The 102,869-nt window shown below is 39.8% G+C and overlaps 5 protein-coding genes and 2 long non-coding RNA genes across 14 annotated transcripts; 3 read left to right on the top strand and 4 right to left on the bottom strand.

Annotated features, from left to right (window-relative positions):
* Window positions 1-15,722: 15,722 nt before the first annotated feature.
* frmd4ba (FERM domain containing 4Ba) lies at window positions 15,723-73,153 on the top strand. Of its 5 annotated transcripts, none has more exons than XM_016678336.1 (24): window positions 15,723-15,989; window positions 41,210-41,275; window positions 41,414-41,508; window positions 41,644-41,736; window positions 42,770-42,854; window positions 44,143-44,199; window positions 44,469-44,491; window positions 52,779-52,862; window positions 56,171-56,236; window positions 56,704-56,761; window positions 57,594-57,680; window positions 62,688-62,764; window positions 63,178-63,316; window positions 64,701-64,842; window positions 64,926-65,059; window positions 65,132-65,248; window positions 66,002-66,224; window positions 66,310-66,366; window positions 66,822-66,957; window positions 67,620-67,790; window positions 68,688-69,457; window positions 69,691-69,823; window positions 70,103-70,336; window positions 72,086-72,175. In XM_016678336.1, coding segments are annotated over exons 2-24 (3,048 nt in total). In that variant the 5' UTR covers window positions 15,723-15,989; the 3' UTR covers window positions 72,087-72,175. The 5 variants fall into 5 exon arrangements, with proteins under 5 accessions (XP_016533822.1, XP_016533820.1, XP_016533821.1 ...); XM_016678334.1 differs by lacking the exon at window positions 15,723-15,989 and adding an exon at window positions 35,794-36,354; XM_007565602.2 differs by lacking the exons at window positions 15,723-15,989; window positions 70,103-70,336 and adding exons at window positions 35,797-36,354; window positions 70,648-70,782 and having other exon boundaries at window positions 72,086-72,173.
* Window positions 73,154-76,957: 3,804 nt separating this feature from the next.
* Window positions 76,958-80,916, bottom strand: LOC103147323 (PRA1 family protein 3). Its single transcript, XM_007565593.2, has 3 exons — window positions 80,639-80,916; window positions 78,669-78,886; window positions 76,958-77,923 (listed from the first exon to the last, which is right to left on the bottom strand). Exons 1-3 carry the CDS (start codon window positions 80,815-80,817, stop codon window positions 77,748-77,750), a joined length of 573 nt encoding a protein of 190 aa, XP_007565655.1. The 5' UTR covers window positions 80,818-80,916; the 3' UTR covers window positions 76,958-77,747.
* Window positions 79,754-93,607, top strand: trnt1 (tRNA nucleotidyl transferase, CCA-adding, 1). 4 transcript variants are annotated; one of them, XM_007565596.2, is made up of 8 exons: window positions 79,754-80,294; window positions 86,635-86,747; window positions 87,800-87,993; window positions 91,225-91,363; window positions 91,450-91,576; window positions 91,657-91,850; window positions 92,177-92,430; window positions 93,331-93,607. In XM_007565596.2, exons 1-8 carry the CDS (start codon window positions 80,278-80,280, stop codon window positions 93,574-93,576), a joined length of 1,284 nt encoding a protein of 427 aa, XP_007565658.1. In that variant the 5' UTR covers window positions 79,754-80,277; the 3' UTR covers window positions 93,577-93,607. The 4 variants fall into 4 exon arrangements, with proteins under 4 accessions (XP_007565658.1, XP_016533823.1, XP_007565659.1 ...); XM_016678337.1 differs by lacking the exon at window positions 79,754-80,294 and adding an exon at window positions 86,306-86,388 and having other exon boundaries at window positions 86,624-86,747; XM_007565597.2 differs by lacking the exon at window positions 79,754-80,294 and adding an exon at window positions 86,394-86,485 and having other exon boundaries at window positions 93,331-93,605.
* Window positions 82,373-86,256, bottom strand: LOC103147324 (PRA1 family protein 3-like). The gene is made up of 3 exons (XM_007565594.2): window positions 86,039-86,256; window positions 84,212-84,426; window positions 82,373-83,691 (listed from the first exon to the last, which is right to left on the bottom strand). The coding sequence occupies exons 1-3, from the start codon at window positions 86,185-86,187 to the stop codon at window positions 83,555-83,557; spliced, it is 501 nt and encodes a 166-aa protein (XP_007565656.1). The 5' UTR covers window positions 86,188-86,256; the 3' UTR covers window positions 82,373-83,554.
* On the bottom strand, window positions 86,430-90,844 carry LOC107837834 (uncharacterized). The gene is made up of 2 exons (XR_001663880.1): window positions 90,316-90,844; window positions 86,430-86,601 (listed from the first exon to the last, which is right to left on the bottom strand). It is a non-coding gene; the product is annotated as an uncharacterized LOC107837834 (long non-coding RNA).
* Window positions 90,979-101,752, bottom strand: LOC107837833 (uncharacterized). The gene is made up of 3 exons (XR_001663879.1): window positions 101,739-101,752; window positions 95,898-95,900; window positions 90,979-91,048 (listed from the first exon to the last, which is right to left on the bottom strand). It is a non-coding gene; the product is annotated as an uncharacterized LOC107837833 (long non-coding RNA).
* avpr2b.1 (arginine vasopressin receptor 2b, tandem duplicate, 1) lies at window positions 95,113-99,870 on the top strand. The gene is made up of 2 exons (XM_007565592.2): window positions 95,113-96,848; window positions 98,702-99,870. The coding sequence occupies exons 1-2, from the start codon at window positions 95,969-95,971 to the stop codon at window positions 98,908-98,910; spliced, it is 1,089 nt and encodes a 362-aa protein (XP_007565654.1). The 5' UTR covers window positions 95,113-95,968; the 3' UTR covers window positions 98,911-99,870.
* Window positions 101,753-102,869: the final 1,117 nt, after the last annotated feature.

Below are 102,869 nucleotides of genomic sequence, written 5' to 3'. Positions count from 1 at the left end.
AACGCATTTGTTGTTGTCAAGGTCCCCACCAAGGTCCCCACCAAAACTTAGACCGAACCTACGCCCTTGGTCAAATTACAGTAATGTGTTAAAGATCTTGTGTGGGAGTACGCAGGTTAGTCATGTAATATTTTCAATATTTCCTCTAAATGGATGAAATATTAGCCTTTCTTGCCACTAACCATCTGAGAGACGTCTGGAAATCCCAGCTGGGTTGGCTAAGAGTTTCAGCAAAACCACTGCAACTTGAGGAAAGTCATAAAGTTCCTGATTTTTTAAGTAACATCTGATCCATAAGCTCAAACACAGACGTTCTTCTGCAGCGCTTTGACAGTCCTAGGATTTTACAGAGAAAGCAACAACTCAGCCATCTGAATCTTATTTTTTGATGACAGTCACAAAAAGTACCCTGACTGTCCTCTTTCACACTTTCTGACATTACAAAAGACCTTTAAAAGTGTTAAAGTGTTGAGCAAGATGGCATGAAGTCAACATCTCTGAGCCACTGAGTGAAGCTATCAGAGGTCAGGTTTATGTTAGGGAGTGATATGTCAATGAGACATGGCCTTTGAGACTTGCTTGTTGGATGAAAATTGGAAAAACGTCACTTGAACTGGGACAAACTGGTGTGTTATGAACATTATCCTATACCATTAGCACATAATCGACAGGTCACACTGACGTACATTATAACGAGATTGTAGGACTTCAGCCTTGGGTAGTTTCTAAACATCAGCTGGAGTTGGAATAGAGAGGAAGAGAACAGATGAGAAGTCATTATCTACCGTTGTGTTTGACCCTTTAAAAAAAAAGGATGTCCAACATTTGATACTAGATACCACATGCAGTCTTGATTTAATAAAGTCAATCAACAAATAGGATTCCATTTTGTCATTTTGTTTTTGTAGAGCAAAATTGCTCTGGCAAATGTAAGTGTAACTTGTTTCTTCTAAAAAGTGTCTTCTGTCTGAACTCTAATTTTCTGAGTTCCCAGCTGGAAATACTGCAAGAAGGTAGCAGTTCTGTCTTTAGACAATTTTCCAAAAATGGGACATGATTAATGTACTGCAAAACCTGTGGCAGATGTCGATAATTTCTGACTTACCAAAGTCAAAACATAGCATAAGATAACTACTTATCAACAGTTTGCAAATCCATATCAGTGGCACACATATGTGCTCGACAGCCTCGATTTCTGAACAAGTTTTTTTGTCTGTCTGAATGCAGAAAATGATGGAAAATGCAGCGTTGAGAGTCGCAGCTATCAAGTCCCGCAGGTTTTCGAACATGCTGAGCTCTGCTGTGACATCATTCATCTGAGATTGCACTTCCAAGATAAACCACAACATAAATGTTAAACTTGTGAAGTAAAAACACAAAGTAATGAATCTTTAATTCAGGCCCCGTATGTTAATTTATGCAAATCTGCTAGCATCCGATCAAAAACAGTCAAAACTAACCATGACAGGGTAGTATTATGTACGTTGTCTTATTTCCTTCTATAAGAGGAGGTTTGGGTGTTTCTTATGCGCAAAGATGGAATGATGTTTTTATTAGAAAGTGTTTGAAAGAATCTGGATTAATTTCAGAAGCAGAAAGGTAAAAAATATTTTAAAAAGATGGCAATTTAGATACGGTTTATAAAGGGGAACCACTCTCTCACTACTTATGTTTACAAGAGTCGCAGTTACTTTTTTTTAACTTCATGTTGTGGATGGTAGATTTTGTTTTGTGGAAGTAAGGACCTTTTTTGACCTGCAAAACAGATTATTTCTGGTTAATCTGGATTCCAGCACTTGCTTTCAGAAAATTTTGCATTTATGTAATGTTTATTTCAAACAAGTCACTTTTTCTGACCAAAAAAAAAAAGAAATCATGCTGTCAGTTAATATTAGTGTTGCCCATTGTTACACGATTCTTCTGGCTGTTTTTGAGAGCTACTGTCAACAACTGAAGCATCCACGACGCAGATGCAGCATTTCAAATAGTTTGTGTCTACAGCTAAATTTGTTCCACTGACTTCTGTTAAAAATGGAAAATTATAGCCTTTTGTTTCAGAAGAAGGGCCTTTTGATCTCGCAGAGAGCCAATGTCACGCTGTCATGACAGAGGCTACAAACATGATTGCCATGCATGAGCTGCTCATATAACTTCTGTGTTGACCATTCTGACAACGTAAAAATGTCAAAAGGTCAAGCATGAAACATTTCTTCAGTCACTGATTTATATAAAGCTGTTGGCTGACAGTATTCATAATTTTGTTGACAAAGAAAAAAAACGTATGTCATCCTTACCTTTTACATTTTCGTCGGCCGTAATCCAAAGTTGCCGATGTCCGTATTGCTCCACTTTGAGGAATTAGGTCCTTTTTAAAGAACTCAGAAATTTAGGAACTTCCTGGTCTGACACAATGATGTCTCATTTGCTGATGACACAATAATGAGCCTCAGAAGTTATGACTTTTTGTTGAGATATTCTGTGGTTTCAGTCAAACCTACAGCTTTAGGGAAGGAGGAATAGCCATTTTGTGGTTTTGCAACAACCATTATCATGTGCATTATCACTGGTAAGTAAACATGCAGCTGCATAACAGTTTCTGGGTGTTTTTTTTTGCAGCATGACCCCTGGTGTCTTCTTTACCATTAAAATCTCCGGAAGCTAATTTTGGAAACGTGTCAACCGTTCCAAGAACAAAATAGAAATATTTTTCTTTTTTTTTTTTTTTTAAACAAAGGAATTTGTTGTTTGCTTGTTTGACGATCTGAAAAAGACCCTGACGTCTTGCAGAAAATAATAAAAACAACACAGACAATATTCACCTACAAAAATGGCCCAACGTGTAATTTACAGTGAGTGGCTTATTTAGATCAATATTTCATGAAATTTCAATAGTATACAGAAAGATTTAGAGATTTGTGTTTCCATTTGCTACCATTTCTACTTTCATTTTCATGTGCTTATCAGTTTAAGTAGTGGCTTTGTGTGTTAAGTATTTTTAATGATCTAACTAATAATGACACACGCTTTGAATCTACAGCATACTGTTCCCTTAAGATTTCCAGTTATTGTGATACTGACCTTGTTTTACCCAGTTACATCTTATAAAAGTTAGATCATAACGCCTGAACAACTGTGAAAACTTCTAAGTGGTTTCCTGCTCAAAGATAGGATTTATGGGGTCGCATATAATCACCACACTGCGATGCAGCGGACTATGAGCAGGCCAAAGGACATTTCTTTTAACCAGGAGGCTTTCAAAGTGGATACGAAATGTCCCAAAAGCGGCTACAAATTTACCCAAGTCTGGCACAAAACGTCCCACGTTAAAAAGCGACTCTTCATTGTAGAAAATGTTGGCTGCTAAAACCCCCCTCTCCGAAAACTATAAAAATACAAAATGATGAAAGGGCGTAATCACCTGCACCCGCCAAGTACAGGACGAAAAACCAAAATGTTAGCTTAGCATGTAGCATGTGTCATCGAAAGATCTATGGGAGCTCACGCTGTATTTCTTGTATCTCGGAAGTTAAAACTCGGTGCTGGTCTGATCTTAGCCTCTTTTTTTTTAGATTAGTTCCATGGTTATTTGAAGAGAAACTTGTGCTTGTGGAGGAAAACAATCTTTAACATGGTATTGTTTAAGTCAAGCTACAGCTGTGTCCGCTGCATGTTGTTATCACTATAAAGGATTACTTCCTCTGTGACTGATTTCCATTGTTACTCCAATCAGCAGTTGGATTCCATCCTTATCTGGACACAAGAAACATTCAAATAAATACTGACAAAAAAAAAGTACAACTAGGAAACAAGTGAATGAAATTAATTGTCAAATTCTTTGTAACTGTATAAAAACAGTTCTCTGCTGGCTTTGGTGTACATAAAATAAAATAAAACACATAATAAACCTACGTACATTCTAATTTAATTTCAGTCTTTTTTTTGTTTCAGGAGGAAAGAACACCATAAGAAGTCCCATCCAGACGGCAGATGAAAACTGTATCAGCTGAGTGCAGCATCTCCATGGTGACGCATGGTGGTGGCAGAATTGGGCTGTGGGAATGTTTGTCTTTTTCACAAGGGAAGTGGTTCAGAATCAGTGGGGAGATGGATGGAGCTAAATAAAAGCCAAAAGTGAGAAAAGAAAATGTATCTTTTGCCTCGGCTTACACAGAAGATCACCTTCCAGGAGGACAGCCTTCATCATACAATGCATAGATCTATGCATGTTTATGTGCTCCAATGGCCCAGTTAAAGTCCAGTCATATATCCAAATGAGAATCTTTGGGAGATAGCTACTTGTGGGCACTCAGGTGTAATTTTAGCAAGTTATGGCTCTACAAAGTACTGCATCATGGGTTTCAGATTAGTATTTGAAAAAAAGAAACAAAAAAAATAATTTTCATTTTCTTTTCACATTATAATTCTGCATTACTTTGTGTTTTTCTGTCGCAAAAAGGGGAAACAGGAGTGCTGTGTACCATTCCAGATAAGATGCTTGAGTTGTTTATGACCAGTATGCTAAAGATCTTGTACAGGAAGCAAACTTCTTATCTTTCCTTGTGTATCCATCTCATTGCACATATCTCCACATACATAATCAAATTAAATGTGTCGAGGTTTTCCACGGTTGTTAGTCTCACTGGGGTAATGTGAACCATAAAACTGTCTGTGACATTTATTCTGCAGGGTCAGTGTCCTCATTCAGCATATATATATATATATATATATATATATATATATATATATATATATATATATATATATATATATATATATATATGCATCTATTATTACATTGTCAAACTGACCAAATTTCTTCTACAGAAGTGTATTTGTACCACTGACAGGTTCACTGTTGTTTTTTTCCTCTTAGCTCTATAACAAATGTAGACGTATAGAAACAGAAAACACAAACATGACAAAAGACAAAACCCCGGTCTTCCATTACAAGGCTAAATTTTGCAATGTACCATGACAGATGCAGCCACTGAAAAGGGGAAGGATGAATAATGAGTCAGCCATTTCCATCCTGAAACTTGGCTCTAAAATTGGTTTCTTTTCCAGTCGCTTATTTTGTCACCTTCCTCCAAAAGCCTTCTCAGTACCTTCGCCCATTTCCAGTCACCGTCTGTCAAATGCACTTTGGACTACTACTCTCTGTCTCTCATGTCTAATTCTTAGTGGGGGAAAGAAAAAAAAACAACAACTAACATTTGACATTTACACGTCCACTAACAGTACAGAAGACAGAACGGCGTGTCAAATGTCTCTTACTCTGTGCTCTACTGTCTAGATGAGGCTCCCCGCCATGAGTGCATAGAAATTCATTTTGCTGTTTAATGTGTGAGGATACTACTTGTTACAAGGCCATTTGTCGGCACACAGAGGGACAATTCATGGCTCTATCTTGTGTTCTCTACCAATGATAATGAGTTATTCACCGGATCTACCGTGCCAGAGCACAAACAATGCTTCCTTTTCCTAACCAACGTATGCTCTGATAAAGTGGAACACTACCTGCCGAGACCTAAAAATACATTCGTATTTTTTCAACGTCACTTATCTTCTCAGTCTGCCAAAAAACATAAATGTCAGTCAAGAGCCTGAAAGCTCTACAAAATGCAGCTGACAAGAACTAAATGATATGTCCACGTTAAAACCTCTCTGCAGTCACTAGAGGATCAGGTTTGAGATTTTCAGCATCTCCAACTTTGAGACCATGGGAAAAGGTATAGAAGGTCTTCTCCAGTTTTTTTGGGGTGGAGGTATTGCCCCAAGTAGAGGAGTTTGAGTATCTTGGAGTCTTGTTCATGAATGAGGGAAAAATTGAGTGGCAGACTGGTAGGTGGATTGGTGTGGTGGCGGCCGCTGCATTGATCTGTCATGGTGAAGAGAAACCCGACCCAAAAGGTGAAGCTCTTGAAAACCTGGTTGCTTCTACCCTCATTTACTGTCTCTGTTTAGTGACCGAAAGAACAAGCTTGTAGACATAAGTGGTCAAAAGAGATAGAGTGAGAAATTTGGCCATCTGAGAGTGGCTCAGAGTGGAGCCGCCGCACATCAAGAGGACGAGGCGTCTGGTTGGGACGCCTCCTGGACGCCTCTTGTCCCACTGGGAGGAAACCCATAGGAAGACCAGGGAGCCACTGGAGGGACTGTTTCTCAACTGGCTTTGGGTTCTGGAACAATCTAACTTTGCACATCCAAGCAACACAGACTGTGGATCATCTTAAGGCACTTTTAAAAAAACATTTATACCTGTTGGCTGTTGGTTCTAGAAAACAGGTTGTTTTAGTCCATGTTGTGGTAACTGTCATACTTATTTCAACATGTTGTGCTTTTTCGTTTAGTTTTTATTCTTTTTCTGACTGTTAATTATTTAAGCTGCTCATAATTTTTTAAACTGTGGCATTTTGGTCAACTACTGCTTTAAATCTGTTGTAGAAATAAACTTTGACTTGACTGTAATCTTTATGTAACAGATTTACGCTGTGCTTCAGTGAATCTGATAGTAAGTATGTTTTTTTTTTAAATATGTCAATATTCTTCAACTTTTTTCTGAAATTATTATATAAAGCCTCTGATGTAATCGGTGGTCCCTTACTACATCTGATAGTATTAGATCCACAGCGGAACTGCAGCAACTTACAGGACCATAGTGACAGCAGGTGGTAATACTTCTGCATTTATTCAAATGATTTTAACATCCACCAGTAAAACATGTCCAGTGGAGAAAATGAGGACTTTCATAAATCTGAACTCATGGTAATGGGATTTACTCATGTTGAGGCCTCTGGGGCCAGCTTGGCAGTCTTAAACTTTTAAAATATATCATTAAACATTTAACAGCACCGCTCAGATCCGCCCTGCTTACTACAAAACAGAAGGCACCCACGCATGGAAACAGAAATCCACGGAAGCAGAAGGTTTGCTCTTGTGTTTTTTTTCCCCTCACAGATCTCCTCGGCTGTTCAGTTTTCAAGTTCCCTCTCCGTAAGGAGGAAACCTTATGATTCCAATAAATACTGGATGTTTTTTTTTTTTTTTTTTTTTGGAGTCGGTGCATCCTAAAGAGTAAGAGGTGACACAAACCCTCCACCTGGAGATAATACTTCTAATGACGATTCTGGAGGTGTAGTGATGGCTGATGTGACTAAGGCACGGGGTCTTAGTTCTACTATGCACTAAAAAGAGACACTTAAAGTTATGCACATGCATGGAAATTGGAGGCCAAAGGAGGATTTTTATGGGGTTTTCCAAACAGTTTTCATGCAGCATCAGCCAAACTACAGCTTCAGTAAGCAGATTATTGAAACACTAACGAAAGGAACAGATATTATGAACTGTTTGAAGGAGATCGGCTTAAAAACTTTAGTTTTCCAGATAAAAATAACACTCACGCTGAAGCAATTCTTGTTTGTGGAACATCCACTAGAGGGAGCCAAACACAAAAAACACCAAAATTGCTCTCTTTTTATTAGTTATAATGTATGTAACTTCCGCAGCAGGAGATTTAAACGCCTTTGAGAAAGGATTAGTTATATTTAAAACACATATATATGCAGGTCTGTTAGTTCTAGAAAAGTGCATTCAAAGTGTATTTCAATGTCATAGACAGTTCTACATTTATACAAGACATATAGGACAGTATTTGTTTTTGAAAGAGAAAGTGAGTCTGCAGTGGTTACATAAGGATTTAATTTTTTTTCTGTTATAATATCACTGATCTAACCTTCCTACTGACTAATAATTAAGGAAATGAGAAAAGATAATTAGTTGCTGTCTTTGAAAGCTGCAGAACAAGTTTGTCCCACATGGTGGTGCTGTAGCTGCAATACATTGGAATGGAGGTTCATTCATTAACAATAACAAAAGACCCACATAGTTGGATGCATCTTTACACAATTATGTCCCTCATCCAACACAGGCACATCCACATATCCCTGATGAATACAATCACATGTAACACAAAAAAGGATCAAATTAAAGATGTATGTGTTGTATAAGAAAGCAAAATGGCTGCTTACATTTTTAAATAAATAATGTATGCATTACAGCAAGTGTGAGTTGAGTATTTCGTAGAGTTGCCTATCCATGCTTTGGACACTTCAATATTAATTATAATAAGCAGTGAAATGCTTCAAACAAAGAGGTAAACTGAAACTAGAGCCAGAGTAACTGAGTAAGATAAAGGCTTTGTCATATCCTCACAGGCTTCTACTTTATTGCATTCTTGTTATTCCTTTCCTCTCTGCTCGACTTCCTGATGAGTCAGAGCAATTTCCATCTGTCTTGCAGTAAAGCTGTAACCTTTCAGAGGCTTCGCTTTTTCATCGGTGTGATCACATTAAGTTTTAGTGGACGATTTTAATCACTGCTCTGCCACTCACAGACACACAAGTTTGTATTTCTATTGGTCTCATTTCTGTTTAGTCACTGCATTTATGCCTAACCCAAACACTTAAACTTACCCTAATCATTACCAGAGTATTCTTAACCAAAACTTAATTTACACCATACTGCTAAACCTAACCGCTAGCCCTAAAAAAAAGAGGTCCAACACATCTGGACTAGGCATTAGCCCCCATAAGGCCCACCAGTCTTCCAAAGGTTAGTTAGGATGTTATTCCCTAATCCTGACGACGTGGTGAGGTAGGAGTTCATCCTGTGACCGGTAGGATGCCTGTTCGAACTCCTGCTCTATCTGTCTCAGTCATTCTGAGACATACGTTACCCGCTTTGCCTGTTGGTGATGATCAGAGGGCCCAACAGGTGGCGCTGGTGATTGGCACACTCGCTGCTGTCAGACTGCTGTAGGGCAGCTGTAGCTACAATGTAGCTCACCATCATCAGTGTGCATGAATGGGTGAATGATTGAATGTAGTGTGAAGGGCTTTGGGGTCCTCTGGACTAGTAATGGTCTGAGCACTAATTTACTAGTTTCTACTAGTACTTGCTTACTAGATACTAGTAATTCACACCTTACCTCCAAACTTTAACCCCATAGAGAGTTCATCGTATTAGGACTAGGCTTCGGTTCCCATAAGGACCACCGGCCTTCAAGAGATTAGTGAATATGTCACAAAAGCCTACTTATGTCCTAAGTAGGCTAGCTAAACAAGTACACACACATACACTCACACACACATGCACACCCACACACACATATATACACATACACAGTGCAGAAGACTAAATTCAGTTTTAGTTTATTCAGACCTTCAGGATAAATTAAGTTTATATTTCTTAAGATGATGTAAGTTTATTAGGATAAAGTAAAAAAAATCTCATGTATAAGGATTTTTTATCAAACACTATATAAAGGTCCTCTCATATATAATTGCTCATTAGATAGTTGAGAAGGTTTTGGATGTGGCTATAGAGGAGCGAGTCGGGCATTTGCAGTGGAACCACACAGTTGTTTGACCACACTGAAGTATTCTTTTTCTCTTTATTATTGTTGTAGACAAGTTACATCTATATCATGTTTAAAACAGTTTAACTTTATCAAGATGATCCAGCCTGGTTTTTTTGGGGGGGTGGGTTGCCGTCTAGAGGATTGAAGGAGAAATATGGAGAGTATGAAGTTTATGGCTTCATTACTTTGGAGCCTGCACACAGGTTTGTATTTCTACCCATATTAGGACTTTGTACTGACTTCCATTTATTTTAGTATATTCATTTCTTCCTAACCCCAACGCTTACCCTCACCTTAACCTTTTCCAATATGCTCCCAATCCTAACCTCAACCCTAAACAAGGGGCTGCATTGCATTAGGACCCATAAGGCCCATCTGTCTGCAGAAGGTTAGTAAATATGCCAGAGAAAGTTATCTGGCAAACCTTACAGTAACAGTTCATGATGAAAAAATGCAGTGGAGTTCAAAAAAGGGGGAACGTACAAAAATGCAGTGGAGTTCAAAAAAGGGGGAACATACATCTCCCCGCAGGTTCTATGGCAGATAAATGTACTGTGGCTCCAAAAGCATTGCATCAGAGAGGACTGTGGCCCTCACAGTCTAAAAAGACTCGAGAAAGAGTGATGCAAGGCATTGCAGAGAATGCCAAATGGTTTTGTCTCTACAGTTCATACTGAAGACTTTTTTTGCACTATGTGATACATAATCAATCATAAAACAAGGTGGAGTTTGCAGTAGATATCACAAATGTTCCCAACCATGTTTAAAAAATTAAATTTCTATGCAGAAATTTCTAAAATAAGTTTTCAAGTGCTAGCGTGGTTTATGTATTGAATATGTCCCTCTTCCAAAAAAAAGGAATCAAATCAAATGGTCAAATTCCCTTGTCCAGTTCAAATGTCAGTGGTGAAGGTTCTCAATATCCGGTCCAGTTTCCTCCCACAGCCCAAACTCATGTATGTCAAAGAGTCTTAATTGGCCCTATGTGTGAGTGCACGGTTAGCTGGCCCTTTAACCGACAGGAGACCTTGCGCCTCCTGCCACACTGACAGCTTGGATAGGCTCCAGCTGCTTCTTGAAGAGGACAAGGCAGGTTGGGAAAAGTTATGAATGAATGAATAAATAATCTAGGTGATGTCACTCAGGTCCTTACCACAACATGAAAAAACCTGCTGTATAAGAAACATGAAATTTTAAAGGGTTAAATTCAATATGTTCGGATATAAGAATCTACATGCTCTACTGGCTACTGTGTTACCAAAAGACCAAATATAAATAAATCTGAAAACTAAAAACAAAAGGGATCATGTTGAAAGTAAGAACTGAAATTGTAGAAAATTATTGCTCTGGTTTTCTTCATTTCTTCAACATTTGTTCTCCCATTGTTCAAAACATGAGAGACAAATGGTGTAAACTGATCAATATTGCTGCTTGTGTTTCGCAGGCAGACGTAACACGAGACTTTTCCTGGTAGATTACTGTATTTTTTATTAAGCAGCTGTGTTACAAGCACTGTTTGAGAAACGCATTTACGACACATATTTCAGTTATTGGCATATATATATATATATGTCATTAACAGTTACAAAATAAATATGTCAAGATACAACATGGACACCTTAACAGTTAGTTTGTGCTCAGTTTATGCGCTCAAAAGCCCGGAAATTACTGTAATAATTGGCCTGTCAGGATAGTTAGCATGGTACTCCAGCCTGCCAGACTGCTTTTCTTATTAGTGCTCTCCTTGTGTGGGTTGTCTGTTTAAATGAAAGACCATATGTGGCAGGTTTACAGTTGTGCCATACTATTTCCATTTTTAGTGATGGCGTGGACAGAAAATCATGATATGTGCTTAGCTTAGGACATTGATTTAAACTCTGAACCAGGAATGTCCCAAACATTTTGTATTTATTTTTTTGCCACAGAGTCCAATTCCGAGTTCTTTGAGTATCGGCCAATACCGACTCCCGATTCGATTCTTCAATAGTACATTTGAAAAATTAACAAGAGCAAAGAAACTTATCTAGGATGTCCCTTATTTTTTAATTTATCCACCTTATTTATCATTTAACCAAACACTGAGGGTGTGTAGATCAGATGCAGGTAGTTTAAGTTACAAAGAACAAAACAAAACAAAAACAGTAGGCAACATGGAAAAACGATATTTACATTATATTTACCGTAATCCAGAGCGGGATCACCGCCAGCTTTGCGCATGTGTGATTCCATTGCAACGTGGAAATGGGATGGAATGAAATGGGTCTCTCTCCCCTCTGCTCTCGTGAAAGCTGCTGCACGACGAGCCTTCTGTCAGTCAAGCTGATCACCTGCAAGTGATTGGGAGGTAGGTGGGGCTCACGGCAGCTATCGGTGTTTACCGTAACTGCAGTAGTATCGCTGCTTTCCCGTTTTGTCTCCAAAGTCTCTAATGAACCAGAGAAAGTTGGTAGGTTTGTGGCTAGTTGCTTTTTTTGTATTGGGGGGATAAAAAACCACTAGAAGGGTCTGAAAAGTCGATGAATACAGCGCTACTTCCACTTCCAGCTGATGCCGTGTTCTGCTTTGCTTTACGGCAGTCACTACTGCAAAGTGACGAGCATGTGTTATTTCGGGACAGTCTGACTAAACCACCACATAGTGGTAGGTATTATTATTCCTAAGGGGTTAGAATACATGCATCCGATCGACCGATTCTAATGGAGTCTGAAAACCACATGATCAGCCCAATTTCCGGCCACGTGTTTAGATCGGGACGTTCCCTTTTCCCTGGTTTGTCTGCTCTGCTCTTTTGTCTTCATGACACTGTCTTACTGATATTCTCCAAAACATCCAAACAGCTGCATTTATTCTGAGATTAAATGGCATCCATATGAATGTTTTGTTTTTAATTAACTAGAGCAATCAGTCCGAAGGCGACTGATTGCTCTAGATTTTTAGGGGGCATTGGACTAAATGCAAAGTTAATGTGCTGCTTAATCCATTATTATACTTATTTTATTTTTAAATATTGACTACCACCCATCAGTTTCCTTCCTCCTCACAATCATGCACTCCTTCGTGTTGGTCCATTCCAAATAATCCCTATGAAATAGACAGATGTTTGTGGTTTTTAGCGTAACAGAATTGTCGCTAAGATTATTCATTCTGACCTGGAAAATGAGAAAGATGCATGAAAAAATATTAGGCTGGAGAACGAGGACTGCTGGTTCGGGAGATGCAACACAACAGCTGACCTGCTTAAAGGTCTGAAAGGATGAGATGGGACGGAAGGGGTCAGTGCCCACTTATTGTTCAAGCCCCAGCCTTGGTTCATCAAGCTGTTCATGAATGCATTGAGTTTTGTCAGGAAAAAAAGAAAAGGCAGAAAAGTTGGCCAAGATAGTGTCTGTGTGAGCACAAAGGAAGAAGACAGTACCAGCCCATCAAGGTCAAGGCTAAACTTTGATGGGCTGGGGGTGGGCTGTGTTAGTCTGCTGTTGGAGAGGTGGGGGCACGTGCAAGTAAAGACTCAGAGGACGGGACACACATTGGCAACGAGCCAGTGAGACTGTGTCAGTCAGCAGATACTCTCAGGAGGGAAGACCTCTCTGTGTTAACATCTGTTCCACATGCACCATATAATCCCCTTGTACTGAAAATTTATTTATTACCCCCCCCACCACCATCTCCCTTAAACAAGCAAGTCCCCTCATTAAAACCTCTTACTTTTTCATTGTCATAACATAGAAATCGATTTTACTTGCAGCCAAAATCTATTAAAGAGTTGCAAAGGAGATCTTCTATAAAAATCTCAATCGACCGATGCAATGCTGTCTTTGCATCATCTTCATAGCTTATATGACGTGTCATCAGGACAATAGCTCCAGGACTAATCTCAGCAGGAGTTGAGGCCCAGCACAGATTTGCAGTGCATGTTTTAGGGAGTCAGGAGGGGGGAGTTGTGGTGGGCTACGTGGTGCACACATGGCACTGGGGTGAGCCTAATCACAGGCTCGCAGAAACCGTCACAAAGGGCCAGAGGGGAAGGGGGCAGTCCCAAGGGTGACTCATTTAGGTGCGAGCATCAGAGCGGGCCTTTGCTCAGACGTTAGGACTCATCTTCTGTTCTCTTCTTCGTGACCTCCTGTCCTCGGATGGGCATCATTATGTTGTTGTTGTTGTTGTTGTTGTCGCCATCAATCTTCGTTGAACTTCTGGACAGTTCCAGCCCTCCCATTTCCTTCCTCCACCGGTTTGCGTGGATTACGGGGTCTTTCCATTGTTCCGTCTACTACGAGGCCACAACCACACGACACTCCTTTCCTTTATAGCGCAGTCGCTGGAAAGTCAGCCATCTATTTAAAGCGCAATATAATGTTTTTTAATATGAGCTTGTAAAACTTTTAACTGTGTCTGATTTCAGTATTTCTCTTCGTTGTTTTTTGTCTTACATCTGACGAGACAAAAATATCAACAATGGGTTGTACATTTGTAGTCTGTATTTCTATTTAGCAATAGTCCCTGGGGGTCTGGATTAAGAGTCTTCGTCAGAGGCAGAGGAGTTAAGGTGTCTTGGTGCCTTGACAATGAGTGAGAAAGATGGACTGATCTGGACTCCCTGTGCAATAATCATAGCTCTAGTACGCTGTGGTGAAGAAGGAGCTTAGCTGAAAGATGAAGCTCTTACTTTATAGCTATAGATCTGTGGTCATAAAAGGTATGATCATGGTCAGCAACAATCCACAGATTGATTATTGTGTTTCATTTGTATTTAGGGTTCAGTATAAGCCAAGAAATGATTTCTCTCACACCTAGCCTAGTAAAAGCAACCAGCCCCTTGTTCTACGCTTTGCTTCGTCCATAGGATACGGTTCCTTGGCTGTAGAGAAATGATTGCTTGCTGATCTGATTTTTTTCCAGTCACTAACGTCAACTCGATCATGAAGGAATCTCATGTTATTAAACTTGAAATTTGTGCTCTGTAAAAAAGACAAAAAAAAAACATCCCAATAAAATGTCTCAATCTTCTTGATCGGACCTTAATTGCTCAGCATTTGGTCACGTGGCCAACGCGGACTGAGTGGCTTCATTCGCTTCCTCCACTGCCGTTGCCAAACTACAACCTTACATATTCGCAGATGACAGTTCGAAACTCAACGTTAACCTTCTCAGCTCCTCCTTCTGTTCCAAGGCGGAGCGCCGAAGGAAGATGAGAATCGAGTAGAATTATGTTGGAAGGCAATAACCAGGCCAAGTTACCCCATCACCACTACCATAATGAATCAATGCTTTTATAGTGTTAACTACAAAATGTGAGGCTGTATCTGAATGCTGCAGATGACACCAAGACTCATCGGGAGTCTTGGTACTCAATCAGTTCCACTGCTGTTGTAGCTCATCTCTTATGAGATTCCACATGCTGTATATGAAGAGATGGTATTCATCACACCTGGGTTGTAACAAGTGGTTATGGAAGATACCATCGCCCTTCTGTGATCTAAAGCCAGTCTTCCTTCTTGGTTCTGCTCTCATCTCTGATATCAACAAGGGATTTTTGCGTGGTCACACAAGACATATCATTCTGAACACACAATGTCAATGCTACAACACAGTGGTGGCAGCAACAAGGGTATAAATACAAAAGGAAGCAAACATTCTTCCAAAGTATGCCTTATTTGTAAGATAGATAGATAGATACTTTTTGAATCCCTGTGGGATTTTTTCCCTCAGGGAAATTGTCATTTGTGTCTCCCACAAAACATCTTAGATATACATAAAACACTAAAAACATTTTTAAAAAACCATTACTATTACCACCAGGAATCCTACAGCCCTTCTGTTATCATTGCACTCCTGTTATTGAATGTTACTTCACAAGATGCTCAATTCCTCATTAATTTTTTTAAAATTATATTTCGTCTAGGAATTATAAAATCACTACTTTATTCTCCTAATATTGTGATTTATTCTCGTATTATTACGACTTTATTGTCGTAATATTAAAACTTTATTCTGGTAATATTATGGCTTTCATTTTTTCTCGTACCATTATGACATTATTCTCATAATTTTTTATCTTCATTTTTCTTAACCTCTCTCTAATAGTCAGAGCTTATAGTCAAAGCTTTCTGTTATCAGAGCTGGTTGATTTATGCCGCCGTGCTTTGTTCTTGATTTTTTTTTTTTTTTCCTCCAATCAACCAGTGGAGGGTTTGGGCAGCAGAGAGCGCTTTCCTATTGGCCAACGGCGCCGCGTTGATGCAGCGGCAGAGGGACATTCAACTGTCCCATCCGAGGAAGGCAGCGCGGAGGCGGGGCAGGCGGAGAGGAGAGGATCGGAGAGTGGATGGCTCTCCGCGGAGCTTTTTATGCCGAACAGGCAACAGATTCCTCTCTCGGACTTTGTGGACGAGTTTAACGCCGATTAAGTGACTCCTTGTTCAAACCAAACACTTTTTGTAAGCTTTTTTGGGGGTTTTTTTGTTGTTGTTGTGAGAGAGGAGGGTTCTGAGTGACTGACCGGCGCCGGCTGAGGCGCTCCACGGCCAGACAATAAAAGTGTGAGCGATCAGATCACAACAAAAGACACAAGGTAAGAAACAATTCCGATTATTCACTAGTCGGTTCCAAAACGACGCGAAGGGATGCGATCACCTGTTAACACGGAGGGAAAACGTTTTTGTTCCATTACTGTGATTATTATTTTTGTCATGCTTGACGCTTTTCTGCACACTTTGCTCACAATGGATGAGCTACTTCTGAGTGATGCATATTCATTCATGTTCACTTTCCCACTGAGAGCAATGTGTTTCCTGACTCAGATTTAATATAAATCTTGTAGATACAGAGACTGTGTACATGGGTTACAGGTCAGCTGACTCCTGCTGGCTGAATGTCAGCTGGATCAAGTGTTGACATGTCAACACCAGATCGTTGGTTTGTTCGTATTTATTTTGGAAAATTTAAGGAAGAGCATCAGAACTCCAAAACAAAAGTTGCAACAGGCCGTCTTGTCCTGACCTCTTTGTGAGGAAAAGCTCACTACGGTCAGCTGTGTCTGCTCTACTCTTCCCTGAGTGAATATCCTGTTTCCTGGCCAAATCACACAATGGGATAGGCAGGCATGTGACATCCTGTATGGGTCTTTTGTCACCCCTGGCTTATGAAAACACCAACACGCGCTCTAGCTTGCGAAAGTATTCATTTCCCTTAAACTTTTTTTAAGGATTTCGTTACCAAATGTCAGCATTCAACCCCCTTTTTACTGCAATACCTCTAAATAAGATCTGGTGTTTGTGTCAGATGGGACTAGAGATGCACAAGTTCAAGAAACAAACTTGCGACATTGATGATTTTCTCTTTTATTTCCAATTATCATAATGCCGATAACCCTCATCATGAGCATTAACATCTTGTTTATCAAAAATCTACATCAGGTCTGGGTACCAAGGGCAGCTAGAGCTCATCCAACTGGCCAGATTTAGTTTTGGCATCCAGAATGTGAACGCATGGCACTTGAAACACAATATCTAACCAAATGTTGCATCCAGAAATTGTGAATCCACGTTACACACATTGATATTACAGTGGTGTTGCAATTTGAATAACATTGTGTGGCTCCAACATCCTGGTTTGCGCCAAAAATGCGTGACAGAAAGCCAACGCTGCACACCATCTCCATGGTGATAAGGATGTCCTGGAACCAAATGCAAGTAACTTATGGAGTAAAACTTGTTGAAGGACTTAAAAGACTTGAGATTGAAATGGTTAATTCAAGACCTAGACAAGAACCCCAAACAGATGCTAAAGAGATGCTACTGTATCTAATTCAAGGAATATTTATGGGCTTGAATGACCTAAATCTAATGGAGAATCTGAAGAATTGACGTTCATAGATGCTTTCCATCCCTCCTGACTGAGCCTGGGCTAGTTTGTTCTGCGGAAGCAGAAATTAGCATTTTAGCTGTAAAAACAACCGAGGGGATTCATTTGTGTACAACCGAAATCCATGTTTAGCACTACTTTGTGTTCATCCATCAAAACAAATCAGATTGAAAGATCCAGAAGCCCTGCTGAATAAGACTTTTACAAGTCTCTTAAAGAAGGTGATTTGGTCCGACGCGGTGAGAGGGGTTGTCTTCCTTTCACTGAGTTGTGATATCTACAGGTCTGGTATGAGGAAAAGTCGGTGAGAGGAAGATGTGAGCGAACGACACAGAACAAAAGGCCTCCTTTGTGTAGGTGACTGTATTGAATTTGTTCTTTGTAGGAGCAACATGTGCTGCTTTTCTTTCTCTCTCCGTTACTCTATCAGAGGGACAAACTGCACAGGCAGCGCTGCTTTTTGTGTTGACTCTCCGTCTGGGATGTTTTCCTGCTTTTTCAATGAGGTCAGCACTTCTGATTCAGTAAAGCCACCAACCGTCGCAGGCTACTCCAAACGCCGCTGCTCAGTTTGACAGGTGTGAGTCAAGGTAAAGGCGTGTTTTTCAGAAACATAAACATTCAACCTGAGCGGTGCGACCCGAGCCGACGACTTGTTCCCAACCTTTCCTCAGCATTTTTTTTTACCTGCTTTCCCACACATTGTCATGATCAGCGTCTTTTGTTCAGATTTGGATGAGAACCGTCTCCAAGTCAGGCTATGTGATACGGCATTTAATGCTGGTCTGTACAATTCAGCACTTGGCGTAGTTCTGGTCAGACTGGTTATGTGTGTAACAGGTCCTCCGCCCAGAAAGATCAAGCCCTTGATTGTGCCCTGCGTCAGTTGACGGTGTGAGATAAAGTGCCTGTTAGTTCAACCAGGAACTTGGTTTTTAAGTACAGGATTAAAACCTAATGCTCAGCATTTTGCTGCTGGAAGCTTAATGTCGGAGTAAGAGCAAATAATTCTTGAGATTTTTCTTACATCAATGTAAGACCAATGATGTGCAAGATTTCCCCTAGAAAACTTGCTAAGCCCAGTGGTTGCTAGGGCAGTGATTCATCCAACAGCCCGTCACGTTTTTGAGTTAAAAAGTGTTTAAAGTTAACAGGAAATGTGAAAATATCACTTGATAATTATGTGTTATTGGCAGACTGGAATATTAATACATGAACACCAACTCTACAGTTTAAAAAAATGCAAACATTTAAAAACAGATTTAAATAAGTAAGCAATGCTTAGCCTGGTAGGGGCACAAGTAAAGCCTGATGGCCCGCCAGGCTTATAATGCACTGGGAGAAACCCTGATGTGATTCAGAACTCTTCCAAGATCCAATGGCTTCCCACCTGCTATTGCTAAGATCATCGATTCTAGCTGGATGCATTGGTAGATACTGCAAAAGTACTTCACTTCGGTATTTTCTGCATATTTTCATAGTTTGGTTGGTCTTGTGATATATAGTCATATGAATTATATATATATATTTTTATGTCTTCAAATCACATTTTGATTGATGCTAATTTTACTCTGAGAAATCGCATAAGAAGATATAGCACTTCACAGCAGCATAAGCAAACAAAATAAAGACAATATGAATATTCATAATAACAACAATGAATTTTCAGAGTGTTTTTGATAAATAAACCATTTTCACAGTAATAACCACAGTCCAATTCAGAGTAATATAAACAGGCAGTAGTGCATTGAATGGTAAAATAGGAATTTGAAATGCTAATAAATTATTTGAAAAATTACGAGATATAATGACACTTTGTATTAACAGCACATCATTCAAAGCGTATTTATAAATTATTAACAGTCTATATGCAATCTAAGTCATTTAGTAATAATAGACTGTGCCAGTATAAAGAGCAGAGAGAGGTCCACTTTTTACACCAAATGTATAATTACATGACTTATGATACCAAAGCCACCTTACTAAGTAAGGTGACTTTGGTATGTTATTTTTTATTTTTATTTTTATTTTTTTTTACCTCAGCTTTAAATATTGAAAAAAAGTGAAAGTATGAAACTGATCTGTATAACTGCAGTATGTCTGGACTCTGAATTGTAACTATTGGTCCATAGTGTACATACCCAGTCTCTTACCCACTGACCAATATAGGCCCACCCTCGGCCCTGTAAATTGGCTATAGGGAACGACTTCTAGGCTAACTATTGTAGCTAATATACCATCATGTGTAATATGATGCAAACACATCAACTAAAGAAGAAAAAGGAAGTAATCAAATGAAAGTTGGACTGAAGCCAGCTTCCTTTGTTCAACCATGTAAGCTGACACAAAGGACTGGTTCACTTGGGAACCAAAACAACAATAGAGATGCTAAAGCAGTGAGACATTTGAATGAAAAGATTTCTATTCACCGGATATGTTTTAAAGCAGTTGATCCAACTTGCTGAGCTCTGGTAAGCTAGTTTCTGACTGTAGGACTGTTTGTGTAGTGAGCATTATAGGAAAACTGTTTGTTTCGGTCACTATTGCTGTGTATTGAGCTGTATCTTTAGAGGCTAGCTGATTTTTGTCTGTTTTGCTAATCACACTTTTGGACAAGTTTCGCAAGGGCGTGGTCGGACATGACTGCTCGTTGCTCTTCTGTAGTCAGACTAATCTCGATGTGTGGCTTCAACAAATGCATGTGACTCTCACACTCAAAGTGAAACAGGAATATTCTTGCGATCGGTTAGTTATTTTCTAACAGTGGCCAAAAGATGAGGACTGTGTTTTTGTTCAAATGTATTGCTAACCAGCTCAGCCACGGCCACCGCTAATGTTTTTGGACATATTGAACATTTTTGTCACAACCCGGAGACGCCACATGCTATGCTAATCAGATGCTCTGTCTGCGTTAGAAAAGATTCAGTCACTTTGCCAGTGGTGGAGAAAGTACTCAAAAAAATTACTTAAGTAAAAGTGCAAATACACAGATAAAAATGTACTCAAGTAAAAGTAAAACTACAACATTAACATTTGTACTTAAGTGAAAGTAAAAAAGTACTGGCTTTTAAAAATACTTAAGTATCAAAAGTAAAAGTACTTGCTGAATGCATTACCTAATCCCTAATACAATATCATTAAGTGAACCGATCGTATTTAATTTTAATACATTAGAAATGTGCCATTTTAATGAACAATGCCAAAGATAAAGCATGTTTTTATTATGTTTACTCTCTGTAACATAATTTAGACTTAGATATGTGATTCTATGCATCATAATTTCAGGGATAGAAACATCTTGTCTCCTGTCCTAACATAGCATGAACTTCACTTTTTTTGCCACTAGTGGCTTTTATTTTGAAAGAAATCCAACACGAAGGGGATGGAAAGAAGGTGGGTGGGGGAGGACATGCAACCGAGGAGCAACGTAGCAGAGTTGTAGTCAAGACCACCGAACCAAGACCAAGTCAAGACCAGCACCCTGCACTACGCAACACAAAAAAATTAAGTTTTACCTTCAAAATTGCTTCTCAAATTGATCTGAAAGATCCACATCCCATAAAACACCTAGATATTAAATACTTCGAGCTGAAATAAATTTAATCAGCAAAGATCCGTCCAGAAGAATCAGATCGTTCCTGAATGTCATATCACACTATATTGCACTTTGGTCACAGCGTTGTCCCATATTTGCGACACCTCAGTCAACACCTCCACACAATAATTCAGCACATGAGTGACAACTTTTTTTCATCGCAGATGCAACATATGTGATTCTGTACAGCTAGCTTTGCTAGCGTCACGTCCACAGATCTTACCTATCTTTAAGCTTTCCTTCCAAGTGATGCTAAAAGTTGGACTAAGTCCCCACCATCTGTGAAAGCGAAGCGCTGCTGATTTTACATGTCGCCATATCTTATGATTTATGCAGCGTTATTATATTACTGACGATCAGACAGACATCTTCTCCCGCTCAGAGGAAACCACTGCGCATGTCTGGAGCTCCGCGTGCGAGTAAAGGGGGAGGCGATGGGTGACGACAGACACCAAGTCACGTTATTGCTTGGATTTTACGGCGCCACCTTAAGTCCCTGAACTTCACATTTTAACGGACAAAAAGCGCAACGCGACTTGGATGTAACGAGTAACGCGACGATTTTGTAGAAATGTAATGAAGTAGAAAGTACAGATACTTACTGTAAAATGTAGTGGACTAAAAGTAGAAAGTATCCATTATTAAATCTACTTAAGTAAAGTACAGATGCACGGAAATTGTACTTAAGCACCACTGCACTTTGCCATCAGACTCCAGCAGCGTGACCTATTTTTGGAATAGTTCAGCTAATCATTGCTCATTCATTCACTTGGGACTACTGTTTTATTTCCACATAGTAAGTTGATCCTTAAATATAAAAAAGAATTTTTTTATGTTATAAAAAACCCCCCATAAAGTTAGTCTCTCCTGACACAGTATCATGGGAATGCCTCAAATGTAATACACAAACTTCATTCTATTCTATTCTATTCTATTCTATTCTATTCTATTCTATTCTATTACTGCTTCAGGTCTCACTGGGCAGAAAAACTGCTTTAAGTCAATAAAAATAATTTAACATTTTAGTAAACTGCTGTTTGTTGTTGCCTCTGTATGCTCCATTTCTGTAACCTCTCTATCAAGACAAGTAACTCTTTTAGGTTACAAGTAGAAACAAGGTGAAAAAACAACGAAGGCTTGTTTTCAGAACTGGACCTAGTCGGATGTTTTGGATTAGTCCTGTTAGGCTTCCTGGCTGAACCCCAATTCAGGGTCAGGCAGTGGGGAGTGGGTCACCAGTAATCTATATGTTTAGGAGTGAAAATCAATTCAGAATGTGCTGGCAGCTGAGCTAAGAGGTTGTGAGAGTCCACGATAAAAATAATCATCATAAATGTGGCCTAGTTATTTCTCTGGTACTTTTCTGTTGCATTATCGACACAAACGTGAAGTTCTGCCACCAGGAATCGGTTCCTCGTTGTCTGTCAGCCGTCGCTTTTCTTTTCTCTTCCTCGTTTCGTGTCTGGCCTGCGTCCTCGGACCGGACGTCTTGACGAAAACAAAGAGTCTGGATCTTATTTTCTCTCAACGTGAGCCATGAGGAATTCTTTTTTTTTTTTTTTTACATTTCATTTTGTGTTTTCAATTTTATGATTCTGTAACGGCAGAGCAAAAAACAAAAACAAAACAAAGAAAAACCATCAAACGACTTTCATCCGACAAATGAAAGGAGTCACTTTTTCTTTGATTTCTGAGGGATTCTGTAATTTAATGTGCGGCTCTGAGGCGATGTTCTGACTCGCTTTGTGTTTTTATGTCCTTTCAGAATAAAGGAGGCTCTCAGCTGGCTGGGAATTCCTCTGGGACTTTTTTTCTTTTTTTAATATGAAAGAGACGACATTAAGTCAAATCTGTTTAAGGACATCTGCTTGACAGAAAAATGGACACAAGGAGAGGTTCGTAGGTTATCCATGTGCTTTAGTGACTATTGACCTTTGAACTTGAGCTTCCTAGGAGACTGTTACGAGGATATAAATCACTACTTGAACTGTACATTTCCATTTCAGGATGCGGTGTACATTAGGAGAAGATACCACTTCGGTGGTTTATTAGCTATCTGTTTTATAGACTCAAGTTTAGATAAATTAATTAATGAGAAATAACATTTTATTACAGTTGCTTAAAAACAGGCTCAAGCAAATGTAGTGTTTGACAATCTCCTTCAGGATTTTCCACCCGTAAGAAAATCTAGATTTCTGATTTACAGGATGTTTTTTACTAAAACACTGTTAGTTTAACACCAGAGGTAACAGGACACACACTTTTCAGAAAGTTTCTCTCTGTTCTCATCAGTCCATGGAATGTTTTTCCCCCAAATCCAAAACTCATCTCCCATGGAGGGTTTAGGGTTCATTTGTGACCCCTGGGAAGATTCACCACTGCTCCATGTTTTTATTTTTTTGTTTTGTTTGATTTTTCAATTAACTGCTAATGGCTCTCACTCTGGTGTGCTATTGCTCCAAAGCATTTGAAATGTCTTTCCAGACTCAGAGATGTTGATTACAGCCCTGTGTTTCTCATTCATTCTCCAGTTTCTTTAGCTCATCATGAGATCTGTTGTTGCTTTGAGTTGTGCTGCTCTACTTCATGCTGTTAAGCCGGTTCTGTTAAGTTCAGACTAGTTTTTTATGTTGTTTATTTCAAGCATATTCACATTGAAAACATGATACATATTTAAATATGTGTTTGATAAGGAGACGGACAAAAGAACGAACTTATTTGACTCTCCTCCCTTTCTTCTATGAGTGTCTTATTTTACACATTGTTCTTTATGTAAAGAAAAAAAATACAGAATTCGTGTAAATAAAAGCAGAACCAATAAAAACAACTAATAAAAATGAAAGAATTAATAAAAAAGAAACCAGAACCAATACATGAAAAAAAAGCGGAACAAAAAAAAAATCCAAAACCAACCAATTAAGAATAACAGAGAATTTAAGTGATTTACTGACTCTATAGGTGTGGTAGTAAGCAGGTCTGGGTGTGGCTGGTGAAACTGCACAAAAAAAAAAAAAGTGGTTAGTCTCAGTTAAACTTTGATTTAATAACTTTTTTGCTCATGGTCAGGCTGTCTTGGATAGATTTTTTTCTCTTAATAAGCCCCACCATCATTTGGCATCATTGACTCAGGTTATCTTTATCTGTTATTGATCATTTGTTTGACGGTCAGAAACACCATTGTTTCTTTTTTCTTTTTTTCACTGTCACTGCATATGAAATTCCTTACAGCGCAGGTGGAACGTATGAAATCAGAACAAAAAAAACAAAAAAAAAACAGAACAGCTGGAGCGACCTCTCTTCATGTACGTTCACTTAATACCCCGGGCAGAGGACGGCAGCTTGAACTTGATAAATCTGTATTCGATGTTTCACTTCAGGATACCCCTTGGCTTGGCTGCTTCTCCTCCTCCACACCTTCACATGGCTCTGCGCCTGTGAAGCAGATGCTGTGAGGCTGATAAAAATAAATAAATAAATAAAAACAACAATAATAACACGGGAACCTCTCCACCACCTCCGTTTGTGCTGCTGCTGCTGACTCGCCCCAGAGGTTTTGGGGAGATGCGCGGGGAGTGGTCATTTCTGACGTTGTGAGAGTGTTATCCATTGTGAACACTCTCAATTTGAGGCACACACTTAGCACCGGGCGGCAGACAGAGGCTGTGCTTAAAAGCCTGATTGCGCTGATCAGAAAGAGGCTCCCTGCACGGCAAACAAGTGGGTGAAGGGGATGGGAGCACCAGGCCGGAGCTGCTATTATTACTCTGTCAGGCTCAAAAAAAAAAAAGAAAAAGAAAAACAAAGACAAAAAAAAAAGAGGTCCATGATGTGGAGTCTGGAAACAACAACAACAGCCGTGCTTCCAGAGCAGACATACCCCGCAGCCTCATGTCCGCTGTGATCAATAGCGCACAGCTCGTAAAGCCCCATGTGAGTGCTTCATGCGTCCACCGCCAGAGGGGATGAAAACAGAAACAGTGAATATGCCCTACACGAAAGCCGTTTTTTTTTTTTTTTTCGCTATGTTTTTATTCCTTTTTAATACTCCAGGAGGTTTTAATTGATTTGTCGTACCTCTGGCTCTGATTGTTCAGCGCCTGAGGGTATTCGCCCCGTCGTCGGTGTACAGCATCGGCCCCGGCTTTCCAATCATCTGCAGGTTTTAGAAGGCCAGAAATCACCCGCCCGGCCGCCGTCACATTGGAGATTGGTTTGTGGAGGAGCAGGGAAGTGTGGAAAGTCATTATCATCTGCTCTGTGGAGCAAAACCCAGCTCTCCGCTGAGCCACTCTGACCGCCACAAACCTTTGTCCTTTGACAAGGACGGAGGTGTGAACGTTATCAGGAATTTAAGGGAAGATGAATGAGTTTGAGGATTAAAGGGGAAGTATTATGTAACACCCACTCTTTTTTTTAAGCTGTACATCATGTTATAATGATATTCCTTCATCAAAAACACATCTGGAGTGTTGCCTTGCCTTTTTTCCTGCATATTTGAGAAATGTTTTAATCTCCATGGCAACCATTCAGCTGTGGAAAAAGCCTGGTTGGACTTAGTGCCGCCTTAAAGATGCAGCTCCTCCTCAGAGCTGCAGTTTCCAAGCTTCTGTCTCACAGAGCAGCCCTTCCCCATCAGCTCCCCCGGTCAGCTCCTTCAGACTAGCCAGCCGCAATTAGCAAACACCTAATTGCAGTGTGGAACTGCACATCCGCTGAGCTAATCGCAAGAACTACTCCTCAGTGCAACGCTGGTAAAAACTTTGTTAAAGAGTTAATAGAGGAGCCATGTTGTGATGACTTCCTGGAGGCGGAGCTACATAAAGAGCAGGAGTTTCTTAAAGAGACAGAGGCCCAATTTCAAGGCATTAAACCAGGAAGTAAAAATTATTTTAAGTCATATTTGACTTAAAAATAACAATTTTATGGCATTTTTTAAACAATTGAAGGTAACATAGTTACTTGATTATGCTATAAAATGGCCCCTTTAAGAGTTTCTCAAATAAATAGCCATAAAGAGCTAAATTGTCATACACGATTATATTCACTCCAACATCATTTTTAAAGACTTTGTATTTGACTATATTGTTACTGATTGCTATTTGAATCTCTGTTTGGGTCAAGTAGCTTTTACAAAGTATTACTTTGTCCCCTGATTAGACCAAAGTACCTGGAAGTGTGGCCATGTTGATAGATATTATTTACTGTGGCCACATAACTAGATTTCCTTACAGCAGACTATAAGTAGATCGTATAAAATTACTTTAGATCTTTGGTTGTCAAAGTGGGTCAACACATCACTGCTGCTGGTTTAAATTGACAGTCAGAATGGAACTACAACTGCAAAGACACAAAAAAATCTCAGAAGTAAAATAACCACCTCTAGGGCTGCACAACATTAATTATAATTAACCCACATTTTTTACCCTTCTCTCTTTATTTTTCCTCATCATGGTGTCCCCACTAATTTCCTTGTGTTTTTTGATCTTGGTCACTAAGACGGCTGTAGACAAAAAGAAGAGTCATAATCCATCCAAGTGGTCAAATTTATTGTTGAAAATAGTTTCAAAGCAAGGCACCTGAGCTATAACAGTCTGCCAAATATGGCACCAAAGAGTTCTGTGGCTGAGGAATTTCATAGGTTGATATTGTCATGATGGCGGCAATTTGGCAATTTCATATATTGAGTGGCTTTAAAAAAAAACACCTATAATTTGATCTTATTGCGTTTATCTGAAAGCAGAAAAAGAGTAATCACTACTGTGGCTAAAATACAACAATGTTATCTTAAAAATGTATTGTTTATATATAACTTATTGTTATTTTTTATTTAAATGAGATTCCCAGTGTAAAATCTTGAATGAACATGTCATCAGCCGCTGTGGTTAAAATCACGGTTAGCTAAGTATATTTTTACAGCTCATGTCGAAACCCTGTCATCCAGTTTCAAGTGCCGAGATGAAATTTCAAAGTCACTGTGAGCAACAACACATCCTCTTTACTGTAAATACCAAAGCTGCTGTCACACTGTTTCTCATTTTCTCATGCATGCTGGAATATCTTTTCATCTCAGTGCAAACGTAAAGAAATCAAACTCATTTGTGAAACGCTGAGTCCGGTGATGTATCGGATATGTCGTTCACGATGTGTTCTCATTATATATAAAGTAATACGGTGGAAAAGTTGAAACTACGGTGCGGTATGGTGTCAGCAGCGCATTTCAGTTTGCTGTGACACAACCGTCTTGATATTTCCGTTAACACTTCTGGGTTTTCCATCATAGTTTAGTTTTATTTCATTGTGACTTTTGGTTTATCTAATTCAGTTTGTTTTAGTTGGTTATTAGAGTGTGTTTTTATTGGTTAAACATTGTTTAGTTTCAGGTTAGGTTTTATTAGTTCCAATAGTAGTTTTTCATACTTTGCTTAGTTTTTAGGTGCAGAATTCAAAAGGTCAATATTGTATTGTGATTATGTATACATCTATTGGGTAATGAATACTGAATACTGAACAGAAGATACAATTTTCAAAAAATGGAATCAATTATTGTTGAACAATCAGCTGACTCTGGTGTTTTCTCCCAACTCTTGTCGCCATTTTGCAGACTAGCATAAGCCAGAAGGAGTGTGGCTGAAAGCTGACATAAGCAGCTTGTTGACAGAACAGCGTTACTTCAAAAAGACCAATATTTCGTCCTCTTCTAGTAGTCCAACCATGGCTATCTGTGATTTTTTAATACCAGAAACGTCTTCAAATCCATTTTTATAGGTCAAAACTTTGTGCGAATTCGCCACCTTATGCTTAGATACTCACTGAGAAGTAGGAAGGTTGGCAAGGGAGGGGTAAATCTATGCTCTCTGAACCAGATATAGTCCTGCATTATCTCCTTTATATAAATGCAGGAAGTTTTAAGTGGTGGAATCTTACCATGCACAATGTTACTGGTGTTTAAACCATATGCCTTGGAGCTAGAAGCCAACCTATATGCATATGGGACTGTCCAACTGTACAAGTCGGTACATGCTAGGCAACCGCCGGTGTTACATTACCGCAGCAAAGCCAGTAATGTGACTCTCTTTAACCATGGTGAGGCATCATCAGTCAGAAATGAATAATGTCTTTATAATGTGTGGAGACTGGAATAGAAAGCTGATCTGTAGATGGTGGCCAGGGCGAATTAGAGCAGGTGTCCAGCACACATGGAAGAAAAATGATACCGAGTGTCCCCAAGCTAGGGTCGTGTTTGTTGTACTAATGAGGACTGTCAAGTCAATAATGAGAATCTTTTCTTCTTTTTCTTTTTTTTAATGCGGCTGTTTTAATTCAATTGGACTGGAGTATGTTTGAGTTCAGACCATCACAACGCCATGGTACGCTGTTGGTCCGATGGGTTGTTAATGTTCAGTGAAATTTCATAGGAAGGCAACAGCCAAGCTAACATCTACGCAGCAAAAATCTAATAAATCTGTAAGATGAAAAATACTTTTTCACTGGACCGCATGGGTTTTGTCATCAGAATGTTTTTAAGTGTGGCAGCGTTCACCTTTTATTTTTTATTCACATTTTAGAGATAAGTTGAGTTTGAAGAAGCTTTCTAGATAAATTGCTTCTCTTCATTGCGCAATTGAGTTATTGCTACTCGAGTAAAACATCTGCGAAAACGTCTGCTGGAGGGCATGTTCATAAAAACAGCTTTGTCTTTACAGTATTATATTTTTATTATTTAAACTGGTTGCAACAATAAATGTGGATTACTTTGCAACCGACGCAACATTGCAAAGCCATAAGGAATGTTGCCCATTGGCGGTGCAGCAGCTGTTTCAGGAATGAGTGAATATGTAAGCAGCAATTTGACTGAATAAAACATCGCAGTGACAGGAAAGCAGGAACAGATGTTCTGTTTTCAAGCTTTCTACCTACGTTTGTGAACCTCAGCGGCTCTCGATGCGACAGTGGCTTGGTGAAAGCTTTTGTGTTCACTCACCAGGATATAAACAGAACTTGTCAAGCACACCGGTGGCCAAACACTGATGGGGAAAGTGCTAACTATCCCTAAAAGACAGCGAATCCCAGTTTTAAAGTGAGATTCACTGTGGGAGTCACAGTAGTTCTGTAGTGTGCCTTTGGAGCGCAGGGCCTGAAAACTCCCGACATCTGTTGCGGTGTCTCATACGCACATGTGCCATATGTGGTCAGATAAGGCCATGTAAGTGATGTGATTATATGTTCAGTAAATTGGATTGAGAGTGATAAGCCAGAGGCTTTCAGAAGCGCAGATATGATCGACTGCCTTGACTCCGCTAATCAGGGACTATGACCGCAGAATAGATTTAGGGTTTCCAGTTATGTAGAAATATGAAATGGACTTTTAACATCTCTAAACACGCATGAATCTTCAGGGAAATTACTTCTATTAATTAGAGTAGAGAGTAGTAGTCCTTCCAAAAAATACGTTGAATACAATGGATTATGATGTCTCTGTAAACAAATTAACACTGCAAAACTATTAATCATTGGCATGGAAATGATCAAGCTCCTTATAATTTATCATCCGACTAACTGACTTACTGCTTAGTGTGACAGGCTTATGCACCAGTAATTTTATTTTTTTGATACATGGTGATTTGAAGTTGATGTTTTAAGCTACCCTTAGCGTGATTTAGCATGGCAAGCATTAGCAGCTGTAAACAACAGCCTCTATGTGCATTCAAGGAGAAGACAGATGCCTTAACGCTGTAATTTCCAACAAAGTCTGAAGGCTCAAATAATAAATTTGGTTTCTCTCTAATATCCAATGATGTTGACTCCGGGTCAAAATGCCCCTTCACCAATTCAATGAAACGTCCCCCAGGGGTCTTGTGACAGTCGGCTCCTTTTCAAACCCGCCAAAAATTAGGTACAAAACAATTCAAACTGCAAAAAGTATTGAATTTAGCCTGAATGAATAGCATTTTTTCTTTTTCTTTTTACCTCTAAACATTTTACGGAAACCGAAAAAACCCCAAAAACTAAATCAACTTTTTCCTTTCAATCATGATTTCACCATAAAAACCCAACACTGCCCCTCCCAATGTCTCCTAATGTCCTTGTATGTCATACAAGTTGACTTTGGTGTGATCACACACAGGCTGTGTGCTTTCAGAGCATTTGAGACAATGAAATCAAAGGCCAGAGATACCTGGGGAATTCCCTGAGGACTTTGTTACCCACACGCATCATAATTTGTCACCAGAAGAAGTCAGACATGGTAAATACGGAAGCAAACAGTGGCTGAAAATGATAGTTTTGAAATGTTGTGACAGTTTTGCGTCACTGAAGTGCATCGCATCACAATCCCACTGCTCTTGGCTCTGATTATGCATCCGAACAGATTTCTCCACAGCGAATGAGCCACGAAATATCATCTTTATTTGTTGTACTTTCTTTTTATTAGCTTCCTTTGTGCTGCTATGATCTTGTGACAATGCAGTTAGCTCTGACTAATTTAAAAATTGATCCATAAATTCATTATTACTTCCGTAAACAGAGAGCTACGTTCTTCTTCCGTGGATGCCGGTCGCTTTGGGGTCGTAAACTGCTCACACTGAAGTCTGATTGTGGTCACATCATTCAGTCATATCTACGAACATGCAAAAGAGATGTGATTTCAGCAAAAAATCAGAATTGAGCATCAAGAACTGCTGTGCGAACGTAGCCTAAGGCATCATTTGACACAAGTTACCATAGGTGATGAGAAGAATCTAAAGGATTTCTCTTTACAGATCTAAGTGGTTTTCTCTAAACTCCCCATGTTGACTTCAACCCACCCCTCTAGTCTATATCAGGACTTTTTAGTGTAAAGCACATGTGTAGAACAGAATTATGATCTGAAAGGGGCTTTTGAGTCTTTTCCCCAGTAATAACATCAACACTGATTGCTTGCGTGGCCTGGTAGTACTTAGGTACAGTATTTGTAGCTTTGGTAAAAGATTGGATTTGTGAATTTCTGACAGGTCAGTCAAAGTGAAATTTAGCTTCATCCGTGAAGTGACCCACTTCTCTGTGCATCTCTAATATACATTATATATTTTTGTCCAGAACTCAAGCCCATTTTTAGTTGACTGTCTCCAGTCTGATTTTCTGGGAACTTCTCTTTTGGACAACAGTATCTTAATTTTACAGGCAACACATGTTTCTGGCGACTCAGATATGATATTACAAATGTTCCGACATAGTTTTTTACTTCTAATCCCTAGATTAGAAGCATCTAATCTGGGGACCAGCGGTTTGTAACTTCAGACAAGTGCGGAGTTGTTGGCTGACAACGCAGCCTCTGTAACCCCCCCATCCCAGAATCCTCCCCCTCTTTGACCTCCTACTCTTCATAGCATCTGGGTTATGCACACATACGGTTAGTCACGGCCTCTGGCCTCCAGGGTGCTCCCTGAGCGCCGTCGTGTGCCACAAGAGAACCCAACAGGGGGAGATAAACCCCCCCAGACACCAACGATGGGGCTATAGGTGGATGGTGGCAGCCACTTTTCCTGCCTTTAATTTCTTTTTCCCACCTCCTGCCTAGCCACACAAAGCCGAGCCTGACTGTACCTCACACAATGAGCTCCTCAGTGCCTCCATTCACTCCTCAAAAGGAGCTTAATCACATGGTGTTAATTGGCTGCGATTAAAACACTTTCCCGTTTCCTCAGCAGATGTGGGGGAAAATTTTTGTCTGCTTGTTCGGCAGCAAACTGATGCTAACAGGCTTTCAAATGGCTTTGGGCCATAAGACACGACGGATCAACTAGTTCTTCTTGATTTGTTTTGTTCTAATAAATACATGGCTGAAAGAACAGCACATTCAGAGCAGTAATTAATCCAAAAGTGTGCAACAAACATGTATGTTTTGCATTTAAGATTAAATTAAAATATGTGATTATCTTCTTATTATTATATTTTAGGCAATAAAATGCTAATTTTCTTATTTAAAACAGGAATTTAATTGTTTATTTGCATTTTTATGTATTTCTAGTATTGCAAAAGAAAAAAGGCTTAAATTAAATATCTACAAAATGTCCCAATTTTCTTAGCCGATTAATCGGTTAATCGTCAAAAATAATCAATTGATTAATCTGCAACTAAAATAATCGTTAACGTCAGGCTTACTAATAATACCAGATAGAATAGTTCATACTTTTTCAGGATACCACAAAGGCAATGCAGCCATGAAAAAACCAATGATAGGCTTGATTCATGTTTTATGAGCTTAATCTAACAGTTCATCCATGATGTATGAGTACAAATCATCCTCCTTGGGGGGAGAGTATCATAATCTCTGACAGCTGTGTCCACCCGCAGGAGGCACGACAGGCATGCGTGCGCGTTGCCGTGCTTAGGACTTGCTCTGCAGGCGTGTTTGTGTCAGGCATACAGTCGCAGAATGTCTTCCATTCAGCGGGTCAGCTGCAGTCTCAGTATGCGGCATATAGCTCGTCAGCTGCAAGACCCGTGTGGATGACAGCTGTCTCTGCCAACACCCTCACCCACCCGCCCCTCCACACCCCTCCACGTTTTTTTTTCTAGCTCTTCGATGTTGCTTGCATTCACCAGGAGGCCTTTCCCCTCCCTACTTAGACGATTAATCAGACAGCAATTATGCAGGGTAATTGGCATTCGATGTTGAAAAATGGCCCCGGGATGATAAACTGATGATATTTGCAGCACGGTTGCTTCCGCTGGTGTCGTCCTCCCGCCTTGCATTCCCAGCAGAGTCAGACCTATTAACTCTGAACCTCTGGGACAGAACGGAGCAAAACCTGGAGGTCATTTTCTGAGTTAAGCCTTCAGTTTGAGTCACAAGTGACGCGAAGCCCTATTAATAGTTGAAACAGGGAACATGGGGAAACACTCTAGACACAATTGTTCAATTTTCACTCAACATATTCCCTCTTTGTCCCTCGGGGACAAAGAGGGAATATGTTCTGACACTCAATTTCCCCACCTACTGGCAGAACGAGGGTACTGCAGAATTACAGAATCAAAATCTGAACAACTCCACCTCATCCTTCTCATTATAAAGTCCTTTGAAAATAGTTTACGGACATTTGTAGCCTTTAAAGGGACAGTATTATGTTTTTTCATAGTGACATTTTATATCTCTATCAAGTAGCTATGTTACCTTCAGTTGTTGTAAAAATGCTATATATATTTATCAAATATAAATATGACTTTGTAATTTAACACGTTGAAATTGCTGTCTCTTTAAGAAACTCCAGCTCTTTCTGAAACTTCCTTCAGGAAGTCATCACAACATGACTCTTCTATTAATCCTTTAACAATGTTTTTTTATTTTATTTTTTATTTTTTTAACCAGCGTTACACTGAGAATTAGCTAGCATAATGAGCTCTGCTGATGTGCAGTTCCACCGGGTGTTTGCTAATTGCTGCTGGCTAGTCTGAAGGAGCTGACTCGGGTGAGGGCTGCTCTCTGACGCAGAAGGACAGAAGTTCGGAAACTGCAGCTCTGGGGAGGAGACACGCCTCAAAGGCGGAAATAGCTCCACCCAGGCTTTTTTGCGCAGCTGAATGGTTGCCATCGAGATTAAAAATTTCTCAAACATGCAGGAAAGAAATGAAGCAGCACTGGAGGTCTGCTTTGTTTTGATGTTTTTGATGAGGGGATAACATTAGAACTGTAAAGCTGAAAAAAAGTGGATTTTACATAACATTGTCCCTTTAAATGAGTGACTTATGTGTTGACACTCTAATCACAAAAGTAAGGATCACTACAGCGTGAAGTCATAGTGCTGACTGCTTCTGTGCCAGGCTCGAGACAACAAGAGGCTGAGAAACAGCCTGTATAATCACATGCAAAGACAATGGGTGGTGTCAGAAGATATTCAGAGGGTTTGAACTAGGATATAAGTGCATTAACTTGTAAAAGTATTTGTCTTCCTTTGGCTTTTTCCACATTTTTGTCACGTTATGTTAAACTTTAGTTCATATTGTTGAAATTTTTGTGACAGAACAACAATGCAAAGTTGTGTATAATTGTAAAGTAAGATGAGAAAGATTAAATGATTGCATTTTGTTAAATAAAAATCTGCAAAGTGAAGTGAAAATTTGCGCTTAGGCCTGTGAGCCAATAACTTGTAGAATTGCCTTTTGCTCCATCAAAAAATGCCAGTTTTTTCCGGCTGTCTATGAGCTTTGAACATCTTGAGATTGAAAGTTTTACCCTCTTTCCTCTTTGTAAACTAGCTCAGCCCCACGAAGGCTGTCTCCACTGGCAAAATTAATTAATTTCCCAGCACGCCTGATGTTTATTGGTAAGCTACAAAGTTGCTGTATGTTTTTGTTTCTTCTTGCCAAACTTTTTTTATTTAAAGGCTTATAGGGCCTCTTTGCTACAGAAAAGATTTTTTTATGTTTACAATGAAAAACCAAGATGTCTAGATTTATGTGGCCTCTCTACATCTATTGTAGGCGGAGTACTTAATTTCCAACCTCAGCATAGAGCTGTTTGGTTGAATGTGTTAGGGATTTGGATGAATACTTTATTCTGACGGGCTAAGTATGGATTTATCAACTTATGAAGCAAATTTTCAGTCTTTAGTTTCAGTAAGGCTTTTATGGAAGTAAATATGTGATTTTTTTAACAAATGAAAATTACAACCATGTACAAATAATGACGATGAAAATTCTTTTAGATTGGAGTAAGTGCAGATATGCAACATTCAAATTTCAGAGGCATTTTTAATTCAAATTCTGATGGCACATATTTACTATCGATTCTAGGCTATTCCTGTTGTCCTTTTCAGAACCTTCCATCCATCCATCCATCCATCCATCCATTCATCCATCCATCCATCCATCCATTCATCCATCCATCCATCCATCCATCCATCCATCCATCCATTCATCCATCCATCCATCCATGGCCAGATTTACTAGGATGTGGGCTCCTGGGCTGCAACCAGTTTTGGTCCCCTATCCACTTACAAAAAATATTTTTCTAATGCAAATTATAGTAAATTCTTAGGTAGCCCTAAACATCAGCAAGTACAAGCTGATACCTTGATGCAGGTTTAATATGCTTTCTAGCCGATAACACCATATTGTTCTCAATAAAATCAACTACAACTTCATAATTTTCAAACATTTAAAATTATTTATACTCATAAAAATGATACATAATAAAACTCACAATCTGGGCCTATGAGTGCAATATAAAGTGTAATGTTTGAAAAAAAGAAAAGAAAAATCTTTACCGCCCCCTTTTGACAAAATTGAGGCCCTGGGTTACTGTCATTTGAAGCCCCCTAGCATCCATCCATCCATCCGTCCGTCCGTCCATCCATCCATCCATCCATCCATCCATCCATCCATCCATCCATCCATGTGAACTGGAAGAGTGAATATTTCCAACACATCACGTTCCATTAAACGTTGTTTAGATTCTTAAACTCTCTTTGAGTCTGAGGCTCACGTAAACAAACCGGCAGATATAGTTTCCAGATGAGCCGCTCCGTCCCACTGGCGTTCCTGTAACTTGTTTTAGCTGAATCAGGTGGTCTGCGATCTGCAGCTTTGCAGAGAAAGACGTTCCCCTGTGCGTGTGTGTATGTGTGTGTTTTCCTGCCTCGTAGTTTCACTTTGTTGTTTTTTGTTGGTTTTTTTTTTGTTTTTTTTGCCATGTCAGTTCTATCTGCTGGCTCAGACAAAAGCAATTATTTTTAGTGCTGCCTCACAACACAACGGGTGGGAACGTCTGGTCTGCTCTGCTCAGGAAATCAGCCCCACACCCTGTGCAGACAATGACATTTAAACACTGAAATAAAATGGGGGGGGGAAAAAAAGGTGGAGAAACGTTTGTCATTTACGGAGACGTAACGTACAAACACCCTCTGCAATTCGACCGCTAAATGTGTTGGGTGTAGAAGTCTGGACGTTTGTTTCTGTGCGGTCAGTGTTTGAGGTTTTTTTTTCTTCTTCTTCTTTCTTAAACGTGGAGGGGCAGACGGAGATTTTGCGGCAGTGGGCCTCTTGGTTCTGTTCTGTCCTGCCCTCCCCTGCACTCTGAGGCAGTGTTTTGGACCGGGGCCCAGGACCGAGCCTAAGGCGCACTACTCCGCTCCAGCCTCTCCAGAGCGCCGACTCACACTGACATTACATCAGCTTGGGAGACATAGTAGACCAGTGTGTGGATGCTCCTTGCAGCTTGTTGCTTCAAAGCAAAACAAAGCGGTCCATGGATTGACTTGTTCCTGAAGACATCATGAGGTCCCGTTGCTAGAGGGGTAGACGCAGTCCGGCCAAGAGAGGAGACTACAGGGGGGCAGGCATGGCCGTGCGCATCATACGTGGACTGGAAGACTTGGTGGCGTCGGGGAGCCAGCTCGTCTGGAGCCTGGCGCACGAGACGCTGAGGACGTGGTACAGTCGTGGGCTGATCCCATGCAGGCGCCTCTTGGAGTCCTGGTTCAGGATAGGAAAATGCTACCAGGTAACGTTCACCTCTTAGGGCAAGAAAATTGTGACAAGCATCTTTTTTAGTTTTGTCACAAATTACGTTCTTATTGCTTAACTTTCCTCGAATCAGCCACTGTTGTTTTCCTCTTCTTTTTTCTGTCATGGCTCATAATTGTGTGCTGTGTTTATTGTTATGAGGACCAGGCTTCCTCCGGTTGAGTCACAAAACCAGATTTTTCTCTTCTTTTCTTTTTTTTTAACAAGAGTCCCTCTGCCTTGCACATATGGCAGTCATTTGAAAAGCAGCACGAAATGTTGTTTGATCTCACTGTCTGCATGGCTGAAAAGGGGAACTTTGAAACGCGTCGATACTGAAACACCTCACCTGAGAGTCAAGAGCTCTCTCTGTTTCGTTCTTAATCGTGTGACAAAACCATCATCACATAGTCTAAGAACTTTGCCAGCATGTTGCCTGCTAAAAGCACCACCTGAAGCTGCATATCATCAAGGTGTTTGTTTTAGGACAGGATAAATTAAAAGTAGGGAAAAGAGAATTTAAGAAATCTCTTACAATATTTCTATGAAGAGGTCGGGAATCAGTGGCTCTTGATATGTCTGCTTAATTTGGTTCCCTTAAAACTTGTTTCCTCTGAGCAGTACGGCACGGGTTTGCTTGGTCGGTAAGCTATTTAATGGTCCGCCATATTCCGGAGAGCGTTGAACTATCACTGACGCACTGGTATGTCTCGTTCTTGTGGCAAGCATCAAAGTTTTATTGCTCCCCAATCAATAGACTGTGTTGTGACACCAGTAGCTCCACCCTAACCCTACAGTACCATCGTCCTATGGATCTACAACTAAACGGGGTGTGGAAAAGGTTAATTGTATGGGCCACTTTTACAACAGAAACTGACAAAATAGCATACAAAACAGCACTGACTGGTGCCTTACCTACCACTCACTGGAAACTGTTCATAAGAATGTATTCAGTATGTTCAGTTAACAGTTTAGACGCCAAGCATCACCAATAATCAGTGAGGTTCCCCAAGGCTCTCTCCTAGGCCTACTTTTGTTTATTATATTAATTAGTCATTTGTATGTTAATTGACTTTGTAAGTGTAATTAAAATTTTGATTATTCACCTAAATGTATTTTTTTTTTACATTAGTTTTTGCTTCCCATGGTAAAGTATGTAATAAAATAATTTAAACTGCTTCTATGTACCATAAAGGAAAAACCCAAACAGTTGATTGGTTAATCTGCACAGAAACCCATCTACAGAACAATCACCTTTTTACAGTATGTTTTAGCCTGCTGAGTGATTCTAGAGCAGTGGTTCTTAACCTTTTTTGAGGTACCGAACCCACCAGTTTCATATGCGCATTCACTGAACCCTTCTGTAGTGATAAATAAAATATGATTCCCCCCCCAAATTCAAGACATAGGGGTGCCCCAACTAGAGTCTAGTTGGGTCACCCCATGATCACTAAGTCTTCTCAAAAGGTAGAGTCTCTGAGAACAGTTCTTCAAAATGTAGTCAGTGTTTTCAGCAAAGTTGAGTTGACTGTCCAGGAACGAGCCAAATTTGCCACAGTTTCAACAGGTTGGCCATCGAGAGAAACTGGAACCACTTTAAGGTCTTGTTTAGATCATTTAATTAGCTCTACATTCTTAAGAGAATGAAAAATTTATAATGAATAATAAAGACTGTCGGAGCTGTTCTAGCTATAACTTCCACTAGCAAAGGTACACAACAGGTCTCTGACAGAAACTGTTGAATTTGTTACCGCCTTTAGATCAGAGGACACAAACGAGCGGTCCGGCTGTACCTGCGGCTTTTAAGTGTGTTGCTCAGGTGAAACTCGCTGTGCGGTTTCTTTACATCAAAGTGATAGAGGCAGCCTAAGCCAGAGTGGAGGGACACGTTGTCTACTTGAGTTTCTCTTCAACATTTACTGTACAAAGTTATTCCCCTCTACTGGAAGGACAATTTGAAAGTAAAATATCAGGAAAGGTTTCATGTAGCTTAAATGTTAGGCTTATATTCTTCTTCACCAACAGACGTATTTGGAAAACAAATATTCTTGACTATAATATGATAATGTGACCCAGTCTCACCCATGGGAAAAATATCTGGTTATAAGTTAAATAACCTGCTAGTGGAGCTAGTATTCAATATTAAGGCATTATTTACTTAAAACAAGGTCCTATATCTTGTTAAAAAGTTTCTTGTAAGTTTTGTTTTATTTCAAGAATACTAAAATAGTTGCTCTAGAAACTTGGTAAGATTTCTAAAAAAGACTTCTAAAGTGTTTCGCAGCCTCTTTACAGGCTTTCTTCCAAGATATCCAAGATGTTATTTAGCTCCATCTATCTTTAGAGAATCAGCTCTAAAGATGTACCCAGCTTTCCTGTGCCCTGCTAAAGAAAAGCATCCCCACATAAAAAATTATGTTTCACCATTGAGATGGGGTGCTCTGTGCAGTGCTAGTTTTCTGCCATGTTTTGCATTTTGGGAAGATTTTAAACTTTCAAGAAGCATTCTCAATGGCTTTCTTTATGACACTCTACCATAAAGGGCACATTTATAGAGTGCAGAATTAATTCATTGCAGTTGGGATAATTTTAGAGTCTCAGAATGAAGGGGTATGTTTTTTTTTTTTTGTTGTTTTTTTAAAAGCTGTCTGGTAGTCGCCACGTCATTTTTTATGTGTTACTTTGTGTTGATTTATTGCATAAAATTGGGCGTACAAATAAAATATCTTGATATTTGTGGTTATTATGTGACAACATTTGGAAAGGTTCAGTTGGTGTGAATATTTTCACACTGTATGCTTAGTTACATCAGCTTGCAATTCTGAGTCACAAAATGACTTTGAAAACACTTTGTTGTTGGCGATTAGCTTGAAATCATTCTGTTGACTCATGACCTTTGTCTCCTTCTCCAAAAGTACATAGAGGCTATTAGTTTCCATTTAGGTTTTTTGTTCTTGCTAATTTTATTAGAGACACTTTTTCTTTTCTCCTGTGAAACACAGAGTTAAAGCTTAGGAGCTCTCAGCCTGTGCAGCTTTCCGAGCTAACAGTTAGCATCATGCTAACTTGGCGTGACCGTGACCTCTGTCGTGTTGTCGAACGCTGCTCGCAGAGATGTCTTTTGTTGCGGTTCAGGGCAATAAAAAAACCCAACAAAGTGGGAAAGCAGCTTGTGCTGCTGTTAAAAGTGAAATGACAGCGTTGCTATGGCACTTAAACACACTCTGGGAAGATTAAGCTTACAAAATAACAATTAACAGGGCGTCCTCTGGCCTTGTGGTTGAAGTAGCTGGACTTCATTGTAGCCATGACTTTCCAGCACTAAAAACCAATTGGCTTAACACTGTGTTTTTCACTGACGTCAGAAAATTAACAGACACAGCGCACACATTCAGAGACGGCAGACAACTTTATGGGTACCAAATGAAAATAAAATTTGCCTAAGAAAATATTTATAAACAGCAGGTCAGAGATCTTTGATGGTGGTTGAAGTAGACCCATAGGCAGAGAGGCAGAGACATGGAGTAGCAATGAAAATAATGATGATAACCAAAAGTTACAGACAGCCAGACGCACACAAAGAAAACTGAAACTGGATTAAACAGGAGGAACCAGCAAGGAGCGTCAGCAGGAGAAGGGTTTGAATACTGTGAGGGTGAATGCTGAAACAAAAGACCTGGACTGATGAGCAGGAAGCAGATTGAGGAGAGAGAGAGAAAGAGGAAGTGACAGGGGAGCAACAGAAGACACGCTGGGGACTAGGAAATGAATCTAACATTAACAAACGACTAAACATAAGAAACGTATTAAAATTAGAGTATTTAAGAGGACTAGACACGAGAAATAAACTGGAATCACTAAGAAAGCACTGAACCACCTTCAATTATGAAGCTATAGTCGATTTCTTTTGAGACAACATGAAGTTAGTAAACCTACAATGCATCATCAGTTCATACTTGCTGATGTATGGGACTATCTAATAATGTAAATACTGTAATTTGCCTTAGAAAAATATTTTTTCTTTAGTGGATAGGGCACTGAAACTGACTCCTGTCCCGGGGCCCACATCCTGTTAAGTCTGGTCCTGTATGGATGGATGGATGGATGGATGGATGTATGGATGGATGGATGGATGGATGGATGGATGGATGGATGGATGGATGGATGGATGGATGGATGGAAAACTGTAGTCATAGGTCTTGATTTAATGACATCTGCTGGTTGGTCTGACCTGTTTTGCTTTGATTAAAAGTCATATTTCGTCATATTTTATTAAATTTGACTGTCCTATATGGGTATCAGATCTAAAATTTAAAAAAAAAATTAGGTTTGAATGCAAAGACTCCAGAAAGAATTATGCAATTAATTAAAATTTTATAAAAGAATTCAGCATTCTGTTTTGTTTCCTGTTTCATCAAGAATCTGTAACTGCCCACAGAACTGATATGCAGCGTTTTTGTAAACAGATGTACAAAGTTTTGTTTACAGGAATAAATTTAAGGTAGAAAGGGACAAAATGGAATTGCATGGATATGAATCGACCTGGATCCTAGAAAAGCCTAACATCGGTTGTTTCTGCTAATTGTGGCAGAGTGTAACCTAAAACTTTTAATTGCCGACAGTACAATGGAAATCCGGTGAATCACTGGAGCAGGATGGCGTTGTGTTTCCGTTTTGTCTCTTAGCAAGAGGACGACGATGAAAATGTGTAAAATCGACTTGTGATCTGGAAGACAAATATCACATTTTTGAGGTTTAAAAAGTTTAAAACCACATCTCTAGAGAAAACTAGAGATTACTTTATAGAAATGATTTCAGTGGATTATTTTTCTTTTTTTGTACTTCCTTTATAGATGACCGAAGGTCGTGTGTGTCAGATTCACCTCCTCGACGGCAGGAAGCTGGAGCTGCTGGTTCAGGTATACAGCTTCGTACTTTCGGTTCTTTTTCAGGGGAAATGGTTTGGTTGACCGGGACTTTGGCTCTCTCACACATGGCGATCTGTTTTCCTTCCTTTGTTTTCTGCTTCCCTTTTATTTTGCCCCCGGACCCCGCAGCCGAAGCTGTTGTCTCGGGAGCTACTGGACCTGGTGGCGTCTCACTTCAACCTGAAGGAGAAGGAATACTTCGGCTTGTGCTTCGTAGACGACAAGTGAGTCGGTTTCATCGCATTTGAAATGATACGAGTAGGGCGTTTGAATTTCCTTTAATCAGAAACGGGAAGGAGGAAGGAGGCTGAGGTAGCAGCGTAGCGTGATATGTGATCTATTATTTTATTGCTGCTCAGTGGCCAGAGTAACTGGCTCCAGCTGGATCGTAAAGTGCTTGATCATGCCTTCTCCAAGACATCGGGGCCACTGGAAATCAAGTTTCTTGTGAGGTGAGTGTTATTACTCTCAGAGCTTGCCAAATGTGAACCAATTGGATGCTTAGGCAAAAAAGATGTGCCGTTCTGTTCGTCAAAAAACTTTGAGCACAGTAGTACAGTAGTGTAGAGACTGCGTGATGAAATCAGGTTCACCTTCAGAGTAGACTCCTGAGATGTGAGCCACATGGTGGGCTGCAGACTTATTTCTATTCTTTGAACTTTACGATGGCTCAACGCAATATATGGTTTTCAACTCTTTTTTTTTTTTTACAAATAGAAATTTGAAAAGTGTGGTGGAAGAACCAGCAGGATAAGCCAAAAATCTGGCTTATTTTTTTTATATATTTTTTTTTTGCTACCAGAGTAGCAAAACAAAAAACAAAATAAAACAAAAAAACAACAGCAACAAAAAACTAACACTGCGCACCACCCTGAACACGGTAGTCCTATTTTGGAAACTGGCGGTGGGAGCACTTTGACTTGGTGTCGGACTGAGAAAAAGAGAATGGAGCAACGACTTAAAAGAATTGAGTTAATTTCTTACATGTAATCGAATTAAAACTTAATTTGTCTACTTGAAACAGAGCTTACTGGTTTACTTTTTTCACTGTGTAACCCCAATAAAGTACATTGGGATGACAGACGTGATTTACACTAAAAAATGGCACAATATGAAGAAAAAAAAATACATATATGAGTAAATAACTGTATAAATTTTTAAATTTATGAAGGTGTCTAGTACTTCTTTTTAAATAGTCAAAAATATATGAATCCCTTCATAGATCAACTCCCCAAACTAACCTCTTTCCTCTACAAGTGCCAGTAAACAAGGTAGTGCTCCTTTGAGATCAGTAACATCAATCAACCAGCAGGTGGCGGTGATGTAGCACAATGAATGTCTTCCTGTTAGATTCCCAAACAATGCGGCCAGATTTAAACAAGATGATCTGTGGATCTGTGAATAAACACTTGCACATAGATGAAAACTGATCTTTTATTTATTAATTTTTGTTGTTGTTTTGCTGATAAAAAAATATCTTTGCAGGTTTTATGTTGAGAAGATCACCCTGTTGAAAGAGAATACGACTGTGGAGCTTTTCTTCTTAAACGCTAAATCTTTAGTGTTTAATGTAAGTGATTTAAAGCAGTGTGACATTTATCTGTTATGTTTGTTTAATGTGGAATATTTTTTTAATTAAATGTCATTGTGCTAATAATCTTTTTGGGTGGGTGCCCTGTGAAATTATTGATAATTTAGCGCAAGTTAGCATTAGCTACTTTGAGTAAGACTTTGGATTCTTTGACCTCGTCTGTCAACAAATTAGATATAATATGTTTGTTATCTTTTTCTACAATATGGTTATTTCACTTGAGAATTAACTAAAAGGCATTTATTTCAATCCAAATATTACTTGTTTTATTATTCCTGGTTGGTTATAGTTTTTTTAAAACCATTCGACTTCAGGTATATAATTCCAATGGACGTCTTTCACTTCCAAATCATGAAGTGAAGTTACCAATTTATTTCAAACATGAAAGAAATATAAAATCACACACATGAACTAGGAATGCAAAAGATACATATTTTTGTACTACAATTAACATGCTCAAAAAGGAGTAGGAAGAAGAAAGAAACTTGTGAACTCCTACCAAATAAACTCATACAAAATTTTAAGATGGATCTTCATTATTAAATAATTAAGCATTTGTCTCAGGAATTGCTCTTTAAAAAGTGTTTACAAAGTTTCTCAAAATTATTACTAAATACTATGCTTTCTTGTTGCAATTGGGTGCTGCATTTAAGGTTCGAGAGATTTTATAGTAGTTTGCTTTTTTTTTAGTAAAGTAGAAAGTAAAGATTACGCTCTAAAGTCTGAAAGGTGCAACAATATAAACTTTAGAAAGTTAAGAGGAAACGCAAGTAAACGTTTCTGGTTTGGATTGTCGATAATTAATCCTTAGTAAGTGGAAATAAAACTTTTACGAGACGCACGTGAAGGCAGCATGAGATCAAACGTTGTAGGGTGTGCAGTTTTTTTCGCGGGGAGAGCTGACTGGTCACCATGGGAGACGGAGACTGTTGAACCTGCTTAGGGACCGTACCACTTTACCGAGGGGGCTTTAACTCTGAGCAGAACCTTAAACTAGTCCGTCTGTCCCGCATTGTGGATTTCATTTTTTTATTTGTAATTCCAAGATAACTCAAAAGAAGAGAAGAGACAGTTAAAACGTCTTCATAGCCGCATGAAACACCGAAATGTTCCTGCAGCGGTGGTTCAGTCGGTAACGGTGGGACCGAGGTACGGTCTCGAAGTATGGGACGGGAGGGTTTTCTCTCGAGTCAAGTGTTTGAGACAGTCAGCGCTGTGTGTGTGTGTTTTTAAAAAGCTTGCTGTTTTTCGCCTCCTTTCCCGACAGGAAACCATTGAAGTGGAGAGCGAACATGTTTTCAAGTTAGCCGCTTTCGCATTGCAGGTAAGAAAGAGTTTTTTTGTTTGTTTTTTTTGTCGCAACCTCTCTTGGTCGTAATGTCACTCACCCCCTTCAATGTGAAAGAGGACGGACGAAACATTTGAAAACGTTTGTCTGTTGGGGGTCTCTAGTCGGTTAACTCCTCTCACAGGACTTGGAGCTATTCCTTTAGAAAAGAAAGGATAGGAAAACACAAACACGTTCGAGCTTTTTACTGGTAAAGTGCTGTTTAATCCTGTCTTCACTCACTGAATTATTCCTATTTTTTAAAGGAGGCCAAAGGAGATTATTCCAGGTAAGAAATTCTTATTTTCCCCTTTCATAATTTTGAATGCATTTACAGCCACGTTTCATTTGTATTAAACAAAGTATGAATAAGTTTTCCTGTTAAATAAGCATGTTACCTTTAATTAGGCAAAAGGTTCCCTGTGCAGTGTTGATTTAGTTTTTTTAAAAACTATGTGCAAACAAAAACTATTGACATATGCTGTTAATCAATAGGATTACAGAGTGGAGACAAAAGCCCTGCACAATTTCCAATGCATTTGTACGTGTAGTGTATAAAGAAGCAGTGTTTGGTCTGCGCTCTGTAATATCAGTAATAGCTATCTGTTAATGTACAACCTTACTGGCTCAGATTTCATTGTAGCTTAAACCTGCGCTCAGTTAATAATTGCCTTAATTTTGGCTTGTGACATTGAGCCTTATCCCTTGTTGGCTCTCTGCCATCTATTTGTGGTCTACATACTATGCCCACAGTGACTTATGAAAGTATTCACTCCCCTTGAAGTGTCTATTCATTGTAAAAACTTACAGCATTTACAACCCCAAACCAGTGTATTTTAATATGATTTTTATGCGATGTAGTGCGTTGTTGTAAAGTGGAAGACAATTGGATCAAATGTATAATTTTAACAGTCACTTCTTAAAAACATCTTTTGGTGACAGACTGAGTGTAGTCTGCATATATATTTGTAGAAAACCAATCATCTCCAGGGTGTAACATTTAGTGGCAGCATCATGCTGTGTGGATTCTTTTTTTTAGTACAGACAGGATGTGTGGTCAGGGTTCATGGGAAGCTTGTTCGAGCCTGATAAAGGGCTATCTTGGGGAAAAAAACCCAGTTAGATCAGTGGTGCCCAAAGTCGGTCCTTGGGAGCTGGCGTCCTGTGTGTTTTAGTTCTCTCCCTGATGGTAGAAACAACCTTCTCAGCATGTCAGTGTTGGTCTTATTGCTCTAATGAGCCTTCATTTGATCCAGGTGCGTTAAACCAGGGAGAGAACGAAAACATGCAGGATGCCGGCCCTTCAGGATCGACTTTGGGCACCACTGGGTTAGAGGCTGCAAAAGTATTCAAGACTGAAGTAGTCGCTAAGCAATAAACCAATTCATAGCATGATAAATTAAAAGGAGCTTGACAATTTCTATCCTGGTGATTAATATTTTTTGATGGGCAATTTCATTCATGATTTCGGTTGTGTGTGATTTCCATTTCTGTTTTACTTTGGTGTTTTTGATCCTTTTTTAGTTTTTGTATATTTAAAATATTTTCCAATTCCAGTTTACAAAATGAAACTTTATTGATCTATGAGATGGCGAATTTGCAGTATAATGTGATTGTCGTTACATCACTTGAAAATGGTAATATTAAAAGCAATATTAACATTTATTGTAATAATTTCAAGGACAATTTATTGTCTAGTAAAATTTGTTGTCATGACTGGCCTAGTTGTCGTGTTCAAATTTGTACTTAAATAATAAGTAATAATAATTTTTCTTTCACATTTATTGAACACTACTTTGCCTTGGTCAAACTTTTGAAATTTGTTGTTTAAAATGACAAAATGTGAAAGGGTGTTGAGGGTTACAAAGAATTAATAAAAATGTCAATTTCTAGATGTTCTAATAGAAAAAAAAAATCTGCAGCTGTGAAACCAAAACTTACTTCTACATTGTGTTTCCTCAGGGATCCCATGAGTTATTAATGCACATCCCACCTTCAACATGTGGAGTCCAGTCAATTGATTTCAACACGTTGCGGTTGCACAGCCTCTTACTAAATGCCACATACAGTTTAGGAGACACGTGTCTGGACAAAAAGGACGGTGTGTGCATGATTTGGTCGATGACACTGGTGTTAGAGTCTGTATGAAACCTCCACAGCCTGTTCAGTAATGGTGATGTTTTCACAGTTGACCTGCTGATAATGTTTGGTGGTATTTTTCTTTTGCCAATCATAGAAGTGAAGGGCATTAGTAAACAGTGATCAGGCTGATCAGCCAAACCCGTGTTGTCTCTCTGCCTCAGAAGGCTTCAATATTCATTATGCAAACACAAGCATTTGTCCGTGGCAAGGAATGTTGTGCATGTAGCCGCGAGTGGCGAAATGTGCAAAAGTGAAAATGCAGTTTGTCCTCTTGTTACACTATCGCCTTTTGTTCTCCTGCAAAGAGGAAAAAACTTGGCAGCATCTGCTTGTGCTCATTAAACAAGCACAACTGAGCTGGTGAGTAGTTAGTACGCATCCCTGTAGTGTGTTCACTCAGCATATTTTATTTTTTTTTTTAAAGTAACATCCTCAGCTCCAAAGGTTCACCCTGTAACGGCTGAACTTTCACTTCATGTGGGAGTCGGGATGGGCCGCACTTTGTCCAGACTCTGAAAACACAATAAAAGATGAGACGCCAAGTGTTCTGGTAAAATTCATTAAGGCGTGGTTCCATCCAAACCAAAGCTGTCGTTGTTGGCTTTTTAATGTTGTTCTTTGCATGAAATTATTTAGGTTTTAGACTAACACAAATCACTACATTCCTCTGAGAGGGATGGAAAAGTAAATATGGTTTTCAATAGTGTTCCGTCCCCTTTAATCCAATGCAGCTAATTGCTAGCAGATTGCCAAAATGTGGCTTTTACAGAAGATTGGAAAGAAGAAGTCCAGTTTACACAGCAAACATGTAGGAGACGGTCATCTGAGCAGATTTGAGACCAAAATGTAACTCTTTGGTCGACATGGAAGACTTTCTATGTGTAGGAAAACTAACTAAAAACGCTGCTCAGAGTTGATGGGAAGAGGAATGAATGGGAGCCTGAGATAAGAACCGTGAACAAACAGCCAGATCTGCAACATTATGCTTTAGATCACCGGTCTGCAACTTTAACTACACAAAGAGCCATTTCTGCCTGCCCTCAGTCCAGCCAAATAAAACTCGTTTACAGCTGCAAATGTTAAAGTTTTGAAAAAGACTCAAACTTCATAGAAAAGTTTGAGTCTCAAATCAATAGAAAATTTGTTGTAATTTGTATTTGTAGTTTTTGGTTCTAGAAATTGAAACCTTTCCAAAAAGAGTATGGATACATTTGTTTCAATGGGAAAGTTGATACAGTTGTAACAAAAGCGTAGATCTAGTTTCTTGTAAAGAAAGAAGGATTCTCATGTCTTCTTCTGTGGTTTTTGTGTTGTTTCCTTCAGTAGTTCTTGGTGCAGCGCCACCACAGGCCGAGCGGAGGTGGGGCGGGGGGACAACTTTTTCAATTAGTTTGGATTGTTTGATACAGCAGCACCTGAAAATGTAGCAAATGTTGCAGTTTTGGTTCCCAATCAAACCAAGTGTACTGAACTATCTGATTTGAAAACACCCGCAGGGTCAATCTGTTGTGGAAGTTCAGTGCAAACGTCCCATGAAAAAACTGGGAAAAGTAACATACATAAAGATATATTTAAAAAATATTAATTATTTATCAGTTTTAGATAAAGTATTTAAGAGCCGTTGTGGAAGGTCCAAAGAGTCGCAGACTGCAGATCAAAACCTATTCATGTTAGACTTACAGCGGCATTTAAAGTGGAAGGCGGGTCTTTAAGGTGTTGACTCAGTAGTGCTGAATACAATCAAATTCCATAATTTTCAGACTTTTATTTGTAAAAGCTTTGAAAGCCATCATTTTCATTTTCTTGCAATTCATAATTACATGCTACTTTGGTGTGGCCTGTTAGATAAAAGCCCAATAAAATCCTGACTGAGCTACATCAGGCTTGTTGCAATACTTTGTTGCCTAGCAGCAAGAAAGTCCTACGTTAGAATCCTGGCCTCAGGTTTTTATGCAACGAGTTAGCAGATAGAGGATGAACTTTATTATAATATACCTGCACACATAGCTGGACAATAAATCTGCAACAGTATACCAATCAATATAATATCAATAGAAAATTAGTTTGAATATTCAACAATTTCACTGAACTCCGATCTAGAACCACATAGCATTCTGGGGGATGTTAGCAGAAGAAAGGCTTTAGGCTCTCAACTTCTCACAGTGAGTTAGTTGATGTGGGTGGCATCAACTAACTCACTCACTCACTCTTTGGTTACCTAGCAACAACCTGTTGAGTAATTTGCAAAGCTGCAGTTTCAGGTTTTGCCACCATGCATCATAACTGCTTAAATACAAAAAACATCAGATATTTAAAACAAAATAATAATAATAATAATAATCAATAATTATCGATATGAAACGCTTACATTCTGATATGTTTTTCAGCCATGAGGTAATAGTTTCTACCATATAATCTCTTATTTTCCTTTTAAAAAAACGTTGACTAGGTCAAAATAATGTTGTTTCTTGGATCCTCTTACTTCAGGAAACAACACTGTCCTGTGGAAGTGTTTTTCACTCTCGTCAGCGATCCTCTTTTATCCCGACTTCTTGTGAAAACAGACCCAGTGAATTCCCGTGAATCATCCAGTCTAAATACGACTCCCCTACCCCGTATCCACGGCGGCTCCTACAGCAGGAGATTAGCTGTGGAGGAGTCGTGGAGGTCTCCTTTGCCTAAGAGGGATGAGCCAGACCCCCTGTCCAATTGCAGACAAGTTGGCGTCAAGGGGCCCGACTGTAGTCGTGTTATTGTTATGGTGTGGCCCAACACCCCCCACTCTCCATTCCCCAAACCCAACCCTCCTCCCCGCTGTGGGGCTGAATTAATGCACCGCCAGGTTGCTCATTGTTCTTTATCTGCATTGTCTTCCGGTGCTTTACTTATTTACACTTTACTGCTATTGGTTTCACCACCTGCCACTGTAATCCAGAGCTGAGTGCAACATGCTGCAGTCCCTTCCGTGGGGGTTGCTTTGAGGGACCGGGGGAATTGTAGGAAAACAGAGGACTGATTGATGCCTTTAATTACGCCATAAGAGCAACCAGGGAATTTTTTTTCTTATTCATGTATAATTGTACTCACTCTCAAATATAGGCTTCAGAAGTTCGTTTGTCCCTACACACACACACACACACACACATGCATACACACACACACACGCATATATATATAAAATACTGCTTGTGATTTGAAATTATCTTCAGTAATTCAACATTTCCCACACATGCACTGGCATTCCACCCAGTTCTTGTCCACAGTTCTATTTGCAGGTGTGGCCTGTAATTAGTGGCTCATTCACATCAACCAGCTCTCTCATTGTGCTCCCTCTGGAGTCCCCCCTGGCTCCCCCAACCAAGGCCTGTGGAAGAGCTGACACATGAGCATTATCTCTCCCACACTGGGCAGACTGCGCTGGGCCGGGCCGGGCCCCGCCGCACCGGGCGTAGCAATCGCCCCCATGCTGCTGGAAGATAACAGACGTAGTAATGAATTCCAGACTGCTGACACGGCAAACTCTGCTGCGGAGTAGATCACCCCAACAACGCCGGGGCCAGAGCGCCCCGTAAAAAACGCACACCATCAAACAGTTAGCCAAGTGCCGTGGCAGCAAAACTCAGCCAACCAAGGAGAGGGAGCCGCAGGGGAGAGTGGCCTCAAGACTGCTTTTTGTTTAGTAAGCTGGTTCACATAACTGGATCATTATATTTCTGGTCGACCATGTTGGAGGCGATGCTAAATTACATCAATGAGAGATCAATTGAGGCTCATAAAGTAAGCTTCAGGTCATTCACCTTTTATAAAGACACTCTGGCTTGTTTTTCATGGTGGTCTGAGGAGGCAGCATGCAGTTGATGTGGGTGGGAATGAGCTTGACTTGGTTGGACGTTATGCCACTTCACAGTTTCCTCTTAGTGAGGTTATGAATGTAAAATTTTATCACATTATGATGCACATTTAGTGCCATTTATGATAAAAACAACAATAAAATGTAAACAAAATTAAAGACAGTAACCTATAGGGGCGAGTAAAAATTAGAGATGCACCGATCCCTTAATGATCTCTGTAAATTGAAAATACTTCTAGATCTGGCAGATCTGTTCAGGCTAATTCTATTGTTTGTGCTCTGAGCGACAAAGAGCTCTAAATATATTTTACATATGTAGAATTTTTAACTTCAATTTCTGAACCATTTGAAAAAAGGTTTATTGAAGTTGATTTTTACATGTTTGACCAATATGTACAATGGTTTATTTGACATTGGCTGTTATACTCCTAATTGCACTGACTGAACCAATTAAAGTTGTGTTTGTACATTTTTGTCCAAGCTTGTGAGGCTATTGGTATATTTAAGCATGCTGGACTGGTGCAGAGTTTTCAAAAAGATTTTAAATTCAGTACATTTATGTCTGTTCATTAAAAACAAAAACATTTTAAGTCAATTCAGCGCAGTTTTTCTGTATTGGATCGATATTGGCTGATACTGAACCTCGTATATCTGTATCGATATCGGAAGTGAAAAAAAAGTGGATCGGTTCATCCCTAGCAAAAATATCGATTCATCAATGCGTTGCAATAATTTTTATTTATTTATTTTTTTCAATTCAATATCAATTTGGGTGAACCTGTGAATCTCGCTATGTCATCTCTGTGTCACATATGAAACACCTGGATACAAAGTTGTGAAGTATTTAAAGAACACAGAATCAAATCTATTTGTGACCCAAAGAATTGAAATTGACTTGAATTGTGAGGTTCGTAACAATACCCAGCCCGAGTCTACGGGGATTTAAATCCATCATTGTTTACAGTCGGAGGCTTAGACAGACTGTCTCTAAAAATAAAACCTGTTACTAAAAACACAGCTGACTGCATCGGTTACGTCACCGCTGTGGTGCTCATGAGCAACGCACAATAACTGCACTCCATCACATTTCGGAATGTAAACATTGCATTCATTGACGCTGCATAAACAGTGTGAAAATAGTTAAATGACAACTAAATATGAATCCCAGGCATACAACTAGTTTCCCTTTTATTGTAACAGGAACTAATTCTTGTCATAAAAATGGTTTTGTCCCCTTGTAATGCTGAACATGCTACACATCTTGGTGTATTCCACTGAAATACTATAAACAACTGATTTTTTTTCTTTTTTTTGTGTAATTTTAATTTTGTTTCAGAAGAAACAAAACATAGTTCATAATATTTATTATGACACCAGCACTTCTTCCTGTAGAAGTGCTGGTGTTTTGTTCTTGTTTTAGACCAGGGATGTCCAAACTGTGGTCAGGGGCCAATTAGGGCCCCAGAACTAATTTTGTGTGGCCCACCAGCACTGGTAGTTGAATCAACCAAATTTTTGTTAATTTATTAAACCCGACTAATACATTTTTTTGTATGCTTAGCTTATTGTAGAGGAGTAAAAAAAAAAAACACTCTAGTATGATTTCTTGTGTGATTTTTATTTTTTATTTTTATTTTTTGTGATGTTTTAAGCCTTCTAGGTCTCTCACTAATAAATACTTGTTTATGGGTGCAGCTGGATAAATGCAGCTCTAGTTTAAAGCACTTTGAGTGGTCGATTTGACTAAAAAAGATAAATTCAGGCCATTTACCCTTTAGGTTGTACCAAGCTCTTGATGATTAGCTCAGTTTATTATCAAAAACCAGAACTTTGATTTCCAGGCGTCAGTTCCTGCACTTATTGTAGCCATTATTAGTAATGGCTCTCTGGCAGAGCAAAAAGCAAATTGATATATTTTAGTCATTAAATTTTTATTGTCTCTTAAATACTTTTCACGGCACATAAGATCAACAAGAAGAATATTACTGTGGAGAGCCTGCAGGCTTAAAAACCACTTCTCTTCATGTCCTTTGAGAGGCTCCTGATGAGTTAAAGCCTTTGCATGAGCCTTTGTAAATGAAGTCTGGCAAGACATGAGTAAGAGTCAAGTTTTGCCTTGGCAGTCAGTGCTTCACTTTATACATCATAATAAAAAGATAAAAAACAAAATCATGTCAATCCACCTGCCCACAAAGGTTCAGAAGTAAGAGTTATTGCTGCCGTGCCTTAAGATGGCAAATCAAAGCCCTCGGATAGTGGAACATGTGGAGAAAAGGTCTCGTTTTTGGACTCGGTTTGAGCTCTTTTGTGTAAAGGTTTACTTTTTGCTGTCCACATGTGCATGTCAGGCTCTTATTTTAAGATCATAAAAGGATGTGAAGTGCCTTTGACAGTAAAGGAAAACCTCCTGTAAAGACTTACCGTTTGTTGGCAGGCCAAGATCAGTCGAGCGGGGATTTTTAAGGTTGTGTTAATGGGATTCTTTCTACAAGTGAGGATGTAAAATAATATAATGTTTAAAAAATGTGAAAAAAAATTGGAATAACATACAGGAATGGTGAAGTTTCTGTGTTTTTCTACCCAGTGCTGAGACTACAGCATCTGACCTGAAGCAGCTACCAGTTCTCCCCACCAGAGTACTGAGGGAGCATCCATCGCTTAACTACTGGTAAGAAACCTGATCACGATGTCTCTTTATCAGCTACAATAAGCAGCATTCAGAATCCATTTCTAGTCTTCCTGAGTGAGTAGTTTAGAGCTGCAGCTAACAATTATTTTAGTAATCGATTATTCTGACAATTTATTGAGTAATTGGACAAAAATAAAACATGGCACATTCTGCAGATTTTTCATTTGACTGCCTGTTTGGTACAATATTAAAAGTACATGTTTTTCATCTTAAATGCAAAATGTATATATTTTTTGTCCAGTTTTGCCTTAATTTCTACTCCGAGGTTGTTCTTTTAGCAGGTTGGCATGTTTTAGAGTCTGGTCATTTGATTACTAAATTAGTTGCTGATTATTTTCATAATTGATTCATCACAATTAATCCGATTAATTGTTTCAGTCCTACAGTGGTTTCTAATTATTTATGCTATGGTCTTAGTTTGCGTGTGAGAGAGCATGTCCTGTTGAGGATCAGGGTGATGGTAACGGCCTCCATGTGTTTTTCTGAAGCAATACAGATCCTCACCGTCTCTGTTAAAGCTCCAAAAGGCTGCTGAGTCAGCCTAAACGAACAGCCGAGCTCTTTTCGTGGTTAATAACACCATTTCCCTCTTGGCTTCTTGCACCTTAACAGCCACACAGAAACTCAAACTAGCTAGCTTAGAGTTTGGTCAACTAGCTTGCAGCATTCAAGCCGAAGTCTGTTGTTGTCAGGGCTCATTCAGCTTTGAAGTGCTCAGGCATGTTGATTGGAAAAAGGTCACATATCTGAGTTAGTGACTGCCTGGCAGGGCTGATCAGAGAGCTTCCAAGCCTGCGACTAAAACTGCAGATAACAGCAGCTGTCTCTTCAACACGATGACCTGAACTGCACCACTATCAGCAGCTGCCACCATTTGAACCAGTCACCTTGCTTGTTTTTGAAATGATTCGCAGTGCACAACTAAAAACAATGCAAGCCTGTAATTACATAACTCAACAGAAGTACAGCACTTCCCTGATCACTAGTGTTTACTATAAATACGTGTCGGACATTATACTTCGCTCACAGCTGATACTTTATCTCTCTACTCAGGAGGAGGAACTGTAATAAAATATCTTGAAGTAGATTATTTGGAGTTTTGAGTGTTGACACACGTTAGCTGATTTGGACAAACTGAGTAGAATCTGTTTAGAAATGCTTTTTGCTGTGTATTTTTAGGGCTTTGTCTTGTAAGAAAATTATAAAATTATAATCTTACTGTAAAAGTGTCATAATATATTGCTGCCATATTTCCTGCCTTTATGTTTGATACGAAAGACAAAAAGCAACCCTAGCCTTTGCTGATAATCATCTTTGTCCAAACACTCCACTGTTAGTACCTCATAGGCCGATCATTTGCTTTAATAGAGATAAATTGTAGTGCAAGTTTATTTAATACATTTTTTATTTGCTTCAGATGTGAAAATTAAGTAGTTTATTTTTTTCTATTAAAATTGAGTTGCACTGTCATCTACAGAGAACCTTATGAATTAGTCATGATAGAAAGTTGAATTGACAACAAAATGTGACAGAGTGAGTAATGGCTGATTTGTTTGAGCAGCCCTGTCAACTCCGAGTTCATGCGGTGCCGCGGCATGTCGTTACGTAACACTTGGAAGGTCACATCAGCTTCCAATCAGGACCGTTTGAACGTTCATGAATTGCTGGAAACCGGATCGGGGATTGCTGCTCACTGGGTCTATCTGAAGCCTTTACTTCATCAAGCTGCTATCAGCTGGTAAAGTTCTGTTCACCCGCTCAGCTATGAACACATGCAGACGCACACATGTGCTAAAGATGTGAGCATGTTTTCTCCAACATGCTCTCAATAAAGCATTTCTACTTTACTGTTGGTATCTACCAGATAATTTCAATGCTCACATCATGTAAGGCACAGCGCTTCGGGTTTATACGTGGTCCACACGCCTTGATAAACAAAGCCAAAATAGTTTTTGTTATTTTGTAAAACTTACAGTTATGCTTTGTGCCTGATACATTTAAGAACAGCCATCTACTCATGCTGAGTTTAGGATTGATACTTCAAGCATGTCTGCTTTGAATGCTGTAAAATGTATGCGCACAGAGCTGATCACATGGCAGGGAGCCATAACAACCAATACATCTTATTTTTTAAAACTGTCACGTTGAATGGTGAAAACACTCACTGAAGTTGGATAAAGTTACATATTTGTTTGGCCAAACCCAATAAAAAAAAAAGCTGAAAATGTTGAATATTGTCTGTAATATTGTTTTTAAAGTATTCAAAAAATTTATTGTGTTATTTGTGTTATTTTTTAACAATATTGTCAAAAAACATTGACAATATCGGCCAAAATCAGAATCGGCTGTTCAGGCTTTTTAAAATGGATGATCGACCATAACACTGCAATCGGTCAGAGACATTTAAAAAAAATGCCCAAAGTGCTGTTTTGACCACATATTTCACAGGTCAAACTCCAGTCCTGGAGGGCCGCTGTCCTGCAACTTTTAGATGTGCCTCTGCTGCACCACACCTGAATAGAGTAATTAGGTCATTAGCAAGGCTCTGGAGAACTGATCTACACAAGAAGGAGGTAATTAAGCCATTTCATTCCAGTGTTTTATACCTGTGGCACATCTAAAAACTCCAGGACGGTGTCCCTTGAGGACTGGAGTTTGACATCCCTGAAATTAATGACTAAACTCAATTGATTTAGACATGAAAAATAAGCCATCTCATCCTTTTAAATAGAAGCTTGTAGGTCAGGTTCCAGTTATAAAGTCGACAGAGAAGCAGGTCTCTGTGTTTACAAACCCATTATTAGGAGGATGTTTTTGTTGTAAAGCGGCTGACTACACTCTGAACTTTAATTACATTTATTCATTAGACTGGGAGGTGCTGAGAGCTGCTGGTTGTCTGAGGCATTCCTCCGACTCTCCAATCCACTCCGCCGCCGTTGATTTGCAAGCCCATCTCTCTGCTCTCCCTCCCTGATATCAAGCAGATGCGTCCTCGCAACATCCTCATTGGGAATGAGCGGAGACATCACCATACTTCTACTTTTATCTTTATGTCTGAGAGACTGCTCTGTGCTAATAAAAACTGATTACAGTGAGAAGTAAATGGGAGGCATTAGCATGGTTATTAGATGAAAGTTATCAGCGGGCCAACGGGCTAGGCTGCATTTTCTGCATGAGCGGACCGAATGTGCTTCAAAGAAAGAGCCCTCGCATAACAGTCCCTCTGTGGCCACAATCTGTTACACTTGACGGATTATTCATTAAATGTTTTATCCTCTCATCCGCAGTGAGGAGAGAGTGATTGAACATTACAAGAAACTCAAGGGAGTGACCAGAGGACAAGCCATCGTAAAGTAAGTTTGGGAAACAAACAGAAAATACTGTATGTGTGGTGAAGTCGGACAGTGTTGCCTCTGTCTGTCTCTCCTAGAGTCTGCATGTGCTTGCACCTCTTTAACCTCATGTCTGCACTGTGGTGGCTGCAGTTAGAAGAGGTGGCTGTCAGCGTGCCAGACTGTGTCATTAATTAGAAGGGCTGCTTCCATAGTAGGCAGCCTGCCAAGCCTTGGGAAGCATGGAAGTCCTCCATCGTGCTTTCCCTGGGACCAAATGATTTCTGTCCTTGAACTGATCAATGGACTCTCCCCCCCTCTGTCACAGCCCCCAAAGCAAATCGATCAGCTTGTCATTGTAAATGACTGCGGCCTCTCGACGGCTGGATCTTAAATCCCCGTCTGTCAGTTGTGGTACAGATAATCAGGTGACAGTGATGAAGTGTAAGTAGCTGAATTTCTGTTAACCTATTCCTCTCTCGCTGTAGATATCTGGCCCTGGTGGAATCTCTGCCCACATACGGAGTTCATTATTACTCTGTGAAGGTAACGGCACCGCCCTAACACACACAGCAGTCCAAACTTTGAACAGTCATACATTATCTTGCAAAAGTATTCATATTAGTGATGCACCGATCCGATATTAATATCTGCATTGGTCCAGGTAGTGAAGAAAATTCTAGATCAAGTATCAGTGACAATGTCTTTTTTTTTTCTCTCTCTCTCCATTTAAGTTTGAAATTTAAGAAAGTGGTGCCCATCATCTTTCTGTCCCTGCTAATGTAAAGCATCCCTACAGCCTGATGCTACCACCACCATGTTTTAATGTGGGGTTCCAGATTAATTGCAGTTTTATCAGACTGCATTTTGCATGAACCCCAAAAAGTTTAAGACTTTTTTCATCTTCTTCTACATGTATTATTTTTTTTTTCATATTTGGCAGCAAACGTATAAGCGAAAAAATACTATGACTTGTTTCTTCTGCCAGTCTTTTGTAAAGACCAGATTTGCAGAGTGAACGACTCATCTGGTCTCTGTAGCTGAATTTGCAATCCTGAAACATCTGTACGAGCGTGGTTTAGTGAGTTTTAGGGAACGAAGTGATCCGCCTTTCCCCGACCAGGCCTTATTAAACTTAAGGTGTTTTAAAAAGATCAAACGGCGATGTTAAAATGTCTCTGTCAGCTTAGCAGGTTTTTGTTTTTTGTTTCGGACCTCTCACGTATTTGATCCCTTCTTGTTTTACCATTTCTCTGATCTTAATGAGATAATAGCTTCTGTAATGGGCCTCCTTTTTCAGACTCCACCAATAAAGCTTGCTCTAACGATTCTTATGCTCTGTGTGTGTGTGTGTGTGTGTTTTTTTTTTTTCATACAGGATAAACAAGGAATACCATGGTGGCTGGGAGTCAGCTATAAAGGCATCGGCCAGTACGATTTGCAGGATAAGCTGAAACCAAGAAAGGTAGAATCGTTCACAGCTGTTGTATTTTTCTCATGTTTCCCCAACTTTCATACCTCATTGCTTAAGCACTTTCTTTTTCTTTTTTTTCCCAAGCCAATTTGAGATTCAGTGTTACAGTTATTCTTTTATTACTTCAAAAACAAACTTATTGTTGTTTTCTTACAAACCACATTCAGCTCTGGACACAACAGGTTACAGCAGATTAAGGAAAAAATATTTAGCATCTCTAAAATTCTACATTTGCTGCTGGAGCCACTGGCATCATCACACTTTTTTTGTGTAAGTAGGTGAATGATTTATCAATACGCTAAACAGGCATAATCTGGGTTTCTGGTTCCCAGGGATGGAGGATGAGGAAAACAGATGGAGAAAAATAGTTTAGTGAGTCACCGTGTCCTCGGTGCACTCAAGGCTGTGAAGTGTCAGAGCAAACACTGAGAGCGTCAACACCAGCAAAATGATTAGGAAAGAACTCAGCTGACCAAGTGTAGAACAGCAATGCAGGAGGAAAGTCCAAATGAATAACAGGGTTTACTATCATTTCACAATTTAAACTGGGATTATAATCTTATATTGACCAGAAGTATTTGCTGAAATACACCAAAAATATGTGCGAAAGTTATTCCTTTCCTTCTGCCACAATTTTGTGTTAATTTCTCCTGAGCTGGTTTCATTAGACTGAGCCTTGCTGCTGCATGACAGGAACCTGTTGACGTAGCAGGGTGTGCTTTTATGCTGAAATCTGAGTCATTAACGGGCAGAGGCACAGCATGGTGCTCCTCCGTTCTCCTCCTGGACGTGTAATTATGGCGCTCCATGGGAAGCTGTAGAGCACTGGGACAGGTTTGGCCCTTTGCCAGCTGTAGAGGAAGGAGAGTAAAGGGTGTTGGGGGGAAGGTAAGAGCTGTGGGACAGCAGTGAAAGTCTCAGGATGCTGGAACGGTTCAGAGAAACAGACTGTTCTGTTTCTGTCTCCTCAGCTCAGTGCGGTATCAGTTAAATTAGAGTTTCCTGGGCAGCACAGACAGAGCCTTCTGTTTGACCCGAGCTGTTCCCTCTTGCCCTCCGGGCAGCCCCTCTCAGCAGGCTGCATTCATTGTTGTAATCTGTCTGTTTGCGTCTCAGCGAGAACACAATTGATCAAACAGTACAGAGCTGTTGCTTGCGGTGGCTGGGGATGCTGGGATTGTCCCGTTGTTACTGGTGTAAGGTTGGTTAACAGTTCACATTGTTCTGTTTTTAGATGCATAGAAAGTAGCATTGTGCTACAATTTACATCAAAATCAAGTGAGAATGCTTTAAAAAAAATCCACATCTGGTGGGATCAGATTGTGTGCATTGAATCTTGATTCTAATTCATCATTTAGAACGATGGCTAATTATTTTTGCTTTTCCAATGTTAGTCTTTTTCATCTCCGCCTTGAGGACTTTTTGTACCCGCTCCGGGAGCCGATGACTGAAATATATTTTCTATAATCTACTCATAGTTTAATGTTGTTATGTACCTCCAATAAATCATGTTCACTAGCAGGGAGTCGCTTCCTGTTCTATGGGAATGATCACAAGTCTGATGAAGCCTGATTATCAGATGAAATCTGGGTTTTCTTAAAGCTACACCTTTACTGATGTGAACATCCCGTCTACAAAGCCTGCGCATCTAAAACAGAAAACTAGACTGAGTTAGAAGGGAGCTTGTGATTTTGTGAGAAAATAAAGAGTTGTAGAGAGTCTGACTCTTAACAAAAGTGTGAGTAATGAAGGGAACATGTTCTCTGATGTTTGGTTAATTTATCTGGCAGTTTCCTTCTCGCTGTCAGGATTTCACAACTCTTGGTTGTGTGTCATTCTCTGAAAATGTACAGTGTTGCCATTGAGCAGCAGCTGGTATGTGACGCGCTGTGTGACGGGTGGAGTCAGTCCTACTCTGCACAAGCAAGTTCCAAAACGACCTTTGACACATTTAGCATTTTTGATCAGTATCTTAAATCAAACATCTATATCTGATTTTTCTTTGGTAGACTAGTTGCCCGTGGGGGGTCTTTGGTTTGTTGGGTGTGAGCTGGATATGAACAGGCTGATCCCATCTAAAACCACAGGCGTTTCTGGCAAACGACCATGCTTCTTTAATTAGACGCTTGGGAATTACAAGAGAAACGTAAATAGAGCAGGAAGATGCATTTTGTTTGCTCTTGTCTTGTGCTTTTGGGTGTACGAAAGTTATTTATTTAGAAGTGATGTTGAGTGACCGTGTGATCTGTTGGACTGTTTCCAACGGTCCAACATTAAGTCTTGTGACTCAAGAGTTTGAGGTGTGTCTCTTCGCTGGCACGTTGCAACACCAGCTATTCTCTTCACAGCCGGTGGAGTTCAGTAGTTTCACCGGAGTGGAGTTTCTCTAATGATATGCTGATCCACTCGAGTGTTTATTGTTCTATTATCTGTTGGTATTATGTAAATGATTCAGAGTGGTAGTAACCAGCATGTGTGAGAATCCCTCACAATGAGGCACATCCTGCTGCCTGGTTCCTGTGATTCATTAAGTTAGACTCTTTGTTATTATTATTATTATTATTATTATTATTATTATATTTTTTACCCTCTCCCCTCCCCCAACAGTAGTTGACAGAGAAATGCAGCTTTGGTTTTAACATAATGTGTGATGATCCATAATGCTGTGATATTACATATTAATCCAGCTCCTATATCCAAAGCAGGGGGATCTAGTCTAATATTAGGCTGGTGTGGAGTCAGCACCATCCTAACATTCTGCTGGTTGGTGAATGGTTGTGCTGTGTGGTGCTACAGGAAGCCTATGTTGCTAATGATTAGTTCAATGGTTTCCAATCTTTTTGCACTGGGAACCAAAACTGGCAAATTTAAACGATGGGCGGGCCACAAAATTCATTCAATTAAAATTGCAGAAATTCTTTTTTGTTTTCTTTTCTTTAGTTCTACCTGCTCAAGAAAAAAAACAACTATTTCTTAATGAAATTGGCATATTATTATAGATCCAAAATATACAAAGGGCTTCAGACTGTTTTCTTATTAAAAATAAAAAAAACATTTCCACATTTTTGAGGTCATCAGCTGTTTTCTGCTTTGTTTGCCAAAGTTTAACTATTCTAGACTTTCGGTCAGAATAGTCTAAAAATCCCTTAAAAACTTAAATACAGTCACAGCCACACAGTTACCTAAAACTGTTGTAATAAATGGTTTTTATCATCATATTTATCATTTTCACATTAGTGTCACAAAATATCACGATAACATTCTAAGTCCATATTGCTCACCCTTACTTTAAAGTATTTGAAACCTGGGTAACCAGAAGCAGAGATGAGTTTAAATGCCTCCAAACAAGGAAGTGTCCTGTTCTAGTTGGATACCTGCACACAACCTGTTCATCAGGTCTGACTGAGAACCAGCAAGGGGAGGAGGAAATCTGCGCTCCAGCACTGGGAAGCCAGAGGCAGCATAAGGTGCTGGTGATGTCACAGTGGGAGGGAGCTAAAGTTCAGGAGGGGGTGTGGTTACCTCAGCTGAAACTTGCAACACCTATCTGGATCCCTGAGAACAGACAAGAGGGAGTATTGTTCGAGGAAGCTCTAGCCCTGTGGGAAAGTCACAGTCAAAGGATTCAATATAAAACCAAAGAGAATTCCAGCAGGATCCAACACAAAACACCGGCCGCGGTAAGACTTTAAAAGTTGACAGATTTTCCTTTTTAAATCCTATCTGGCTGGATTTAGAGAGCTCTGTATGGCGTTTATCTCTGTAGTGCTAAGATAAGTTTGGAGTCTCTGGTGGTTTAAATATAGCCTTTGAGTGATTTCTCTCCAAAGAAGTCTTGGAAGTTTAGTCCTCCTCATTTGGTATGAAGTCAGTTTTAGGGTTTTGGGCCTACAAGATATTTTCCTGCCAAGTGTTTCCTGAGCTGATTCAGTAAGCACAGCTGGTTCTGTGGGACAAAGAGAGGAGAGCGAAATAAAACGAGAAGCTGGCTCCCTGCCTGGCTAGGATCGGCTCCCTGGAGCTGGAGATGTTCACCTGGCCAGCCCGACCGGGACTCTGACCTGCCTTAGTTACAGATTGTTTCTGTTATTTCAGTCATTTTTCACCTTTCCATACATGAGTTGAACATTTAAAAAACACACAATCCTGAAAAAACAAAATGAAAAAAGACAGAACTGATAAAGAAATGAACATTACTTAAACCACTCAAAGTGCAGACTAAGTTTGTCACCATAAGCAATTAAGGTATTATGATAGATTAAAAGGAGGTCGGTAATTTTCTATCTAATGATTAATATTTTTTCATGGTCAGTTTTCTTTTCAGATACAAACCCATCTTATTTATGGTTTCATTCACAAGTGGTTTTTATTTATTTATTTTTTTTGTCGTTTTGTTTTCATATTTAAGATATCTCCAGTTCCAGTGCTTTACAAAATGAAAGTTTTGTAAAGCCTTCTCAAAAGCAAGTTCGCCTTTGAGAAGGCGAACTTGTGTTATTACAACACATTAAATGGCCTCAAAACAACAATATTATCGTTAATCACTATAACTTCTGGGACAATTTATGGTCCAGGAAGGAATTTGCCGTCATGACATTCTCCAACAAGTTTCAGTTGAGTCTGTGGACAAAACTCATAAAGTTAAAGAAACGGTCACAAAAATTGGTTTGACAGCTTTTCTCATAGAAATTGCATGGATGGAAGTTTGCACTGACACCTGACTACCTGCTCCACTGTTGCAAAACAGTCCAAGTTGCTTTAATATTTGCTTTTCCCTCTGGTCTGGGAACTTCTTCCCTCTCATGTGACAGGACTTGTAGCTCTGCAGAGTATATTTGTTTAACATCCTCATGTGCATCAGATGACTCTGAATGTTTGCATTCTGCAAGCCCACTTTTCAGTCAATGCTCCCAGTTTGTGTGCTCAGCAATATGTAATGCCGTTCTTTCTCTCTCTCTCTCTCTCTCTTTCTTTCTCTCTCCGTCTGTTTCTTTGCAGTTGTTTCAGTGGAAGCAGTTGGAGAATTTGTACTTCCGGGAGAAGAAATTCGCAGTGGAAGTGAACGACCCGCACAGGTCAGCAGACGGCCGCTTCGCTCGTCTCTTCTGATCCGAAGTGGCGCGTCCTTCGTGTTCCGTGCGCCTGTTTTAGTCGCCGCCCTCATTTCAGATCTCCTGTCATTGTGAAGGGCATCTGCAGCCACTGGCCCGTTTATAACCCAGTCTTGATAGCTTATATGTTTTACTAAGTTTTTTTTTTTCATGCTTTTCAAAAGCGATTTTAAAATTCTCAGGTTGCTTCTATCAGGTTTTAGTCAGAGGTTCTCAGCTACTCAAACAGTTCTAAAATTAGAGAACAAAATGTATTTTGAATAAAAATATAAAGAATAAAATGTATTATTAAAATGTATTATTTGCTCTGTTGGCTCTAATTTTAGTCAGAGAACATTTTTGAGCAGCAGGATAAACATTTCTGTCTTCCTTCGTAGAAGAACAGTGACCAAACGGACTTTCGGACAAGCCGGCCTGGTTATCCACTCCTGGTATGCCAGCCACTCTCTGATCAAAACCATCTGGGCGATGGCCATCAGTCAGCACCAGTTCTACCTGGACATGAAGCAAACCAAAGTGAGTTTCTATGGTTTCCAGCTTGAGCTGTGTCTACTTGTGTTGTTTTGGGTTAAAGTCATGAAGTGAGGTTTGTTGCTATCTGGTTGTGGTTAAAATGACGGATAAGCTTTGAGTGTAGTTCTCCACGAGGAAGACGCTGAATGACCTAATAAGGATTTTCCTGGAAGCCAAGTTATGCGTTTGTGCACGATGCAACTGTTTATGGTTTTGGTTTGTCGAGCAGTGTGCCTCTACAAGGAAGTTAATTCGAACTGATTTGGTTGATAGCTGAGGTTTATTTTCACCTGATTGTATCATAAATAACATCGGGACTTGTGGAAGGTTTAGTTTGATGTGAGGTAGAAGGATTATTGCGGTCATGATGCGATGAGAAATTATTCTGAGTCAACATTTTGACCTGGTTTCCAGTCCCGTCTTCTGTGTTTCCAAATTATTAGGAAAAGCCATTCAACTAAATCTGTCACAATTGTTCAGAATCAGAGTATACTTTACAGATCCCCAAAGGGAAATTGTTTCTTTAACAAGCTACTCCATCTAAAGTGTTGAATATTAGCAAATACAAAATATAAACATAAGTGATAAGTAAAAAAATATATGCGTAATGTGAAATTGTAAGTAATGTAAATGTGACATAAATATAAATCAAATTAAATATGTAGGAACAGGTAAAAATGTTAGTCTGCAAATGAATCTATAGTTGCATGATAAATCAAAATGAGTTGGATAAATGAAAGGGTCTCAAAACAACAGTACTATCGTTTATCGCAATAATTTCTGGGAAAATTTATCATCCAGCACAATGTTTATCATGGCAGACCTAGTGTAGAACTATTCCTACCAGAAGTGATTTGTCTTCTAAGCAGCTAGAAGACAAATTAAATAAATGTTTTTTTTTTCTACTTAATGTGGAAAGGCATGTTTGTGTTCAACAGTATTGCTCAGAAAAAGGAAAAACATTATTTTCTTCTTGTATAGCATTTATATAGTTGTTTCTTATTAGAAGTTAGAGTAAAGCTGCATTTATACCCGGTTTATAATAAGCTTTAACTGATTCCGCCTCTGAGATTTAGTCTAATTTTGCTTAATAACAATAAAATGACAAAGGAACAACCCGTCTGTTCCATCCTGCTTTTGACAGAGATTAGTTATTTATGTCACAGGTGGAGAAGAACATTGTCGAACAGTCGTAGTCAAACCGGATTATGCTATCATTTCAAAACAAATTGAACACGTTGTGTCAAAGATCAGTTGAAGAGCAACCGCCAGGCCACCTAAATGTCCCAGTTTCCTTTGAAACGGCTTCCTTAAAACGCTTCCAGTCCCAGGTCAGCATGTTTTTCTGCTCCGGCTCATTCCATCCCTCTGTCTCTTCTCCTCCCAGTCCAACATGACCACAACCAGAAGCTCGAGCGACATCGCCGTGGACCTCACCGAGCTCAACGTCCCCCGGTTCAGCAAGCTCTCCATCGTCGAGAGCAACGACCTGCTCATCATGGCCAGCAACGGCAGCCTCATCTCCACCGGTACACACAGCTCATCGGCTTCACGGCAGGCTTACGATTCGATGGCGACGCGTTGTAGTTAACTGAGCATGCGCTTCCTCCAGGTTCTGCAGACTCTGAAGTCAGCGAGGAGCAGAAGAAGGAGAAGATTGCTGAGTTAAAAAAGAAAGAAAAGGACCTTCAAGACACACTGACACAGAAGCTTAAAGAGCTAAAAGAGATCTGCCTGAAGGAAGCTGTGAGTATCTGTAGGTTTTGGTTTAAATTCAAATCAGGGGGATCCAGACTGACTTCCAGTTTTGATTTTCAGGCGATCACAGGGAAGCTGCCTAAAGAGTATCCCCTAGCAACAGGAGAGAAAACCCCTGCGGTGCGTCGGCGGGTCGGGACGACGTTCAAGCTGGACGACCTGAACCTTTGCGACCAGGTTTGTAACTCTGTTGCTCTGCTGTTTGTTATGAAGCTAGTTGGTTTTGGTTAACTCTCAGTTATTGTGCCACATTAACTCGTTTACGCTACTAACGTGCGCCACACTTTGTCAGTATTCTGCCAATGTCGAAAAAAACACAATTTCACCATCACTGTGTTTCCATTAGTTCAGAAACGCAAATAAAATCACAAGTGAAAATGTTTGTTCACACGAGAAGTCATCAAAAAACATACAGCGCCATGACCCTCCAACTACTTTCTGTCTTCTTCTCTGTGGTTTGTGTCAGTGGCAGCATCTGGTTGCTGATCATGTGACTCGATTGATGCGGAAATGTTTCCATTGCAATTTTGCAAAATAAACAGAAACCACCAAAACTTTTTATTGAAAATTTAGTTTTTTGTTGTTTTTTTTTTTATTATTTTTTATTTGCCATGTTTCCTTTGAACAAATTTATTTTTGAAATGTCAAAGTGTGCACTCACATGGCCGATGCAGTGTGTGTTTGTTATGGTGACGTGGTGTTGAAACTGGGATTAAGAGGCTGTTTTGTGTCTTAAAAGAACATCATCCTTTGAGTAAAGCACTTCAAGTTCAGGTTTGAACCGGTCTCCTCTTCCAGATCAGCAAATAACATGAAACCAAATCGAAATGTGAATATTTTAGGCTGACACAATAACTCTTTGAGAAGATCTCCATGTTTCCTTTGGAATCTCCCCTCTAACTGAATGGACATCGTGTGTTTTTCCTGCAGGACTCTCATCTCAGCAACCTGGAGAGCAAGCGCGCCCTGCAGCAGAAGATTGTAGAAGCGAAAGAGAAGCTGCTCAAAGAGGACGGCCTGGACAAAACAGTGAAGAGGACAAGAAGAAACGACTACCTGAAATCCAAGGGGATCCTGGAGGACATCATGAGAGAGATTAGTAACTACAAGACCGGAACCAAGCCTGCTCTGAGAGGCTCGCTAGTCTCAGCAGGTAGTGGAGCTGGCTGTTCGCTGAAGCAGGTTCAACATGGCCTGTTTTTGATCATGTAGTGAAAATTCTTCTGTTTTTTTCTCAGATGACGCTCAATGTTCAGAGCTCAGCTCTCTTTCTGGCAGCCTCACTCTGGATGATGGTGAGTATGAAGCAGCTACAGGCTTTTATCGCATCGTTTTATTATTTATCACATTAACTTTGTTTGTCGTTGACACAATAAATTCTAAATAATTTTGCTTGAAAAAATCCCAACTGTCCTTATTGTCTGTTTTTTTTTCTCTTTTTGTTCAGTGAGAGTATCAATAAATCTGAAATTATGAATAAATGCAGTTAGTGCGCACAGTTTAGCGATACATGTCACACTTCTTTATGTGACTGGTGTCCTGAAGAATGGTATTATAACTGGGAATGTTTTTTGTTTGTGTGTAAGTGTATAGTTAGGTAAAAATGAAGTAGCAGCTAGTTATTATTTTATCATTGTCGCAATATATCGTGATAAAACTTTACGTCCAAAACGCCCAGCCGTACGTGTGCGCATCCGTTTCCTCCATCCCTTCACCTGATGCTCATCAGTCTTTACTTTTCGTCTCCTAGACGATGAACTGGGTTCCCAGAGGGAGCGGTCTCGATCAGTCCAGTATTCCCCAAGGCCGCACCACGCCGTGACTCTGGACATCTTTCACAACAAAGACAGACGAGCCTCCGCTAACGACCAGCTCTCAGCAGGAAGGTAAACATCAACATGCTCATTCAGAATCTCACAACGCCTAAAATGTCCTTTGCAAGGCTCTGTATCATTTAAAAAAAAGTCTTAAACTTAAGTTGCTTTGATGAACTATGTTTATGACTCAGTAGGTTGCAAACATGTTGACAACAGAATCGGTCAAAATAGAGAGTTTGTCAGACGGATGATTGGGAAAACACACCCGATAAGTGGTGTATGTGTGTGTGTGTGTGTTTTCATGGTTACCGTTGCAGCTTTGATAAACCAAAGCAGAAAGCTAGTTGAGACCTGCAGAGCATATCAAGAGCTAAATTCCTGCCAGTCTCCTCCTCCTCCTGCTTCTCCGACTGCCTGCCTCTTATCAGCCAAAAGGCACCGGCTTTAAAAATAGATGGAAAAAAACACATTGTGCATGAAGACAACAGGTCCAGAAAGTGAGAGGAAAACAGGAAAAAGTGGAGCTTGTGATACTTACATCGCCTAACTGTTGGCAAAACATGCCAGTTAGAAAAAAATAAAGGAATTATCGCTTCACTTTTAAATGGGACTCACTCATGTGTGAAGAATGACTTTAGTACCGTGTCAAACAGAGAAGTTACCTGTATTCAGTAAAAGAAGGACTTTGTCCCATTGAGTTGAATGACCTAAAAACAAAGTTCTTATCTCAGTTCCAGGTTAAATTATGACCCAGTCCAGGAATCGCTCCATTACAGCCACATTGATGCCTTATCAAGCTGCAACAGTCCACTCAGGCGGCCCTCCAGACAGCCGTGTGATGCCCGCAGCATGCCTCCTACGCCTCTCCTCACCCGCAACGCCTACAGCAGCACACAGCTCAGGTACGGCCCGGACTTCACTGACCGGAAAAGGACGTGACTTTGTTGATGATTCACAAAGTACACTGATAAAATGTTTTCACTGTTTCCATCCTTTTTACTGTTTTATTGTTGTTTTTTTAGATTAGAATTTAACAAAATGCTAAAGATAGGCCAAATTCACAGTAAGGATGTTCTCATACATTTGTTTCTGTTGTTTATGTGCAACCAACAAATTATTGGTCAAAGTATTTTTGTGGGTTTTACTAGGATCTGATTTCCTTAATGTTGGGAGACAGGCGATCGACTGATGTTTGCACGATTAACAATAGTCACCCCACTATCGCCAACTTAGCAACTTTTCTGATAAAAAGTCGGAATTGGCAGGTTAAAGATCAGCAATCGGCCCAAAAACTGCAATCAGTTCACCCCCGTATTTCACCTCAACATCATCTTACTTTTTTCTTTTTTTTTCAGTAAATTTATGACGGATATATGTGTTTAAATTTAGAAAAGTGGTTAAAAAATAAATCAAGAAATCTAAAAAGAATAATATTTAAAAAATTTAGAATTGGGGGGGAAAAAATGTTTGGTAAAGAAAAAATCTGATTTTTCTTCCCTACTCGTTGAATTAATCTAAAACTTAAAACCTGCTGTAATGTTTGGTCTCTAAACACACCTGGCATCCGCAAGAAAGTTTTCAGTTCAAATAAATTTCAAGCTAATGTTTTGAAGCAATGATTTTCTGTTGGATTCAAAACTACTTCCACTGTCGAAGATGCCTTATATATATATTTTTTTTCTGTCAGGCTTCATAGTTCCTTAAAACAAATCTTCATCATCTGTACATGACTTGATGTTTTCTTTTATTTTGTTCCATGTTTCTCTAGAACATTAAATCAGTTTTGATTGACTTTGCAGATCGGAGGACGCTGCTCAGCATTTCCACCAGAGAAGTGGGAGTTTGGAGTCTCTGTCTCAGCTCATTATGGACCCCAAACCGCCCTTACCGTGCATCACCGTCTCCGCCGCTCGCCGCTGCAACAGCACCGAGGTCATCGACGACGGCTCGTCACACACCAGCCAATCCAGCGTGGAGTACAACACGCCCGGCAACCACACCCAGCGGCGGCGGACCCGCGGTCGCCACAGAAAGGACCTGTACGCCAACACCGGCAGCATGCCCAACCTCGCGCAGCCGGACACCCGTTGCTATGCCTACCAGCCTCAAGGGCGACCCAACACCACGGCGTATTACGTGACCGGCTACCCCAACCACCTGGAGCCGGAGCCGTACACCAACAGAGTTTACATGTACGAGGACGAGATGGAGGGTCACTACAACGTCAACCCCTCCTACCACCACTACCACCACGCGCAGCAGGGTTACTACGGCCACGACGTCCACCCACAGTACGGCTCAGATGTTATGGACAGCGTTCCGCACAACGTCTACGCCACAATACGGCCCCCCAGGAACCGGCCGGCGCCCCGCGGCACCGAGCAGGTCAGCAGGAGCATGCAGAGGGCGCTGGTGGTGGAGCACCTGAAGGGCTGGTACCAACGCAGCGCGCCACAGAAACAGGGGACGCATCACAGCGACTACGACGGAGGCTCACAGCACAGCCTGAGCTACCAGACCATGCCGGCGCCTTATCCTCACAACCACAGGAACATGTACTACTCCTCAGGTTGGTGTGCCGCGCTGCACGCAAGAGGGTTACGGCCACTGAACAAAAAAAATTATTCAGATTTTAATCTCAAAATTCTGACTTTTTTCTTCAGAAGATAAGTGTGAGTTTTGTGAGAAAGTGTGAGTTTTTTTTTTTTTTTCAGTTGCCCTTATCCTGTACCACAGCTCTGCGTTTTGTCTCAGCTTCATGTTTTGCCTGTTCACCCGTTAATCTGTTCCATTTTTCTCCAGTGTCGTCAGCCTCCTCCTCCGGCGGAAACTGGCACATGAGTAATCGTGGAATGTCAGATTACAACATGCCCATGCATGAGTCGTTCTCCTGCTCATACAGCGCAGCTCCCTACGGCCACCCGACCCACAGCAGGTAAGGAGAAGAAAAAAACAACAAAAAAAAAAACTTCAGCTTTCCTGCTTATCCAATAAGCCACTCCCTGATCCTCCTGATCCCTGAGGCTAAGTGTTCCTGGTTAATTTGCTAACGAATTTGAAAACTGCTCTTGTATTTTACCCACAAAGCAACAATATGTAAATATTCTCTTCTGATTCTCCTGTAACTGATGACTGTTGTCCCTGAAGCGTGCGGCTGTTTGCTCTGAGACGGAGCGTTTCAGTGGGATTACAGGATTACCATGCTCTCTCATAGATCTGCCACCTCCCAGCTTTTTAAAGGCTCTTGGTTCAGTCCCGACGCCCAGAGGCGTTTTTTCCCCTCTAGTCCTTCCTCCTCCTCCAGCCCCCCTTCCGGTTCCTCCTTCCCCTCTTCTCCATACTCCCCCGGCTGTCGGGTCAGACAGGTGGTCCCTGGCCCCGCGCAGCAGCAGCAGCTCTCCAGGGGCCACAGGCTCAGTAAGGTGCCTTTTGCAGAAGGTAGCTCATAGTAAGTAATCTGGCCTGAGTCTCCTCCGTTGCTGTGTCCCCACGGTTTTTATTTTTGCCTGTTGATGTTCCTGAGCAAACGTTGCAGTTTTCAGATGTTTACTCCATGTTTGTCATGTATAATAAGGTTCCTGCATGGCTTATTAAAAATATGCCCGTCAAACCAGATGGCATATTTTGCAGTCACCGATCTTCAGCTGTTTTTTTTTCCTCTGTTTGCTCTCGTCTGCATCTTGCTATCCTGCACACACAGAGGCTCCCTGCCAACGTTCTGTCATTCAACCATGACCTTTGCCCTCCTTCCCTCCTCAGCCCCCTCCCTCTCACGCACAGATGCCTCCCAGAAACTAGGATGCCAGGCCCTGCAGGGCCTTTAGGGAGGTTTGCCCATGCCACTGACTGGGAAAATTTACACCAATAATTTTCAGTCTCGCCAAACAAGGAAGGGTGAGAAAGAAAAAGAGTTACGGTGGCGGTGATGTGTGGTTTCAGTCATGGAGCAGGGACTAAAAGAGCGCTCCAAATCACTTCCCAACACTTCTTCTGATTGGTTCAGCCGGGTGTTTGGTGGTGGCGGTAGAGCACCTGTGTGGCAGAGGGTGACCTCTGAACCTTGTGGCATTTAAATCTGTGCATGTTTGTAATGTTAGTCTGCATCTTTTAGTGTAATGTGTTATGATATTTGACTTATTTAGACTTTAGACTTTAGGATTAACAAACCCAGAATGAGGGATGCACTGAGCAGAGATACTCGTTACTGATTTTAATTTGAACGACTCTGACTGGCTGATACCAATCCCAGTTTATGCTTAAGGTGGATATAAAGTAAAATATGTTTTTCTTTTCTCTGAATACATTAAAGTGTTAATAAAATTTGTATTTACTGTTTTATATAAAAACAATTCCACAGTAATGTCCTCCAGGGTGATCTATAAAACTCAACTATAAAAGGGTCTGCAGCAGATCTAATTTCTCCCTTCACAAGAAAAAATGTAGCTCACCACGTATCTTTTGTACATCTGAAAAGGGTGTTATATTATGCAATAGTCCAAAGCTTAAGTATGCTGCAGATTTCTGTAATTAATCACAAATTATTTATTTTAAGGGTGCACCGATTGCAGTTTTCTGGCCGATCGTTGATCTTTTAAAAGCCTGTCCTGCCGATTATGATATTTTATTCATAATTTCTTTTTTGTCTGAAAAGTGACCTGGTGAGTGGGTCGGTCATACAGTGGACAGTGGTTGATTTTCAGACATTTGCAGAGGTAGAAAAGATCGGTTTCTTATGCAAGTATCAGACGATCGACAATTAAGAAATTGGTGCACTTCTATTTATTAATAATCATGAAAGTTGCATCATAGAAATACTCTCTTCATACGGATATAACATTCCCGTGTTGCTCGATGTCGTAGCTTTTGTGCTTCTTTAACTTTACTCTCAGTCACCTCCCTGATACTGAAAATAGCTGAGTGTTCTTCTTCCACAACTTCCTCCCCGGAATGTCTTTTTTTTTTTTTTTTTCTTTTCACTAACACCTGTTGGCGTTTAGGCATGGTGTCTTCACTAATCAGCCAATCAGGGTCAGTCGAGGGTAAAAAATAATTTTAAAAAAATCAACCGATTCCGGTCATCGGCCGATTTTTCTGTGCATCTCTATCCAAAAATACGCAACCTGGATTGATTTTTTTTTTATTTGTGATCTCACCAAACGTCTCCTAATGTTTTTGTGTGTGTGTGTGCTTCTTCCAGATCCACGGTGGATGTGAGCCACATGGACTCCCAAATGAACAACCGAACACACGGCATGGAGCCAGAAGAGCAGATTTTCTGGCACGAAGGCTCCAAACCAGGAACTATAGTCTAGTTCTGCAGGATTCCTTCACGTTGACAAGCTGTCATTGTGCCTTAGACTGCACTTACTAGTTTTGTTTTGTTTTGTTTTTTTTGTCTAAAATGGACTTGAAAAATGAAGGAACTTAATGGAACTAGCCAAATGAAGTGCTGAGTTTCAGTTTTTGGCTGAATGCAGTTTGCAAACCGATAAAAGGCTTCTCTCCGCCGGAGCCAACTGAAACCTCAGCGGAGCGTCTGGACGTCAGGCCCGCGTGTGTCTGCGGTGGTTGTCACCTGTGCACTGAAACCGAACCTGCAGACTGAGCGCTTCAGCCAGAGGGCGAATTCAGACTAAACTTTTGACAGTGTTTGCCTTCAGAGATGCCACCTTCACACAGACTCACACCGTCTCTGCTAAAAAATAAAAGAAACCTGAGCAAAGACGAACAACTTCAACAGCTGACCTGTTAATTTTTTTTGTTATCGAACACTGGAACCATGAAGGAGGAGCCAAACATCAACATGAAGGATGAACTCTTTAAAATGAGTTATAAAAAACTATATTTAACACAGTTTATAACCACAGTGATTCATACAGCCAAGCCACTTCCTTTACAGTCTTTCAATTGATCACCGAACGCAAAATAAGTGAGCCAAATCCTTTTTTGTAGCACCATGTGAGTATTACAGGTCACCAGTTTGAGATTACTGCCACTTCCTGTTTTGTGTTTGTTTTTTATTTGGTTTATTTGATCCATGCTGGAAATCATGGGCCGGTGCTCGTCCGTTCTCTCTAGAGAACGAACCTGTATGCAAGTGTTGTTATTGTAAATACACTGGTTCTTTCCTTTTTTTAAATGCATTTTTTTATATATATTTGGGGGGGGGGAAGCACATGTAATATATAGTGAACAATAATTGTTAAGCTGGTTCTTAGTTATTTGTATAACTGCATTTGTTTGCAATAAAAAAAAAAGTATTTGAGCCAGTGTTTTTGTGACTTTGGGGGGACTTTTAGTTCCAGAAGATCTGAATGATAATCCATGACTTCAAACTGAGGCGTTTTCAAAGACACTAATTTTGCTTATTAATAGCAATATGTACTCAAAAGCACCTAATGTCATTTTTTTCACATTACAAAATTCAAACTCCAACCTCAAAATTCACTCCATTTTCTTGGAATTTTACGGAAAGCAAAGTTGTACATAATCGTGAAATCGAAGAGAAATAATTTAAGTGTGGCACAGTTTCACCTTTCTCTGCATTCATGACCATGTCTGGTGCCCATTTTTCCGCAAAATGGGTGATTTTCAAGTCTTGATTGTAATTTTCAATTGGAATTTGACTAGGCCATCTACCAAATGATTATCTGTTAATTTGAACGACTGTATGTTTAGGACTGCTGTCCTTGAACCTCTGCAGCCTTTTTACATGTTTTCCATAGGTTTTCTAACCAGACGTGGAAGAAACTTCCACACAGTGATGCCAGTCTCTGTTTCACCATGGAGGTGGTGTGTTCAGAGCGATGCACAGCGTTGTTTTTTATTTATCCCCAATACGTCTTGAACATTTTAAATGGAACTTCCTGTCTCATTTAAAGTGTCCTATGATATTTGCTCTAAAAACTAGACTCGGAATACTTGGTAAGACTTTGTGCAGTGAGCTTTGAATAGTGCTAGTCCATCACATAAAGTCATTAAAGTTTGATTTCAACGTGGCTAAATGTGGAAAGAGTGCAATACGTTTGCAAAGCAATGCAAGAATGGCTGAACGAGTTGATTTTTAAACGCCCTGAGATCTGCTGCTCAGCTGTGCTTAGTTGTCGGGCTGGTTTTGTCCATCCCAAAGCTGTAAACCAACCAAACCCGTATTTAAAACCCGTCACACCCTCTTCGGTCTATAACCTCTCCTGTCATCCCTGCGAATGACAAACTGCGGAGTTTACAGCTCCAAAAACCCTCCCTGTAAGAGGAGCCTGCTGCTCTACACATGTCGTCTATAAACCCCCATGAACAACACTGTGCTCCTACAAGCATTCTGCTCCTTTCCCGTGTTTCCTTCCTTCCTTTCTCACATTTTCCTGCCACCCAGCACATTAACTCGCTCCCAGCGCCTCTCGGTAAGCTAGCTCAGAGGAGGTCTCGTGCCTCCACAACTTCAGGGACAAGAGCGGCGCGAGCGCCTTCTCGTCCAGCTGTCTGCCTCACACCAGCTGCAGCCAGACGCTACCGCTGACGTTTCACTACTAAAACAAAGCCCCACCACCCCCACTTCTGTACTTACCCTTCATTATCAGCCCAGAAGAAAGCTCCGCTAATGTGGAATAAGGCTCGGCGTCAACCGCAGTAATTTAGGTTCAGACAGACATGTCTCCACCGCACAATGAATGAGGTGAAGAGCTGGCATCAAATGTCTGATGGTGTTCTCGGTATTTATTGATAATCAGGTATAAGGACTACGAAGAAAATGACTAAGCTTTGCTGCTTCGTTACCTTTAGGGAGCAATTTAGGCCCTTATCTTCAATACTAACCTTATGGTTAAATGTTTGAGTCAATTTTATAACCAACATTTTGCTATTAAGATGCTCTTCAGCAGTTATTTGCTCATAAACACAAAAAGGGGGCGGATATTTAATTCAAGCTAGCCCGAGGAACTACGTTAGCTTTCTTGAAATTTCACATGAAGACCCATTAGAAACAAAAAAATAATAATTTTCAAACCACAATTTAAAAGTGAAATCACAGCAAAAACACAATAAATTACTAAGTATATTTAGTCTAGTTTTTAGTGTATATAGTGCACTAAATAAGACGAAATTAACTTATAAGTAACTTTTTAACATAGGAGCTTACTACCATGATCATCCTCATTGCTAAACATAGTAGTGGCAGCATCAGCCTGTGGGGGTGTTTTTTTCTTTTGTTTGTTTTTTTTTTTTGGGGGGGGGGGCGGTCCTGCAGGAAAGACTGTCAGAGTCGATGAGAAAATAAATGGAGCTAAAAACTGGACAAAAAATCTGCTAAAAATGATGGAAAAACACAAAACTTGAGCCTGTGGCAGAAATTCACTTTCCAGTAGAATCCAATGGCTTTTAGATCAAAGCAAATTCTTGCTAGAATGGTCTAGATAAAGTCCTGACCTCAATCAAATGGAGAATCTTGACTAACACTTAAAAATAACTATGCTCAAAGAACCATGTTGCAAAGAATAACACTCTGTCCCTTTAAACTGATTTAAAACTCATTGAAGCTGATCACAATGTGAACGAGTTCATTCTTGGGGGTGTGAATACTTCTGCGAGGCCTTACATGTAGCAACTTTTGGAGCTTCACTCACCCTACTGTAGGGAACAGTATGAATATCAGAATACTGATTTTGAAGGGGAGCTTCTTTCTCTCTGCTGAGTCGACAATGACACACACCTGTTGAGTGAGCAGCAGGCGGTACACACACACGTGCACACACACACGTTCAGCTGCTGCCTCATGAAGAACAAGGGCCTCTACTGTGCCCTCTGAGACATGACTTTACTTGATTCTGCTGCCAGCGGTGCTTGTGTTTACTCCAAGTTTTCCCAATATGGATGAGGCAGCAGGGGACGTAAATCACAGCTGTAGCCCAGAGGGAGCGGGCCATTAAACTCAACAGAAACACTGGAGGTAGAGAAACAAGCCTGTGTGTTTTTTGGATTTTAGACAACCCAGAATGCAACACGTGAAGAACCAGTGAGCCATTCAAATATAAGCAACACTTTTTCCCCCCCATCAGGAGCAGATAAGTGGAGCGCTGTCCAGCTCGGCTTCCGTTTCCATTAAACTTTGCTGCAATTACCTGGACCTCATAGTTGTTTGCACATTTGCACTTTTAAGCCTTACATGAACATAAGCAAAAAGCAAATAATGCTCTGCATGGGATAAAGTATTATTTCCCAAGGAAACTTCTTATGTACGGAGGTCCAAATGAGTCATAATTCACTAATTAAAGCATTCCTTTTTGCTTAAATATGTCATGAATGATTTAATATTCAATACAAATTCATAATCTATTAATTGTATAAGTCACTAAAAATATGTATTCAATTAAATACTTGCATGCTGCAGCACATTGTGTATTTATATCTTTAATAGTTTATATTACTTTTTCTCCACTGTTTGTTCAATGGGAGTATTAATAAATGGGAATAAGATTAAAAGCAGTTACACTTCTTTATGTGAGTGACATTTCTTATAGCCACATTTACACTGCAAAAACACAATCTTGCCAAGTTTTTTGGTGCAATTTCTGGTGCAATTGTTTTTCGTACACTTGAAATTAGACAAATTTACAAGTACCTTTTTATCAAGATATAGGAGCTTGTTTTCAGTCAATAACTGCTTAATATTAACTAATAAACGTACTCCTTCCACTGGCAGATTTACCATTTCACTTTTAACCACACATTTTTTCCCCATGTAGAAGTGAAATAAACTGCCAGTGACATTAGTACTTTTACATCAATAAAAGAGTTACTGGCTTAAAACAAGCTGCTATGTCTTGCTGATAATTTACTTGTAAGTTTTCTCATGTCAAGTGTAACTGAATGTTTACACTAGAAGTTAGATCAGAAATACTTTTGTAAGATTTTTTGTTTTTGTAGTGTAGTACCACAAAATATCGTGACATGGTGAGGAGTGCTCTGGTACTGTAATCATTCAGGATCTTTCAAAAACAAACTTTTAAAAGATTTATTTATTTTATTTTTTATTTTATTTTAATATCAGAAAAAAAATTGCCATTAGAAAACCATGTTTTGACAGGTTTATTTATTTATTTATTTATGATTCACAAGTGTATTCTTGTTATCTGGACTCCATTTTAGACGGAGCAGCATCAAAGTATCTGATCTGAGTTCAGGGCCTTATTGACAGCAGATGAATCAGAAATGCGCCATAATCTGCTGCACGGTCATCGATTAGCATGTCAGATGAGTGCAGCGTTCGCCCATCCATCACCCACGAGGCACTGTCAAAATTAAAGAGGTCAGGAGAATTCCTTTCAAGTTTTCCCTTTCAAATATTGACAAAGTGATCAGACTGAAGTCAAAGCAGGGCTCGCTCTTTTTGCATGATTCTCTTTGTTTTGCAGCTGGCTGGTTCCAGTCCAACTCCGGGCCGATGTAAACAGTTCCACTCGAAAATGTGAAGAGTTTTCCTCCTCCGTGAACTCGAAGCGCTCTGTTGTCTTGGCAGCGACGCATGTTGAGCGAGCACTTTTCAGTCTCGGTTGAAACTGCAACACTTGCGTGCCGCTTTCACAATTTCACTCGAGTGCAAACGGAGGGCTCTGCGAGACTGATTAAACACAGATTTCATAAACAAGAGGCTTCGCAGCTTGCAGCGGGACACGATTTGCATAGATGTGCAAGGGGTGGGAGGGATGGGGCAGCGAGAGAAGCACCCCTGACAAGTTCTGACCGGAGCGTCACGAGATACCCTGAGGAGGAGATAACGTTTGTTGATTTGCAGTCTTTTGTTTATCGTCAACATGCCAGACAATAGAGAAACTTGAAAGTTGTTGCATTTTGCAGAAACGTGGCCGCTACTCCTTCATTTTTCCCTCCAGTAAAGTCTGAATCTTAAGGAGGTTTTCCTCCTGCTGCCCCAGAGCCTCGAGCAAAAGGCCCATCGGAGATCTCTTCAGCCCCGCGACTTCCATCTTGTTCTCCATCTTGTTCTTCATGTTGCGCAGGCGAAACGAAGCGTGTGCGAGTATCACTGCAGAGCAGACAGAAGTAAATAAATTACATTTTAAAATTTGACATTTGGCCAAAACAAACTCATAAATAAACCCAGAGTATGATCTGATTCAGGGAGAATTTAGGCTTTGTTTACACAAGACTGCTGCCTGTTAACTGCTGGTATTTGTCGGATGTTGAGTAGGGAAAAGTTCCACATTTATCAGACGATACCGCTGAGACGCCTTCAGTCAGCTGTAGTTGCCACGCCAGGCCACTATACGGCGCTATGATTTTAGCATGTCGAAACGACCCTTCACTTTGACCACAGTAAACAGCAACCCGTCTGAAAAGGTTAGAAACACCATAGACATAATATAAGCATCCTTATATTATGTCTATGAGAAACACAACAAAGCACGATACTATCCACCACTGTTTTAGTTGTTATCTGCCCGGGCATGCATAGAATAAACCCCGCAGTTGCCCGTTCTGCGCATGTGCGCCCGAATGTTACAAAAAAGTTTTAGGTCCAGGCGCAGCGGTGGCGCGGGGATAGAGAGTGCGACCCATATATCCTCGACAGAGGGGTTCAAGTCCCGCCCCTTTGACTTTTGCAGCCTATGACAACTTGACCACCGCCAAATAAAGACCACTAGAAACAAATCTTTAAAAAAAAGAAGAAGAAAAAGTTTCTACTTTGTGTAATCGTGTAATCCAGACCACTTTTAAATGATATAATAATTCATAATCCAGTGTTGCATAAAGATTCTCCATTAACTTACAAATGAGAGGTAAAGTGATTGCTGTCATAAAAGTCATGACACTGCCGAGCAGAGAAATCAGCATGTAACTGGCCACCATGACGGCGATCACGAACGCCGTGGGGTTCTGGCTCTTGAAGTTCTTGATCACGGCTCGGTTCTCTCCTGCCCAGACGGAGCCCAGGAAGACGGCCGACACCACGACAATGGCTGTGAGCATCCCCACAGGGTTGAGGAACCTGCAGGACCACAGCAGGGCGACACAAGGCGGGTTAAAGGCGGTTGCGATGCCCTCCAGAGTGTCACGGAGCAAGTTATGGTGTATGCACTGGCTCCCTCTAGTGGTTACATGTTTGAATTACAAAAACAACATTATCCCTGCACGTTATGACTGTTTTGATAGAGAAATGTCAATTTTAAAAGAAAGCTGGAAGCTGTAAAAAGCAATTGAAATAACTGATTAATGGATAAGTCCGTTGAAAAAAAATGTTTCTGTGTATCTAGTGTGTATTGTGTGTGTGTGTGTGTGTGTGTTTTTTAAACTGGCATTTGCTTTACTTTCCAGATAAAGCCAGCTTTGTGCTTTGTGACAGCGGCAGCATTGACACACCACCACCCATGGCTTCTGGCCAAGTTTATGACTTCTATGGAAACAGGGCTCTTTGTCTTTATGCTGCATTCTAGCAACAAAAACCTCAAACAAAACTAAGGACAACAAGTGTAAAGATTCAGGTAGCATAAAGCTATATTATTTTTTTTTAATTACAATAATAGTGGAAAAAAGCTAAAGAAGTTTTAAGGAAGGCAGATTGTAACTTTTTCCAGCAAATGACAGTCTGAAAAGTGTAGTGGGTGGATGTATTCAACTCTCTTTACTGCATTTGGAAGTCTAGCACAACTGAGCGACCAATAGATGGCCCTCTACCTAACCTGGAAAGCTGCATGATGACTCTGGAGGAGCTGCAGCTTGTTGGTGTGCTTACAGACTGAAACAAAGAGGTTTTAGTTATGATGCATTCAATGAACAAAGGAAAACAATCTGAATTTTCCGTATCTGACAGTTTTCGGCTGTAGTCAGACAAGGGAAAATTTAGCAGTTTCGATCTATGGTTGATTAATTTAGTTTTTAATTTAGTTTTCTGTCAGAATGACTGTGCACTTTGCATGTTTGAACATTTTTATTTGAAAAATTACTTGTTTAGTGTACCGTCTGATGCAGCAGAGAGAATGGTAAATATCCACGGTGTTATGCAGATCTGGCTAAATCTCGCGTTATCTTCTACAAACCCATATGCAGTTACTTTTGCTGAACGTTAACTGAGTGAAATGTTTTCTCATCTCACATGGTTTGCTCAGTTTAGAAACCAAAAATAAATGTGTTAAAGTTCAGATTTGCTGAACGGAGTCAAGATGAAGTCACTGAAGCAATTTTCCAATGCTGGATTTGGACTCTAATCAAACACGGAAATACAGCTGATTTGTCATCAGCATGGCATTTTCATTGGCTGAAGAAGCAAAACACGTGACCCAGGTTTCATGACAAAAACCCAGGTTTGCAAACTTGTCCTGATCGGTAGATGGTACATTAAGCTTTAACTCGAACAAATTAACAACCAATGACACATACAGGATGTTTGACGCTATCAGGTAAGATTGTTAGATCAATTTATCAACTAACTACAGACATCTGGGAATGCCCAAACTAGTTCACTCTGTTCCTGGACTTCACTCTACACCAAAGTCGATGTGTTAGTGTTAAGCACATGGCCAGTTCCCAAAATTATCAACTTTTAACCTGCAGTATTTTTTATGTATTTATTTTGTTCTCAAACAGCAGCAGAGTCATTTCCTGCCTTTGCTTCCGCTGATCTTTCTAGAAGTAGGTTAAACCCTTCTTTATGCCAGCAAGGCAACCAGACTGAGTGAATACAAAAATAAAATAAAATAAAAAAACAGACTAAAAAAACCTTTTACTATATGGCATTTCTTACCCGACAATGAAGAAAACGGCAATGGCGAGCACCAGGTAATTCGACTGATAATAAAGCAGGTTGCTGACAACTCGGTTGTTCCATCTTGCCATGTCTCCAAAATCCGGTTTAGCGAACCGTTCCGAGCCGGGGAAGAAGTCATCCCACGACCTCAGCGGTGCCACCTCTACTTTAGCCATTAGAGTCCTGTGGGTTATTTTCCTCTGACAGCTCAGTCCAGCAGAACCAAGAGGAAAAACAAACAGCTGAAACTTCAAGCTCAGTCTCGCGAGAGCGAGTTCCCCAGCGCATGATATGGCTTTGAAAAGCGAACGTGTTTTTGCCATAAACATAAGGTTTCAATAACCTTTTGAGCTCCGAAATAAACCAACTCATTATGTTTCTAAGGTGTTTTTAGCGCCCGGTTGTAAGTTGTTATTTCTGTCTGAATCATTATTATTATTGTTAAAAACATAGGCGCAAGCGCCGTATTAGTTTCGACTTCCAATGGAAGTGACGCGTCAGCGCATCCGCCATATTGTGAGTGTCAGGTTATCATTTGAAAGTGTTATACACAGGGTTTTCTGCAGAAAAGAAACTAAAGTTTACGTTTAAACAAGTTTCAATAACCTTTTGAATATGAATCTCTGCAAATTAAAATAAGATCTACTGATATGACCGTCATAAAACTGCATCCATGATTGGAGAAATAACCCCTTTATTTACTAATTTTCTAGCATATATTTAAGAATACACTTTTAAATAATTACTAAATACCAGAAAAATAAGGTTTTTTTTGTTTGTTTTTTAGTTCCTTCATAGTTGGAAGTATACATACATTTCCTTAGGATTTGGTGCCTTTAAACTGAATGAATTGGGTTAAACATTTTGGTTATCCTTCCACAATATTTTCATAATGGCTTATTGAAATTTTGGTCCATTCCTGCTGACAGAACGTGAGTTTGCCCAAAAATACCTTTAAAATTATTCCCAAAAATGTTTTAAAAGCTTGAGATCGGCTGTTGCTAATTAAGCAGTCAGAAGCTTAAAACTCATGACATCATTATCTGGACCTTTCAGGTCTTTGAAGGTGATAAAAAATATCTATATTTAAGGAAACTCTAGCTCTCATTATATGCCACTATGAAACGGCAAAGACATTTAAGATGGCTCCTAATAATGCTCTAATAAATGAATGACTGCAGGAACCTAAAATGTAAGAGAAACAAAGAATGGTCTGTTCTGTCTTTGCAAATGTGGACCAAGCTAGTTAGACTTCTACAAAAAAAGATAAATGCTAAGAATGAACATTTATTCTTTGGCCAAACCTCTATTTCCACCATTATTCTCCAAGTGGACTCTTTATCTGCAGTTTCAAATGGAATAGAGAGGGAAAAAAAAAAATCAGAACAAGTATGTAGTCCAAGTTTAGAGCTTTACTGACTGCAGATAAACCCACTCTGTCAAAAGAACCTTCACACAGCTCTATAATCTACTGCGAGGTCACTGATTAAAACTTTGAACGAGTGGAAGGGAAAGAACATTTACCCCATCCATCACTCTGGAGACACGGCTCAGATAAAACACAGGAGAGTCAGGAGAACTCCTGATGGGCATCATGGCTTTCCTTTTCAACTTTTCCAGATGGTAGACACTAGCAGTAAAGTATGTTGTATAAACTTCAATCTCTATTGAAAGGAACTTGAAGTGTAAACCGGTGGAACCAACGACCCAATAAGACGAACTGAAGGCAGATTTGTGTTTTTATGTTCTTTATTTATGAAGCATAGCGTTTTAAGACCACACGAACATGTTAAAGCAGATCTTGGAGAGAAAAACAAGAAAAGATCTGCCAAACGGCATATTAAAGGACACTGTTGAGTTTTTTATTAGTAACATTAGCTACAAACGGCATCAAAACCAAAAAACACAGCAGGAAAAGTCGAGGTCTGATCAAATGCTCTTGATACAAACAAGAAGGTGCTTTGATCAGATGGAACCAAAAGTAAATATTTTGGCCAGCATACAAAAAGAATATGTGTTACAATCAAAACGGTAAGTCTGAATGCGCCATGATGAAATATGGTTATGGGAATATTATGCTGGCCCAAAGTTCAGACCTAAACCCAACTGATAATCTGGAAGTCTCCATCCAATCTGGTTGAATTTAAGCTATTTGGAAAAGAAGAATGTGCAAAACGATTCATCTCTAAATATCTAAAGCTGACAGAGACGCACCTTAAAAGATTTGAGGTTGATTTTAGAAAGTGTGGTGAGCCATTCTTTCATTAAACATTTCAAGATCATGTGTCATTATTGCTGCTAGTGAAGAAGAAAATAAGTCAATATCAAAACTTTATATTTTTAGAACGTGTGAACTGAATTCTGCCAATTTGCCAACAAATCTTAAAATTTAAAAAAGTCTTTGGAAAAGGCAGAGGGATCAAAGAGGTAAAACAAAATATCATCTGCATAAAGTGAGGCATTTCAGTGTTGCTCTGTTGATTCTGTTGCTGTCAGAATTTTAAAAAATATGTGCAAGACAGGATATCGAGCCTTTATTTCATGAATAAATCTTAAGTTAGTATTTTCTAAAAGTGTCTCAAAAGAATTGAGAAAGCCTGTTGTAATGTCAAGACTGGTTAGCATTCTTGTATTTCTTTTATTCATTAAATTACTCACGACAAGCACCGACATGTATGTAGATTTCTTAACCATGAAGCCTGTAGCTGTGGTGCACACAACAGATTTAGTGCAGGACAGAGAGACGCTCCTCAGAGCGGCGGAAAACATTCACTAGCAAAGATGCAGTTTGTCAGTTACAGTCGGTCCCTTAATATCAAAAGAGGAACTTTAAAAAGGTTAATGAGCATAGAGGAAGCATTTTTGTTTCATCTGGGGGGGAAAAAAAGTGCCTTTTCAATCATTCTGTCTCCTTTAGTTGTTCATTTCCTTTTCTTTCCCGCGAGCCTTTATTAAAAAGCCCATCGGTGACCCCTTCAGCTCCTGGGCTTCTTTAATGCACGCCACCTCGTTCACGTTGCGGTTGCAAAGGGAAGCATGTGAAACAGTCACTGCAGTGCAGAGGGAAAGGCAAATGCTAATGTTTGCAATTTAGCAAAAATATAATTCATTGATCATTTATTAAACCTGGTATAACTCAAGATACTCTATGTAACTTTTGTAAAAAAATTTTTTTACATATTTGTAACAGATAATCTAATAAAAATTGAGTTCCTCTGCCTTCTCCCAGTGCTAACTAGAAACAACCAATCAGAGCCAGGAGGCATATCACAATTTTTTTGTCATGCTGCTCATCCATTAGCCATTAGCACATTTAGCAGTAAGTACATGAACTTAATAGACAGCACACACCTCTTGGCTCTGATTGGTTGTTTTTGGAGGTTATTTTTTTCAGATTAGTTGTCTCATCACATATTGTCACCACATGGTGACAGTTTTAACAAATATGTAAAAAACAAAACAAAAACATTAAAAAAAGGCACTAACCATTACATTTTGCTTTTTAATTAATTAATTGATTAATTAATTAATTTTATTTATTTATTTAGTGAGACAAAGAGGTGAACTTACCGGCCAGGCATATAGCGGTAGCTGACAAAAATGTCCTGATGCCTACAAAGGTTTTAGCCACGAAGTGAACGGCTATAATGTCGATGATAAGAAACGTTAAGGGACTCCTTCTCTTCAAGCCGACAATAAGTGGCAGTTCTCCGACACAAGCTGAGAGCAGAAAAACGGCCAACATAACGGCGGTGCCGGTGCCCACTCCCACCGGGTCCTTGAACCTGCGGGACAACACAGAGGCACGTGAGCGCAGCTTAAAATGCTGCGGTGTTCCTGAAATATCAGTGTTTTAAGCACTTGCTCCACCTAGTGGTTAGATGTTTAATCAGCATTATGTCTCCTACGGTGCGCCTGGGGAAAAGTATCCCTCGAACATTTCCACATTTTGATTGTTTGTGATCGTCACATAACAATCACAAACACAACAATCTCCACCCATCTTCTAATCACATCCGTATTTCTGTCTCCTGCTGAGGAAAGACATCCTCACAGGAAGACGCTGCCACCTCAACGTGTCACCATGGGGATGGTGTGTTCAAGGTCATGTACCGGAGTTTGTTTTCCCGAAGTCATGAGAAAGTTACGGAAACTCATCAGATATTCAGTCTACTTAAAAGACGAAGTAATCTTTTCAGTCTCGCCTTTACATAGAGCAAAAAATGTAAAAGTACCACACCATGAAAGTTGCAACAGATACGCAGTGCTTAGTAATAAGTGATTCCTGCTAAGTCAGTGATTGGATGCAATCAGCTTGGTCTTCTCCAATAGAATTCTTTTACCAATTTAATTATAAACTGAACTAGACTACATCGTTTTACAACTTGGATTATTTTTTTTAGGCTGCCCTGAGACATTTGTAGTGAGCTGGCAGCATATAAATGAACTGAGTTGAATCGTAAACAGTTTTGTTCTTCTTTTTCTCCCCCATGTCCTGTCCAAGCAGAGCAACAAGCAGAACTGTGCCTGAGTGCCAAAAAGGAGCTGAACAGTTTTACTTTCACAAGAGGAACATTATGGTATTTGCTGTGCTTCACTTAATATATATAAATATGCTAAAAATAAATATATATATAAATAAATATATATATGCTAAAAATAAACTATAAGAATTTGGTTTGCATTTATTTTAGTAGTCTTTCTGATTGTACAGGCATGCACTTTCATTTTACAGCGTAAGACTTTGGAAACTTTATTTAGAATGTTACGGTCTACTGTCAGTCTTTAACTTTTTAGAAGGTTATGGCCATGCGTTCATAAAACCTTTAGAAGGTTTATAAATTATTAAGTCTTACAATTGAAAAAAAAATAATTTTAACAGTAGCATTAATACTTTATAGGCCCACTGAATGCACTTGACATTTTTGATATTTTTCTCATGTAAACATTTTTAAAGACCATTTTTACCTGGTTCTTTGTGTTGAAATAACTCAAAAAGACAAGAGTGACGAAATGCAAAAGCATTCCAGAAGTGTGAATACAATTTTGTTTGTTGGTACTAGACCACAGACCAGTTCTTCAAGCTTAAGGATTTCATTGGAACTAAGTAATAACCTCTCTTTCTGGTTCAGTTTGTTTCCTCGTTTTACTTTGTCCATCAAAACTAGCAAATGGCAGGATAACAAACTTTATTTATGTGTGTGTGTGTGTATGTATGTATATATATATATATATATATATATATATATATATATATATATATATATATATATATATATATATATATATATATATATATATATATATATATATATATATATATATATATATATATATATATATTTTTTTTTTTTTAATTACAAACAATAAAAGGATGCAGTGTACGACATTTCTTACCCTGCAATGATGTAAACAGCAGTACTGAGTACCAGATAATTAGTCTGGTAATAAAGTAGGTTGCTGATTAGTCTGTCGTGAAAGTCGGTGCCATTAGCCGGTGTTTTCCAGCCGGGAAAGAAGTCTCCCCATTGCCTGAACGGCGGCATCCTGGAGCTTATTTCTCTGACAGATGGCACAGGCAGCAGCGCCTGAAACTTTAAAACATGACAAGTCTCGCGAGAGACGTTTTAAACCCGCCTTACGTGACCGAAAACCTCTCACGCTATTGGTCGGTGAGCGCACGTTTTCTGAAACTCTTCCGGTATCGCTTCATGAGGAGACCAGATATAACAGAAAGATAATTTTCGGTGAAAATTGTGTTGTTGGCTTATAAAGTGTGCCAAGGTTGTTTTTTTTCCGTTTCCCATAAGCGGCTGATGCTGACATGTTCTGACAGTATACCAGGTGCTTTGAGACCGTTATTTGAACCGCAGTGAACTGTCCTCCAATGACAAGTTAGCCAGCTAGCTCCTCAGTTACTGCAAGCGAACCCAAACTGAGGGACCTGACGTGTTCTCTCTCTCTCTCTCTCTCTCTGTGTAAATGTGGAGCAGATTTTTCAGACCTGCTGTGATCAGTCATAGTGTATGGAGGAGTCTGTTCACCATGCGGCTGAAGACCAGCGAGTTCAAGTCTCTCTTCACTGATGGGCTGAATGGGATAGCAGGTGAACACACACGATTTGATAGGAAACAAAACTTAGATACAGAGTGGATTCATTTTAATTCACGAGTCTGCCAGTGATATAATATGATGTGATATAATATGCTCATCTAACACAATCATTTACATATTTATCAATTTACAGAAGTTTAATATTTTTGTTCAAGTATGATTGTAATACTTTATGTTAATTCTGGTATCAGGCATTTAGATTTAAAAAAGCATTTTTTTCTAAATTAATAAAAATAGATCACCTGAAGGCCTATCATGACAACAAAGGTTGCTGGACAATAAATTGCTCCAGAAATTATTGCGATAAATGATAATATCGTCATTTTGAAACTTTTTTCAACTAATATATTAATAATAATTCAAGTTCACCCTCTGATTTAAACATTCACCGCTTTTTCTACTTCAAAAATCATTTGTAACCACTAGCCTTGAGAAGTCAGCTAATTAGTCTACTTATTTGTCATTTTGGTATAAATAAAGCTTTGCTGCCTTTGTGCATTTTATTTTTACCTAAAGAAACCCAAAAATCAGGACACTTTATCGATGATTGTAAAATATTTTGTTAGTTTCTTCTCCACTGACCTCAAGCTTTGTGATTTGGTAAAAGCAAAACTACTGCTGTACGCTTTATTTCTGGTAGTAGGTTCAAAACAGGTCAGTTGTCCAACCTGTTGTGCAAGTTGTTTTTAAAATGTGAAAAAAAATGAAAGACATGGAACTGATTTTTTTTTTTTTTTAGTTTATTATAGTTTGGAAAGGAGTGCTCTAAACTTTCATTTATATTCAAGAGTGCCACCTATTGTGCAGCTAAGCATGTCTGTATACTGTTCAGTTTTTCCATGAAATTAGATTGGAATATTGAAGTTGTTTTGTGACCTTATAACATCTGACAATGATGATTATACAAAGTAATAAAAAAAAAAAAAACGTTATCTGCCACAATCGTAATTGGTGCATGGCTACTATTTGAGAATCTGACTTGTAAAAATCTGTGCCCATAGTTCATTATCCTGTTTTGAATAAGTCAGAATCTCGTTTCTCCAGAGCTGTTTGAGAAGCACCAGTATGAGCTGCGGATCGCCGGCGGCGCTGTGCGGGATCTGCTCTCCGGGAAGCGGCCTGAGGACGTGGACTTTGCCACCACAGCCACTCCGGAGGAGATGAAGCGCATGTTCCAAGATGCTGGGATCAGGTTGATCAACAACAAAGGAGAGAAGCACGGCACCATTACCGCACGGGTAAGACGCTGAATAGTTTTAATGGCAACTGATACAAAAAAAATCTGCTTTTTAGTGATTATTTGAAAAGCTGTCTTCATACCAGCTTTTTCTTCAACCTAAAGTGTTAGATTAAATATCATAGTCTTGATACTTATAGGTAAATAGTGTTAAAATTGGTGACAGTTTGTTAAAGCAATATGTCCATGACTAAACCGTCATCTGGCATAAAAGAAAACTTGTTACCAAAGTTGGATTCTAATTAAATCCCTCTTCTACTGGAAATGCCTGCATCAGTTTCGTTTCTGCCTCCAGAGGTAGATGGGTGAATAATTACTGTTTGTTTGGGCAGGAGATCAAAAAAGCTGGAAGTGTATGCAGATGAGAGGATCAGCAGGAATGTTGCACAGCCAGATATCTTTGGACTAGAGATGTCAGGCTGTGAAACAGTTTTCTTCAACTTATTGGACACTGACTTCTTGTCTTCTGTTTCTTTAAAAATGAATGCACAATCTCTTTTATCATTTAGTGCTACAAAAAAACCCCAACCGTCCATACTCCATGGTTCTGTATATGTTGTTTAAGATGAGTGTTTTTGAGGAATAAAACTCTTGTCAGATTCATTACATAGCTATTAAAATAAGAGTTATAAAATAAGAGTTGTATAGTATAGTTGTAGAGTTATAACTCTTATTTTAGTTATAGTTAACTAAAATAAGAGTTATAGTTGTAGAGTTATAACTCTTATTTTAGTTATAGTTAACTAAAATAAGAGTTATAGTTGGCTTGTATAAGAGTTATACAAGCCAACTATAACTGAAGCTTGAGGCAATTTGCCTCAAGCTTCAGTTTTAAGAAAAGCCAAAAACGGAGTGAAGAAAAATGCGCTTAATGAATTGTTTTACGAACATGTGGCCACGAATGATTAAACAACCAGTTTGATGAATCGAAATTGTAACCATGTGAGTTGTTGGCCCATCCTCACAACCAGTCTGATCAGTTAAAGTACTTGGTAGATCTGAAGTTTAAAGGGATATTTATTACAGTGGCTCTGTTAGAATTAGTTTAGTTCTCTCCAGATTACAATTATGCCCCAAATTATTCATGTTACTGTCCCATGGCAACCAACAAGTTTGGTTCCGAAAGGAAATGAAAATTTTTCTTTCTTTTGTTTATAACCTTAAGTGGTGGGCACTGCTAGCTAAAAAGTTAGTTACACTAACACTAAATCACTAATCATAAACATTAGTTTTGAAACTATTGCTAAATAACAAACTTTAATGATAATTATAATAATTTACCTGTTGTATAATCTTCTTAGATATTTATGTTTAAATATTGTTATTCAATGTCTGTTTTGTTTTGTTCCTGTATGCTTCTTGTTTGAAGTTAAGTTATTTGGGGAAAAGAAAGATGGAACGAAAGGAAACGGAGCTGCAGAGAAAACGGTGTTCACCCACTTCAAAATAAGAGCACGAACATAAACATCTAACTACCTGAAGAATTAATAACAGTTGGTAACTAAAACTTCAACTCAGACATGAACTGAAAGCATAAAAAGCAGCCAAGTTGGTGCTTAGTGCTTTGCTAATATTAGCTAAAGCGCTAAACAAAAAGTTGGCTTCGCTATTTTCTTACTAGCGGAAGTGTTTCCACCACTGGAAACTTAAATCTGCCAGTGATGTGAGTCATCTGGGGCAAAACTAAAGTTTGTCCTGGAAGTTGAAGCTAACGGCTAGTCTGAGACTTTGCATTTGTTCAGACTGTTGCACATCCCAGAAACACTTCATGTTCTGTACTCTGCACGTTTCCCACAGGAGGAAAATCATGGGTCACCATCTTCTGCCTCCATCTGCTGTGTAGTCATCTACTTCTGTATGAATAACAATCTAATATAAACTTTAAAGGTTCATTAAGAGGATGTTTGAATTAAACATATTTGAGATTGAAGTTGTTTAAACAAGATCAACATCCACTTTGGTTCTTGGTTGATTGTTTATTCAGCCCAAACTATAGCAGATAATAACAATACAGGTCCAGCTTTACCTGATGTTTAGTGAACATCCTTTTAAAGATGTTAAACATCCTGGGCAGTCACTCTCTCCCCCTCTCTCGCTCTCTTTTTTTAAACCGACTCCAGATAAAATCACGGGGAGAAGTGAGAAGATATACTGGTGGAATAAAACCTGGGAGTAATCAGCAGTTGGATCATTGCTGATGCAGCTTCATTTCTTCCACTGCCGTTTATGACGGTTGGTTTCATCTCACCTTTCAGCTGCAGGCAGCGTCCTGGCTGAGCGGAGGCTCTCAGAGATATTGAGCAGCAGCACTGAAGCCTATAACGGTGTGTGTGTGTGTGTGTGTTTGCTGCCTCACATTCCTTAAGAAAGTTGATTCTTCTCCTCATCCTATTCAAACAGCAGATTAACGAATCACATGGAGCATCAGTTTGAAGTTATGGGACAGCTGAAGTGAATGCAATCAGGGTCTAGCGAACGAAGTGAACTAATGCTTACTTTATAGTCCAGCTTTGAGCTCACTTAAAAGTTTGTTGCACCATAAAATAAGATCCGGATATGATGAGATTTGAAAATGAGTTTTCTCCAGCCTGATGATGGGACGGATAATGAAAAAAGAAAGGACAGCTAACAGTGACGGCCTTTTGCGGTGCACTGACCGCAGTTTCTGTAGAGAAGGCTCTTCAGAAGTTGGTGGGATTGTGATGTGATGCGCTTCACTAGCTGCGTTTTTATTAAAATGTGTGCAAATCTTCTGCTAGTTAGGGATGTCACGCTGCTAATATTCTGCTTCTGTCGAAAAAGCACAATTTTGAAATCGCTGGGTTTCCATTGAGTAAGAAATTAAATTAAAAACACACGTTCACGCTTTGAGTCATTAAAAATCATGGCAGCGACCGATGTAAACAGCTACATGAGATATATTTATAATTCAGCCACTAACGCTCTTCATCTGTCAGCCATGAGAGGAGATGTCGGCTTCTTGTTCAGCTGTTGGAGCGACAAGCCCCTTATACTTGGGAGCGGCTATGTATGAGGCGTTTTGGGGAAATTGGAGTCTGTGACTGGGATTCAAGATGTTCCAATGACCTCTGCGGTGCCATGAGAGCATAAACTTTTGAAATATACCACTTAATGTATCGAGATAATAGTATATATGAGACCCAGTTGGGGTTTTTTTCATTTAATTATTGAAATAAATTAAGTTTTTAAGTCATATCTTTGTCCTCCTCAGCTGCACGATGAGAACTTTGAGGTGACCACACTGCGAGTGGACGTTGAGACGGACGGCCGGCACGCGGAGGTGGAGTTCACCACCGACTGGCAGAAAGACGCCGAGCGTAGAGACCTCACCATCAACTCTATGTTTCTGGGTAACTCCACTCCCAAGTGAAAAGGAACTTCATTGATGAACAGTGATCATGTTTTAATCCCAAGTCGTCCACTCTGCGTCTGCCAGGGCTCGACGGAACGTTATACGACTATTTCAAAGGCTACGAAGACCTCCAGAACCACAAAGTCCGGTTCGTCGGCAACGCTGAGCAGAGGATACAAGAAGACTACCTGAGAATACTGAGGTATTTCAGGTAGGCAGAAACCGTAAGTGGTGTGTGGTTATTTCTAAACAAGTGGTTCAGTTGGTCACGGTCTTGTTGTTTTGTCCCAGGTTTTACGGCAGGGTGGCTTTAAGGGCCGACGAGCATGAGCCCGAGACCCTGACTGCCATCAGGGAAAACGGCCGGGGGCTGGCAGCCATATCAGGAGAAAGAATCTGGGTGGAGTTAAAGAAGATGGTGGTGGGGAACCACGCTGCTCATCTGCTGGAGCTTCTCTACAACCTAGACTTAGCTCAGTACATCGGTGAGAGACGTTAGACTTTAGAAAATACTAACATGAGAGCAGATTTTGATTCAGGCATTATTAGAAATATGAAATCCAAGCTAAAATAGTTTATTCAATCCAAAACACACAAACACAAATGATAATAGCTACGATCAATGAGATTCAAAATGAAGCGAAATAGAAATAACTCTAAGTTTTGCATTAATCAAAAAGATGTAGGCTGAAGCTGTAAATTAGTTTCATTTTAAATTCAACTTTTTTAAAGCCTTCACAGAAATGCGTCTAATTCTCCTCGTCGAGTTTGTGTTCATTCCGGTTCTGTTCTCTCCCCCGCTACGCCCCAGGTTTGCCTCCAGATGGCGACGTTGACGAGATGAAGCGTGTATGGCGGAACGCCAGCGCCCACTCTCCCAAACCCATGACGGTCCTGGCGGCCCTGTTCCACGGCCCGGACAACGTGGACAAGATGGACCTGCGGCTGAAGGTGTCCAGGGAGGAGAAGACGCTGGCTCTGTTCCTGGTCAAGCACAGGCGGACGCTCCACAAGAGCGACGAAGAGCCAGATGACCTCAGACCTTTCACTGACTTTATTATCGATGTAAGTCTGCACTAGCAACCTGATGATGATTTCTGCCTGCGTACCGAACCAGTTTTAAGGTCACATCCCCATTTTCTTGTAAATTTTCGACCATTTTTATGTGTGGATGATTGCAGCCTTTTAGTGCCTTCAAAGGTTGATTCTGTGAATCAGCCTCTAAAAACGGCAGCTTGTAAAACATATTTAAAGTACATTTAGTCCAATCTTTTCTTTTCTTCTGCTGAGTGAAAGGGTTTAACTGCCAGAGCTAGAAAATAAATTCAGAAGCAGTTCCTTGTCAAGACGAGAAACTTTCTCATTATAGGATTCAAAACTCCCTGGCACAATTATTAGCACTCCTAACATTACCTTTTAAAATAAAGGGAAGTGAGGCAACTTATTTTTTAAACTCTTCTTTTTATTTTTAAGTTGAAACTTTGACACCTGTGATTTTAAATCTGTCAGAATGTATTTGTCAAATTAAAGACAATCAGTCAGGATTTGAGAACATAGAAACTAGAGGTTGTCGCAACCTGATATCGATAACGGAAATCGATTGGATATCAGCCAAAAGATAAGTATCGGATTATAGAGGCCCACATCTAAAATCTCTGATAAAAGCATATCGATAGAACCATTCCGCTCCAGAATTTAGTCCGATCCAGCAGCAATTGTATCCCACACACAGACTCATTGGTTAAAAATTTATTGGTTAGTTGATTAATTTGTACTCAAAGCTGCGATATTGGTATCGCATCAGAAGTGGAAAAAGTTGTATTGGGACGCCCCTGCTAGAACAATTAATTGTCAAGTGAAAGGTCAGATCTGCTTTCACAAGTTTGAACCATTTGAATCTGTTTTTTGTTTTTTTTCTATATTAATCGTAAGTAAGTCATATCTGTAATATCTCGCACTACCCAGAGCCGGGAGCCGGACTCTCAGAGCAAAGTGTGTGAGCTGCTGAAGTATCAAGGTGAGGAGAAGCTCCTGTCGGAGCTCCAGAGGTGGTCGGTGCCTCGCTTCCCCGTCAGCGGCCACGATCTGAGGAAGATGGGCATCACATCGGGGAAGGAAATTGGCACCAGCCTGCAGGAGCTCCGTGACATCTGGAAGAAAAGTCGATACCAGATGGATAAAGACGAACTGCTGAGTCATGTGAAGCTTTGAATAAAACAGGAACTGGTCACCATTGTGATTTAAATGGCTTTGCCCAAGTGTTATTTAAGTAGTTATCTTTATTTTAGACAGGGAAAAAAATTCAAAGGGTTTTTGTGTTACTTTATAACTGCACTGCTGCCAGATATGGTTAGAGTAGCTGAAGCATGTTGTGAATAAGGACACTACAAAAGGAAGACATGCGTATGCACTCATTACCGTTTGGCTACTTTTTTCCCATTTTCATTTCGATTCAAATCTGCGGAGGCAGCACTTTGGACAGGTATCTTTGGCTTTGNGAAGATAAAACGTAGCAGCATGAGTTTTTGCCGGTGGAATAAAATACTACATCCAGTGCCTTGTACAAATATTCACACCCCTTGAAGTTTTTCATGTTTTGTCATGTTGGAACCACAAACTTAAGTTGATCCATATAGGATTTCATGTTATAGGCTGACATAATAATGGTGGATTGTTTTAGAGTGGAAGGAAACTCCACTCCGTTGCTTCTAGTTTTCAAAATTATTTAACTACAAATCAACATGTAAATGCTGTACTCTTGCCTATTTTTTAAATAAGGGTATTATAAGATTAATCCAAAGGTTTCTGATTTTTCGTTTTGTTTGCCAGTATGTTTCCACCACCACTTGTGTGATTTATCATTTTAGCCAGTAATGTGAATCGAGGCCTGTTGAAAGTCAATCCAAAAGGCCAAAAAATGTACTGCCACTTAAAATCTAACAACCCAACAAATATTGCTTCCAATAAATCCTTTTCAAATACTTAATACTGAAATACGGATGGGGTGAATTTACAAGGTGTCTGTCCATTCTTAAAAATGTTAAATTTAAAATAAGACCTGAAAATGTATTGTAAAAATATACGTTGGTCTTAAATATTAATCACAGGTCTTGCATTTTTGTCGTGGTAGGGCTATTTAATCTCTGATATTGTCGGATATGTAGTGTTTTTGTTTTTTTGTCTCGTGGGACTTTTCTGTCAGGCTTGAGTCGCGCGCAGGTATGTCCATTGTATGGACTTAACTTTATTTCACAATAATTCGATAAAAAATAAAAATGCGAAAATTTTTTATTCAATCACAAAACAAAATCATATCAAACAAAAAGTTTTATTCAATCAGAAACCTGTGTAATGTAACTAGAGACGGTTGAGGCTCCCGAAAATTATCAGCTAATGAACGCTAGCAAGCTAGGTTTTTTATGGGCAAGTACAAATGTATCGCCCATTGGCTGGACGGCATTCATTATCTCCATTTCTTCACTTCTCTTGCCAATCCGTACGAGGCTAGTTGCATGCTGTGCAGAAAACTTTGTATAAAAATTACGTTAGGCACTATGGAGGAACGTTGTAGAGAGCCATATCCAGTGTGAGAAAAACAAAGCCGCTGCCAAGAGAACAAACAGCCCAGAAATTTCAGGGTTTTTTTTTTTGCTTTTTTTGCTTGTACAGCAGTATATGTACCCCACCCTTCCCTTATCGACTTATTTTCCTACATCTGTTGCTTTTAGCAAGACAAATTGAGCATTATCCAGNCCTTGTTTTACCACATGTGTATGAAGATAAAACGTAGCAGCATGAGTTTTTGCCGGTGGAATAAAATACTACATCCAGTGCCTTGTACAAATATTAACACCCCTTGAAGTTTTTCATGTTTTGTCATGTTGGAACCACAAACTCAAGTTGTCCCTACCAAATAAATTCTAAATTTAGAGGGTTTTTGTCTTAAATTTAATTCGAGGTGGCCTTTAAAATGTCTAAAATTGGGCTATGACACCAAAAGACACCTGCACATCAAAGTAAAGAGGGGTGAAGATGCGTCTTGAGCATTTTATTTCCAACATTGTCTAACACTTTTACATCAAGTCTTGATAAAAAAAAACAAAAACAAAACACACACACATTCACGTTTGTGGTGTAAAAAAGGAGTAAGAACATTTTTTCAAGACATCTCAAGTTAATAGCTTAAAATGAATAAAATATAAAACATAAGTTTGAGTAACATAGCTTAACTCCTTCTGTACAGTAAACTATTTCTTAAAAGTTTTTTGAAGATGTGATACTTTTAAATGTTTTCTGTCATGCCTTTCTATTTTCTCTCTACCTTCTTTGGTTGGAAACAACTGCGTTTTGTGAGGTCGCTCCTCCTTCCTGCCCAGATGAGATATAAAACCATCTGCTCTCCCCTCTCCGCTTCCCAGTTTACTTGAACCAGCTTCCTAGTTATTGGAAAAATGGTCTGCAATCTCCTACGGCCATCTTTTGACTTTTTAATAAGCTTTCTTTCCGCCTGCTTTGTGTTTGTAATATTCAACCGTCTCTCCACCTGCGTCGGCTGCGTAATGGTGCGGGGCCCCTCTGGCCAGCGCTCGTCGGAGTGACCGGCATGGCTTGGTCCAGCGCGAACACCAGCAACGCCAGTTCGGAGGCCGTCCCGGCCGGGGACGAGCCCCGCGACGAGCGGCTGGCTCGCCTGGAAATAGCTCTGCTGTCCATCATCTTCGTCGCCGCGGGGCTCCTGAACTTCGGGCTCCTGCTGGTGCTGTGGAAGGGGCGGAAGCAGCTCTCCAGGATGCGCGTATTCGTCTTACACCTGTGCGTCGCCGACCTGGTGGTCACGTTCTTCCAAGTGTGCCCGCAGCTCATGTGGGACATCACGGACAGATTCGTCGGCCCGGACATCCTGTGTCGCCTGGTGAAGTACCTGCAGGTGGTCGGGATGTTCGCCTCCACCTATATGATCGTGGTGATGACCATCGACCGCTATCAAGCCATCTGCAACCCCATGGTGACTTTCCAGCGGAGGAGGGCGCGCTGGAACGGCCCCGTGTGCGCCGCGTGGTGCGTCTCCTTTGTCGGCAGCCTCCCGCAGGTATTCATCTTCTCCCGGGTCGAGGTCGCTCCGGGGGTCTACGACTGCTGGGGTCAGTTCGTCGTGCCGTGGGGGCTGAGGGCTTACGTGACCTGGACCACTCTGGTGATATTTGTCCTGCCGATTCTCATCGTGATCGTGTGCCAGGTGCGCATCTGCCGCGCCGTGCACGCCAGCATCCACCTGAAGACGCACCACCATGCCGGGGCTGCTGGGGGGGAGGCGGCGAGCAGGCCGCTGTCCTCCCGGGCCAGCTGCGTGGTGGGGCTGTCGAAGGCGCGGGTGAAGACGGTGAAGATGACCGTGGTGATCGTGCTGGCCTACGTCGTCTGCTGGACGCCGTTCTTCACCGTGCAGCTCTGGTCCGTCTGGGACGCCGAGGCGCCCACCCAGTGTAAGAGCTTTACTGAGCCCACAATAAGGTCTAATGAGCTCTCTCACATTTTCTCACTTCATATTCCCAAACCTAAATGTATCTGTAATAGAATAAACCAACAGAAAGTATTGCGTAAAGTAAAACCGGGGTGTCCAAATGGCACTTCCAGCCCCAGACTACGATTCAAAAACAACGCAAGTTTGTCCAACCAGCACAGAAGGTGGATTTAAATTAAGTCTTTATTTATTAGGACAAAACAAATTCACAGACAGATAAAAAAATGTGTCCATCCATCCATTTTCTTTACACCCTTGTCCCTCAGTGGGGTCGGGAGGTGCTGGTGCCTCTCCAGCTAACGTTCCGGGCGAGAGGCGGGGTCAACCTGTCTGTCGCAGTTTTGTATTAATAAAGATAATACTGGCTACAACAAAAAGTATTCATCATTTAAACCTTTTTTTCTTTACTTTTTCCCAATCATTTTTCTTTTAATTTTTTTTTGTCAGTCAAGAACTAAATAAAGTTAAAAACTGGATGCCTTTCTTTTAATGAGGCAAAACCCTTTCAACATTTTGGATCTACAATAATTTACGTATCCCTTTCCAACAAAAACTTAGACCAACTTATCTGTTTAATTAAAATACTGCAGATCAGCTTATTGTTGAGAAGGGACAAAAATAAGAAGATTTTGGCCCTCAGGTCTTTTTGACTTAATGAGGTTGACCCATATGGTAAATGGTTTAGTCACCCTTCAAGTAGAATGAGAAGGAAACTAGTTTTCTAAAGTAAAAAAAAAAAAAAAAACAGAAGAAGACAAGATTAAAAAAAAAAAAAAAAATCTTAAAAGTGTGGCATGCAGACCTTTCTTTGTATGATCACCTTGTGCTTCAAGTACAGCTGTAAGAAGCAGCTGTATTTGTATTTGTGCATCTGATAGACTTATGAGGTTTGTCAACTTCGATAAACAGATTCTATGATTTTCTCATTCATATTTGAAAGATAGCCTAATCTCCGTCAGATTGGTTGGAGATGTGACTAGCAGTTATTTGGTGTTTGAGGTATTTAAAAGTAACACACACTTAATTTCAACCCAAACACTTTCAGTTTGATTTGATGAAACATTTATAGGTGACCTACTATTCTACCTTGAACATGTTAGGATATAGATCCTACACATTTTTTGTACAAAATCATTCTTAGATAATGAGATAATGCTCGTTCTGCATGTTTTGAGCCCTTTCAGAATGAGCTGTTTTAGGGCGCCTTGTCACTTTAAACCCAGATAATCTGCTTCTGCCCCTCAACTCAATATTTACCCTCACACATGAAAATGGCTGCAAACGGATGTGCAATTATACAACAGTACACCTTTGAAAAGCAGAAGTGGGGCCTCCTGCACAACTAACAAGAGCACAGCAAGTGGTTTCTGGATGGTAAGTCAACAGCAAAACACTTGTCTTTTCCAGCAGCCATTATGCAATGCATACATAAAGCAGTTGATCAAAGGTGCTGGAGCTCCACTTGGGTTGCTTGATAACAGGCTGGACTTCGCTGGGATTGCTTGGGTGAGATTGCTGATTTGTGACATTGCATTCCGGAGGTTTTTCAAACACCAAAAAACATAAACCTTTGCCAAAATTCATCTCTGTGTTTTGCTGTATTTTTCCAAGTGCTTGAGTTGGTTTTGTAGAAGCATTAGAGGCCCAAATGGAGGTACAAAAAGTGCAAAATTCATCCCCTTTGAATCTTTTAAGCCTTCACATTTTACCACTTGTTTTTACACGGCTTCCAACTTAAAAACTAACACTAACGGGCTGTAAATATGAAGAGAAAGCCGACTATTCAGTATTTCTTCTCTCTCTCTCTCTCTCCAGCGGCCACCTTCACCATCCTGATGCTGCTGGCCAGCCTGAACAGCTGCATGAATCCCTGCATCTACCTGGTGTTCAGCGGGAAGCTGCCCGAGTGGCTGGTCGCCCTCATGTGTGTGGACGAGCCCGACCTGAAGGAGTCGATGCAGGAGGAGGCAACCATGGTCAGCTCCCTGTACATCAGCCTCAAAGGCCTGTCAGACTGCAGGTAGAAGGCAGAGTGAGAAGCCCCTGGCTTTTTTCTTTGTTTTTTCATTTTCACTTCATGGTTGGTGGGAACCAGGGGAAATCTCCTGGTGATCATGAGGATATTTCAGCAGAAGTCTCTCTTCCTCTACAAATGATTGATGTTCAGCCTGAGTCGGGGAAGAGAACAGCTAATGTTTGGAGCAGCACAAAACTTAGACTGAAATACTCAAACTGAGTGAGTCGGTGTAAGACAGAAAAACGGAAAAAGTTTCAAACTCAACTTCGTAGACTTGACAACTGAAGTGCGTTGCACAAATAAAAATGAAATTGATGCATTTATGCATCGGCTGCCACAAGAAAAAGGAAAAAAAGTCTGTGTAATTGATGGTTAAATTCCTTTACCACTCAAGTCTATGTTTGCACGGCTACATGGATGTTCTTGACGGTTATTTTAAAAGATAAAAGTGTAATGAAGTTTGACAGGTGTAATGCATTTCTTGGTAAAAAAATGTTGTGTTGAGTTTTCACTTTTTGTGTGTTTCAGTTGTGCTTTGTGTTTCATTGGAAATGTAAACACGTTGAAGACGTTTGACTCTTCTCATCATGGAGTTGATTCATGCGAATCTGTGGTAAAGATTTTTTTAAAGCAAAAATTGTTGAGAAATCTCAACATTTGTGATCAGTTTTTGTTGGATTGGGACTATTTTGACTATTAAGAGTTTGTTTGTTCTTCTTTGCTACCAGAAGGTAACCCGGTTTTCTGTGACAGCGTATTTGGGCCGTCATAGATGGAAAAAACGGGAGTACATTTCTTCCAAAAAAACTCAGAGACTTTGAAATTAATCTCATAAAATTTCTAGAAGTTTCTGTGCTCCAAAAATCAAAAAAATTGTGAGAAAATTCTCAGAAGTTTTGAGACTAATCTTGGAAATTTTCTAGAAAAAACTGGGAAATTTCTGAGTTTGGAAAGTTGAAACATTTTTTACTTTTAAATCTCAGATTTTTTTTTTATTATAAAAAAGAATCTTAGATTAATTTCAAAATGTCAGAGTTTTTTTTTTTTTGGAAATGCCCTTCTTCATTTACATTGTCCCTAACACTCAGTGGTAGTTTTCCTATGTAGATGTGAGCAGAGAGTAAAAAGAATAACTTTAAATGCTAACACAATGTTACAGTTTGATCCATCCCCTTTCATGCTGCTGTCTGATAAGCTGCTTTCAGATGTGAACAGGGGAATCTCTGCACTGAACAACAACGTTTTCCCAGTAGCATGAACACACAGAGCTTGTGTTTTTAACACAAAACCATATCTGACTTATGAGATGAAGGAAATCTTTGTAGTTTTTTTTATTAAAAAAAAAAAAGCTAATTAGAAACTCTGCTGGGGGCAAAAGCAAAACTTTCAACAGGCAGTGGGTCTTTTGAATAACTACAAAATATAACTTTTACTTCATATTTGTCTCTTTTTTTGCCAGGAGTAATTTTTAGACACTAAAAAAAATAAGAAGTGGGAATGATTAACATGTGCAATAAATGAAGATCTGCAGAAGAAAATCACTTTTACGCCTGGATATATACGCCAATCTCCAAAGCTTTATGAATATTTTATTGCATACTTATCATAAAGCCCAAACCTAACCATAAAACCTAGCCTAAAGCCTTTTATATTATTGTTGTCTACAGATAACTTTTTTGGGGAGTGTAAAAAGAGTTCCAGTCCAGTTATGTTAAGAAGTATTTCTCCCTTCACAGTTTTGGTTAGTTTCCTACATCTTTACAGATTTGTATTTTATTCATATTTGCTGTACAGACAGTCGATGTCGTCAAGTCATTGTCTTTCATTTAGTGTATTTTACATGTACATATGTATATAGCAGAAGTATTAATATTTTTCATCTTAGACATTTGATAAGCTCTGAGGCGGTGGTTGATTATTGACACTCCAAGTTGTTTATATTTCCTCTCTCAACATCCACAAAGTGGTGATGCTCTTTAACGCGTCGCCAAATGATTCAGCTCCGAGTGTCTGCAATTTCTTGTGTACAAACAGCTGCGTCTTGAATAGTAATAATGGTAATAATAACAAAAAATCTTAGTTGAAATATTTTCCTCTCTGTAGAAAATGGCAAAAATGGCATCATTTCCTTATTTTCTCTATATTTAATGACTGTGGTTTGTGTTGTAACTACTGCTGTTCTGAGGCGCCGCCGTCGTCTTGCCTATGAACATATTGTAAAAATTTGTTTTCGGAGGTTTTTTTATTTTCTTGTGAAACAAACATCACTGTGGTGCTGCTACAGGTGCAAAATTGCAATATATATTTTTTACTCCCCCCTTTCCTGGATGGAATAATACAACATATAATTTAAAGATTCTGTAGGCGCAGCTCGGAAATATTAGAAAGAAAAAAAAAAGCACGGTACCCGGCGGATCGCCCAGACATGAAAGGCTACATGCTTTGGATTGGACAAAAAAAAAAAAAAAAAAAAAATTTGCAGGTCATTTTCTGTCTGGAGGAAGAGCGCAATATTTCTTGGAAATTGCTCTGCAGCATCATCATTATGGACATCAGCATGAAAAACCGCCTCCGTTCCTCCAGAGCTCTGCACGACTGAGTGAAATTGCCCCGAAAAGAATCTTCGCCTTTTTAGCCGTGCGTTCGGCAGCCGGCCGACTCGTGGCTCCGACCTCAATCAGCAGCTGACCGGCAGACTGCCCAAGGTGCTTGACATTCACCGGGGACGGAGGAGGAGGCAGTGGGACGGAGCCGTCACGAAATAATTTAGAAACACGACCATAGAAACTAAACCTGGCCATCCGTTCCTTTCTTATCTTGCAACCTCATGCTGACATGTTTGAAAATGGACTTTTAGATGGACCTAAACGTGAGGAAATTTGTGAAATATCGAGTCTCGACACATGCATGCAGTGTGTTTGTCTTTCTTGGACAAGATCTGTGTTGATAGTCTGGAGACAGAAATGCTGTGAAATGCTCAGCACAACATAAGACCCAGTTTTTATGTTTTCCATTGCTCCTCCGTTTAGTTGAAAGTAATATTGCTAATGCACTGCAGCCCCCTCAACAAAATCTCACCAATTATTTTGGTAAGATTTTGGTAACATATTTGGTCAAATATCTTAGCACACTTGAAATAAGAAAAAAACTAACTCACAAGTGACTTCACAGCATGATTTAGGCGCTTGTTTTAAGTCAGTAATTCCTTAATATTGATTTTTAAAAATTATAAGTCCCATGTTATAATCTGCCGGTGGAACTAGAACTTTTTTTTGTTCAATGTTAAGGATCTTGCTGAAATGTTACATGTAAGTTAGTTTCGTCTTATTTAACGTGTACTAAGATGTTTGCACTAGAAATCACACCAAAAATATTTGGTAAGATTTTGTTATTTTGCATTGTAATAAAAGAAGTTATGGTGGAGCATCGACAGAATTGACAAGAGCAGGAAGTAAATATCAGCCCATAGCAACCTGTCCTGCTACTGTTGTTGCTCACTAAAGGAAATATGAAAACATACCAGAAAGACAGAAATGATACAGAACTGCTGCTGAATGCATCTGCATTTTTATGTTCACACTGTAAAACATGTTGTGCATGTGGCAGATCCTTGTTTGTTTGGAAACTATTTATTTTAGCATAGAGTGATCCTTTATCCCTCAGTGGTAAAATTAATTTTTATCAACAGCAAATTGACAGACAGCTGGAAACACACACTAAAGATAAGCAGTTGTAATAAAACAACTCAAAGTTACACACCTCCATAAAGGATATTAACACACATATTGAGCTTTATCTCGTCTACTGTTCTGCCAAACAGTGCAGTAGCATTTTTAAACAGATGGGTTTGTAGCCTTGATTTGTAGGAACTCGATGATTTGACTGTTTTGAAGTTTTCTTGAAGTTTGTTCCAGATCAGAGTTGTGGTGCAATAGAAGCTGAATTCCTCACATTTAGATGCACGTG

Source organism: Poecilia formosa, unplaced genomic scaffold, assembly GCF_000485575.1.
Source record: "Poecilia formosa unplaced genomic scaffold, Poecilia_formosa-5.1.2 Scaffold180, whole genome shotgun sequence".
Taxonomy (NCBI): Eukaryota; Metazoa; Chordata; class Actinopteri; order Cyprinodontiformes; family Poeciliidae; genus Poecilia; species Poecilia formosa.
Note: the sequence above shows the minus strand (reverse complement) of the source record. Positions and strands in the feature narration are given on the sequence as shown.

Excerpts from the sequence above, each read along its gene's own strand:
- frmd4ba (XM_016678334.1), top strand. The coding sequence starts at position 36,193 with ATGGCCGTGCGCATCATACGTGGACTGGAAGACTTGGTGGCGTCGGGG. Across the intron at positions 41,276-41,413 it reads AGCTGGAGCTGCTGGTTCAG|CCGAAGCTGTTGTCTCGGGA; the intron begins GTATACAGCTTC and ends CGGACCCCGCAG. Across the intron at positions 69,824-70,102 it reads GGCCACCCGACCCACAGCAG|ATCTGCCACCTCCCAGCTTT; the intron begins GTAAGGAGAAGA and ends GCTCTCTCATAG.
- trnt1 (XM_007565596.2), top strand. Across the intron at positions 87,994-91,224 it reads ACGGCACCATTACCGCACGG|CTGCACGATGAGAACTTTGA; the intron begins GTAAGACGCTGA and ends TGTCCTCCTCAG. Across the intron at positions 91,851-92,176 it reads AGACTTAGCTCAGTACATCG|GTTTGCCTCCAGATGGCGAC; the intron begins GTGAGAGACGTT and ends GCTACGCCCCAG.
- LOC103147323 (XM_007565593.2), bottom strand. The coding sequence starts at position 80,817 with ATGGCTAAAGTAGAGGTGGCACCGCTGAGGTCGTGGGATGACTTCTTC. Across the intron at positions 78,887-80,638 it reads GCCGTTTTCTTCATTGTCGG|GTTCCTCAACCCTGTGGGGA; the intron begins GTAAGAAATGCC and ends GTGGTCCTGCAG. Across the intron at positions 77,924-78,668 it reads AATCACTTTACCTCTCATTT|TGATACTCGCACACGCTTCG; the intron begins GTAAGTTAATGG and ends TCTGCTCTGCAG.
- LOC103147324 (XM_007565594.2), bottom strand. The coding sequence starts at position 86,187 with ATGCCGCCGTTCAGGCAATGGGGAGACTTCTTTCCCGGCTGGAAAACA. Across the intron at positions 84,427-86,038 it reads GCTGTTTACATCATTGCAGG|GTTCAAGGACCCGGTGGGAG; the intron begins GTAAGAAATGTC and ends GTTGTCCCGCAG. Across the intron at positions 83,692-84,211 it reads TACCGCTATATGCCTGGCCG|TGACTGTTTCACATGCTTCC; the intron begins GTAAGTTCACCT and ends TCTGCACTGCAG.
- avpr2b.1 (XM_007565592.2), top strand. The coding sequence starts at position 95,969 with ATGGCTTGGTCCAGCGCGAACACCAGCAACGCCAGTTCGGAGGCCGTC. Across the intron at positions 96,849-98,701 it reads CGCCGAGGCGCCCACCCAGT|CGGCCACCTTCACCATCCTG; the intron begins GTAAGAGCTTTA and ends CTCTCTCTCCAG.